Raw genomic sequence first — 110,852 nt, forward strand, 5'->3', positions numbered from 1 at the left:
TAGAGTACTGTGCTGTCGTTGGGCGTGGTTCTCCTCCTCTTCCTCTTCGTCTTCGGTTAGGTCATCCAGTGCTTGTAGTCTCTGGTTTAGCCTCTCCACAGGATATGCTGCTCCTTCCCGGTTGCTAGGTCTCGCTTGGACCGGTGGGGGGAGGTGGTCTGTGGGGGGTATAGACCTCGTCTGTTGGTCAAGTTCAGGGTTGTTTACTCGGCTAGGGGATGCCGCCCTGGAGGTGTGTCTAGACGAGTTCCTGGAGCCTCTGGCGGAGGGAGAGGGTGTTGTCCGTCTGATCAGCTGTTCTATTAGTTGCGCTTGCTGTCTGTCGCGCTCTGCGTCCCGTAGAGCACCAGCAGCTGCTCGCTGGCTGTCTGCTCGGTCTCGGGCCACATTCTCTTCTCTCTGAATGCGTCTTAGTTCTAGACGTATATGCTCTTCTTCGCTCCGCTGCTGGATCTGCAGTCGGTCGCGTTCAGCAGCGGCGTTCAGGCTGATGAGGAAGGCCTGCTGTAGGGTCCTCTCTGCCTCGCTGGGAGAAGGCGGTTGTATAGGGGAGCCTTCCCTCGGGGTACTCCTTGCGGAGCCTTGGGGCTCTATCTCCACGGTGCTCTCCCCGTCTTCTTCCGTGCCGAGTTCTCTCTCGGTAGCGTTGTATTCCTCCCGGGACTCATCGGGGACTACTTCTTCAGTACTGGCGGGGTGTGAAGTCATGTCTGGTTCCCACTGGTCCCCACCGTGAACTTGGTCAGTTACATTAGAGCCCGTAGAGGCCTCTATGGTCGGGGTAGTCTGGGCGTTGGGGTTAGACATACTTTTACTTTCTAGTTTTACCGCGTTTACTGTTAGTAGAAGACTAGGTTGTTGACTGACAGCGTAGGCCTCTAAGTACTGAGGGAGCCGTCGTTCGCGCTGCGGGCGTTGGTTAGGAGGATCGTTTCGTGGAGTGTTCATCATAGGCCATTTCAATATTAATAACACTATATTAATATTACACTAATTACCATCCGGCTCGAAGGACCAATTGTAACTGAGGGGTACAATTCCCTGACTGTATTACTAGATATGATACTTACTACCACTACCTTTGTACTTAATATTCGGCCACCCAGTACACGGCATAAATATATTATGATGAACACTGTCACGTAGATGAAACGGATCCAACACAAATGTACGAATTAGAAATAGGTCTTTATTTCTACACAGCGATGGTGTGTAGAGCAAGCACTTAATCAAATCAATCACATTTATGAATGGAAATTAGTATGCACTTTTATGGCAAGAGTATTCGTCGGTATATCAATAGAGAATGTCCAATCTCTGAAGGCGCAGGTGGTACATATACGACCTGGAATAGTTTAAGGAATAACAGCAATGATACTTTAATGATTATATACTGGATACACTAGGGGGGGTTAATCCGGTCGCTTGTAAGCCGACAGGAGTAGGAAGGGGGGGGGGGGTAGAATCCGGCTGCCTCATCCGGCCAAGGGTATCCCAGGTGAACCCACTGTAGTGCCGTTCAATGCGCCGGCGATCCTTGGACCACAGATGAAAGCAGATGGACTCTTTGTGGGCCGGCGTCTCTCCGGTAGTCAGATTCCTACACGGAACTAGGACTTGTTCGTACATGTGGAGCGGTACGTTTGAACTGGGTCTGAGGGGTATGGCAGCCTGGCACCAAGGTCTCGACCAATAGTAGAATGGAGACTATTATGGGATGTTCAGTAGGCTAGAATGGATATTCAATGCATATTGTACAAGGAATATACAAGGGATATCAGGGAATATTAGAGAATATACAAATACAATTAAATATATATATATAAATAAATATATATATTCGGTTTAATCTGGCCCTTCACAACAAACAGGGTTGTGATTTTAACACTATTTTGAAGTTATACAATAATAGTCAAATTAATTATTGAGCTTTTTCAACATGCTTATGCCACATACATATTAATTGTAATGTGCATGTTGCTGTGCTTGTGCTCACATGTTACCCTAGACTCAACCCTGTTACAGCTACATTTCTATTTCTTTAAGTTTATGAAAAACAAATTCAACTTTTGAATAATTTTGTCTGAAACGTTTAGAGCAAACATAAGAATATCGATTTTAGTTAAAAATCTGAGGTCAAATCACATTTCTGATGAAAAAGCTTGCGGCCGCTGTCAAAAAAAGGCAAATTTCAGGGTTCAGAATAGCAAAAGTGTAGGATTTTACGTCATTTTTAGATGAGCAATTATAGAAATGGTGTGAAGGACATCTACTTATTATAGAAATGTTGACTTTAGCACAAATACATGTTTTAATCTTATTCAGAGAGCTTCCAGAGTGTCCGTAACGGGGTTGAAGATTAATGGTGTCCATATCATACAATAATGACCAAAAATAATAGAGATTTCATGCCTGAGGTGGGAAAATATATTTTTCTGGAAGTTAAATATGTCATTCATCTTGAGGGGTGTTCAGAAAAGTAATACCTCTTGGTAAAAAAAAAAATCCCAAAGTCCAAATCGGACTGGATTGGTGGAATGACTCATATATTTCTCTCTCCTGGTTGGATAAAGTGGGAAGTGGAACGGGATACCAGAAAGTGTATTTTCTGTTTACTACAGAGCGGAGGGACTGGGAGACCCATGTTATTGAACAAACACTATATGAGTGATGTCTGTCAGAATATAGAGCTATTTAACATTTATTTTAACAAAATAATACCACTTACTTCAATTGCTTCCTTATGTCACAAGCTTTTTATTTTTTTCAAATGAAAATGAAAATGTGCACGTAGGTGCAAAACATTGAAGAAATCCTCTTTGAGGCTTCAGTTGGATTATTTTATTGAAGCTTCATAGGAACAATGGGTCTCATTCACCAACGGACTTAAGAAAAAGAATTTGCTCTTAGGGCCGCTTAAGACATTTTCGGGACGATTTTGGGATTCGACAACCGTCCCTTGTCTTGGATTTGGCCCTAACTAAGAGCAGGATTTAGGAGCGCTGAAGAGCAGTCTTAACTTGACAGACTGGTGTGCTCCGCTTAAGCTGCAACGTCCCACATATGGGAAGTTTTTCGACTTTTTGCAACCGGCAATTTGGCGACCCCTAGTGGCTCGGTGTGCATATTTTGTAATACAATATATATATCGAATTGAAAGCTTATTTGTTGCCTGTCGATAGCGTCAAAATCCGACAAAATCCGTTCAGCGGTTCTCGAGTTACATGCCGGTATTTGAGGCTTGTGCAAAGTACATGGTATTGCGCAAAATACCACTCCCGACTCAGGCTGCAGTAGTTCCGTCAATCTAGATCCGATCTCGAAAATGATTGTGGATCGTTGTAGCCAATGAGTGTGGCTTCCAATGATACCCCATGTGGGGATGTGTGAATCAGGGATCTAGATGAACAACTAAATTCTTTAACAGGAAGCCAAATGAATTGAAGTCTATGAGAAAACTGAGTTTTTCTTTGTACACAGTTTACCAAAATCACTCCTAATCACTCATTTCTGAATGGATCTTTATGAAATTTGGATATGTACTACATAAGGCTTCGGGCTATGGCTCCGTCTTGTACCATACCATACCACTTTCTGGGGAAATACTACCTCTGGACTACTAACTACTACAGAAAAACTTGAGTAACACGTTTTTTTTACAACTCAAGTTCAGAGCTATGTTACTCTATTACATTAGCACTAAAAGTGAATTTCAGAATGTCATCTTTCAAAAGAGACCAGGCTCATGCATGTGCTATAAGTATAAAGTATGTTGTTTTGGTTTGCAAAAAAAGTATGCAGTCCTCAAAAACGAAAACGAAAATGGCCAGGAGACTCATTGCAGGTTAACAGGGCTTTCTTTGGGAGGAATCATAGTGATTCCTTCATGTCAACTCTACAGGCCTCCTTGGAATTAATTAATCATAATTTAAATAAATATGACAATATTTGTACGATAAAAAATTATGCATTTGATAAATGATCAAATAAATAATATGGATTCATCTGATCACAGGGCAGCTGGATTAACCATATCTGAACCAGCTATTTTGGACAAATGTATAATTACTTAATTACTCAGATATTCAAACACAATTATGCAATTATTGTGAAATGATTGAAAATAATAATTATTTAATGCCTTCTCTGGCATTTGTATTTCTTATTTGTTAAATCTCTGTTTTATTGGGCGGCTAGGTGGTGTAGTGGGCAAGGCGCTCGCCATCAACGCTGGAGACGCTGGGTTCGAATCCAGCTCTCGGCGTTGCTATCAGCTTGGCTGGTCGTTCACACTAACACAATTGGCAGTGTTAGGGGTGGGAAAGCTGATGGGTGGGTCCTGGGCGTTGTGGACAGCGACCCCTACAGTTCGGTCGGGGCGCCTGCACAGCGAGGGTAGGATCTGGAGGGAGGTAGTGTGACCTTCCACACGTTACACTCTCCCGGTGAGAATCTGCGCTGCCAGGCTGGCTGCCGGCTGGCTGCACATGCGTCGGAGGAAAGCATGTGACAGTCTCCGGCCTCCCGGACCAACAGTAGGGGGAGTGCGCAACAACCAGGAAGGGGGTTGGGAATTGGCATAACGACTAACAGTGGGATGGGAGAAAAATCGGAAAAAGGAGGGGGGTAAAAGATAATATAAAAAAAAAAAACAGTGACGCCTACAGGTCAGGTCTAGGCGCTTGCTCAGCGGAAGCAGGACGTGAGGAAGGCAGCGTGACCTCCCACGCGTTACACTTCACCAATGAGAGCCCTCGCTGCCATGAGAAGAGAGCCACTGGCTGTCGCCGCACGTGTCGGAGGAAGCGTGCGGATACTTCAGGGTTCCCTTGTACCGACCAGTAGGAGAACATGCGCACAACATCCAGGTAGGAGAGGGGGGGGGGAATTGGCACAACGACTAAATTGGGACGGGGAGGAAAACAGAGAAAAATCTGAGAAAGAGATACAAAAAAATATATATATATATCATTAATCAATTAAACAGATATTGAAATACACTATGTAGCCTACTACACCAACACTGCAAATGACAGTGGATAAATAAATAAGAACTAAAGCTAATCATGTGGATATATTTATAGTGGAATATTAATATTCCATAAGTCTTGTTGCGCCACACACACACGCACACTATAGCCTACGTGTCTAATGAATGAACGTTATAGGCTTATATTATTCTAATTACTTGTTTCATTAGGATTTAGTAGATACTATATGCTATGCCCTGTACAGTAAGTATAGTACACATATTAACTCAATCAGCGCCAGAGGGATATGTGTAATGTGTGGTTAAAAGGCCAGCATTCTAATAGGAATACGTGGCGGTGTTTGCAGCTAGGGCTATAACTATATTCTATATTATAGCTATGGATACAATACTATGGCCCATTTGACATCGAGTATCTATCGTTCAATATGTGAAAAAGAAATAATTTTTCATCCATACATTCCCGTTTTATACCGTGGTGAATATAAGTATGGTTTTAGAGCGGTCTAGGGTAATTCCTAGGAGGCTGGTAATAGCCCGCAACGTGTATTATACTAAATGCATTGGCGTTCCGTCCCTACACGCTACAATAAAAAAATCAAATGCATATTGTTAGATATTGATTACTCCATTTAAGAATCAACTCCGTATTTAAACAATAAACTTTATTTCAGTTCTCCGCCGGTCTAGTGCCTGCGCACTAGACTCGCTCTCCGTATACCTTGTCTCGAGTGAACGCCCCGTGTCAGCTCCTATGATGTAACCACGTAACAGTGTGGGACGTCAGTACACAACATCCCCTCCTTGCTAGGAAATAAACTCCAATGTACCATGTACATAAATATCAATGAATTCAATTATTTTTCTTTCACATACAGATTACACTTCAATTTTTTTCCCCCAATGTAACGGCCAAAATGGATTTAATGTGCAGTGGATTTATGTGACCAGGGGGTGGTGCTTCTTTTATTTAAGCGTCAGGTACACCTGTATGAGGAGGAGTTTTGACCCGGAAAGGGCAATGGTTTTTGACCGCACGCACGACGCAGGTCACAGGTCGAAATGTTTGTATGTAATTAGTTATTGTATTCATTATTATTTAATCAGTTTAAGAAGACATTCTGTTTGCACGGTGAAGGAAAATAAATACCATTTTCCCAGTAAAGCTGCCTGCATGTATCATTGGGACAAAGGACTGTTTGGTATCAGACCAGACAAGTAGAACGGCGTGTCAGCCAGTCCATCTACTACGGGATCAAACTGCTCAGTAGCTCCGTATAGACGGGAGCTCCTTTAATATTAGTCAAAAACCATGCACCAGTTGGACTCTCGTTTTGAGACTGTGGAAGATTTGCTGCGTTTGGGATGTCGGATAATCGCCACCGGAGGAAGACGAGGAGCTGCTGTTGTCGTTTGTGGAGGAAGAGGATTCCACTGTGTTTGCTGCTGCATCGGGGAGCTGCCTGCAGCTGTTCGTGGACGAGGAACACACCGGTGCTTACCCCGAAGTTTGGCTGAGGATCAGTACTGGACCGCGAGTACTGGACCGCGAGCCACAGCATGGTACCCAACGCAAGGAGGTATGTTTATAGCGCTATATAAATGCATGGCCATGTAAATTGTGCGCGCACATAACTTGGGGTTGAGCATAAATCCATGGTTGCTGAAGTGGAATGACACTTGACTTTTACTTTTACACGCAGACCTTTTTTGTATTGACTTTGTTGCGCGACTGGCCAGCCATCTCGTTTAACTCACTGACTATCTAATATCATGGAGACGCGCAAACCGGCGTCAAACGTTTCCATGGAGACCGCAGTGCGCTCCGCTGCTAGCGGTGACGTCACTGGGAAACGTGTCGTTAAAATTACTGCAAAGGCTATTGCAGAACATTGTGGCAAATTGGAAGCCAGCAGAAAACGTAGATTTAACATGGCAGCCAAGATAAGAGATGCAATTCATGGTTTCATGTTAATTTCATGCATGACAATCTGTTGGGTTATATGTTGTTACATGATGAAAAGGAAAAACAAGACATCTGGTTTAAAGCAAAAATGTTGTCAAACAATGAGTGTATTTCAAATGCAAAACTGGGTTTCAAACAATGAAGGTATAACGAATGTACATGATGAAATTGATGGTAAAACAACTGAAGGTGATTTGCATTTAAGTGATGATGGTATTGCTCCAAATGAGTGTGTCAAACATTGTGAGCAAATATTCAAAAACAAGTAGCAGGTCATCTGCCAGGGTTTTAGCTGAAGCCGATAGAGCTGCACTTGTCGCTCGTGCTGAATCTCTAAAAGAAAAACATGCTTTGGAGGAGCAGGAACAACATTTGAAGGAGCAGGAACTAAAGTTGAAGGAGCAGGAACTAAAGTTGAAGGAGCAGGAACTAAGGCTGAAGAGAAAAAAGGAACAACTGGAGGTGGACACTGAATTGGCTGCAACCACTGCAAGGTTGGCTGTGTTGCACTCCTCTGAAAACAAATATTCATCTCGTGCACCTTCAAATGGAATAATAATAATAATAATAATAATAATAATAATAATAATAATAATAATAATAATAATAATAATAATAATAATAGATCAAATTTATATAGCGCCTTTCATAGAACCCAAGGTCGCTTTACAATCAGGACAAAAAATAGGGCAAGGAAAATAGGGGGGGGGGGGAGGGGATGAGGGAAAGTAGGGGATAATGGACCTAATTTAATCTAAAACTAACTGATGGGGAAAGCCTTGGTGAAGAGGTGTGTTTTTAGAGCGGATTTGAAGGTGTCCAGGGTTGGGGCGTTGAGGATTTCGGGGGGGAGAGAGTTCCAGAGGGTAGGGGACGCCACGCTGAAGGCTCTGTCCCCAAAAGTCCGTAACCTGGTGTGAGGGATGGAGAGGAGACCTAGATCAGAGGATCATAGGTTCCGGGATGGAGTGTACTGGTGGAGGAGTTTGAAGGTGATGCGGAACCTGACTGGAAGCCAGTGGAGATGGATGAGGGTGGGGGTGATGTGCTGCCAGGGCTTGGTGTGAGTGAGAACCCTGGCAGCTGAGTTCTGGACATACTGGAGCCTGTCCAGGGCTTTGCAGGGTACCCCGAACAGGACTCCATTACAGTAGTCCAACCGGGAGGTGACGAATGAGTGGATCAGGGTCTCAGCCACAGAGTCTGAGAGTGAGGGTCGGAGACGGGAGATGTTCCTGAGGTGGTAGAAGGCAGACTTGGTGACAGATTTGATGTGGGAGTGAAATGAAAGTGTGGAGTCAAGGGTGACGCCCAGGTTACGGACTTCGAGAGACGGGGAGATGGAACAGCCGTCAACGTGGAGGAGGAGATCTCCAACCTTCCCGAGCAGTGCCTTGGGGGCCACAACCATGAGCTCTGTCTTTTTGCTGTTGAGTTTAAGTAATTTGGTTGCCATCCAGGTTTTTATAGCGTGGAGGCAGTTGACTACAGACTGTGGGGGGAGCTGGGAGGATGGTGAGGTGCTGATATAGAGCTGAGTATCATCAGCATAACAGTGAAAGTTGAGTCCGTGGTGACGTATAATCTGACCGAGGGGGAGCATGTAAATGGTGAATAGTAGGGGACCCAGCACGGAGCCCTGGGGGACACCGTGGTTGACTGGGGCCGGGGGGGAGGATGAGCCGCTGACGCTGACAAACTGAGATCTATTTGTGAGATATGAATGAAACCATGACAGAGCTGTACCGGTGATGCCTAGGTTGTCGGAGAGGCATTTGAGGAGGACTGAGTGGGATATTGTGTCGAACGCCGCAGAGAGATCAAGAAGGATGAGGATGCTGATGTGTCCGGAGTCTGCAGCAAGGAGGAGGTCATTAGTGATCTTGATGAGGGCGGTCTCTGTGCTGTGATGTGCTCGGTAGGCTGACTGAAGGGGTTCGTAGAGCTCATGGTTGGACAGATGTTGATGAAGCTGGGCGGCGACTGCCCTTTCCAAGGTTTTACTTAGGAAAGGAAGGTTGGAGATCGGCCGGTAGTTGTCCAGCACCTCAGGGTCCAAACCAGGCTTCTTTAGGATGGGAGTGATGGAGGCGGTTTTGAAACAGGAGGGAACTATTCCAGGTGACAGAGAGGAGTTGATGATGAGGAATGAGTTCCTATTTTGAAACGGAACACCACAAGAGAATATCAACCTGGGACATTAACACAACGAAGTAAATTGACACAATTGTCAATACCACCAAACAAGCCTGTGGATGTGAGACCAAAGGAACGTGGCCAATGTACTGCTACTAACCGCCAATATAACCACAACCACAAGGAACAGGAAAGCAGAATGGGAACAACTGATAATGTTCAAATCAATTCAAACCAACCTGCAAACATGCTTACCATCATGGAGAGGCAAAATGAAATAACTGCTGCTCTGGTACATCATCAGCATTCCAGGTCTCCGCCACCACGAAATATCCCAACCTTTGAAGGTGACCCTCTCCAATATAGAACATTTATGAAAGCATTTGAACAAGGAGTGGAGGAAAAGGCAACAGAAGCTGATGCTTTGTATTATCTGGAGCAGTTCACAAGAGGACAGCCACAAGAATTGGTGCATAGCTGCCAGCATATGGCTCCTGAGCGTGGTTACGCAGTGGCAAAGGGTCTTCTTAAGGAACATTTTGGAAATCAGTACAAAATAGGAAATGCCTACATGCAAAAGGCCTTGGCATGGCAAACAATAAAATCGGAGGATGTCAAGGCACTTCAAGCCTACTCCTTATTCTTGCGTGGCTGCTGCAATGCAATGGAGGAGCTTCAGTACATGCAGGAGTTGGACATGCCTGTCAACATGAGAGCCATAATATCAAAATTGCCATTCAAGATGAGGGAGCAATGGAGGAGTACGGCTCATGGCATCATGGAAAATACCCAGGAAAGAACTCACTTCGAGGATATGATCAAGTTTGTGGAGCGACACGTCGGTATTTTTTCTGACCCTCTGTTTGGTGACATACAGGATCCAAATTCTGGTGTGGTTGGCACAAAATCTTTCACCAGGTTTAAATCATAATGAAAAAATTTGTTGGAAGCCTCACATAAGCCATGTAAGAACAAAAATGTCAAATAGTGTGGGTATTATGTGGAGGTCAAGGTATTGGCTGAACCAACAATCTTCTGTTATCTTATATAATGCTTTGGTCCTTCCATATTTGAATTATTGTGTTGAGGTGTGGGGAAATACCTATGAAACCAACCTACTTCCTTTGGTTATGCTCCAAAAAAGAGCAATCAGGATTGTAACAAATGAGAGCTACAAAGCACATACAAATTGTTTTAAAAAGTTTCAGTCCTGAAATTAAAGGACCTGGTGGAATACAAAACCGCCCAGTTCATGTACAGAGTCATACACCACAGCCTTCCTGACAAGATACAGAAATTGTTCTGTGAGAGAGCTGGACTCCAAAGATATAACCTTAGAGGGAAACTCAAACTGGAACAGCAATCTTCAAGACTAACCAGGAAGGCTATGTGTATTTCTCTGTGTGGAGTTACCTTGTGGAATAATCTGGAGGAGGAGATCAAATCCAGTCAATCTATAAATATATTAAAGAGGAAGTTCAAAAAGATTGTGTTCACAAATTATACCAGGGAGGAAGACCAACGTATTGTATGAGATTGAATGATTTGAAGGGTGACATGAGAGTATAGTCTAGTGTGTGTATGTGTGTGTGTGTGTGTGTGTGTGTGTGTGTGTGTGTGTGTGTGTGTGTGTGTGCATGTGTGATTGTGTTGTGTGTAGTTGAAGTCTTTGCAAATTGTATTGTATTATATGTATTAGTAATCGTGTCATATACTTGCTGAAGTATATATAATATAATATATAATATAGTTATTGATGGGGGATGGAAACATATAAGCTTTGCTTCTTCCATCTCCTTTTCAAACAGTGTATAGTTTCTGGCTGTTTTATTTTTTTTTATTGGGGGGGGGGTCCTCTTTTCCCATTTCATTTATTTTCAAATGTTGTTTTGCCGGACAATGGTAAATGTAGCCAAACTAACACTGTGGTTTGAAATAAAACTATTGTATCTTGAATCATATTCACCCAACAGAGTAAAAGGAAATATTGTCGCCACGACAGTAACAACCATGGACATATCTGAGAGAGCCAAGGAGCTGACATCACCAACATCAGGTACAATGAATGCTAGGAGAGCTGGATGCCTTTTCTGTGCTCGCAGTCACTCATTGGAGGAGTGCAAATAACTTCAGGAAAAGAGGCACAAGGAGAAAATACACTTTCTGAGGGAAAAGGGAGTTTGCTTTGCATGCTTATGTGTTGGTCACATGAGCAGAGATTGCGAAAGGCGCTTGATATGCAAAGTCTGTGGTCAAACTCACCCCACCCTGCTTCACATCAAAAGGCAACCATCTTCTCCAGAACAGTTAAAGGAACCATCCAATAAGCAACCAACTTCACTGCAAACATGTGGACATACAGGGGCCGGTAAAGACCGGTGTGTGTTATCAAGTTTCAAGTTTCTTTAATAGTTGTCATACAGAAGTACAGAATACTTTTATACAAAATGCTTCTTACTGTTACGCTCCAGAGACTGTGCTAGACAAGATAAGTATGAAATAAAATAGTATAGCATGTTAAAAATAGAAGTAAAAATAGAAGTCACAGTGTTCAGTATAGACATATGTACAATGTTCGATGCAGAATAGAAGTAACTGAGTTACCATACAATACAATATACAATATACTATGTGTAGCAGGGTGGATTATCCCTGCTTTGTGGGAACGGTTGCTGGCAGTCACAAGGTAGCTGGACACAGTAGAGCTCCGTCTGACTGCACCCTCGTCTTTGGGCCTGGAGCGTCAAACTGGGGCCCGGTAGTGGGAGTGAATGGGGCCCGGGATTTACCAACCTGGTCTGGTACTCTGGTCTTCCTCGCCTCTCCGGGGCGGTCAGCAGTACTCCCCAACTCGCTCTCACTTCCCTGAATAGCTCCGTTAACCCTCCCACACCTAGTGACTGATATGCATAAATAGATTCGTTCCCCCCGCAAGCAGTACCCTCCCTCGACGACCACTAGAGACCTTAATGACTGGGAGGAGAAAGGGTCAAATAATAATAACATTACCCGCATCAAAAAGGGTTAGACTCAATAACGGACACGCACACACAACAATTCCTGTCTTAGTTCGTTTAGTGTTACTTATACTGGGCAGTGACAAGTAGTACTGGCAGTGAGTCAAATGGCATACACTATCATTATTCCTAATTACTAATAATTAGAATAATAACATATATAACACTTATACAATAATACCCCAGGAAGAAACAACTTTAACGAGACTGGAAATTAAGAGGCATGACAGTCAATCAAACCATACATGTTATCACACTCAAAAGAACTGAAAAGGTGGGCCCACTGTACTTAACAGAAGTCCTAAACTAATGCCGGCATGTATTGTTTATGGGGTACCCCTGTGAACTGGGTTTAGCAACCATTAGCTTCACCCGTAGGCCGCACCACACTGTGTACTGTGTAATAGATCCAGAGCATCGACGCTCTTATTGTACTCAACCAAAATGGCGGCCTCGCCGTGCCACCACCGTCCAGGTAGCAAGATGGCGTCGAACGCTCTCGTCGCGGGCGCTAGCAAGCTGGGCTGGAGCAGAGGGACAGTAGCTGGCTGAGAGCGTGTGCTGGGTGATGGCAACCTCTGCTGGTCGGGACGAACTCCCGTTCTGGCCCGAAGACAGCCGGTGCAGAGCCGACGTTGACGCCGGTGAAGACTGGTTGTAGACAGCCGGTGCTGGGTCGACGCGCATCCATAACCTTGCCCTCACTGACACTGAAGCTACACTCTGGGTCCCAAACAGCCCTCCTGCTAGCCGTGATATATAATAACGCAGGGTGTCTCTAAACACCGGTCCTCTTCACGCCACGCTGGCGGGGCACCTCACTAGAGGGAATATCTTTAACTTAAGCCACACTGGCTATACCGCCTTTCTTCTAGGATAACTCGTTGTATATCTCTAGGGTTATTCAGTGGGGAAAACATGCAATGCTCCACTACGATTACTTTGCAAAAATAACACGTCACATACTCAAGTTCAGTTCGTCCGCCCGTGCGCTCCACAACGGGGGCTCTCCGAGACACGTCTGTTCACAACAAAGTCCAGACTCGAAGAGAGCGTTCTCTCCCTTCCGCCTCCATTCACCTGCTTCCTCTCCCGTCGCTCTCGTACGTTCCCTGCCTTCCACCGCCCCCTGCTGGTCGCCAACTAGCCACACAGGGACAACTGGATGGGTGAATATGATCCAGAGATACTGTTTATAATCCATATTCCAGCCGATAGAACAAGGAGGAGCCTGCGTCATTGTTCGAGGGAATATTAAAGGAAACTAGTTAGTATGCCTTGGTGCACCAGGGGAGATAAAAGGCAAGTCAGCACTTCTGAACAATAGCCATATTTTCAGGGTGCTACATATGCAATGTACTAATATACAATACTATATAGTGCAAAGCAGGAATGGGATGAGGTACAATTTAGGTACAATTTACAGTAAGGTGTACGGGTTGTAGTGCAAATCCTTTACCAATAAATATAAAGTGTGTTTAGGTGTTCTAAAGTGTGGAGAGTGGGTGCTGCAGTGTGTTGTTTGTTTAAAGTGAGTGTGTGCGTGTGGATGTGTGTGCTGTGTGCATTTGATGGTTGTTGCATAGTGTTTATTGTTCGTTGAGCAGCCTGATGGCCTGGAGATAGAAGCTTCTTCTGAGTCTTTCTGTGCTCGCCATGAGACTCCGGTATCGCTTGCCTGACCGCAGCAGTTCAAAGAGGCAGTTGTTTGGGTGACTAGAGTCCTTGATGATTCTCTTAGCCTTACCCCTGCACCGCTTGTTGTAAATGTTCTGGAGGGTGGGAAGCCCCCCTCCAATTGTGCGTTCGGCTGAACGTGTCACTCTCTGTAGTCTGCTGCCAGTCTGTAGGTGATATTGCCAGTCAGGATGTACATGAGTAGACGTTTTTAAGGATCTTCTGACTGACTTGGAACTTCCTTAGGCACCTGAGGAAGTAGAGGCGTTGTTGTGCCTTCTTCACAACACTGTCAATGTGTGTGGTCCATGTCAAGTCCTCGGATATGTGGGCTCCGAGGTACTTAAAACTGTTCACTCTCTCAACCGGTGCCCCGTCGATGCTGAGGGGGCTGTAGTCCCTGACCCTTGACCTAAAGTCCACAATCATCTCCTTTGTTTTGCTGACGTTCAGGGAGAGGCTGTTCTCCTGGCACCATTATCCATTCTCCCTGTACGTGTGAAAGCAGCAAAAGGAAATACCATCATACAAACCTACGCCTTCTTAGACCCTGGTAGCTCAGCCACATTCTGCTCCGAACACCTAATGCAGAGGCTGAATATCACAGGCAGAAGAACCAACTTCCTGTTGAGCACCATGGGGCAAGAGACAGTTGTTCCAGCTTACTCCTTGACTGGGTTGGAGATAGCTGATGTGGACAGCGATGACTTTTATGTTCTTCCGGAAGTTCTCACACAGAAGAAAATGCCAGTCACGGCTGAGAACATGGTGACACCAGAAGAACTGTCGGAATGGCCATATTTGTCCAACGTACACATCACACGCCTAAAAGCAAATGTCGACCTGTTGATTGGAACCAACGCTCCCAAGATATTGGAACCTTGGGAGGTCATCAACAATCACGGGAATGGCCCGTATGCTATAAGGACGGTGCTGGGATGGGTCGTTAATGGTCCACTGAATGGAAACAGTGGTGTTGTGGAGACAGAGTTTCCCTCTGCTATGGTCAACAGGATCTCAGTGTGCAGACTAGAAGAAATGCTGGCCAATCAGTACAATCACGACTTCAATGAAGTAGCTGTGAAGGAGAAGGAAATGTCCAGAGAAGACTTAAGGTTTCTGGAAATTGTGGAAAGTTCAGCAGTGCTTCAGGAGGGGAGGTACTGTTTGAAATTACCTTTTAAGAACAAGGAGGTCCGTCTGCCCAACAATGTGGGAGTGGCTAGGCAAAGGATCCAGGGTTTGAGGAAACGGTTCCTAAATAACAAAAGCTTGCACCAGGAGTATGCAGCATACATGAACAAGCTTATTGTGAAGAACTATGCAGAGAAAGTACCGCAGCAACAACTGCATGGTGAGAAAGGAAAAGTGTGGTACATCCCACACCATGGTGTCTACCATCCGAGGAAAGGAAACCTCCGTGTGGTGTTTGACTGTGCAGCCACATTCCAAGGAGCATCTTTGAACAGTGAACTTCTGCAGGGTCCTAACCTTACCAGTTTACTGCTTGGAGTGCTAACTCGCTTCAGAGAAGAACCGGTGGCATTCATGGGTGACATTCAAGCCATGTTCCACCAGGTGAATGTCGCTGAGGAAGACAGGGATTTTCTGCTCTTCCTCTGGTGGCCAGAGGGAGATGTCACTAGGGACCTTGAGGAGTACAGGATGACTGTGCACCTGTTTGGCGCTGCATCATCCCCTAGTTGCGCAAGCTATGCCCTGAGGAAAACTGCTGATGATAATCAGGCTGAGTTCTAAGCTGAAGTCACTCAATCTGTCAAGCAGAATTTCTATGTGGATGACTGTTTGAAGAGCTCAGCAACTGAAGAAGAAGCTATCCAGATGATAATGGATCTTATTGTTCTGTGTCGCAAGGGGGGCTTCGTCTTGGAGAAGTGGATCAGCAACAGTCGTGGTGTTTTACAGTTCATCGTAGCAGAGCAAAGGGCCAAGGATCTAAAGGAGTTGGATCTGGACAGAGACAAACTTCCAATGGAAAGGGCTCTTGGCCTACTATGGTGTGTGGAGACGGACTCTTTCAGGTTCAAGATCGAGTTGAAACAACAGTCTCTCACCAGACGTGGTATGCTGTCCATTGCCAGCTCAGTATACGATCCTCTAGGTTTCCTGGCACCAGTCACTTTGCGTGCAAAAATAATGCAGCAGGAACTCTGCAGAAGAGGATGTGGGTGGGATGATGACTTGCCACGGGACATCATACACCAATGGAAAAGGTGGTTGGAGGAATTGGAGCAGCTGGCTGCATTCCATGCGAATAGGTGCATTAAGCCAGTGGCTTTTGGGAAGGTCAGACATGCCCAACTACACCACTTTGCCGATGCCAGTGAAGGTGGATATGGAACTGTATCGTATGTCCGGATGTTGAGTCAGGAAAACCACATCCAGGTTACCTTTCTGCTTGGCAAAGCCAGAGTAACACCACTGAAAGCTGTGACTATTCCTCGGCTGGAGTTGACGACTGCTGTCCTTGCTGTCAGAGTGGACTCACTGTTGAAGGCAGAGCTGAAGTTCCAGTTGGAGGAGTCAGTATTTTGGACTGACAGCACTTCAGTGTTGAAGTATATTAACAATGAGGACAGGCGTTTCCACACATTTGTAGCCAATAGGATCTCGACCATCAGAGAAACGTCTGAACCCTCACAGTGGAGACATGTCTGTTCCAAAGACAATCCAGCTGACGATGCGTCAAGAGGAATGAGGGTCTTGGACTTCCTGAATGGCAGCAGGTGGCTTGAAGGTCCTGCATTTCTTTGGAAGCCAGAAGAGGATTGGCACAAAACTGTGTTGGACGTCTCAGTGGATTCAAATGACCAGGAGGTCAAAAAGGAGGCAACAGTAAACGCTATCAGTTTGTGTGACATGGCCAGTCCTACTTACCAGCTCATTTCCTACTTCTCAGACTGGAAGAGGCTGAAGACTGCAGTTGCCTGGTTCCTCAGGGTGAGGGTCATGTTGTTGGAACAGAGCCGTCTGAGAAAGCAGGCTGCAAGTCAAAAGCTCACAGCAACATCTATGAGCGGCACTTTGACGCTGGAGGATCTGCAGAGAGCAGAGGTTGCCATCGTTGGCTACTGTCAGCGACTGAGATTCAGTGAAGAGATTGTTGCTTTAATATCTGGGAAGGCAGCAGTGAGTCGACAGAGTCCCATATATAAGCTGGATCCAGTGTTTGAAGATGGACTCTTGATAGTTGGAGGAAGATTGAGCAGAGGATCAATGCCAGAGGAAGCTAAACATCCGCTCATTCTCTCCAAGGACCAGCATGTTTCAATGCTCATTCTCAAGCATGTACACCAGAATCTGGGACATGGTGTAAGGACTCACACACTGTCCAAAGTGAGGAGGACCTCCAGGTCTCTTTGTGGTGTTGTGATGTCTGGAAGCTTTCCTCTGATCTTTCTCTTGAACAGGAGCTCTGCAGGACTTTTCCCTGTTGTGGAGTGATCAATAGACCGGTAGATGGTCACATACTTGCGTAGCTCCTTCTTCCAGTCCAGCCCCTCAGACTGTGCGATGTGAATCCTCTTCATCAGTGAAGCGTTTTGTCTCTCCACCTCCCCATTGGCTTGTGCCCACTTGGGTGTGGTTTTCACATGCTCAATTCCGTTCTCCTGGCAGAATGCTTGAAACTGTGCAGACATATACTGTGGTCCACAGTCTGACCGTATGGAAATAGGTAGTCCATGTCTGCTGAAGATATTCTCCAGGCTGTTAATGACCTTTTCAGCAGTGGTCGACTGCAGGATATCGTACTCGTAATACCGGCTGTAGTAGTCTATTACAACTAATATCGAGTGTCCTTTGGTAATGGGCCTAGTAAGTCATTGGCTAAGTCCTGCCACGGCCCATCTGGAAGTGCTGTAGGTCTCAAAGGTTCAGGCACATCAGGCCTAGACACTATTTGGCAGCCGTGACATGACCTCACATACTTCTCTGCTGCCTTATCTATACCTGGCCACCACACTTTACTCCTGAGGTGCTGCTTCGTGCCCACAACCCCCAAGTGTCCATGAGCCAACTCCAGGGCCCTGTCTCTGAGTGCATGTGGCAGTACAATGCGTGTCCCCCTTAACACCAACTGTCCAATTACACACAGTTCATATGCAATGCGTGGCATTTGTCAAAACATACACTCTGTATTGCACTTCTCAGGTCACTGAGTTCCTCATCTGTTGCAGAGGCTTCCTCTACCTCTCTGGTGGTCAGTGCTCGTGGCGTAGCGTGTGTGGCAACAAACACGTATTCCTCCGCTCCGTGCTTGTGGTTTCCGTCTGTCGTGCTTTCTCCCAGCAGTCGCAACAGGGGATCTGCAATGTTGTCCTTTCCAGGTATGTGGATTACTCTGAACTACTAATAGCACAGATAGCTAGCCCACAGGCCACAGCCAACACAGATAGCTAGCCCACAGCCAACACAGAGAGAGAGAGAGAGAGAGAGAGAGAGAGAGAGAGAGAGAGAGAGAGAGAGAGAGAGAGAGAGAGAGAGAGAGAGAGAGAGAGAGAGAGAGAGAAAAGACTACCTCTCGAATGACAGCTTTCTGCATCATAACGTTAGCTTTCTGTATCATAACGTTAGCCTTCTGTATCATAACGTCAGCTTATACTCTGGACTGGATTGATAGCAGGGCTAGTATAGCCAGCTAGGCTACTGCAGGTCTTCCAGCTCTTGGCTAAATGCTAACAGAGCCAGCTAGGCTAGGCTACTGCTAACAAAGCATTAGCACCAGTTAATAAATTAACAGTTTATACATTTATAAATTAATACAAATAAAAAAACTGTAAATATGCCAACATTAGCAGGGTTGCTCGTTTTCAGGTGTAGAGTCCCTGGGCTGGGCTAGATGTTCAAGCCAGAAAAGAAACAGGGAAAAAAAAGGAAAAAAATAGAGAAAGATAGATGACGCAGACAGCCCTACCATGCATGATGATGAAGTCTTTATCTTTATGGTCGGACTCACGGGACTCGCGGCGGCCATGTCGCCATCCTCATATTCACTGCTCTGCTGGTGCTGGGCAGCCATGCTGGTGCTAGTGCTAGCGTCAATTGCTAGCTTCTTTCCACCACGAGGCCCTGCTGCTTCGGTGTTTTTTGTAATAAATTTATCAAACGAACCTTTTAACAAATGATTGAACCCTTCTTTTTTCTTTGCATGCTTTCGTTGTAAATTCCCGGAGCCAAATTTCCATCCTTTATCGTGTTCTCTAGTCGACATTGTGTTTTTTTACACCACTCTCTGACTCAGTCTCCGACTCCACCTTAGTACTTACACACACACCTGGCTGTGAGCTGTGAGACAGTCCACGTGCCAGCGCTGGCAGCTTTTTATATGCGCAGCGTGCAGTTGGTGACGGTGACGGACACACACTGCCTGTCTCACTCGCAGGCATAGTGAGAGGGCAGCCGGTCTAATGTGAAATATATATATAACTGCATGATGGATGGATGTAAGTCACATTAGACACCTGTAAGCAAAACTAGATTTTCGGTCTGTGATGGAAAGTGATTGTTAAATAACGTTATATATATATTTTTTTTTATATATAAATTTTTTTTAAATAAGATAATCAAATAATTTTATAATAATAATTATTATTATATATAATAATAAAGAGCTTCTCGTTCAGTTTGTGAATATCTTGTTTCACAATCAGTCAGGCTCCTGCTCACATAACATATGGGCACCATTTCCTGCTGTTGTTGCTGTACTAGGACTGCTCCTATTCCTACTGGTCCTGCATCCGCTATGACTTTAGTAGGAGCATCTTTGTCAAAATATGCCAGAGTGCCGGCCTCAGCTAGATTTTCTTTCAGCACTCTAAATGCCTGTTTTTGCTCTGGCCCGAATATGAAAGCTGTGTCTTTCTTGGTCAGCCTCCGCAGTGGCTCTGATATGCTAGCAAACTGTGGTATAAAACGGCTACTATATCCCGCTAGGCCCAGAAAACTACGGGTCTCAGAGACGTTCTCAGACTCTCGTGCCTCTGCTACTGCTCTCACTCTTTCTGTGGTGGGGCCTATGCCCTTCTGTGAGAGTAACATGCCCATGAAAATCAACTTGTCCATGTTAAACTGACACTTCTCTTTGTTTAGAGTCAGCCCACAGTCCTCCAATTGCTTCAGAACTGCATGGAGTCGTTTTTCATGAGTCTCCTGATCTGGGGCATGAACAATTATGTCATCTGAGACATTCTCTACCCCCTCAATGCCCGCTGTAGCTGTGGCAATCTCATGTTGATACTGTTCACTAGCTGCACTCCAAATATGATGTCCATGTCCAGCAGCTGATTCACTTTCTTCTCTACTGCTTCCCTTAGGTGAAATGGCACCCTCCTCAGGGGTTGTGCCACTGGTGTTACACTCTCATCAATATGCACACTTATTTGCTTTGTGTTCAGTTTCCCAACACCTTTAAACTATTTGGGGTATTGCCTCTGTATTTCAGATTTAACATCTGTCACTGCTGCTATGTTTGTACCCACCCTCAGTACACCTAGCTCAATAGCAGTTTTCCTCCCAAGCAGTGGCTCCCCCCGTCCCTGTATTACAGTGAACTCTGCTTCAGTGTCACATTTTCCCACCTTAACATGACATTTGAACACGCCCATTACTGGAAGAGGCACCTTGGAAGAGTGTATACAGCGGTTTGTTAACTGCCTTGGTAGAAACACATTTAATCTTTTTACTCCCATTTTTACTCTCATCTATTTCCCATGTGTTCTCATCTACAATGTTACTTGATGCACCTGAATCGATTAGCATAAGTAGATCTACTCCCCCAACATCAAATGTGACCCTCTCAGTATTTGAATCATCCTCAACCACAAATGCATAGTTTCTGTTCCCAGTATCCTGGTCATCAGTTTCAACACATCTCGCAGTCTGTCTTTCTTTACCTTTTGATTTACAGACTTTCGCGTAATGGTATTTTCCATTACACTTCCTGCATGTCTGTCCTTTTGCTGGGCATGCAGAATCATTGGCCAGATGATCCCCGTGTCCACATCTGTAGCACACTTTGTTGGATTTGGATTTCTCTTTTCCTTCTCCACGATCTCCACGAGATGGAATTTCCCTCCTTCTTGAAGACACGGCTCACCGTCTCTCTCCTCTCAGCGCCGTCTCTGTCACTCATCTTCATTGCCGCCATTTGCGTCTCCACTCGTTCACACTGTGCCGCTATTTCCAAAGCGCGCGGCAGCATCAGTTGTGGTTCCTCCAGCAACTTTCTCCGTACATAGTCTGATGTGCACCTGCTCAGCACCGCATCTCTTATTTGATTGCTAATGGCCGCAGCAAACGCACAGTCTCTAGCAGCCTGACGAAGCCTCGTCACAAACTGCTGTACAGTTTCACCTGGTTTATGTGACACTTGGTAGAAAGCTTGGCACGCAAACACAGTGTTTACCTGCGGCATAAAGTAGTCATTTAGCGCCCTAACAGCTTTAGCATAGTCCGTCAGTCCTCCCCCGTCTGGCAGTGTAGAGAACACATCTTGTACGTCCGTACCTGCATGATGTAAGAGCATAGCCCTTCTTCTCTGTCTCACCGTGGCGTCCACACAGACAGAATCAACCCTTTCCCATCAGCGTAAAGCTCAAACGCTGTTAGCCACCTGGTCCATCTTGGTCCCAGTGTAGCCGGCTCATTGTAGCATTCAAACTTCGGCAAGTTGTCCATGTTCTCGTCTCAACAACGTGATAACTCTATACAGATTTAACTTCGGAGTATATCCTTGTCGCCATTGTTAGATATTGATCACTCCATTTAAGAATCAACTCCGTATTTAAACAATAAACTTTATTTCAGTTCTCCCTCGGTCTAGTGCCCCCGCACTAGACTCGCTCTCCGTATACCTTGTCTCGAGTGAACGCCCAGTGTCAGCTCCTATGACGTAACCACGTAACAGTGTGGGATGTCAGTACACAACACATATGATAGGTATTATGTTCCATCATGAATGCATGAAAGGGTGGGGGGGTTTTGATGCTTTGATCGCCACCAACGGCATACGTTGTGGAGTAACGTTACAGTAACACTTACGGATTGCAATGAAGGCATGCTTGGATCAATGCAAGATTGATATCATATAGCCCTTACCTTGACTAGGATGTACCCCAAAAAGAATATTCCAATTATCTGATTGCCATTCCAAGTATTGAAGTCCATCGTGTCGCCAACATAATCCACCACAGAACATGGATCCGGAGTAGTTGATTCTTCTCAATCTGAGCGTTATAACTGTTTCCCTTGCCCGGAGAAAAATAGCCAACCCGGACCCATATAATCGACGCACAGCACAAGACACAAGGTTTCAAAGGGTGCTCGATAGCGCCGCCTGGTAGGATGCGGCCGGTATTGCACTTTTGCAATCTCAGACTCATTCCCTATGATAACACCAGGCTCCCTGGATGGATAATGAATGGAAATATCGAATAAAAGAAATAACGATGAAAACCCGACTTTTCTCGGTTTGGCACTCAAGCGTCGGCGCACATAGACTATACAGATGGCCACAAGCTGTATGATGACAATACATTAATCGAATCTCATTTTGATCGGTCGCAAAGTGCTTCCGCTACCTATATCGGCCACCATTTCCACACGGCTGCATCATAGTCCGGACGTCCGGACGTCCCAAACCATGCAATAGAACCGGCAGATCACTTCTTCGTCCTCCGTAAGGACCGAACGGCAGAAGAATCACTAAAGACGAGAGGAGGCGGCATAGCTTTCATGGTAAACAAGGAGTGGTGCGATATAGGCAACGCAAAGGAATTGTCTAACCACTGCTCCCCAGACCTGGAGTTTATCACCATCAAATGCCGACCCTTCTTTCTCCCGAGGGAGTTAACGTCCATCATCATGATCGGAGTATACATCCCACCACAAGCAAGCACTGGGGCCGCACTCTTGAAGCTACACGACGAGGTAAACAAACAACAGACAGCTAACGTAGACGCTGCTATTTTGGTTCTGGGCGATTTCAACAGCGCGCGTCTTAAAAAGGTGTTGCCGAATTTCTATCAGCATGTGACCTGTCCCACCAGAGGCGAGAACATATTAGACCATGTATATGTAGCCGGTGTGATCTTGTCTGCGTTGTGTTTAAAGTCGATTCGACCCCTGTTAAGGGATCGCCCTGAGTGGGAGTTGAACCCCGGACGCCGGCGCCGCGGGCGGCATCACAGACCACTAAGCAAGAAGTGAATTCACTGCTTGCTTCCGGGTCTGGATGCCTCTGGGGAGTGAGTTTACTTGCAGTACCGCTTACCATCCACAGCCACGTCACTACTTGTACCCGTGACTGTGGATATACTGCGGTACCTCCGTTACACTCACCCCACTAAACTCACACCACCCAGGGCATCCGGGTCACGGCACCACATGTAGCCGGTGTGATCTTGTCTGCGTTGTGTTTAAAGTCGATTCGACCCCTGTTAAGGGATCGCCCTGAGTGGGAGTTGAACCCCGGACGCCGGCGCGGCGGGCGGCATCACAGACCACTAAGCAAGAAGTGAATTCACTGCTTGCTTCCGGGTCTGGATGCCTCTGGGGAGTGAGTTTACTTGCAGTACCGCTTACCATCCACAGCCACGTCACTACTTGTACCCGTGACTGTGGATATACTGCGGTACCTCCGTTACACTTACTCGCAATTTAAGAATGGGTATAAGTCACAGGCTCTTAGTCCATTCGGGAAGTCTGATCACGCCGCCATCTTTCTTTTGCCAAAGTACAAACAAAGTCTCAAGCGAACACCAGTGGTCTCGCGAGAGGTTAAGCGTTGGACCGTGACGTCAGAGGAGTCACTCCAAGCTGCACTTGAATGCACAGACTGGAGTGTATTCCGTGATAACACAGCCAATATTAACGAATACACTGAAACGGTGCTTGACTATGTCTGTACTCTGGTAGAAGAAACAATCCCCTCCACCACAATTAAAATCTACCCAAATCAAAAGCCCTGGGTAGACAAATCCGTCCGTGAGGCTCTGAAAGTGCGCACATCAGCATACAACACCGGGCTGGTGACAGGCAACATGGAAGAACACAAGATGGCAAGATACAACGTCAGGAGAGCAGTAATAGAGGCAAAACGGCGTTACAGGGATAAAGTTGAACTTCAGTTTGAACAGGCTGACTCTAGAGGCATGTGGCAGGGCCTCAGAACAATGACAGATTACAAAGGCACCCCCCTCAAACTGAACAGTGACATCTCCTTAGCAAATGATCTCAATTCCTTCTATGCAAGGTTTGAGGCTGTGAATAACAACACCAGCCTACAAACCACGGCAATGGGGGGGGGGGGGGGGGGGGGGGGTCTGCTGATGGAGACTCAGTGTTCAGGGTAACAGAGCATGAGGTGAGACGGATCTTTAAAAAAGTGAATATCAGGAAGGCAGCAGGACCGGACGGCATCCCCGGCCGCGTCCTAAAAGTCTGTGCCGACCAACTGGCCCCGGTATTCACTGACATCTTCAACCTGTCCTTGGAACAGGCTGTCATCCCCACCTGTCTGAAGAAGTCCACCATCATCCCTGTACCCAAAAAATCTACGCCCGCTTGCCTCAACGACTACCGCCCTGTAGCCCTCACCTCCATAGCCATGAAGTGCTTTGAGAAGCTAGTGAAGGGCTACATCTGTTCCTCCCTCCCCATCAACCTGGACCCTCTGCAATTTGCATATCGCCCCAACAGGTCCACGGAGGACGCCATAGCCCATGTGCTGCACACAGCAGCATCACACCTGGACAAGAGGCAGGGGAACTATGTGAGAATGCTGTTCATCGACTACAGCTCAGCATTCAATACCATAGTCCCCTCCAAACTCATAGCCAAGCTCAGGGACCTGGGCTTGAACTATGACCTCTGCCAGTGGGTCTTGGACTTCCTGACGGGCAGACCCCAGGTGGTAAGGGCAGGCAACTGCACCTCCTCATCCATCACGCTCAACATAGGGGCCCCCCAGGGCTGTGTTCTGAGCCCCCTCCTCTACTCCCTGTACACACATGACTGCGTAGCACAGCGGAACAACAACACCATCATCAAATTTGCTGATGACACAGTAGTGGTGGGCCTGATCTCTGCCAACGACGAAAGGGCCTACCTGGAAGAGGTAGAGAACCTGTCACAGTGGTGTCAGGAGAACTGCCTCTCCCTGAACGTCAGCAAAACAAAAGAGATGATTGTGGACTTCAGGAGGTCGGGGGTCAAGGACTACAGCCCCCTCAGCATCGACGGGGCACCGGTTGAGAGAGTGAACAGTTTCAAGTACCTCGGAGCCCACATATCCGAGGACTTGACATGGACCACACACATTGACAGTGTTGTGAAGAAGGCACGACAACGCCTCTACTTCCTCAGGCGCCTAAGGAAGTTCCAAGTCAGTCAGAAGATCCTTAGGAACTTCTACTCATGTACAATAGAGAGCATCCTGACCGGCAACATCACCTCCTGGTTTGGGAATAGCACTGCACAAGACCGTAGCAGACTACAAAGAGTGACACGTTCAGCCGAACGCACAATTGGAGGGGGGCTTCCCACCCTCCAGAACATTTACAACAAGCGGTGCAAGGGGAAGGCTAAGAGAATTATTAAGGACTCAAGCCACCCGAACAACTGCCTCTTTGAACTGCTGCGGTCAGGCAAGCGATACCGGAGTCTTAAGGCGAGCACAGAAAGACTCAGAAGAAGCTTCTATCCCCAGGCCATCAGGCTGCTAAACGAACAATAAACACTATGCAACAACCATCAAATGCACACAGCACACACACCCACACGCACACACTCACTCAAACAAACAACACACTGCAGCACCCACTCTCCACACTTTAGATCACACAAACACACTTTACACTTTATATTTATTGATAAAGGATTTGCACTACAACTCGTACACCTACTGTAAATTGTACCTAAATTGCACCTCATCCCATTTCTGCCTTGCACTATATAGTATTGTATATTAGTACACTGCACAGTATTGTATATTATATGGTAACTCAGTTACGTCTATTCTGCATCGAACATTGTACATATGTCTAAACTGAACACTGTGACCTCATTTTTTTTACTTCTAATTTTACTATGTTATTTTATTTCATACTTATCTTGTCTTGCACAGTCTCTGGAGCGTAACAGTAAGAAGCATTTTGTATAAAAGTATTCTGTACTTCTGTATGACAACTATTAAAGAAACTTGAAACTTGAAACATAGTCAGTTGCATTATAATGAGCTGGACAGGTGTGTCTAACTCTTGTCATACTTTTTGCGATTTCATTTGCACACGGCTCTGTTGGCTGGCTTTATAAGGAGCTGCTGTATGCAAATAAACTAAACGGGAATGCGCGTTCATGTTTGTCAATGAGTGACATTCCTCATTGTGGGCATCCCAGCTGGGATAGTTTTGGTGAATCCGGGTGTAATTGTCGGCGAGTTTGTCTTAGGCAGTTCCAAGATGGTTGCCCTAAGAGAAATCTTTTGGCAATGTTGGTGAATGAGACCCAATGTCACCAAAACAGCCGTTCATCACAGATGGAAAAAATAAAACAGAAAAAGAGGAAGGAAGTTGGTAGGGAAACGTTCCCTTAAGTTCCAACACAAACAAACAGTCAGAGAACGGCAGGTTCTGGGGTAAAGTTGTCGCTGTTTTTACCATTAAGCTGTATCCTGGAATATATGTCCCCTGTCGAGAATCTGTAGAGAGATGCCTTGCTTTCAGAGTATATGGACAGCAAGATGAAATGGCTAATATGGATTCCAACTCCAAGTAGCAATTTGTTGGCGGTAAATTCCACATGTGCTTTTTTTAACATTAACTTTTTATGATCAGAGTGTTCTCTTATAGAAGTATAATTGCAAAGCGTAGTCTCTTTGAAGCCACAATCAGAACCCAACCCCCAAACCCACACTCTGCAGTTCTCCCAACAGTTGCTTTAACCAGTTCCAGCCGATCGCACCCCCCTCTCTCAGAGACATGACTCCCATAGGGGTCCTTATTTGATCCTGGGAGGTTTACATAAGGTTACAAAATGAACCCTTTTATGATACTATAAATGAGCCTTCATATAGGAAAATAAAACAGAGAGCCAGGAGCCAAGAACACCACTGAATCTGCCATAAGGGAGGACAATCATCGCCTATGTGCAAAGGTCTGAATAACATGCTGTGTTTATTAATGAGAATGACTTAAGGGAGTATAGGCTATTGGGGGTTATATATTCCTGGCAATCATTCAGTCACTCAGAGGCTAGCACAGTGCACACATGCGCACATGCAAACACGCTAACAAATCCTATTACACACACATACAGTACAAAGAGTCTTTCTCTTATCACCTCCGCCAGTAAGTTTGTAAGAAAGTCACATTGACGGAGGTATCTCGAAAAGTCATGGCCGGATTGCCATGGAATTTGCTGTGCATATTCATGGCCCCATGAATGAGGAAGAAACTAATTGACTTTGGTGACCCTATGACCTTTCATCTAGCACCACCATTAGGCCAAAGATTTGCAATTGAGCACATCTCCTGACGCATTAAAGCACACACACACACACACACGCACGCACACGCACACACACAAACACACACAACTTCTAAACACAACACAATGTTGTAATCGGGAATATTGAAGTCGTTATGGTTTGCACAGTACATGACTTATCAGCAACAGGGAATATACATCACAAGATCTTTCACCAGGAGGAATCCCAGTCTGTCTGGTCTCCAAACTATGTCTTGTCATTAAAACACAGGTGAATGACACAAAGCCACGGAAACATGAATTTTTCCCTATCAAATAAATTGCAGAGTGAAAACTGTAGTTTTAGTTTATAATTCACAACATTGTGTCGTGCCCCTCCAGTCCTCCAGGCTTCCCATCCTCTAATACCCTTGGTTCTCCCACTCTATCCCGACCTAGCTACTCTCCCTCTCTTCCTCTCTCTCTCACTCTGATTACAGGATGGGGTGCAGGTGTGTGTCAGCCAGAGGAGCAGCTGAGTGACATCTACCAGCTAATTACCAACCCTACTTAGACCTGGCCCAGTTGTCATGAGGCTGCCAGATCATAGTTCCTTATTTCCAGTCAGTCCATATTCTCGTGCCTTGTTCTATTTATCAGTCTGTGTTCTATTGTGCTTCTAACATCCTTGTCCTCCTTTTGCTCACAGTTCCTGCCTGGCTCCACTCCCTGTTCCCCCATCTTGGATTCCCGTTAATGACCTGCCTGACCACTCTCTCCGTGAACATCCCTGGACTGTATGAGGACCCTCTCCTGGCTACGACCCCTACGCCCGTCTGACTACCCCGTACCTGCTCACTCCCCGGACTGTCTGAATACCCGCTCCTGGCTATGACCCCCTCGCTCGTCTGACTACCCTGTACCTGCCTGCTCCCTGGACAGTCTGAGTCTCCGCTCCTGGCTATGACCTCCCCGCTCGGCGGAGTACACGCTCACTCCCTGGACTGTCTAGTGACTGGATTCTGTTACTCTTCTTTTCTCATTAAATACACCCAACATTTGGGTTATACTCTGATTCCACATCGTCTCTGCTTGTTTGCGTCTGCACCTCAAGTTCAAGTTTCAAGTTTCTTTATTAGTTGTCATACAGAAGTACAGAATACTTTTATACAAAATGCTTCTTTCTGTTTCGCTCCAGAGACTGTGCTAGGCAAAAATAGATAATAAAATAAGTATAGCAGTATAAAATAGAAGTCAAGTACGTAGACAAAAATCTTCAGTATATACATATATACAATGCTCTATGTAGAGTAGAAGTAACTGAGTTACCATACAATATACTATACAGTGCAAAGCAGAAGTGGGATGAGGTACAATTTAGGTACAATATAATTTACAGTAAGGTGTAATGAGGTATGGGTTGTAGTGCAAATTCTTTACCGATAAATATAAAGTGTGCTTAGGTGTACTAAAGTGGTTAAAGTGGGTGCTGCAGTGAGTTGTATGTTTAAAGTGAGTGTGTGCATGTGGATGTGTGTGCTGTGTGTGCATTTGATGGTTGTTACATAGTGTTATTGTTCGTTGAGCATCCTGATGGCCTGGGGATAGAAGCTTCTTCTGAGTCTCTCTGTGCTTGCCATGAGACTCCAGTATCGCTTGCCTGACCGCAGCAGTTCAAAGAGGCAGTTGTTTGGGTGGCTCAAGTCTTTGATAATTCTCTTAAGCCATGGTTAGACTAGTGTATTTGTGGCGTTTTTTTATACGTTTTTGAATACGTTTCATGTCCCTATTACACAGAAATGCGTTTTTTGGCGTTTTTTTGTGGATACGGCTGAAACGCAAAATTGTGTTTGCGTTTTGGAGAAACGCTAAAAAACTCGCAGACAACAGCGTGTAGTCTGCATGAGCCGTTGTTGCGAAAACGCCCATGCGCAGTAGATACCATCTGCGTGCCCTTCCGGTGACAGAGAGCTGTCCCAAACCAAATAGCTGCAGCTACTATGTGTTGTCAAGTTATTGTTATAAGGACCCCAGTCCAAGCTACAACAGTCTGCATTCCCTTAACAATTGTTTGTATTGAGCCGTATTGTATTGTACCCATATGCAATATGTTAAAGAAAGTTTACATCCATTCATTCTGCTAGCATTACCGATTGGCACTGCCACTGGATAACATGAGCTAGTGTTAGCTATCAAACCCTGTTAGCTCAAAGCTCCTCTTTCAACTTAACAAGCATTAAACAAAATGGCCCAGTCATCTATTCACCTTTGTTTAATACACACAGCGTTGTCTCTAATGTTATCTAACCACTGATAGCTCCCGATATCATCAGTTTGGTGCTGGCTAAGTAGCGTGAGCTAACGTTAGCTTCTAGCCACAATGCTATACTGTTATAATGGCAAATTCCATTGATGTTAGCATGCAGCTAACAATGCTACCGATAGTTTTTTAGACTAAACTATCCGCTCTTGGTGGTCACTTGTGTTGATGTTAGTTTTGTTTCATCAACAAATGACAGGCAGAACACACAGTGAATGTATCCGTTTTGTTTATTGCACTTTTATTAGGCTTTGCTGAAAAAGAATTGCTGCATTGAGTAAATAGGCAAGATGGTGGCGCGGCATAGGCGCCTAGCCTTATTGACATTTTCTTTGCTGGAGCTTCCAGGAAGTGTATTGGCACATTCAAGTTCTGATTGGTTGAAATTGCCTTCATGTTTGCCACCTACTGCTTTGGCAGTGTACTACATCAGTGTGCTCGGGTGACAAAAACGAAAAAAATAACGAAAGTGTGACTCGAGGCGCACGACGTCGCGGCGAAACGCATATGACAATGATACGAAAATGAAACGAAAGGTGTAACCGCACCCTTAGCCTTGCCCATGCACCGCTTGTTGTAAATGCCCTGGAGGGTGGGAAGCCCCCCTCCAATTGTACGTTCGGCTGAGTGGGCCACTCTCTGTAGTCTGCTACGGTCCTGTGTTCTGGCTTAGTGAAACCGTTACACATTGCAGTCTTGTAAAGAGCCTTTTGTATCAGTTGCAAAAGCACACCAAACGTGTTGTAAATCTCACATCCTAATGTGTCAGTGACCATATAGAAAAGTCAGAGGCTTATTAGGTAGGTTATTTCCTCTCTGAAATCTTTTTTTGTGGTAAGGTTTTTTGGACCCAATTTGCTATCAATTTGTATGCAGCAAGTACACATGTAGGCCAAATGCATCAGTTCATGAGGTAATTAGAAACGGTTATCAGGATCATCTGATGCTCTTTGTAACAGTATTTACACTCAAATGAGCACTTTGTGCGCTCGCATATTGAGTGTCCCTTCCAAAGCCCTTAAGCCCCTGCACTGGAGAAAGCACAAGGCAAGGTTTTAGCGGTTTCTCTTTTGCTCTGAGAGAATGAGCCGACGTCATTCTTTCCTTGCCTGGGTTTAATTTTTTCAAGATTATTTATGAACAAATTTATCAATATATTACATCCCATAACTTGCTATATGAATTTCAATCAGGGTTTAGAAAGTCCCACTCCAGACACTTCTGTTTCTAACAGATCACATTAAGAAAGAGATGGTGATGTTAGACCTACAAAAGACATTTGACATGGTGGACCACAATATCCTCTTAAGGAAGTTAACAGCGATAGGTTTTAATGATATGGCCACAAACTGGGCCAGCTCATACTTGAGGGGAAGGGAACAACATGTAGAGGTGGGAGGGGTCCTTTCAGATCTGAGGACGGTGGACTGCGGGGTCCCTCAGGGAAGTGTGCTGGGCCCCTTGTTCTTCCTCCTTTATATAAATTATATGCAGTCAGCCTGCTCATGTGATCTCCTGCTCTAAGCGGATGATTCGGCTCTCATGGTGTCAAATAAAAGCAAAATGGATATTGAAAGCAGACTTAGGGAATGTCAGTCAGTGGCTTTCAGAAAACCAGCTGTCTCTCCATTTAGGTAAAACAGAATCCATTTTATTTTCTACCACAAGGAAACAGAAAACACAGGAAGGTTTCAAGATACAGTTAGGTCAGTGGTCACCAGTACCAAATCAGTGGTGTATCTAGGGTGTACTTTAGAAAACACACTCTCAGGGGAAAGCATGGCGAAAAAAGTAATAGCCAAGGTCAACAACAGAATACAATTCCTAGCTAGAAACTCAAAATACAGGAAAGCTCTTAGAGCACTTGCAGGGGCACTGGTTCAGTGTCATTTTGACTATGCTTGCTTGTCATGGTATGACAGTGCCCCCAGCAACTTGAGAAATAGACTTCAAACTGCCCAGAACAAGCTAGTTAGGATAGTCCTGCAGCTCCCCACTCGTACTCACTTAGACCAGCCCCACTTCAACAGCCTGGGGTGGCTCAGGGTGGAAAAGAGAGTATCCATGATAAAGCTATGCCTAGTATATAGAATTTATAAAGGGGGGGTGCCAAGCTACCTTCAAAATTACTTTCAATATGTAAAAAACAAAGTCAAGTTAGACCACGCTCTCAATAATTGACACTGGGTGCTGCAATCCCGAAGATTTAAGTAGAAAAAAGCAGGAAGCCGGACCAGCACTCTCAGGTTTCGACCATTTTTAATCGCAGCCGAATACAACAGACATTAACAGACATAATGAGCCATTAACACTGAAGAAGGAACACCTGTTCCGAAACGTCTGTTGTATTCGGCTGCGATTAAAAATGGTCGAAACCTGAGAGTGCTGGTCCGGCTTCCTGCTTTTTTCTAATATGTAAAAAAAAAACATAGCCATGAAACCAGAGGTAGAGACACAAACATAGTTCCGTTTAGATTTAAACTCATTTCGTACGGCCAGCAGACCTTCCTTTACTCAGCTGCAGTTCTGTGGAACAGCCTGCCCAGCAGCATTAAACAGGCCCCCGGGTTAACTGGCTTCAAAAAGCATGTACGATCATGGCTATTGGCATAGGAAAGAGAGGGTAGCATATTTATTATTCTTTTATCTTCAACTGTATATGCATATTGTATCTTAATGTTTTATGATGTTGTTTTATGTTGATGTATGTCTTGTTTTTTAATACCAGGGACCATGATGGAAATAAGTGCTTGCATTTTATCATGTTTTTATCCCTTGGATGATGTCTCTAATCCACAATCAATCAATCAATCAATCAATCAATCAATCAATCAATCAATCAATCAATCAATCTCTCATGGATTTTCTCAATACATTGAGACGTTTGTTAAAATGGTTACAGAGGGTTCTGCTGAGTAGTTCTGGAAAGAGCTCACCTATTTATGGCTGACGTTGACTTTAAGTTTGTGTTTGTAGGTTGGTGGCTAAAGCAGTACAGTAGGAGATCTTGCCATCCAAGAATGAGTCCAATCAAGATATTGGAACCTGGCAAAGTTCAAGAAGTCAGGAGATCGAGATTTAGCACTTAGGTGTTTGTGTGCATTACAAATAAAATGTATTATTGTTAGTATTATTATTATTGATCTTTGGAGTTGTATCCAGTTATATACAGTTCACTTGTTAATAAATTTGATGGCTTTGTCATTATAAATGATTTCCCATATATTTTTTATCTTTGCAATTTTGTAATACAATACCAATGGGTTCAAATGGTAAAATCAGCCATTTTGAAATCCAAAATTATGCAGGTTATATTTATCCTATCCCAAAAATGACCTCATATTTGAATCCCCCATTAAGAAACACATCATTTAGACACCTTGCATGTTAGGATTTCCTTCAGATACATGTTGGCATCCATGTATGGCCAAGGGGTGAAAAATGGTAAAATCGGCCATTTTGAAATCCAAAATGATGTAGGTTAGAGTTATCCTATCCCAAAAATGAACTCATATTTGAATTCCCCATTAAGAAACACATCATTTAGACACCTTGCATGTTAGGATTTCCTTCAGATTCATGTTGGCATCCATGTATGGCCAAGGGGTGAAAAATGGTCAAATCGGCCATTTTGAAATCTAAAACAATGTAGGTAGGAGTTATCCGATTAGAAAGATAATCCCATATTTGAATTCCCCACAAAAAAACACATATTTTAGACACCCCACTCGATTGATTTTCCAAAAAAAAAAAAGTATGGCCCGCCCTGAGTCACACTGCTACAGTCACGCTGCTAGTCACACTGCTACAGTCACGCTGCTAGTCACACTGCTACAGTCACGCTGCTAGTCACACTGCTACAGTCACACTGCTACAGTCACGCTGCTAGTCACACTGCTACAGTCACACTGCTAGTCACACTGCTACAGTCACACTGCTACAGTCACGCTGCTACAGTCACACTGCTACAGTCACGCTGCTACAGTCACACTGCTAGACACACTGCTACAGTCACACTGCTAGACACACTGCTAGTCACGCTGCTACAGTCACACTGATACAGTCATGCTGCTAGTCACACTGCTACAGTCAGACTGCTAGTCACACTGATACAGTCACACTGCTAGTCACACTGCTACAGTCAGACTGCTAGTCACACTGATACAGTCACACTGCTAGTCACACTGATACAGTCACACTGCTAGTCATGCTGCTACAGTCACACTGCTAGTCATGCTGCTAGTCATGCTACTACAGTCACACTGCTAGTCACACTGCTAGTCATGCTGCTACAGTCACACTGCTACATGTCTGTGGCTCATTCCTGTTATTATGTAGGAGTGCTGGCAACGGCCAATACACATTAGCAGCGGGGTAGCTGGGGGGGGGGGGGGGGGGGGGGTAGCTTAGGATGATTCCAAGGGCCCAGCAAATTTTTTTTTTTACTAGAAACATTTATTGATGCTCTCATTGATACTATGTTTGTTTCTGAAGTGTGTGTGTGTGTGTGTGTGTGTGTGTGTGTGTGTGTGTGTGTGTGTGTGTGTGTGTGTGTGTGTGTGTGTGTGTGTGTGTGTGTGTGTGTGTGTGTGTGTGTGTGTGTGTGTGTGTGTGTGTGTGTGTGTGAGATATATAGAGAGAGAGGGGGGGCTTTGGTAGACTATTGCATTGGTCCATTCATTGAAGATGAACGCAATGCGACATCCTTTACTAGGCTCACCCACCAACAGTGCAGGTGCTGAACTGCTGATCCGAATGTATAGGTAAAAACCATATTATGCGTTTTCATCAATAAAAAAATGGCCAAAAAAAATTTCGCTCGCACGCTCGCATTCACTGGGGGCCGACAAATACGTTCTTTCATGGGGCCCAGAATCTGGAGCTACACCCCTGCACATTAGTACCAAGGACTAATTCTAAGTTTGTGAATAAGGTAGAACTTCTAAACTGTGAGCCCAGCAGCAGCACAACAACAGGGTAAGAGTTATCTAGCGGTCGCTTTGTGTTTATTGTTGTTTAGGATTAAGACATACAGCTTGTTAATGAGAGCAAGCTACACTGCCACTCCTCCCGAGTGATCTCTTCTGTCATCATGGTGTACATATACACAGCTCTACTTCCAGCACATGACCAGAGTGTTGCTACAGGAAAGACGCACAAGCCTTATCTTCAGGAATGTAAAGTGGAAAGGAACCAAATTCAGTTGACCTACTCTTTCTATTTGTGAAATAAGAGTTTGTCTACCTTTTTTAAGCTGACAAAAATCTTTATGATTGAAATTCATCTTATAGATTATAGTAGTGGTATAATAATAATAAACTTTATTTGTATAGCACCTTTCATACAAGAATTGCAGCCCAAAGTGCTTCACACAGTAGTAAAAATAGGCATAAAACAAGGATAAAATGGACAGATAATTAGAAAAGGGGTTAAAGCTAAGTATCAGAAATAGGGTCATTTTGAGGAAATAAAACTATTATAGGAAAAGATTCTAATATATTGGTGACCTATCCCTTTTTTCTCTTGATCCTCCAATCACAACTGTTGCCTGAGGGAAGCCACAGCTGTGATTGGAGGATCCAGAAAAGGGGCGGACCTTGAGATAGGTCAGTTGGTGTTACAGTGATCATTGACTCATGGTTTACCCATCTTCTATTTTAACACTGCATCACTAATCATTTGACATCAGGGCCAGCCTTCAACACGTGGTTGGCTGTACTGTACTGAACATTAGCAGAGAGACAGAGACAGACGGAGAGAGACAGACAGACAGACAGACAGAAAGAGAAACAAACAAAGGGTTGCAAACTAGCCGTTACGCTGAGAAGCGACCTTCAGAACAGGATATGTCCATTCTGTGTACAGTCACAGGGCCACCGCAGCACGGCAGCTAGAATAAATATAGGATATATTGTCACGTGGAATTCTCAAGACAAACACTAGTCTGCCCAACCCACTTTCATACGTCTCCCAGCCTTATATAACATGCTTCCAATCACAAGTCGGGGCAGACTGCCATGCCCTCAAGAGAACTCTTCCTGCCGCTGATGGGAATTACTCCAGTGTCAAAGATAAGCTTGCAAATGGAGCTTATGGAGCTCACATCTAGTTGTGCATAGCATCTGTTTATGGAGGTGAGGTGATAAAAAAAAAAAAAAAGGATTATTCACAGATTTACACACAACAGCTCTTAACAACGTAAGAAAACACAAAGACAAACCATTTGAATAGTCTTTATTAATTAGACTGCCTGCCCTGAAGGAACCGAGACTGGACAGTATGGAGTTTTGAACATCATAGATCATCATCTATGATCAACATCAAGATCATAAATTAAGCAGAACAGGTTTAATAAAAGGAACTGTGAAATAAGTTATAAAAGTTGTGTATAAAAAGAAAAGTCGGTATCAAAAAACGTTTAAAAACATTCATGAAAGTTAAATATAAAATCAAACACAACAGACAATCCAATGGTCCTTGACTTAGTTGAAAAACCAAAACAACACTGTCCGTGTGGAGGGGAAGCCCTGTTAGTGCTCCTCCTTGTGGTCCCTTGGCAGTGTGCTACTTCACTGGAAGGGCTACAGCGTTCCTCTCAGGAGAACTGCAGGACCTTCTGCAGGGTTCTCCTGAGCTGCAGCCGCTCGTCAGGGTTGCTATCCGGAATCATGCCGGCGCTCCTCTCCGCGCTCAGCCGGACGGACGGTCTCTTCTCCCTGACGCCCTGCAGCCCGGCCCGGGTGATGTTGCGGCAGAAGTCCACCCGGACCTCCACCAGGCTGTTGCCGTGGGCAACCACGGCCTGCAGAACGCGGTCGGTGATCCGGACGCAGTTCTCCAGACGGAGGCGTCGGAGCCTCCTGCAGCCGTGCAACACGGCCACCACGTCCTGGTCGCTGATGTGTCCGCAGCCGGACAGGGTCAGGCCCAGCAGGTTAGGGCACCTGTTGGAGAGATGGCAAGTCGGTCAAGTTGAGCATCAGCCACCAGAGTGACACATGGTGGAGTGGTAAATGAGTGCTCTGGATGTGTCATCTCTGTAGGTATTATGCCTTAGGACATGTACAGTATATATGTAGCGAGGGATTGGTTTGTAGAAGCAGTTCTGCTCGGCGTGTGATGCTGGTTGCGAGATGATTCAAGCCATATCTCAATGGACTGTAAACAACGTCACTGAGGCAGCAACCTGACCCTTTGTTTCATTATAAAGGGTGTGGGGAGGGGGGGGGGTGTAAGGCTGTTGATGATGGTGTACATAACAATTGCAGGACGTTACTTTGTGGTTTAATAGGCTGCCTCTTTTTTTAACGTATATCAAGGTGTGTGTGAATTTCCGAGGACATTCTATTGATGATGTCACAATGACCACTGGTCAGTTCACTTCACATGAAAATAGGGGGAATTAAGGACAGTTCCCGGTTATCAGGGGCGCCTGCAGCACATGGCTGACAGACACACACACAAAGCTGATGGCAGTAGCCCTGATGCAGATTACATAAAGGCTTACATAATCTTACCACTTAACCACATGTGAGGCAAACAACATTCCAGTTGCCTGTGCGTGTGTGTGTGTGTGTGTGTGTGTGTGTGTGTGTGTGTGTGTGTGTGTGTGTGTGTGTGTGTGTGTGTGTGTGTGTGTGTGTGTGTGTGTGTGTGTGTGTGTGTGTGTGTGTGTGTGTGTGTGTGTGTGTGTGTGTGTGTGTGTGTGTGTGTGTGTGTGTGTGTGTGTGTGTGTGTGAACGCTGTTAGGAGTAACTGTCCCAATAGCCCCTGTACATGGGACAGGGCAGCCAGCCCCACGTGCCTCGCTTTCATTGTTGCACAGGGACCATTTGGGGGCTTTATCAGCGGATGTGATTGCAACGGTGTTGACACTGACTGAAAGCCAGGGGAGGGATTTGGTGCCGACAAGAGCTCATGAGCCAGTGGTGTCGAGGGGGTTCAGTTGTTCTCAGTTGAACAGCAGGGGAGAGTGGGATTCGGGGGAGAGAAGGTACAGTGCGTGGAAGTAAACACCACAGGGATAGAAGCTTCATCAAGCCGTTATATAATCATACGCCCTGCTCCCGTGGCTCCGCCCCTCCCTTTGTGCAGATGTTTTTTTCTTTGGATGAAGGCTTTGCTCTCTACACAACACGCTGTCCCTCGTGTTTCACCCTTGTACAAAACAATACAATCAACTGTATTTCTGTTATTTTTTTATTATTCTTTCTCTCTTTCACACACACAAGACAGATGGACACAAACACACACTTAAAGGAAAACTCCAACATTTTGGGAAATTAGCTTATTTAACATCTTCCCTGGAGTTAGACAAGAAGATACATATTTTTTTTGTCTCTGTGCGTGCATTTAGCTTTGGGAACAGTCGCTCCGTTAGTGTAGCTTAGCTTCATCACTGGAAGTGGGGGGGGGGCCGGGGCCTGACGTTCCCTAACCAATTGCAGCCACTCTTATTGTCTGGGACCAAATACGGCCACGCCCCACTCCCAGCAAAAAGTGGGAATCTCTAGAATGGGTTTGGGGCGGCGCTGTATACGGAAGTAGCTCTCAAGGTGACGATTAGACAACACTTTTTTGTTGTCAGTAGATGGCAGCATTGGTTTAAAATTAAAGGCTGAAAATGTTGAGAACTACAACACTGCATTTCCCAAGAGCGTTAGCACAGGTCGCAGGTCACTGGGATGGGTCTATATTCTCCGACGTGATCTGAACAGCGCTAAACTATTACTGCGACCTCGGTATAGCGACCGAGAATGGCCAACTAATTATCTTAACAAAAGTGCGCTGGTAGCGTTACATATGTTGTCTAAAGGGGGACATATGGTACAATTTAAGATTCTAATGATTAATCGGCATATAAAGGACAAGATAAAGCATCGTTAATTTGTAAGAAACCTCAATGAAAACGGCACAGGGTGCTATTGTTATGAAAATGTGATAGAATCATATAAAAATGTGGACGCATTTGGCCTACGTTCCGTTACAGGGTCTTACAGTCACCAAATACAACTCCAAAACGTTCCTGTAAACATGTTGTGACCTGTGTATTCACCACGTGGAGAAATAAAAAATAATTGAATTAGACAATTACGTTTTATAAGCAAATATACTCTGAACTATTTTTGCCTAACCACTCGAGTCTCTGGGCGCAGTCAGTGGTTTCAACGTGAAGCCGTGTTTGTTGATATTCTCATTCCTTCAAAGGATCCGAACCGATTGAAGTTTATGGATACAATGACTTAAAATCCTTTTACCTTGACGATTAAAAGCCTCCCCAATTTAGAAAACAGTAATCCAATGGCTGGTATTGATAATATAATACTAACTACTGCACGCTCGGAGCTAACCGGAGCTAACACAGAACAGGATGGTAAAGCAAATATAATGACTTCCTTTCTGGGGTTTTCAAAATAAAAGTGCAACGTTTATAGCAGCGGAAAACGTTTATTTTGTACATTATCTAACGTTAACACGAACCTAAACTAACTTTAGGTTAGTTGTAACGTTAGTTTACACACACACACACACACACACACACACACACACACACACACACACGTGCATTCAGTTAACACTTTGGCTGCCAGGAAACGTGTTTAGACGTCATTGCCGGCCATGCTCAAGTTGCCGGAGGACGCTGTACAGCGTCCTTATATCAATATTTCAAAAATCTGCGATCGGATTCATATGTCCCCTCCGCTGGCCTGAGATCCACCAGGAGGACCCACTGAGCTCTCTGGCGGTTCAGGAGCGCCATCTGGTGGCCGATCGGCGCAATCGCTTAAACAGGAAGTGGCATAGGGGTTGTGCTGGATGTCCGTATTACTTCCGGGCACTCGCTATAGGTCCCGGCATTCTAGCTCGTCACAATACACAGTGATCGATTGCCAATAACTCGATAAACAACATGATTTGGACGTATATACCATTATACAAGCTGGAGATGGACCGGGTAAATCTACATCCCATAATGATAAGATTTCTACTCTACGATGATCGCCCAACGGCACGCGGAGACTGGGGTGAGTTTTAGCGTGTAACGTTACCGTCTTCGATACTAACTGCTATTATCAACATTTGACCCACATTAGATGATTGGTATAACGCTGCCCACGGAATTATAAACGCCCCCTAGCCCATCCGGTCAACATCAGATGACGTGTAGTAACTTCTAGAAGTACGTCTAGTTGAAATTTTTTATATCGCGCTGATTGCCATAAAACTGTATTGCATCATCAATATAATGCATTTGGGGCTATAGATCACGTTCTGGAGAAAGCTGCAGAAAGAGATGAAAACATACTTATACATTAGACCATACTTTACTATGAATATGTGAATGAAAATTTTTAACGTTGCTACACAATGAACAATACATATAGGACTTTGAATGGGCCCTAATAATGGCAATGTAGCAATAGAATTTAAAAAGTTATAGCCATGCAAAGAAGGGGTACTTCTCCATAGACAAATAGAGCCGGCAACCTATATCATGAATTTAACCCAAGGCAACCAAAGTGTTAAGTTGGAATATGACTAATACAAACAAAGTTTGTCAGGTACATGCAACACAGATTACAGTGTTTACATCTGTCTGCTTGAGAAAATACCATGTTCTGCAATAAGAATTATTGAAGTGAGATGAACAGACTGAACTTTATTGTATTAGATAAAACATGTTGACAAAGTTTTACTTTGCAGTTGAAAAAGGTAATAAATAAAATAAAAAAAATAAAAAATAAAAACACAATATTAATATCGCAATACTCAGTGTATCGCGATATATTTAGTACCGCGATACTATCGTATCGTGACGCAAGTATCGCAATAGTATCGTATCGTGAGGTCTCTGGCGATTCCCACCCCTAATAATCAGTGATGGATTTATATCTATAACCTGTAGTTTCAACCTAGCTTTTGCAACAATGGCAATCAGTGATGCTTTATTACTACCTGTAAGAACTGTCAACAGAAATGTGTTTATGTATTTATTTCCTTTGGAACAGTTAGGCTAATCATACAGTATGTGTGCCTGCCCTTTACCTACCAGGTGTTACATCTGACGAAGAGAGAGAGTATGATCCTCTTAAATAAGTTGTGTATTCCTTCACTTATTATCTCTATTTTTAGCTGCAACCAGCCTATAGGTCACTCTGACGGTCCCGTTAGTTGGTTGGTCGGTTGGTTCACAAGAATTTCTCCATTCTCTAGCGGCCACTGGTTTCGCCCTAGAAGCCAGGAATTTGGCACGGAGGTCAAGTGTGTGTGTGTGTGTGTGTGTGTGTGTGAAGACGTATGTGTGTTTTCATGCCAATTGGCTAAAAGTGGGAGTGGCAATGGGTGTGGCCTATCACAAAAAAAAGTTGCAGCTATTGCAAATTTGCATTCGTTAGTTTATGGAAGTATAACTGAAGCCATTCTAGTCTCAGCAATCACCTTATTATGTACTCTCTTCCTGTGCCTAGGGGAACGTGTTTGGGAGCATGTGAGGCGTGTCAATGGCAAACGTGTGACCTTTGGCTCGGTGACATCATTGTCAGGACAGGGATTCCTGATTATTAAAATGTATACATTTTTTGTATCCGTTTATTGGACAACGTTGTCATATATAATGTATTAATTTGATAAAACTCTTATCGGTTGATTGTTGATGCTGCGCCATGTTCCTTTCCTATCCAACGTCTGTAAATGTCATTGTGAGTCAAAGCGCTTGTTGCACACTGTGGTCTGTTAACAAAGTGCTTCCTGGTCAAATAAACATTCTCACTTCATGACAGAAACCTAAGCTGACGGTGTCTTTCTTTTGTTTAGATCCAACTAAAAGTTCCACGAGGGCACGTCACCTTTCATCTTTTGGTCCACTTAAAAAAGGACTAGGTCTGGTACTCTGGTTCGTTTAAAAAATCACTCACACAGACACATCACAGACACATATAGAGACAGACACATAGGACACACACATTTACTGACACGTGCCTGAGTTACCCCACTGCTGTTTACAGCAAGATGTCTGTCATCCGGGTGTGTGTGAACAGAACATATCTTCAGAGGGTATCATTATCTGGCCTTCTACCTAGCCATCTGAAAAGCCTCTGTTCTGTGGGAATCAGGGAACCAATCAGGGAAGTGCTTGTGCATGCCACATCATATCCATATGGCCGAAAAGGAGGAGCTACGGATGGGTTAAAAAAGGGTAGCGAGGAGATATGGTTTTGGTTGTGCTTTGTCAAATTTTTTATGAATTCTAATGTTAATGTAAGTTGCCCAAAGCTTCCAATGATATTCCAATGTTTTCCCCCCCTTGAGTTCGACTCATTTGCATGCATGGGAATAGATGAATGGTTCCAACGTCTTGGGCACACCAGATGAAATACAGCAAGTCATGAAGTAGGATTTTGCAAAGGCATCTGTTTTAAGCTCTGCGGTAAAAGGAAAGTGCAGAAAAACAAATTCCATCGCCCCAGCGACCTCAAACGACCTTAATCATCTGGTACTCATAGCAGACCGTTGTGTAACGTGACAGCCAATAGGATAGGTGATGTAATGTGACAGCCAATAGGATAGGTGATGTAATGTACAGCCAATGGAACAATGGAATAGATTAGGCTGCAGAAAAAAAGAGGTCACTATGTTTCTCTCTACCTGTTGTTTCTCTCTGAGCTTGTTGTGACAGCTAGAAGGGACACTACAGTCTACTGGACAGTTTGGTTTTGAGGTGGCGGAAAATTTCAGCATAAGGCCATGGCTGAAGTCCACACACCACCCCTCAAAACCCTGTAATCATCTCCCTATAATGACCTGTTTGGTTTATAACAGGTATTTTGTCCGGTCAAGTCATCCAGTGAACGCAGAAAACTCAGACATACATCTAGCACTCAACTCGTTTGGCCTCATCGAGCGACCGGTTTTCTTAAAGGGGAGACGTTGGATAAAGTCAAATTCCAGAAGGGAAACTGTTTGAACTACAGAAATACGACTTTGTGTTTATACCATGCCGACGATTACACTGTGGCAGGGGGGGGGGGGGGGTCTGCCATTTCAACACATAATAGTAATGTGAATTCTGATACCGTGAGTCACTTGCCTAATCAAAATGTTTTATGGCTTCATTTTCATAATAACGGCTGCATTTCAGACAGCTGTCGTTTGAATACCATTACGTTTGGGAAGTAAACGAAGTTACACCATATAAAAATTATGTTTTTTCTTTCTTTCTTTCTTTTTTTTAACATGGCTTTTCCCTTTTCAGAGCAGAAAGAAAAAGGCTGATCCGAGCCTGGCGTCAAGAGCGTGTGAGGAAGAGGAAGAGGCAGGACCGAGGCAGACGCACATGTTCGTTCCTCTGACGACAACAAAGAGCCAATTGTAGGCTCCACCTGCCTGTGTAAATCTCCAGTCTGGAGCAGACTGGGATGGTCTTGACTCGCTCTCTTTATCTCCCCCACAGCTTCTCCTTCTCCTCCTCCATCTCCTCCTCCTCTCTCTCCGTCACGTGCCTGGTATTTTTTTCTCCTCCTTTCCTTTAACAACCTCGGAGGGCTTATCAGGACGCCGTTTGGCAGTAGCTTGAGGCGGAGAGATTGGGAACAGACGAAGTAGGCGGCCCCATCGGTGGAGGAAGCCTAAACAAAACCCTTTTTTACTTTTTTTTTATCTACTTTTTTCTCCCATCCCAATATCGTATCGTCCAATTCTACCCTCCCCTGTCTCGAACGTTCTTAGGCCATGCCTCCCACAAGCCGGCTGCAATGTGGACTAAGCCTTACATCACGTGTCCCCTCCGGTACTCAAGGAAGCAGCAGTCGCATCTTTTCACCTGCACAGCGCGATCTCTCAGCGTCGGTGGTCTGCGTTTGGAGGGCACGCCGCCCCCGTCGCTTCATGATTCTGCTGCGCAGGCGCACCAACCGACCTGTAGGAGTCGCTGTCCACAACGTCCGATCCCCACCCATCAGCTTCCCACCCCCTAACACTGCCTATTGTATTAGTATGAACGACCAGCCAAGCTGATAGCAATGCGGAGAGCTGGGCTCAAACCCAGCGTCTCCTGCGTTGGTGGTGAGCGCCTTGCCCACTGCACCACCTAGCCGCCAAAACACTTTTTTACTTAAAGTAAAAGTCTACGCTTGTGTGCAATGCTGTTCTGGTAAAAGTCCTCTGTTCCAAATTCGACATGTGTTCAAATGACTATGGTGTTCGATTGTGTTTTAGTACCAGGAGTACTGGTACTTGTTCTGTTCTTGACTTATTGTTATGTTTTCTTCTTGACTTGTTTAAAGAAGACATGTACGGCCCATGGGGACATTAACGTGTGTTGTCGGGCCTTATAAATAAATTTGATTTGATTTGATTTGATTAGTACAAGTTATTCCTGGTGTTTCAGAGGTTCTTTGAGGTTCCATGTTTGATGCAATAACCTCTTTAGGTTGTTTGACGACCCTTAGCTGCCAGAGTTGTACCCTTCCTGCTGACTTGTTGTACAGAACTTGTAAGTCGCTTTGGATAAAAGCGTCAGCTAAATGACTAAATGTCAAATGTAATGTAAATGTAGGTATAAGCTAAATTAGTCGACGGTACAGGTGAACTCATCTTGATTACTTTGCCTTTAATAAGCTACTCCCTCAAAGTCATAAGTGTATTATAACTGCAAAATCTTTTTTTCCTTCAAAGTAACTGTATAAAAGTAAGACACTCCCTTTGGAAATGTAGCAGAATAGCAGTAGAACATTCCATAAAGTGTCCCTCAGGTAAAATACAAGTACTTAAAAACGTTACTCAATTAAGTCCTAATATTTGAAGACATAGCCACCTTGGGTGTTTCTAGTTTTGACTAGTCAGTCTTAACACCTCTGGCAGGTTTCTCAGGTTTCACAATACAGGATAGCCTCACACGGGGTCACACTCTCTCCCTGAGCTCCTCTGTAAACGAGCCGTCCCCTCCTGCCTGCCCCTCGCCCCGTGACAGCAGTGGAGCGTGGATGGCCAGGCGCCCTTTCACGCCAGCTGTTATTACTGGTTGCCTTGGAGAGACTTTCCAGAGAGCTCATTGTGCCTCCTCTCGGTGAGGATTTCGTCTTTCCGAACAGCTGCACAGAAGGCCACAACCACAAGTCGGTGGAATCGGCACGTTCCACCAAGTACCATCAAATTCAACCGTCGGATGAATCATTCATAACTGAGGATTGTGACTCGTATTCTGATAATATTAAGGTATTAAGACGGAATCTAAATTTTGAAGTAGTTGATACACCTGTCCAGCTGTCCTTCATCCGATAGTCTTATTGCAAAAGCGAGCTATTTGTAGTATTAATAAGGCTGATTACTATGATCACACAAATCCATTGTTTATAAAGTCCCATGTTATAAAATGTAATGATTTAGTTTATCATAATAATACAAATAATGTACAACGCTAAAGCAAAGTTACTCCTTGACTGTGTGCAAAGGTTCTTCTCAATACAGGAGAGCAAATATGATTTGAGATGTTCGTATGTTTACCGTTCAAAAAACTAAGAAAGGGATTCAAACGAGATGTATTTCTATTGTTGGGGTTAACTTGTGGCTATTTTTGAGGGTTACAAGTGTGAATTTCTATTTTGTTGTTATTGTTTTTGTTTTGGAGGGAAGCTTAATTTGATAAGAATATAGGATGGGCATAATGAGCATCATGCTTCAGGCTGTACCTTTTCAGTCACTGCCAAAACAAAGACTATTGACCTAATTTACAGTCTGGAATGATTGTATTGTGTGTGAAGACTGAATAAAACGACTACTACTACTGTATCACTTTTCTCGTCTCTTGCAGCAAATTCTGCATAGCATTTTTTTGGGGGTCTGTATTAAGAACACAGTGAAAATGAGGCCAGGATGTTAAACGTGACTGTTCTTATCTCTCCCTTTTGTCAAGGCAGTAACGTGTTAGTCTGAGCGCTGGCGTCTGATCCCATCAGTATTATCTCGTGGAGGTGGAAACCGTGGGAGGTTCTGTTTACACACAGCCATTCATTTTGAAAGGATTTTAAGGGTGAAACGAGGTAACCGGTCTCTGCAGCACTTCAAGATAAACACAATGGATTTTAGTAAGATATGTGCTGTTGGGAAGAGAAGGGTCTGTTTGCCATATGCCCTGTGGTGTGTGTGTGTGTGTGTGTGTGTGTGTGTGTGTTTTGACAGGCTCCCTGAGACATTCAACAGGGCAGAGACATTTTTCTTAACTATGTTTTTGTTTGCTAGTTTGTTTTTTCATAAAGTTCATTCATGGAATTCGTTGCCTACAAATATCTCTCCACCGTCAAACATGTCCTCTGTTTTTGAAGCATGTTATTTAACTAATTTTCCAAATAAGGCTCCAGTGATACATACTCAACAAGTGACCATGTCTAATGCATGTATGTATTTCATCACTGATCATAAAGACAATCAATACAATTAAAGTTTCATGTTGCAAAACAGGGAGGGTAGAAGAATCACAAATAAAGACTCACTTTTGGCAGACACGGTCTAGGAACGTGCTGACCAGACTCTGGTGTTTGCTACAGATGTCCCTCTGGAACGAGGTCTTCATCCAGTCCTCGATGTTGCAGACTTGCTGGACCCTGCTGGAGTACCAGCATATGGCCAGGAAGCGTAGCGAGGGACCCAGCACAAAGTTGTCCCGCCTCAGCTCAGACGGGGCGCTGAAACTGAGCAGCGACCAGAGGCGGGGATCCAAGAAGACGTCTCGGAGCCGGCGGCAGGCGAGGGACAGACTCTTCCGGCCGTCCTTGTCCAGGAAGGAGAAGAGGTGGAGGAGACACTCCTGGTTGAGCTGGGTGAGCTGCGTGGTGAGGTGCATGGTGAGAGGCCGCGGGGGAAAGACAGGCCTCCTCCCCAGGGTAGTGATATGGCCTGCTGACACACAGCAACAATGAGCCTGCCGTCTGCATTGTGTGGCCTAGATACATGATGCCTCCTTCGGGGCACACTAGAGCCCAGCACATATAAGGCCGTGCATGGAGGTTATTTTTGGAGGACAACTGCTGGTGCTTTGAGATGGAAGAGGGTGTGTGTGTGTGTGAGCCTAACACCCCCTTCCCATCTGTCACATGGCACTCAACAGACAGCAAACAGCCCTCCGGACCGAGCCAGATGTTTACACTGGCCTAGCCCAGTTCTCTCTGTGTATCTGGGGTCTAGCCCTCGCATATACAACATTAATGACCCGTTTCGGGACCACCGGCTTTCTTCATATCCAGTCACACTGGCTTGAGATCACAATTCTTGACTAAATGTAAATCTTTCGATTAAACAAGTTCACCATAGCTTGAATGAGATAAGACCTCCACCTTGGTGAAAGTTGCTGTTGCAATAGGATGTATTGTTAAGAAGACAATACTGTGAACTACTATGTCTGTCTGTGTATGTGGTCCTACTGCACAATGTGTAGAGCTGAGAGAATATTCTGAAATTACACGAGAATGCCAGTACAACCTAGTTACGACATTTCCATTTCATCACAGGGCACATTGCACAAAATGTACTCATACCCCCCACACTCACAATCTCTAGCTATATCCTGCCTCTCCTGAATCAGAGTACACCAGGTCTATTAACACCACAGGAGATTGGGCAACGTCACCGCAGGGAGCATGATTACAGCCTGTACCGTGACTGGGTATGAGTCATGAAGAGCTCCCACAGCCCCACAAACACAAGGCAACGTGAGCTCCTCGGCAGCTTGTGATCTAAACTCCTAAAGAAAAGAGGGAAAGAAAAAAAAATGCCACTTGTGTCTATAATGACTATGAGTAGCGAGGCCACAGACAGCCACCTGTGAGTGGGCTACGAAGAAGAGCAGCTGCTCTTCTGCACACCGGAGGGCATTCCTGCCTCAGCGAGAGGGCTGCCTGGCTGGCACGTGTCCTGAGGGAAGCTCCTGTGCGCGCGGGTGGGTGGAGATGTTTGATAGTGAGGGGGAGGGGAGGGGCGGAAACAACAAAAGTCCTTGATGGGGGGGGGAATAATCTGCACGTTTCTCTCGATGTTTTAGTTGGATAAGTATCTGTTTGATTGAAAACTTTAATAACAACTAGATAATAATCAAACTAGAAAGAAACAGACTAAGAAACGACGTAAACTCCATGATCAAAACTGCAAAAAAGAATTTCATCAATGACAAAACTGAGGAAAACAAAAACAAACCACGTGAACTTTGGAAATTACTCAATAATCAACTAGGATGCAGTAAAAAACTTAAAACCAGATTCTCAAACATAAACATAAAAACGGACAACACGCTCATCACAGACAAGCTGGATGTAGCCAATTACTTAAACATTTTCTTCACAAACATAGCCACAACACTGGTAAACAAACTACCCTCCCACTCAGGGCTTTATGGGGTAGAACACATAGTAGCTTACTACAAAAACCTAGGGGTCCGCAAGGACGACTTCAAGCTGGAAATGGTAACAACAGATGAGGTACTCAATAAACTGAGCGCCCTCCAACCTAACAAGGCCACTGGCCATGACAACATCCCCTCCAAATTCCTCAGAGACTCAGCAGCCGCCATCACCCCAATCATCACACACATAATAAACCTCTCCATAAAACAGGGACACGTCCCCAAGGACTTCAAAATTGCGAGGGTGACCCCTCTGCACAAAAAGGGCAGCAAATTAGACCCAGGCAACTACCGCCCTGTTTCTATTCTCACCTCCATCTCGAAAGTCATGGAAAAAATAGTCTACGAACAGGTCGAAAAGTACCTAGCGGAAAAAAATCTAATCTACGAATTCCAATCTGGCTTCAGAACATCCCACTCCACTGACACATGCCTTCTCTATTTGAATGACCACATCAAACAAGAGGTGGACGCAGGCAAATACTGCGGCATGGTCATGCTGGACCTACAAAAGGCCTTTGACACGGTCAATCACTCCATTCTGATTGACAAGCTAAAAGCAATTGGTTTTGATAGTCTATCAGTGAGCTGGATGCAATCCTACCTTGAGGGGAGGGAACAGATGGTGGAGGTAAACGGTACCCTATCCCCCCCCCTCACAGTGAGCTGTGGTGTTCCACAAGGAAGCATACTAGGACCGCTACTGTTCCTAATTTATGCAAATGACATGTCGTCAGCTTGTGACTGCAACTTGTTCCTGTTTGCGGACGACTCAGCCCTGCTGGTCTCTGACAAGAACAAGTTACAGGTTGAAAAAACCCTCAGCTCGGAACTAGGCAGAATCTGCATATGGCTCGCTGATAACAAACTATCATTACACATGGGCAAAACAGAGTCCATTCTCTTCGGTTCAAATAACAAACTCAGCAAGACCGACGGCTTCTCAGTTACAGTGGGTGACAATATTGTCACAAGGAAAGATGAAATTACCTACCTGGGTTCCATCCTAGAGGCTAATCTCTCCTGTGACAAAATGGCATCCAATGTAATAAAAAAAGTCAACCAACGAACTTGATTCTTGTACCGGATCTCCTCTCTGGTAAACAAGAATACCCTGAAGACTCTGGCAGGAGCACTCATTCAGGGGTACTACGACTATGCTTGCACCTCATGGTACCAAAGCACCTCAAAGGCGCTAAAAACAAAATTACAAACATCTCAAAACAAACTGGTCAGACTACTGCTTGACCTTACTCCTAGAACCCACCTCACCCCTGCCCACTTTGACAACCTAGGATGGCTTAGAGTAGATGACAGAGTACAGCAACTTGCAATGGGCCTGGTCTACAAGATACACTACACGACCAAGGTACCCATGTACATGGCAAAATACTTCCCAAAGGTCAGTGAATACCACGATCACAACACCAGAGGGAGCTCCACAAATCATGTTAAACCCAGATTCGGCTCAAATAAGGGACTAAACACGTTTCGCAATTATGCCACATCAATGTGGAACGCCCTACCCAAAGCTGTAAAGGAATGTGGATCACTACCCACTTTCAAAACCTCTCTCAAGAGACACCTACGGGAGACTGCAATTCAACACTGGCCCCTGTAAATATCCTAACCCAACCCCCTCCAATGTACAGTCATTTACCTAGTATGGTTTTGTCAATAGTCCAATGTACAATTTTGTTTGTTTGTACAGAGTCTCCCCCCCCCTCAATGTACAGTTTTGCTTGCTTATACAGTGTGCCCCCCCCCCCCCCCCCAACCACCTCCAATGTAAATTACCCAGTATGGTTGTCAATATCCCAGTGTACCCAACCCCCCCCACCCAACCTCCTCCAATGTACAGTTTCTACGTCAAATGTATATACTCCCTTTTCTTGACTCCTTCTGTATCACAAACAGTACTGTATTTGCAAATCTGGTATGTCATAAATGTATAGATGTAGCAGTACTGACTATCTGTATGTCATGTATGTCATATATGTCCTGATGAATTGAAAATGGGGGACCCTGGTGGAAACAAGACGAAAGTCTTTCTCTGGTCTGCATCCCCTTAACAATTGTGTGTATTGAGCTGTACTGTATTGTACCCATTCTGCAATCTGTTAATAAAGTTTTCAATCAATCAATCAAACAGATTGCAGAATGGGTACAAAACAGTACAGCTCAATACACACTATTGTTAAGGTGAAATACTTTTGTCTTGTTTACATCAGGGTCCCCCATTTTCAATTAATCGTAACATATGACATACAGATACAGTACTGCTACACCTGTAACTAGGCTGTGTATTGATTGATTTATTGATTGAAAAGTTTATTAACAGATTGCAGAATGGGTACAGTACAGTACAGCTCAATACATACAATTGTTAAGAGGATGCAGACCTGAGAAAGACTTTCGTCTTGTTTCCATCAGGGTCCCCCATTTTCAATTCATCATATGACACACATGACATACAGATAGACAGTACTGCTACATCTATACATTTATGACATACCAGATTTTCAAATACAGTACTGTTTGTGATACTAAAAAAATCCAGAAGAAGAGTATATACATTTGACATAGAAACTGTGCATTGGGGGAGGTTGGGTAGGTGGGGTGGGGCTGTACATTGGAGGTGGGGGGGGGTAGGGACACTGTACATTGGAATACTGACATACATTTGACATGGAAACTGTACATTGGAGGAGGTTGGGTAGGTGGGGTGGGGTTGGGTGGGGCTGTACATTGGAATACTGACAAAGCCATGCTTGGTCTTTATTGTACAACTGGGTTAGGACATTTGTAGGGGCCAGTTTTGAATTGCAGTCTCCCGTAGGTGTTCTTTGAGAGTGTTTTTGAAGGTGGGTAGTGATTTACATTCCTTTACAGCTTTGGGTAGGGCTTTCCACATTGTTGTGGCATAATTGCGAAACGTGTTTAGTCCCTTGTTTGAGCCGAATCTGGGTTTTACATGATTTGTGGAGCTCCCTCTGGTGTTGTGATCGTGGTATTCACTGACCTTTGGGAAGTATTTTGACATGTACATGGGTACCTTGGTCGTGTAGTGTATCTTGTAGACCAGGCCCATTGCAAGTTGCTGTACTCTGTTGTCTACTCTAAGCCATCCTAGGTTGGCAAAGTGTGCAGGGGTGAGGTGGGTTCTATAGGAGTCAGGTCAAGCAGTAGTCTGACTAGTTTGTTTTGAGATGTTTGTAATTTGGTTTTTAGTGCCTTTGAGGTGCTTTGGTACCATGAGGTGCAAGCATAGTCGTAGTACCCTTGAATGAGTGCTCCTGCCAGAGTCTTCAGGGTATTCTTGTTTACCAGGGAGGAGATCCGGTACAAGAATCGAGTTCGTTGATTGACTTTTTTTATTACATTGGATGCCATTTTGTCACAGGAAAGATTAGCCTCTAGGATGGAACCCAGGTAGGTAATTTCATCTTTCCTTGTGACAATATTGTCACCCACTGTAACTGAGAAGCCGTCTGTTTTGCTGAGTTTGTTATTTGAACCGAAGAGAATGGACTCTGTTTTGCCCATGTGTAATGATAGTTTGTTGTCGGCGAGCCATATGCAGATTTTGCCTAGTTCCGAGCTGAGGGTTTTTTCAACCTGTAACTTGTTCTTGTCAGAGACCAGCAGGGCTGAGTCGTTCGCAAACATACATACAACAAACATATCCTCCTATCTGTAGGCTGTGTATTCATATCCTCCTGAGACCGAGCAATTCATTTGTGTACACTGTAGTGCCCATTAGGTTTAGCTCGATTCCTCGAATACTATACATGTCACTCTATTGAGCCCCGACGTTCCGTAGAGGACAAGTTGTCCTGGACAACCGTAGCTTTCCAATGATATATCATGTGTTGGGGTGTGACAATGCAAACTTGCCTTTTTTGTCTTTTCAAAATGGCTGCCAACACAAAAGGCACATTGCACTGGAAAAATATAGATAAGCATGATATTCATATTTAAAATGTTTTTGATGAATTGATTAACTAGTGCACATCAGGACTTACTGTATGTTTGTTTCATATTTATTTAGTAGACAGTTCTATGTCAGAGTGTGAGAGACGAAAGATGAAGAGCCAGATGAAGTTGATTAAGACCATCAGTCTTCTGGATGCTCTTCAGAAAATGGGCATGCCTGCTACTGGGACAATTCAGAATGAATCAAATTTGACGTTTTCTTTTCTTCTTTGTCACACACCCTTTTGGCCAATGGAAAGACTGAATGTGGATGCAATTTCCATAATTCCTATGTAAGATTCTTATTGTTTTACGACCAATGAAGTCCGGTTGTAAAATATTAATAGTTAAGTTTACTTTTATCTTTGAAAAAGTGACAACACCCCCCCCCCCGGGTCTCAGCTCAGGATTAGGCAATAATGCCGCGGTTGATTACAGATGTATTTTGCTTTCATATGGCAATGTACATGTGCAAGAACGTAACCACCAAACACCTGTCATTAAGTACGTCTGAACCCGTCTATATAGTTTGAACTCGTGTTAATTTATGTTCTAATCTAAACAGTGAAATTGACCCATGTCAAACCCTGCCCTCTTTTCCTGATCCTCAGGTCGCAACTGTGGCATCACTGTGTGCATTGAGCCGTACTGTATTGTACCCATTCTGCAATCTGTTAATTAATAACGTTTTCAATCAATCAATCAATTGTCCAAGGAAAGCAAGGGTTGCGATTGGAGGATCAAGGAAAGAGGGCAGGGTTTGAAATGAGTCAATTGTGACTCCTGAGGACAACCAACATAACAATGTACTAGTTAGTTGAGTCCAAACCAAACAATTCATAACCATGTATCTCCTACAGAGAAAAGGAAAGAAAGCAAGTCTTTAATGAACTCCATCTGTAATTCTCTTTATTTGTGGATGGATTGTGTGCCTTGATAATGAGACAGCTTGTGTCGACTGGTTTCTGGACTGTGGTCCCCGTTCATTTAAACTGAAACACTCCCTAAACAGTGGGTGCTTCTGCCATGTAAAACATCACTAAAATAACACATTAGATAAACAAGGTTTCAACTGCATTTAAAATAACAGAAAAAGCAGTTGGTTTGGTTCTCCGAAATTTGTCATTCACATTACCTGGTTCATGAAATGCATGATAATGATGTAATTTCTTCAGGCCCGTTTTCCAAAGCAAATTCAACATCGACTTAAAATGCCAAGTTCAAGACTGGCAAGCAAGGGACAGACTCGGATGTCGAACAAAACAGACATTTTCAGAAGGTCGAAACAGTCTGGTCAAAACAGTATAATACCTTTCTACAGGCCTAATCAGTACTTTTCAATCAAAACATCCGCTGCATTCTAATGCCTAGAATCTCATCCGCTGGTTGTAGAGTACGGCCAGGATACTTAAGAGAAGGTGAGCCTGGAAATAATCGACTAGGAACTTAAAAAAATAAAACAGAAAAATCTAAATACTTAACGTTACACAAGGTAAATCTCTTCAGTCCAGACATAATAACAGACAGACCAAGGCCAAAACTTTCATTATAAACGATCACCTTTGGAATCTTTTATACGTATAAAAGGAGAAGTCTACCTCAATAGAGGAATGTAACACCAAGCAAAACAAGGCAAGAAAAAAGAACGAAAGAAATCAAGCAGCAAGTTGAATAGGTTGTCTGATGTACTAAATACAAAACAAAACAAAACCCTCATGCACTTAAACATAAAAAGTGGCAAGGACTATTTGAATTCAAGCACTGTGAGCCGAGGGGATTCGTCCAGGTGAGGCTGAAATGGAGAACAGTGAACTGTTCGTAGGCTCATAACAGCCTGAAGGCTTCATTGTGCAGCAGGTCGTATAGCTTGGCTGTTGTTCTCTGTGGCCACCCTGTCTAAGACGACCTTAGCTACCTTCTCTGCAGCCATCTTCTCCAGGGCAGCTAGATCCAACACATCCCCACCTTTGGCCACACGATCTACAGGAGCCTCATCTGTGGCTACCTCGTCCAGGCCGTGCCTGTCCGAGGCTACCATGTCCACTGTAACCTCATCCTGGGCGGGCCCGTCCGAGACCATCGAGTCCGAGGCGGTTTCGTCTGTGGCTCCCCGGTCCGGCCGCTCCACGTAGAAGAGGATGTAGGCCTTGGCCTTCCTCACCGTGTCCTCCTCGGTCAGGGTCACCGTGCTGTCGTTGAAGTGGTACCAGCGGGCCTCATGGCAGCCGTATGCTGTATAGTGGCCTGATCCCACCCTGTCAACACAAGACACATCCCACTTTGCCATTACAGGTTCAGCAGACACATTATGGCCCAACAGTCAACTACAACACAGTTGTAGTACAATATCGCCCCCCTGTGGCCAATGGGGAAATAGCAGATTGATAAACAAGAACAGCTCCTGGAATGTGTATTAAAAGTCTTATGCCTTTCAGGTCTAGTGGCTGTATGGATTTTCTTTTTATGTTTCAGTTGAGCTGCATGATTTCCCCCCCAAAACTGGACCAGAATCACCTTGAGCAAAATCACCTTTGGCAGAAACTGGCTGACGTTTCCATTAAATTCTGTTTTACGACCCACAATCGTAAATTCACTTTGATGCCACCTACAAACACTGCATCGCACCAGGTAATCAAATTCAATGTCTTAAATAAAAGTCTGGACATCGGCGAGCGACCTTGATGTCGGCCCCCAGCAGTTGTTTACTTCTGGATCGTTGGGTAAACTTCACAAACAGACGGAGTAGTTAGTGAAGCATCTGTGTTCAGGGACCACACCAGTTTTCCCCCTGAAAAGTTGCTCTATTGTAAATGGTGCATTTATATATCGCTTTTATCCAAAGCGCTTTACAATTTTGTTCCTCACATTCACACTGATGGCAGAGGCGACCATGCAAGGTGCCAACCTGCTCATCGGGAGCAGTTAGGGGTTAAGTGTGTTGCTCAATGACACTTTGACATGCTGCCCGGGAGGAGCGGGAATCAAACCAGGAACCTTCCGATTACCAAACAACTGCTCTACCTTCTGAGCCCTTTTTGTGCTGTAATATAGTGTCTAAAAATGAAGATACTGTATATCACAATGGCAAAAACCTTTCAGGAAATGTGTGACACATAAGATGTTAGCATGCCGTTTTAGTCAAATCAGCTGACTTCCTTTCTTTCTCTCTTCTGGTAGGTTTATGTGGGCGTTTAAGACATATTTTCAGATACCCTGGAATCCAAAGACAAGGCATTTTTCAGTGAAAAGATTATGGAATAAAGTAGGGGTGTGCGGAGACATCTGTATCTGTTCAACCAACAAAATGATCTGCATCTGGATTCGGAAATGGGCGTGGTTTATACCAGATCTAACAATTATTGTACATAATTAAAAATACAATTAGGCTTTTAACCCCCGGGCGCAACACTAGACATATTTTGCAAGACATTAAATATCTTTGGATCAGTTTGTGATAAAGACTCGCTTTATTGTATCGGAATCGGGAGATTGTCATCTCACAATTGAAAGTGTATCTCTCCGTCACCCACTGGCTATCCGACAGTGTGCAGAAGTAAAGGATAGAATCTTGAAATATCTAGATTGGTTTAGGTTAGGTTTACTTTATTTGTTCAAGGGGGACAGTGTACATTAATAAAACATTTTACAAATGTAAATGCACCCAATTTTAGCCAAAAGGCTAATTTCCATTGGCAGTCCCCCTGCCAGAAGGTACAGGCTAATCCGCTGTATCCATCTATTCATCATATATCTATGTCCGTCACTACAGCCAACTAGAATGCTAGAAATGGTCACATGGACTGGGAGAACCAATGGACAATTCCTATTGTTTCTCAATAGTCCAGTCCGCTCCACAGAACGTGTCCAGTCTGCTCCACACAACACGCCAGTGCATAATGTAGGATAGACCGATATAGGCCGTGAGCCAGGGCCGCAAATTTGGGCCACGGCTACCATCTTGGGGGACTAACTTTCATAGTGATTTTTGGGAAGGTATACACCCCTGCTGCTAGAAAATATGCGATAGCAATGCAGCAGTTGCCTCCAAATGTGTGCCATCATATATTTTATAACACTACCAAGCATATTTTTCAGGCCTCCTGTCCGAAATTACATGCCCCAAATTAATCATGATAGCTCCTGAACCATAAGGCCTATATGCATGTGTCTGGTCTCCTTTGATAGGTAACAAGCTAGGACATATGAATCCAGTGTAAGTAAACCCACATATATTACCATTCCAGAGTAAATGGAGATACAATGAAGGAAAACATCATATTTATATCCTCGCCTGGTACATAATCTTAATTTAAAAGGCAATATGACCATTATTACCAATATCACATGGATAATAATGCAACTGAATGTGTCCTCCTACTCCTTGACTACAAATGTAACTCTGGATCTGATGAAAAAACACAAAAAATACAACATTTATAGGGCGGCTAGGTGGTGCAGTGGGCAAGGCGCTCACCACCAATGCAGGAGAATATTGGCAGTATTAGGGGGTGGGAAGCTGATGGGTGGGGATCGGACGTTGTGGACAGCGACTCCTACAGGTCGGTTGGTGCGCCTAAGCAGCAGAATCAGGAAGCGACGGGGGCGGCGTGCCCTCCAAACGCAGACCCCCGACGCTGAGAGATCGCGCTGTGCAGGTGAAAAGATGCGACTGCTGCTTCCTCGAGTACCGGAGGGGGACACGTGATGTAAGGCTTAGTCCACATTGCAGCCGGCTTGTGGGAGGCATGGCCTAACAGCGTTCGAGACAGGGGAGGGTAGAATTGGACGATACAAAATTGGGATGGGAGAAATAGAAAATGGGAGAAAAAGTAGATAAAAAAAAATTTAAATACAACATTTATGATAAAATTTTTCAAGATATCCCATTTGATCCATGGACATGACTTTTAAAGGCCGTCTAGATCTATAATTATTATTATTATCTGACTCCACCCACCCATATGAACAAACATTTGATTGGATGTCTATAAGCCAACCACTGTTCCACATCATCTAAAGTGGACTGCATTAGAGCCACACCCCTCTTTCAGCAAGCATGGCCGATCGTGATGCTAGGAGAAAGCGTAAGGAACATTTTAATCAAGTAATCATGTTTACATTTTTAACACAAACCACCTTCTACTTCCTTATGCAGTAAAAACATTGACGGGTAATTCTGAGCTCATCCAAACACTGAACAAGCTTGGGCATGGGGTCTATTACTCCCAACTTGAAGAGAATGACACTGCTCTGTGTCTCCAAAAGCTAGCAACAGCCTCAACTCAAAGAGTTGTACTTCCAGCATCAATCTTGCATGGGACAATATTGATAGACTTGAGGAAACTCTCACTGGAAAGGGCACATCACATAGAGTCAATGGTATAGTTGTACAGGCCAATGTCTATGGACCACAACTACCAAGAGCTGAGCTTCCACACATTGAGAAACTGAAGCAGGACCAAGAACTGGGAGTATATGTAGCAGGTGTGCGTGTGGGCCCACAGCCTCTCCCAACCAGGGACACTGTGTCCAGGAAACCAAGGAAGCTGCTCTTCTTGCCTGCAAGAAGAACCTGGTGTGGGCACTTGCAAGGCAAACAGATACAGAGAATCAGACAATCCCAAGCTGGACTGGTTTTAATATCAGCACCAGGGACCAAGAACCAATCTCACAAGATATAGTTGGGTATCTGCCAACCATCAATTCACCAGCCACACAGTTTACCAGTGTTTGAAATCCTGAATCAATCAGAGATAATCAGAAAGGAACTGCATCTAGAATCAATTGTGGTAGTCATGGATCAAGCACTATATGTGAAAGCCACTGAAATTACCTGGAAGCACAAAGAGCGCTTCTCCAACATTATTTTCAGAATGGGGACATTCCATACCATATGTAATGCCTTAGCCATCCTAGGAAAGCGATTTCGGGATGCTGGTCTAAAGGACATATGCATAGAGGCTGGAATTGTCGCAGAGGGTTCCGTCAATGGAGTCCTTGATGGTAAACACTATAACCGTGCTGTCAGGGTCCACAAGTACATCTATGAAGCACTGATGAGACTTGCATGGGCCGAGTTCAGAGTTCACACTGTGGGTTGAGGACAGCATTCCAGAGAAGAGTGGGATGATCAAATCATTCTTGGACAATGTGAAAGACATGGCCAGTGACTTGAACCAACAGACGGCGAACAATCTGCTGCAAAGTCCACTCTTAGCTGAGCTGATAACCCTGTGGACAGACTTTCTGGAACACCTCAGTCACAACAATGGAGAGCTTTCTGCATTCTGGATGTCATACATTGACATGGTAGATAACGTAATACTTGGCCTTCTGCGTGCCTCTCGTGAGGGGGACTGGGAGTTGCACCGCCATGCTATAAGAAGCATGATCCCATGGTGCTTTGCTTATGATAAGATAAATTATGCCAGGTACCTGTCCCCTTACTTTGCTCAGATGAAAAACCACCCAGAGAAGCATCCTGCTGTGTATGAGGCCTTCAAGACAGGCCAATTCTTGGTGCAGCTGTCAAGTAACAACCCCTTTGGACGGATCCCTGTGGACCAGGCTACTGAAGTCACAGTTAACAGCTGAGCACCGCAGTGCATTCCTGGGACAGTTATGGGAGATGGTGCAAGGTAACAAATCAGAGGTTTGTCATGCGGAGCTACAGCAGCCAATAATCCTGAAAGATGAGGAAGCAGTTTCAGCAGTGGTTAGCCTCATACCGGAATGGGTCAACCCATTTGCAGAGAAGCGGGACCTCATTAGAATCTCTACAGCAAAGACAGCCCCCAAGGAGATTGACTCCAACCTGATGAAGGCATATGAGATTGGTGAGCAATGCTATGCAATCTTCAAGGATGAGAGACTGGAGAAAGACCCACCAGCAAAGAAATTCCATGACCCAATGAAAACCAACAGGCTAAAAACATTCAGTGATATGTGTAAGAAGAGAGAAGTGAAATCAAGTGGGAGGGCAATCATCTTGAAAGCAAACAGGTCTTTGTTTGGACACATCAAAGTGATGGCACAAGGGCGCAGTCTACATATGGAAGATATCCTTTCTCATCCCCTTGGGCGATTTTCCTGGGCCCTGTCCACAGTCCACACCAGGCGGATTGCTGAGAAAGACAAATAAAGCTACTTTGGCCACGACCTTGCAGACAAATTTAGCATTAGCATAGCAACTCCCAGGGAACTCTGCTACAGTGGTTGATGGAATGAACTTGGTCCAAAGAGTGAAAGGTGATCAAGTTACTTTCAGATATGTTGCCACAACAGTTCTGGGTATGGCTCTGAGGGAAGGCAGTCAGAGTAGCAGAATATATGTTGTGTTTGACACATACAAGGAGAACTCTATCAAGAACAGTGAAAGCTCTCTACGGGGTGAAGAGACTGGCCATGAGTTGCAAGGTATCACAGGTACACAAATGGTGAGGCAGTGGAGGAGATTCCTGACCAAAGTCAGTAACAAAACTAGTCTCATTAGCTGTATAGTCGATGAATGGAGGAAGGCAGAGTACAGAGCAAAGCTATAAGACAATATTCTGTATGCAACTGTGAATGACAAATGTTACAGAATCTCATCTCAGGACAGTGAGGAGGTGTCAGCTCTTCAATGCCAACAAGAAGCAGATGGTCGCCTACTTCTCCATGCTGCCCATGCCACAAAGAGAGGGATACCCATCTGTAGTTATCTGCTCAGAAGACACAGATGTCTTTATCATGTCTTTAGCGTTCTGTGACAAGATTGAGGCTCCATTGTTCCAGATGTGTGGCAGTAAATCCTGTGCAAGGCTTGTGGACACCAGGAAGGTTGCTGCCACTGTTCGCATAGAGGTGTGTAGGGCTCTCATCGGGTTGCATGCATATACAGGATGTGACACTGTAAGTGCTTTTGCAGGCAAAGGGAAGACAAGTGCCCTAAAAATTCTGACCAGCAATAGGCAAAATCAGGACACATGCTCAGAGTTGGGTCAGGAATGGAATCTCTCCCCAGAGCTGAGGGACAAACTAGAGGCATTTACATGTCTCCTGTATGCCCCAAAAGCATCAACCACCAAGGTCAATCAGCTCAGATATCACATTTTCTATGCCAAAAAAGGTGAACTTGAAAGTCATCAACTCCCACCATGCAAGGACTGCTTAACAGAACATGCACAGAAAGCCAACTACCAGGCTGGTATATGGAGAAGATGTTTGGAGAAGGACCCACAAGTGCCAATCCCTGTTGGCAGAAGCCTGAAGATGGAGAGCGAAGAGGAAGCTGAACAGTTGGTGGTGGACTGGATGGAAGGCCAGCCAGCACCCGATGCCGTCCTGGATCTACTGGCCTGTAACTGTCCAAAAATGTGTTTACTCCCAAGATGTATGCGTGTTGCAAATGGCCTCAGGCGCACTGACATGTGTAGACTGGCAGACTGTGAGAACCAGGCATCCACCTCAGAGAGTGTGGAAAGTTCTGATGAAGATGTGGAAGATGTAAAACAAAGTATGGTAGGTTTTGTATTATTATTATTATTATTATTATTATTATTATTATTATTATTATTATTATTATTATTATTATTATTATTATATATGTTATTGTTTTTTTACATCTGTACTAGTCTCGGCTCCCAGACCATTGGAGAGCACCGCCAACAGCGCCACGGATAGAGACTTAGAACTGTCTGTACTGAGGGGAGCTTTCCCACCCTCTAACACTGCCAATTGTGTTAGTATGACGACCGGCCAAGCCGGTAGCAACGGCGAGAGCCAGGCTCGATACCAGCATATCATGCGTTAGTGGTGAGCGCCTTGCCCACTGCGCCACTCAGCCGCCCTGAGTATACCTTTTTAAACGGTATCATAAATGTTGTATTTCTAATGTATTGTCATCACATTTACAGTTACATTTGTAGTCAAGGAGTGGGAGAACACATTCAGTTGCATTATTATCCATGGGATATTGGTTATAATGGTCATAATGCCGTTTAAATTAAGATTATGTACCAGGCGAGGGTAAAAATATGATGTTTTCCTTCATTGTATCTCCATTTACTCTGGAATGGTAATATATGTGGGTTTACTTACACTGGATTCATATGTCCTAGCTTGTTATCTATCAAAGGAGACCAGAAACATGCATATAGGCCTTATGGTTCAGGAGCCATCATGATTCATTTGGGGCATGTAATTTCAGACAGGAGGCCTGAAAAATATGCTTGGTAGTGTTATAAAAGATGTGATGGCACACATTTGGAAGCAACTGCTACATTGCTATCACATCTTTTCTAGCAGTAGGGGTGTGTACCTTCCCAAAAATCACTATGAAAGTTTGTCCCCCAAGATGCTAACGACCAACCCTACTGGCTCACGGCCTAATAGAGAGGCGCTTGTCTCTGGTTTTATAATAAAATGGCAGAAAGACAAAGGTATAATGTTCAGTGCAAACATTTATTATATATAATAATAGAGTAGAAAAAAATGCTTGTTTAGTTTATTATGCCATCTATGCAGCTCGTTTATTTTGATAAATGTTCTGCCTCTGCCACAAATGTATATCTTAGTGATAAGGTGGTCTGTCACAGAGTTAAAACATTTTCACTATCAACTTCTTAAATTAGCCATTGTTTTTGGTTCTGGCCCACCATATAATAATCGCTTGAAAAAAAATGTGGCCGGAGGCCAAATTAAATTGCCGACCCCTGCTGTAGATGATTATGAGCCCAAAAAAAAACACATTTGGTGCTATTTAGCATACTTTCTCTGTAGAACAGCAGGCCTTTGCACACACCCCACCTTCCCTCCCCTGCTAAATCAGAGGTGTTCTTTTTATGCAGCCTGTAGACTAATAGGCTGCCCATAAGAGTTTGTTCTCTGACAATAAAGTGTAATCTAATCTAATATCTGTGTGATGTTCTGAAAACAAAATTAGCTTTATAGAGCAGAAAAGGTTTAAGCATGATACTAATGAGCGTCGGGAAAGCATCTTTAAAAATGCTCACATCTCATATACAAATTGGCCCATGTTCAAGATTTAGTTTCTAAAGTCTTATCATCTAACAAATTATTCGAATGATAAATAGCATACATATGAAATTCGTGGGCTATTTTCCATACATGAGGAAGGACAAATGAATACTGCCCCAGTTCCAATCACGTAGTTTTCCGTGTCTGATCTTTAAACTGACATGACTAACTTCAAAACACTACTCCTCACCTTCAAAGCCCTCCATAGCATGCCCCCCCCCCCTACCTGACTGACCTCCTCCCCTACCGCCCTACCCGTTCCCCCCGGTCCTCTTCCACTCTTTCCCTCACTGTCCCGTCATCCAAACTCAAACGTTTGTGACCGGGCATTCTCACAAGCTGCACCCCGACTCTGGAACTCCCTCCCTGAGACCATCAGAGACTCTCCCTCACTCTCCACCTTCAAATCCAGACTCAAAACCTACCTGTTCTCCCTAGCATTCAACCTTCCTTACCCATAACCACCCTCCTCCAACCCACCACCATTTCCCCCTGCCCTACGTTCTCTCCTCTCCTGCCCCCCCCCCCCCTGGTTTTCCCTTACTCTCTTCCCGACTGTCTCCCCTACTCACTCCCGTATTTGTTATCCGTTACTCGTGGTTTTATGTTCCTGTGTATTCTTATTTGTTCTCCGTTTCCCTGTGGTTCTATGTTTCTTTGTTTTCTTTGTTTCTTTTTTGCCTATTGTCAGCGACTTTGGGTCTTTGAATAGCGCTATACAAAATAAATGAATTATTATTATTAATTATTATTATTATGTCCGTCTTCAAAAGATACTTATTATACTCATTTATTTTCTTCTTGATTTGGAGCAATGGAAATATTTTTTATAATATTTGGAACGGTGTATGTCTGGAGAGAAAAATCATTGCAATGAGAGTTTTTGTTCAGTATCTCTGTTTACCAGTAACTGCATTTGTAATACTAGGACAACCCATGACAACTTTAAACAAATAAATTATATATATATAAATCATAATCCTGGAATTGCCGTAGATAAAGGCTGCTCTTAGTGTAGTAACAGAGATGAGAGGTGGGGAGCGATAAATATAATACATTTAATTTGCATACCGTAAATCCTCTAATAGTAACCCCGGCTTGTATTTGTTTCAACTGTAGCGGATACCAGGCTTGTATTAGGAGGAGGCATGTATAAGAGAGAGGCCTATTATATAGGCCTGCCACGATAACACATTTTGCTGGGCGATTAATTGCCCCCGAAAATATCGCGATAAGCGATATTATTGCGACCGGTTAGAGAATTTTTTTTGAGAAATTTATTTCCCAAAACTTTTATTTTGAAGCCCACCGCTCCGTCTTTTCCGGTGTTTGACTTTTATTTTGAAGCCCACCGACCGGACCGGAAGTATTGTTGTTATTATCCTAAGCAGAAACTATGAGCCGACAACATGCCTTGTCCGGTTCTGTTTTTGAGCTAATGATAAAACAAATTGTTGGTGAACAACTACCTTTCGGTTAGTTTTAACGTTAGCTACTAACGTTAGATGCAGCTACTACAGGCAATCAACGATGAGGAGGAAGCGTCAAAGCAGTAATAGAATAGCTGTGGTGCGTAAGCACTGCAGCACGACTCGAAACTACCGGAGTGTTATAATAAATTAATTCATGTTTAACTTGTCCCCGTGTCCAGTCCTTTGACTAGCCCCACCCGTTCATTGTAAACAATGATGCATGTAATTGTATTAACGTTATTCTGTGTTGTACTTGTAGCTATGCTATACGTTGTATTTCGTTTGTTAGATATTTAGCTAATGTTGTTAGCATGGAATGAGAATCAAAGCTCTATCTTTCATCTTTATTTAGCAGTCCAGTTTCTCCGGGCAGTAGCGAGTAACTACTTGGGTCTAAAAATAGCTAACGTTACACTACAAATAATGCTACTTGGTTAAAAGGAGCAACACTATTGAGAAATGTCTATGTAGCGTTGCCCCACGGAGCTCCCGTGCTGTACTCTATTAACGTCAGCGGCCCGCCTCCCAACACGGACAGTGACTGAAGGGGCACTGGTTCCGCCTCATTAAAACAAACGCGCAAATAGCAATTAATCGCGCCCGTCAAAATCATTGCATTCATTTTAATTATCGCAGCAATTAATCGATTTATTGCTTATCGCGGCAGGCCAAGGCCTATATTTCTAATTTTCAAACCGATCATAATGAATAAATCAACATTTTGTGTCAGTTTGAACCCGGTTAATTTATTGAAACCAAGTACTGTATGAAATACGGTAGTAAACAGTGCAATTACAGGTGGTCAAAAAAAGTAAAATAAAGTAAAATAGTGCAATCACAATACTGGTATAATAATAATAATAATAATAATAATAATAATAATAATAATAATAATAATAATAATAATAATAATAATAATAATAATAATAATAATAATAATAACTTCGTTTTATACAATTCTGAGGTAGGCTTACTCTCTTGGTAAACATTAACACCATACCATTATATGGTATTTACTGCACAGCCAGGCCAGCATATAACAACAATAACAAAATATATTGCCTATGGTAAATCCGTTGAGGGAAATACCGTAATTCCTCTAATATACATGAAACCCGGCTTGTATTAGGAGGCCGGCTTATAATTGCTTAGCTCAACAGCGCACCCGGTCATTAATGGAGACCCGGTTTTTAATTGAATACCGGTTACTATTAGAGGAATTACGGTAACTCATGATGACGATTTAAGACGAGCTTAACACTTTGGGTGCCAGCTATTAGCGGCAGCCGTCTGTAGCGAGGCCACCACTAGATAGATAGGGAACGGTCACCTTGTTTGTAGAGCTATAACTATATTCTACATTATAGCTATGGATACAATACCATGGTAATTTGACAGTAAGAACCTTCTCCAAAGTTCAAGATAAAAAAAAAATTAAAAAAAATCCAAACCTATACGTTCCTGTTTTATACCGTGGTGAATAGGAGTGTTATTTCAGAATGATCAGGGCTAATTCCTGGGAGGCTGGTTATAATTGGCAACGTGTATTATACTAAATCCATTGGCGTTTCGTCCCTACACACGCTACAATAAAAAAATCAAATGCATATGATAGGTATTATGTTTCATCATGAATGCATGAAAGGGGGGGGTTTGATGCTTTGATCGTCATCAACGGCATATGTTGTGGACTAACGTTACACACACACGGTCGGATCGCATTGAAAACATGCTTGGATCAACGCCGGTACTGCACCATCGGAGTCCCAGTATGCCTTTTACAGGCAACATAACAGACATTGAATAGGGTATTAAAATAGAAAGAAAGGAAAAACGACCCAGAAACGAGAATTCTCGTGTATGGCACTGAAAGTGTTAAGACAAGCTTTCTCTAGACTTTTGAAAATGTAGGGGATACCTTGCTCAACATGGAGCAGTCGAGAAACTCAAAAACACCGGCCTCTCTCTTTATCTCATTTGACACAACTTAAAAAATATGATTACTGATATTTTGTGGGTCCAAACGAAGAACGCAAACAGATGGTGCGCCGAGCGTGCTCATAACATACTTTTCTGAATAATAATATTAATATCTGTGTAATAAAAATATTTGTGTCCATCTCATTATCTGTGCTTTGTGTAATACAAATATTTGTGTCCATCTCATTATCTGTGCTTTCCTGAATTCATATTTGGATTCGGGCTCATCCCTAGAATAAAGTAGGGAGCCTTGATTTTTGTATCAAAGCGAGAATGACTTCTCTCTCTACTTCATTGTCTTCCACAATGGTAAAGTATTCCGACATCAGATTCCTTTAGCCAGACAGCTGAATTGCCGTTTTGAACCCTGTATATTTTGAATGTACCCCATTTCCATCCCCTGGATGCAACGCAAACGCAATATTTATATGGTGATGTCAAAGTGAAATAGGTCAACTGTGGTATGAAGAGATAGCAAGCAAACACGGCTAAAGTTAACTTCATATTGTTTTGATTTGTCATATAGCTGACCAACTCTTTCATTTGCCATGACAAGGAAGTTAATCCAAATGCTGCCAAGCTACAGAGCTCATCAATCAAGTCGGATTCATGGACAGACTGTCCTCGCTGAGATGAGAAAGACATGGAGGGATGGCCCTAGCTGAGATGAGAAATACATGGAGGGATGGTCCTAGCTGAGATGAGAAAGACACGGACGGACTGTCCTAGCTGAGAAAGACACAGACTGTCCTAGCTGAGATGAGAAAGACATGGATAGATAGTCCTAGATGAGAAACACATGGACAGATGGTCCTAGCTGAGATGATCCTAACAACTGTCCTTGTTGATATGAGAAATACACTAGTTTAAAAAGGGGAACACCACCCTATCAAGAATATATGTTCCATCAATATATATTAATATTAGCTACTCTCTCCCAAAGCCAGAAACCAGTAAGTAAGAATCAAGTCTGGGAGACTAAATTTGTGAACCCACAGAATGTTTTCTTTTCTTTTTGACTATTCAGGTTGCATGGGCCATCCTGTTGAGACTATTCATGTTGCATGGGCCATCCTGTTGAGACTATTCAGGTTGCATGGGCCAGGGCCACACAACCAAGGCTTATACAATTAGGTTTATTCTATAGTAGTGGTCTCAGTTCTGAAACAGAAAATGTACCCGTATACTCAGAACATCCCCCTAGGTGATCTCTTTGTCATCTTCACCATATTTCCCAATTCATTGTCTATGGACTTTATTACATCACAAATGAGTTTTAGCCCTCTGGTTTTTGGATTTGGGAGAGTTGTTCATGTTCACTAACATTTTTAGACCATAGGAATAACATGTCTGACTTCTGAAAATGGGTGTTGTTCCCCTTAAGAACTTAAAAGAAAACACTGAATGATTAATCAAGATGAACATAGTGTATCCATATTTATTCAGTTAATAAAAACAGACTCTTTAAATAAGTTAATAAATAAAGTGTGCTTCCTAGATCAGGAATCCCATGCACTCGCAAAGTTTTAAAGGGGCACTTCACAAAATAACAATGCCGATTTATTTTGCACTTTCATATGGTTTGACGTTATTGGGAGCAAATTCGTTTTAATATAGCCACCAGTGATGTCATCAGGGACATTGAATACTTGTGTTGTGTTAATTACAGCTAGATGAAATGATAAGATAGCAAGTTCAAATTTCTTTATTAGTTGTCATACAGAAATACAGAATACTTTGCATGAAATGCTTCTTTCTGCTTTGAGTGCGATAGATAATAAAAATATAATATAAAATAAGTATAATATAAGTATAAAATAGAAAGTCAAGTACGTAAACAAGTGTAAACAAAATGTTTCAATATACCTATATACAGTATATGTACAGTATATACAGTGCAGGTACAGTACAGTGTAGAAATGGTGAGGTATAGCTTAGCTTGTGGTGCCACCTTGTGGTGGTGAGGTGCAATGAGGTGCAATAAGGAATGAGATTGATGTGCAAATTTCCTTACCAATAAATATAAAGTGTGTTAGTGTCTAAAGTGGTAAAGTGGGTGCTACAGTGTGTTGTTTATTTAAAGTGAGTGTGTGCATGTGGATGTGTGCTGTGGGTGTATTGATGGTTTGTTATTGTTCATTGTTCATTGAGCATCCTGATGGCCTGGGGATAGAAGCTCCTTCTGAGTCTCTCTGTGCTTGCCATGAGACTCCGATATCGCTTGCCTGACCGCAACAGTTCAAAGAGGCAGTTGTTTGGGTGGCTGGGGTCTTTGATTATTCTCTTAGCCTTACCCATGCAGCGCTTGTTGTAAATGTCTTGGAGAGTGGGAAGCCCACCTCCAATTGTCCCTATATAAGACATGGTATTGCTATTTATTTCATCTACATTATTTCATGGTGCTGTAATTACCACAACACAAGGATTAAATGTCCCTGATGACATCACTGGTGGCCATATTAAAAAAAATATATATTCTCAATAACTGTCAAACAAGATTAATGTGTGCAAAACTGTTTATGTGCAAAATAAGTAAAATAAGTGCCCCTTTAAAAAGGAACACGCCAACATTATGGGAAATGTTCCTTTAAGTTGGAGTCCAGCTCTGAGATGTCAGATACCCTTTCCTCTTTCCTGTCACTCTCCACTGTATGCTTTCTTGTACAGAGGAGATGTTCAAAATAATCTGAAATACAAAATGCTACACAAACATGCACTTACCCAGATCCATGATGGACCACCACAGCCACTAGGTCATACAGGCAACTCTCTGGCAAATAATTCTCTGGCTGTAAACACAAAACAGCAGCAGAATGAGAACTCCCCTCCTACAATCAACAACACTGTAGTGTAGGGATGGGAAAAACTCACTCAATTATTTGAATACTAACAAAAAATTGTCTGAATGCATGAATGACTGAATGTATGAATACACCTCAAATTTCTATGGTCCAAAGAAAATCACACATTGGTCTTTAAATAAGATGGTTCTCAAATCCCACTTATGTTGCCGATTGATCAACTCCCACTCATTCTTTATCTGCTTGAGTACAATAGATATATTATGTATGCAGCATAAATGTATTTATATGTACGTGTATACCATGTAAGTATGAGTATATGTGCAGATATGTGTATACATGTATGAAGATATGTAGATCATGTCATGAGCATCTGTATTTACCTGCACATGTATGTGTGTACTTAAGTGTGCACTATACATTTGTGCGTGGGTAGACAAGTATATGCATGGACATGGGATATGTACATATGTACTAACAATGTACTGTTGTGTAGATATGTATGTATATGTGAATATGTGTCTATTATAGATGAGATGCCAAGGGAAGAAGGGGATTACTGTGTACAAATATTATTTTGTAATCCTGTTTAAAATGTAAACGTATTTAATAACCAAAAGTGTAATGCATTATGGAATTGTATGTCATTGCTAGTGAAGGCAATTTTCAATGCAACAACTGTTATTATTACTTGTATGGTCACAAGAGGGCAGTGAGTAGCTTACTGTGTTTACGGGACCACCAGTAACATGGTTATGTGGATATCAAATAAACACACGTCCGATGGGTCAACACAGCTGTAACCAATAACATTTACACTTTGGATGCCACGGGTCCCCGTCTCAAAACATGGTTGAATGCCAGCACCCACTTCAATGATAGCGTTGTGAACGCATAAACTATGTCTTAAATTATGTGTCTAATCTGGCCTTCGCTTATCAATGACTTGTTTGCAGTCAACATTGTCGAAACGGATTTTTTTTATTTATATAATCGGTTCGTTTCCGTTTTATACCATTTAGAAAAACCCTTGTTTTCTTGAAAGTTTCAGGAAAATATAAAGATTCTGTGATAAACAGCCTTTACTGGAATACACAAAAAACATTGAAATTTTTCGGCCTATTTATGAATCGTTTTCAAATAAACGCTAGATTATCGATAGTATATGTGTACTTATGCACGCTAGAGAAGCGAGCTGAAAAATCTATTCTCTCATTTCCTGATCAACGCACACACACACACAGGGCACATGCTGATATCTCTGTGAAAACAGCTCTGATTATCCTAAGACTGGTAAAATAGATTCCTTACCTCAGATCAGATGTTCTCCAAAAAGATGATTCCAATTCCTGATCGCCATTCCAAATATCGACCGCGTTTATTGATTCAGCGCTGGGTACTGGAAATATGTATTCCACGCTGTTTTGCGGCTCGGCAATTACTTGGATCTCTTCGGATGGTTTGCCGGAGAAGTAAAATGAGGAAACTGGATCCCCCCCCCCCCGTGGGACTAGATTGATGAAATATGAATTCAAGTCGCTAATAAAAAAGAAACTACAAAAAAAACGCTATATGTCGTCGCTGGCATTCAACGGTCGGCATGAACTAACGACATATAGCGTTGTTGGCACTCAAAGTGTTAATAAAATAATGTCTCCTTTCCATTCAGCAGGGTTCCTGCAGGTTTCAGATACCATTTTCTAAGACCACTTTGAATATAATTGAATACCTATTTCACAGCCATGCTGGCGGAAAGGTATGAAGGAGAATTACTATGAAAAGTAATTCCATATGAATTGTTGGGGGGAAACTCACAGTCTATTACCGTACTGTTTACTTTGCAGCCCAGACATTTCCCCCCAAACACATAGAAACATAGAAGTAACCTCCTAATCAAATACATTTTTAAGACCTTTTAAGGCCTAGATTCTCATTACATTTAAGACTTTTTAAGACCCTGCAAGAACCCTGATTTAGGTACGCCAGTGAGCCATGTTAGCATGCATAATTTGTTCCTGATTTACAAATTCTTTGTTCCTTTATTTGCATGACTTAAATGTCAGTTGTAGCACAGACTATTATTTAACTTCCCACAACTGGCTCATCTTTGCTAAGGCTGTAATAAGCAGTAATCTGGCCTGTTTGCCTGTTACCCTGCCAGCAAACACTGCTTCTCTCAGCATTGGCTACGAGGCCATCATTAGCTACGGACATTGTTGATTTTTCACAACCTCTGAAAATGACGGTGCTTACAAATTGAAAGCTTAGGAAACTCAAAACTGTAATTGAGATTAGTTAAGAAAATGTTTGTCTCGAGAATACCATGACATTCTCTGGAACCCACACAACTCCGATTACACAAAGACCTGAGATAATTGCAAGCGAGACATGTGCAGATGTCCTCCGTTTTACCCTCTTGCTTTAGAAACCAAACAATGGTTTTCCTGGCGACGTACATATATCTTTGGGGGTTTCAAACTGCTACTTTCAGCTCACCTGCAGTAAATAAGCCCTCATGTCGAGGCCTCGCAGCGGGAACTACTTTCAGCTCACCTGCAGTAAATAAGCCCTCATGTCCAGGCCTCGCAGCGGGAACTACTTTCAGCTCACCTGCAGTAAATAAGCCCTCATTTCCAGGCCTCGCAGCAGGAACTACTTTCAGCTCACCTGCAGTAAATAAGCCCTCATGTCCAGGCCTCGCAGCGGGAACTACTTTCAGCTCACCTGCAGTAAATAAGCCCTCATGTCCAGGCCTCGCAGCGGGAACTCCACGTACGTGTCCACCTTGTTCCTCAGGAAGGCCGTCCAGTGGAATCTCTTCAGGTGCAGACACAGCACCTGCCACAGGGAACAAACCTGCACCGTCACACCAGCGTCCCTGGACCCCCTCTCTTAACACAGAAACAAGACAACCAGGTGAAAATAACAAGAGGTTCATTCTTCAACCTTTGGCAGTTTCTGGATCCAGAACTTCTTGGTAGATTTCTGTCGCTTTTTGCAATCGTGGCACCAGTAGAGCTCAGTTTCATCGAGCTCCTCCAGGTCGGTGAAGCTACGCAGGCAATCTAAAAGGAGAGGAAAAACACACATGAAACACACATAGACACATCCTGGAATACACACTATAACCACTCGTTATCTACTCCTTGATTAGCTTAGCTGAGCTACAAGAAAGCCAAAGGGAGATCCATTATAACTTCACTTCACAGGGCGAGCGGCCACGGTAATGAAAACTGTAACGTCAGCTGGGTTACTTTGGTACAAAACTTAAATGTAGTAAATTAGCTCTCCTTCTCTCTCTCAGGACAACGCACTGGGCGACTCAGAGGAGCACAGTGCTCAAGGAGTTGCTTCAGTTTTGTTGCTAGGCAACGTTCAAATATATCTTTGACCCACTGTGTCTCAATAGGTTGGCCTAACTGCATTGTCAAAACTGCCTGATATATCACCATCCATAGAGGGAAGGCCTGCTTAAAGTCAGGCCATAAAGCCACCCATCTGAACCACTAGGCAATAAGAGTTTACCACGCAGGGTGCAGACGGGCCTCTGCTCCTGGTCCTTTGTTTTCTTCTGTCTGAACTGGCTGGGAATGTCCAAGGACAGATCTAGAGGAAAAGGAAGGGAGTTGGAAACGATATCCTTGGCAGCACGTGGCACAGTGGAGCCTCCTGGTGAGGTGACAGGGTTCCGATCTTTAAATTCTACACTTTTTCCAATCCTTAATTTCTTGATCAGTTTTTATATTTGTTATTATTCAATATGAGGTATGCTGACGATGGCTAGGCAACATTACCATGAATATTTTTCACAACAGGGAATATCACAATATGTGAAATAACAATAGGTCTACAACTAATACATATCATTTGAAGTCATAATGTGTGTATTAGGATGGATCAACAACATTTCTCCATACTTTTCCAAATCCGTGCATGAAGCCCGTTTAGAGGAACAGTAGAATATCTTACCAAGGACTGGGTCAAACTTCCGAGATTCTGTCCCACATATCAGGCAGTTCACTTCGTTCTGAAGGACACCGCCGAATGTAGATGTGACAACAGTGGAGGTCCCATTTCTGACAGGAACCAAAGACAAACACAGGACACTTTCAGACCCGTCAATCACTTTCAGACCTGTCAATCACAGGACACTTTCAGACCTGTCAATCACTTTCAGACCTGTCAAACACAGGACACTTTCAGACCAGTCAATAACAGGACACTTTCAGACCTGTCAATCACTTTCAGACCTGTCAATCACAGGATACTTTCAGACCTGTCAATCACTTTCAGACCTGTCAATCACTTTCGACGCAAAAATGTAAAACAAGTTTTTGTTATCTTTTCAGAATGCATCTTTTCAGAATGCATCCTACTGTGTATATGTGGTAGTAAATGGTAAATACCGGTATACAATATATTCAACCATTCACCAGTCTAGCACAGTGGTATAGCAGCTTGTTTCTCGGACATGGTGGTATTATTTACAGGATTCAGAAAACGTTCATATCCTCAAAAGGCAATTTGTCTTGCAGTCACAGCTCAGATATGGGGAAAATAACAGATAGGAATAACGACAACAACAGCACATATCATACAGTTGTTCAGCAAATGAACCATCCTGTTGAGACTATTCAGGTTGCATGGGCCATCCTCAGGGATTAAAGCAAAAAAAATCTCCTGACTGAACCTTTTTTTCAGGCCAAGTCATATTCTTATTTTAACCTCCACTGTATATATTTTTTTAATCGCGTTAGCATTTTCAGGGATTAAAGCAAAAACAAATCTCCTGACTGAACTTTTTTTCAGGCCAAGTCATATTCTTATTTTAACCTATATGTTTATTTAATAGAGTTAGCGTTTTAAGGGACCTAGATCATTTTGAACATCTTTTCTATTGCCAGTTTGCTTTTACGTAATATCAATGCCGTTTTCAATTCATTAAATGAAACTGATTGCAAGGGTTGACTGACTTCGTCATACAAATAAACAAATCTACATACTGTAACCTTTCAGTATTGTGTATAGTTCAAATTCAGTATTGTCTATAGTTCAAATTCAGTATTGTGTATAGTTCAAATTCAGTATTGTGTATAGTTCAAATTATGTATGGTCTATAGTTCAAATTATGTATTTTGTATACGGTAGTTAAAATTATGCAGGGCTCGAAATTAACATTTTTACTTGGTAGCACTGGTGCTCCCAACTTCAAAAAGTTGGGAGCACCAGCAAAAATGTAGGAGCACCCACCTAAATTTAACAAGCACCAACAATATATATGTAATATATTTTTTGTATTGATAAAAAAAACGACAATATAACAGTACTGTAATGCAGTAAAACAGTGAAAGTAGCCTTAAACTATAGTATAGTGTAGACCTAGTAGTGTAGCCTATAGTGTAACTAGGCATGTGCCGGTATGACATTTTGAGGGTACGATAACCTTGGGCAAAAATACCACGGTTTCACAGTATTCGGTACATAAAAAAATCCCCCATTGAACAAAACGTATTACAGTGCACAATAAGCTTTTCTGTAAGTGTTATTTATGAATGTGTGAAGACGGTCTGTATTACACACAGAGGGAACTGTCTGACCACTTTAAAACCAAGTACAGAATATAAAATACTTCCAAATAAACTTTCATGATTATAAATATGTAGGCTACATGTCAAAAGGGCATTTTGCTAATGTAATCTACTTGCAAAGATGTGTTATAATATAGCCTAATACTATTCTTACTATATTAAACTTTGGATTCATCTTTTGTGGTGGCTCAACATTATTCACACACGGAACTATGTGTTGGGGATAATGGTTCCGCACGGACCATATTGTTGTTACATTGCTGTCGGCAAACTCGCTCAGTGTCAACAGAGTGTTGACGTTGAGTTGATGTTAGCTGCTAGCTGGCTACCCGAATCCACAACAGCCAGGCAGCCAACCATACAAAATACAGTCTCAGCCAATCACATCGATTTGTACAGTTAGTTAGCTCCACTCCATTGCGAATTAAAAGTTAGCCAGCCAGGACAGCCCGTATTAGCAAGCTACAGTTGCTAGGTAGCTAACGTTAGCCACCCGAGGATCGGTAGCTAGCTAACGTTAGCCACAGCTTCAAAAACGAATTTCAATTATGTTATGAGCTATCAGCTAGCCAGCTAGATAACGTTAGACAACGCCTTGTGTAGTAAACTAAAGTGAATAGTTTACTGGGCCATTGTTTAATGCTTCAGTGGTGTTAAAAGAGGACCTGCACGCTTGCTATCTTCGGTGCAAATGATACGGGTCTGTGACAAGACGGGTCTGTGACAAGACAGGTCTGTGAGGGGGAGGGCACTGCGAGCAGCGTGTGTGTGTGTCAAGCTCACGTTTGATTGGTTAGAATGGTCAAAATGCCCTTTTTCATGATATTTGACACTCTGATTGGCTAAATGTTGTTTCAATCTGTATGCATCTACAAATCATATTATACCAGGTAGCCAATTCCGTCAGACTCCAAATCAAATTGATAAAAAAAAAATTAAAAAAAAAAATGAAATCCGTCTGGAGACGGAACGCTTTAATGCATGCGTTTTAAGGGAACTAGATTATTTTGAACATCTTTTCTATTGCCAGTTTGCTTTTACGTAATATCAATGCTGTTTTCAATTCATTAAATAAAACTGATACTTTGCAAGGGTTGACTGTGACTTTGTCATACAAATAAATAAATCTACATACTGTAACTTTTCAGTTCACGTTTTTATTTACAGTACATTGTGACAACTGAACAAGCTTATGACTTGAACAAGGAACTAAACAAGGGAAACAGTGCTTTAACACTTTAATCGCCATGGGTTAAATTCATAATTTACCATCCCTCGCCAGCTCTATTTGTCTATGGAGAAGTTCCCCTTCTTTGCAGGGCTATAACTTTTTAAATTATATTGCTAAATTGCCATTATTATGGCCCATTCAATGTCCTATATGTATTGTTCAGGGTGTAGCAACGTTAAACTTTTTCATTCACATATTCATACTAAAATATGGTCTAAAGTATAAGTATGTTTTTATCGTTTTCTGCAGCTTTCTTCAGAACGTGATTTATAGCCCTAAATGCATTATATTGATGATCAAATACAGTTTGGTAGGAATCTGTGCGAGATAAAAAAAATTCAACTGGACGTGGTTCTAGAAGTTTCTACGCATCATCTGATGATGACCGGATGGGCGGGGGATCGTTTATAATTCCGTGGGCAGCGTTAGATGATTCATCCAGAGTGGGTCATATGTTCATCATAGCAGTGTATATGGAACACGTTAGAATATAACGCTGAATCTTACCGTGGCTTCCTCGCGCCGCTGGCAGATGAGCGTGGAACAGAATTTGTTCTATTATGGGATGGAGAAATGCCCGATCCATTTCCAGGTTGTATAATAGTATATACGTCCAAATCATGTTGTTTTTTCGAGTTATTTGCACCGATCGATGTTCACTGTGTCAATACGGAGTCTCTCTAACGATAGCGAGTGCCCGGACGCTTATAGCTTATTCCCAGCGGAAGAGTGCTGCCGAGTGCTTCTGCGTTTTCCCTGATTGGCTGCGACACGCCCCGCGGCAGAGCTTGCGGCATTATGTAGCCGTAATCCCAGATGTTTTTCATTAGACGCTTAGCTCAACTGGCAGCGCTGCCTTGCTGTGGATCCTGCGGTCCGTTGGTGAGAAGTTCGAATCCCTTAATTTTTATTTTTTTTTTCAACGGTTAATTTCCGGTTGGCGATCTGCCGATCGGCCACCAGATGGCGCTCTTGAACCGCTAGAGAGTTGAGTGGAGCTTTGCAGTGTGTCTCAGGGCTCCGGAAAGGAAATATGATTTCGATGACAGATTTTTGAAATATTGACATCAAAGACGAGTTACGGCGTCTTCGGCAGAATGAGCATGGCTAGGAATGACGTGTTAACTCGTCCACGGCGATCATAGTGTTAATAATGCATAATGCAATTTTACAACAAAAAAAGTGCAGCTTATATAAAGAAAACTCCAAATTCTGGGTTTTATGCACGCATAACGTAAAATATAGATTTCAAGTGTATGTGTCTTGTACTTAATCCACAAGTCTTCTGCATCCAGAGGTTCTTCTAGTCTTTGGTCCTTATGTGACTACAGACCACTGTGTTGTAGCCTACTGTCCTGACTCTGACCCTACTGTTGTGGTTGTCGTGCCAGGCAGGGAGGCTGTGTGCTGGAGAGGGTGAATGCAAGTCTAGTGGCTAGCTTCTGATTGATGGCGAGCTAGCACCCTTTTCCCATTACTGCCATACTGTAATTTCCTGTGGCATACGTTGCAAAAACACACACCTGCAGGGCTGTACGTTAACTTTTTTTGCACATAGCACTGGTGCTACAGAGGTTAATAGTTTTGTAGCACAGGCCAAAATCTTGTAGCACAAGTATAAAACGTGTTATATTTGTAACAGTCACAAATGTGCCTATTGTATTTGTGTTATTTAGTTGCAGTGCCCTGTTTGGCTGTCATTTTCATGCTGACAAGTTGACGTCACACAGCCAGACACGTTACGTGTAAGGAATTATGGGATTTGGTGTTGGGTGTATCATACTCTACTAGGGGTGGGAATCACCAGTTTCATCATGATACGATACAATAACGATACGATGTTTGCCGATATCTGCCACGATACGATGCAGGTGCCTGCAATCGATATGAGACGATATCATAAGCCCATTTAACACAATCAGTAACATTTAGATCAACTCAAAAAAGGTAATGAAAATATAATTTGAATTTTTTTTATTTTGCTCTTCCAGACATTTAAATGAAAAACAATCAATTGTTTTTAATACAAATGGACCTCCTGTTCACTATAAAGTGCCACGTTTTTATATATTGAGCTTTAAACTTTAAGTAAATTTTTTTGGAACTCACAACACGCAACCTAAAACCCCTTCCTCTCCCAAACCGTTACTGCAATTGTTTTATGTTGCATGATGATCATGAATACATTTACTATGTATTGTATTTTTTATGTTTAAATATCAACATTATCTGTCCACACTCAGTACATTTACTATCAATATAATATACTTGTCTGACTTCATCTGATCTTTTCAAACGCACACACACAGAAGGGAGAATGCCTGCCCCCCTCCCCCCCTTCCCCAGTCCTCACTCTGCCCGTCTGCTGTTCTCCCTATGGCTCTGAACAGGGTTTTAGCTCGATAACGTAACGTTAATTTCGGTCTTTAACGCAACGTGGTCATAAAGGAATGGCGAGGATTGCAAAGCATGTTAGATGCATTTGAACCGTTGCGGAATAAAACAGCAGGGATTTGTTTTGGGTCGCGAAATAGGCACACTAGCCTTGCTATGTTGCAATGACCGTGTTCCAGACGCTACTGCTGTGTTGTGAGCCGAGCGAATACGAGTCACGACTCCACAGGATTTTCAAAATAAGAGTATCGATATGAACCGAACGTTGCTAGCTGCCGGAGCCATAGTTATTATGGCTGGAGCTGCGCTTGGGCGGAAATGAGACATGCCACGGGATTTTCAAAATAAGAGTGGAAACCGCTCAGCATACAAATCATATTATACCAGCTAGCCAATTGAGAAAATCCGTCACGACTCCGAATCAAATGGACGGAAATCCGTCTCAAGACGGAGTGCTTTAATGCCTGCATTCTGTTGAGACTATTCAGGTTGCATGTAACATCCTGTTGAGACTATTCAGGTTGCATGGAGCATCCTGTTGAGACTATTCAGGTTGTATGGAGCATCCTGTTGAGACTATTCAGGTTGCATGGGTCATCCTGTTGAGACTATTCAGGTTGCATGGGTCATCCTGTTGAGACTATTCAGATTGCATGGGTCATCCTGTTGAGACTATTCAGATTGCATGAGTCATCCTGTTGAGACTATTCAGGTTGTATGGAGCATCCTGTTGAGACTATTCAGGTTGCTTGGGCCACACAACCAAGGCTGTCCAGATTATAATGATGTGCATAAGTGCCAAAGTGGCATTGTCTCAACAATTACAGTGCACGTGCAGAATTGTGGCCCTTTGTGCAATAAAGGGCCTGTTTCCACTCCCACAAGCCCTCTACACAACCCCACGTCTCAACAAAGGGTCATCATTGCTGTAGCCCACCGAATCCAATTACAGAGACGGCAGCACATCAACCCACCTCTGAGGAGTCGAATCTATAGGGATCATATGTCATCACAATGGGCCGGCTCTTCATGTCGCACCACGGTTGAGCTGTGTAACAGCAGTCCAACGACACACACACATATATTGAGAGCACATAGCACACAGTGGGCCATCTGTGCAGCACAATGGAAAGCAGCTACTCGATAAGCTATGTCAAGCATGAGCTACAGAACATTATTCCTACTGTGTGGGCACTGTCCAGTATGCGCGTATCCCCTTCTAATACAATCGGTGAGCGTAGCACTCGACAGAGAGACACAATAGGTGAACACGCATACGGGATCGGAAAGAGAGGAAAATCTACTAAGCGCAGGTAGGTGTCTTACATGGAGCATTTGGCCCCTGAGATGGCGATTCTGAGCCCGTCCTGAGGTGAGGCTGGACGTGCTGCCCCATTATGACTGCCCTGGAGCTCCTGGTGGAGGTGGTCCAGCAGGTAACGCATGAACTCATGAGCATCCTGCTGCTGAAAGCCCCTGAACACAAAACATAAACAGTATGACCATATGCTCGACTCAGTCTGTGTGATATTAATTTAATAATAGCAACTGTAGTTACTGATATCACACAAGGTAGTAACATTTAAAAAATAAATAACTTGACGAGAATTATACACATATGAAGTGTCGTCTGCATACCTGAAACTTGGCATAATCTTCCATATAACGTAGAATAAGGAGTCTGGACTGAAGGCAGTCTGGCTCCCTTGCCACAGGGAACACAGGGTCTTCCTGATCTCCTCCACCAGAGACCTGTTCAACACAAGGAGAACACCTATAGGTTATTTCAACTTGACAACAACAAACCTTTCACTTTCCTTCCGACTGCAGCTGATCTTTGGTCGGATGTTGCTACAGGGCAGACATGAGCTAAACGTATCTGGCACTTCCATGATAGAAGGAACGTTGCTTGGCTAAACTGTGTTGCTTGGCTAAACTTGGGCTTTTTAAGAAGATATTAGCAAACACAACAATACAAAAAGGAAGTCAACTGTAGCTGTTCCCTTGTAGCAAGAGATCAAAAAGTCCCCCGAAACTCTCCATAGCCACACACTAGCCAAGTGTGTATCAACCAGACATGTCATTCAACTATCTTTGATTAAGATGAGAAACAACACTAACGTGATGCCTTAAAAGTCTAATCTAATAACCTGGGACAATAGTAAAGTACAGGGAGTTGTTCCCAAGATCAACTCACTTAATCTGATCTCAAGTTGTGAGCAATACTGGAATCTGTGAAAACCATCCATTGCTCTTTTAAAATATGTTCTCCCTCTACAAACTATGGCTAATAGTCCCCCTTATGATCACTCAATAAGCAAGTCCATAGGGAGGTGAATGTGCCCTCTCCCTGTTTGGGTCTACTGCTCAGTGGTAAAATTGACCTATCTCAAACCCTGCCCTCTTTTCTTGATCAACAAGGCAGGGTTTAAGATAGGCCAATTAGGATCTTGAGAAGAGCACCCGCTCTCACCACTGGCAGAAAACATTTACACCTACTACAAATGACATAATACATGGTGGGGAAATATCTTGTTTTCAAGGATAAAAAAATAAATACTAAACAGAATGATAAGATATTCCTCTATTGATCCCAATCGGGATAGTCATAGCAGCATGGGGAAGGGGGGGTACAAGTATGGGCAGAGTAATAGTAGAAAGTAGGGCTGCAACTAACGATTATTTTGGTAGTCGACTAATCTGTCGATAATTTTTTCGATTAGTCGACTAATCTAACGATTATTTCTGTCACACCCTCCATCTCTGCTTCCTGCGGCTCCTTTTCCGGGCTCTTAGCAGACTTCTTAGCTTAACATAACAGACCGACAGTACGTTTGGGGGAACTAATGGGATAACTGGGGTTGCAACAAAAGTGCAACTAGGGCTAAAAACACAATGAAATAAAATAATAATAATAATAATAATAATAATAATAATAATAATAATAATAATAATAATAATAATAATAATAATAATAATAATAATATATCCTTCTTAGCTTAACATCCCAGGGAACTAATGGGATAACTGTGGATGTTGTTTGCTCCTGACAAGAGTCTCAAAGTCTGGGGTGATGGTAGACAAAGCAACTCTGAGGTCATGCTCAATGTCCAATCTGTTCCACTGCTTTGTCTTCAGCTGGACCAGAGCTGAGAAGCCACTTTCACAAAGATAGGTAGTGTAATTTTTTTTTTAAATGTATACGTTGCATCGACGCAAAAAAAAAAAAACGGCGTCGACGAGTTTTTATGATCGACGTCGTCGATTATGTCGACTAATCGTTGCAGCCCTAGTAGAAAGACATAAATATAGGCAATAAAATGTTATCTGAATATACAAATATGTGAATATATACAATGGGGGAAATAAGTATTGAACACATCAACATTTTGTTCAGTAAATGTATTTCCAATGAGCGTATTCAAGTGAAATCTGCACCAGACGTTTGTATTAACTCAAGAAATCCAGACAAGAAATCTAAACATTAAAGTCCATATGTAAATAAAGTTATGTGTAATAAAGTGGAATGAAACAGGAAAAAAGTATTGGACACACTAAGAAAAAGCAGTACACCACAGCAAGGAAAGGCAAGGAACTAGCTGAAAACCAAAACTAATGGTAACTCTACCTCCTATCTGTGCTAATAATGTCAACTGGGTTAGAATATATTGATGGACTATAAAATGTTTTTGTTTTGTTACCAAGGTGCCACACAAGAAACTAAAGCAAAGAGCTCTCAAGACCTTCACAAACAGATTGTTGCAAATCATGAAAATAGAATTGGCTAATGACGTATTTCACAACTTCAGAATCTTCCTGTAAGCACCATTGGGGGGCATTATCCATAAGTGGAACTTGGAAGCAACATCACTCAATCATCAACCGGCCATGCACAGGTGCTCCTCGCAACATTTCTGATCAGGGAGTCAGAAGGATACTTGGAAGAGTAGCCAGAGAGCCATGGACCACTAGGAAAGAGCTCCAGAAAGACTTGGAGGCAGCAGGTACAACCATAGGCAATGCACTCCACCGCCATGGCCTCTGTGCGCGCTCAGCCTGCAAGACTCCACTACTGAAAAAAAATACATGTTGTAGCTTGTTTAAAGTTTGCCTAACAACATTTGGACAAGCCAGTGAATTACTGGGAGCATGTACTCTGGTCAGATGAGACCAAAATGTTACTTTCTGGCTGTCACACAACACACCATGTTTGGAGGAGAAATGGCAGTGGACATACCCGAATAACACTACCAACAGTGAAGTTTGGAGGTGGAAGTATCATGGTGTGGGGCTGCTTCTCCTCTCCTGGTACTGGCAGACTTCATATCATTGAAGGAACAATGAATGGAGCCATGTACAGAGAGATTCTTGAGATGAACCTGCTGCCATCCACCAGGATGCTGAGGATGACACGTGGGTGGACCCTCCACCATGACAACAATCCAAAGCATACAGCAAAGGAAACTTGCAGTTGATTTCAGAGAAAGAAAATAAACTTGTTGGAATGGCCCAGTCAATCACCTGACTTAAACCCAATTGAACATTTGTGGAAGCATCTGAAGATCCAGATTCACAAGAGGCCCCTCCGCATTCTTCAAGATTTAAAGACAATCTGTGTAGAGGAATGGGCCAAAATCACACCTGAATACTGCAGGTGATTAGTTACATCATACAGAAAGCATCCTTGGAGCTGTCATTACAAACAAAGGCTTCTCCACTAAGTATTGAATTAATTTCAGTTAGTGTGTTCAATACTTTTTTCCTATGTCATTCCACTTTATTACACATAACTTTATTTATGTATGGACTTTAATGTTTAGATTTTTTTGTCTGGATTCCCTGAGTTAATACCAAAGTCTGGTGAAAATGTCACTTGAATGGCCACATTGGAAATATATTTACAGGACAAAATGCTGATGTGTTCAATACTTATTTCCCCCATTGTACTATGAGTAAGAGTAAACAGTATACACAAGTTGAAGTGTACATTAGGGTACCCTTACGGGCAAGATATACGTCATAAGTTGTATACGGTCTAGAGTTATCTCCATTATATGCCTGCGTTGTTATAACAATATGTTGCACACTAAAGCACTCAGCCCCATAGTACCCCCCCTTCCTCCTGAAGAGGACCTTACACACTGGTGTCCCCTTGGCTGCGGGTGTGGTATGTCCTCCTTCCTGCCGTCTTACCGCTACGCAGCGCCACCGCTGGCAGCTCCTTGAAATAGCGGCTGAACCACTCAATGTTGCTGAGAGATGGAAACAACACAACATTTCAACATAAACTTAATGACCACAGATCATCGCCAAATCGTCTACGTATGTAGTAATAACAGGCAGTATCCCAGAGAGAAGCCTTCATGATTGTGCTGTGGGGAGGGGGGGTTATGTCATGTTTGAGAACAATTTTGAGAGACAGGAAATACTTTTATTAGGAAGCGGACTTGTATATACTTGTATTGTATTCCCTCTTACATCACAACACTGTTGTAATGGAATCTTGGAACCTATTCTACACGTTCAAATTACTGGCTGGTTCCTTGAGTTTGCTCTGAACTAGGGAAAAAATGCTTTTTCCATTGATGCTTCCAACACCTGGAATGCCCTCTGAAGCTGAAGATTCTTCCTCCTTTTGCTGCATTTAAAAGTATGATCTCTGACCACTGTGTGTCAACTTGTAACTGTCTTAGCTGATTTATTTTATTGTTTATTCTTATTTATTGTGCCTATATGTATGAAACTGCTGATAAACTTTTTTTGTTTTGCAAGCTCATCATTGCTGAAAATTAAGGACACCTCAGTGTCTTATGAGTTGAAATAAAGGTTTGAAATGAAATTAAAACACATGGGATCTGCTCTCGAAGCGAAAAGAGCAGCTAATATGCAGGTTAGCTGGGAAATCCTTTGACTGACTCTGGTTACCAGGCAGCCGGCCTAATCCACTGGCTGTGTCCCAGACTGTATTACTGAAGGATGACTGGCCGTGGGGCCCGCTTGTCTGCGAGGACGGAGCTAGCGAGCCAAGCCCACATGCACGCCGGCCTCGCCACAGAGCCTCACCTGAGGGACTGCAGGATGGCATTCATGAAACACGTGTTGCCCAGGTTCCGTAGGCCAGTGGCGCAAAGAGCTGTAGTCCCACCCTGACAGTAGAAATGAAATACACAACAATGCAGTTCATTTGACTACCAATCGTAATCTCGGAAACTGTATAAAAAGGACAACTGAAAAGTAAAATAATATTTGATACCTCAAGAACTCAAAAGGCAAAGCACACATTAATTTCATCCATGAAATGCACACCTATATATCCTAAAACATTTACTAAGCTTGTTTGACCAATTGACACATGCTATGGCATTCTTTCTTTCTACAAAGACGTGAGATTGCTCTCCAGTCAGTCACCCTTGTGTGCGTAAATATAGGACCATCAGCTGACGCAGAAGTGCTTAACTAAGCACTGCCACTGACCAATCTCTGCTATGACTCACAAAGAACCTCATAATGACAGTTAGCACTACATTTAAGGCGGGCGTGGCCAACAGCAGAGAGAGTTGTGGGTTCAAATCTAGGCCTGTCACCCAGCCAGATCCTGATCATTTGATACTACAGGAGGACACGGCTGTGGCCAGACAGCTTTTCTTATTGTTAAAATTTAAACATTTACCGGTACATAGTCTTTTAACATCTTGCTGTTCGGGGATGGACTTTCCACAAACTTCCTTTTCCTTTGTCTGTCGCCAGCCAGTGGTGAGCTGCAAGAGAGAAGCCAAATTGTAGACTTAGGAGAATATATGGAACGTATGAATAATATAGCCTATATTAAGTCACCTCACCAATATGTAAATAAAGAACTTACTTTATTTCCAGACTTTGGAGATGCTCCCTCACCTTCTGCACCTGGCCAAGTTTGGTGTCATTGACGGCAAACTCATCACATCTGTAACTGTAGAGGCAGATCAATCAACTCGAACAGACATGCCATTATGTATAGTCTGTAACAGCAGTGACCCCATTCACTTCACACCTGGCAAAAACACCCCAGTGCAGATAACGAGATGCATGTAGTTTTGTCTCAGATATGGTGCCACACCTTATCAAAATAGAAGCATAATTTCATATACGTAAAGGATGATTGGAAATTGACTTTCTTAAAAGGACGCGCCAAGATTATAGGAAATGTGCTTACATCTTCTCCAGAGTCAGACATGAAGATAAGACACTAATATCCTCTCTGTGCGTTCAGTAGAAAGCTATCCGGCCGCAAGCTAAGCTAGCGTAGCACAAATTAATTAAAGGAAATTGGTTTCTAGACGTTAAGCGCATTTCCCATAATGTTGGTGTGTTCCTTTAAACACCCTACGGGGGAAGTTGGTAAAAATCGAATTCCTATCACTTTTCCAAAATCAAGATTCAAATGCTTTATATATATTTTTTTATTACCAATCAAAATAATTGGCCTCCATCGAAATAAGATATAACTTATAGAACATTTTAAAATAATAGTCATGTTAATTTTGAAAATCGGTTATTCTAAGATGAGGACATTTTAGTCATGAAACTACAAGAAAACATATTGACCCTACAAGAAAACCCTACCTTACCTGCCAAATTGAAACTTTGCATGTGGGAAGAATTAAGCTTTGAATACTTCACCGATACCACTGAAGCCCGAAAAATGGTTACCGATCGGGACAACCCTAGTACCCACTATCTAGAGTCGAGACGGTATCTTGACACAACAGAGAAGAAAAACATGGAATTACTAGAAAGGCAATGCTTTCAGCTAAATAGATGCTTACTTCCTGTAACCTCGGCAACCGTCCACAAGCTCTGTGCGTTGTTGCATATGTTTTCAGGACTGTTCCCTTTATAGTCACCCAAGCTGAGTCACAGATCAGTCAGACAGGTATCACCTGGTTGACCGCTTTGGTTGGTTAGTTAGGCAGGTCACTTTACTCACCAAAATATGCTGTAGCGGCTGCAGTCCATGCAGACAGCATGATGGGGCTTCTCCTTGTCCTGCTTGTCACCTCTCTTCTGGTTGTTGCAAAGGACCTGGCTGTCCTCAAAGTGTTTCTTAGCATGTCCGTTCACGTATCTTTAGAGAGAGAGACTGCTTGAACTTGCTTCATTTGTCAATTGGATAGACTATACGTTGAGTGGGGAATTCTTGATTATATAGCTTACAAAGGTAGTCAGAATTATGCTAAACAGACAGATCTGCTATTAAGGGGGGGAATGCTACGTGCATATGTTGTATAGTTTGTTACCAGTGTTTCTGTGTATATTAAAAACAAAGGAATAATACTTGCCTTCCACAATGAACATTCAGGCAAGTGAGACAAACCCACGGACTTTTGTTTGATCTGCAAACTGGATATGAAACAAGGAGACATGAGCTGCTTTTGAGTCCATCTAGTTGCAGACTGGGTTTTGTGTGCGTGTGTGTGCTAAATTAAATAAATGCACGAGTATGCGCATGATTTGTGACAGTAATGGATAATACATACACACCTCTATTTGGAATTTCAAGCCACATAGAGATGTTTCATTATACTAGGTAGGCAGCACGAGCATATTAAATATATTAAATACAATTTTAGAAACATCCGAGAAACGTTCCTGTATAACCCCGAGCTGTTTTGTTGTTTTCACGAAGGGGTTTTCTCTCACGAGGTAACGTTATGCTGCGTAACGATTAGGGTGCTCTCTCTCCATTAGCTACAACGTTAAGAATACATGCAACTAGCTGCCCATCCCCACATGGCAACTATCAATGTCAACAGACAACCCCACGGTCCCACCTGACCTGGGACCGGTTAACAATGATCTAAATCAAACGTTAAATGTGTTCACACACTCACCGTTGCAGCACCAGGAGGAGGGAGTACCATTTGGGAGCTTGGAGGAATCGATGTCGGCGAAGCACACGTTCGAGTTCAGATGAGGGCACTCCATCAATATAGGAATGTTAGCTAGGTGTGTGAGCCAGTTACGTTAGCAGCACAACATCGACAATATAGAGGGAGCAAGCTAATAATGTTACCAAATACCTCACCGTTAGCTATTTAGCTTAGCTTACCAACTGCTTTGCTAACTCAGGTTTACCTAGTTAACCTAGCGTTAACGTCGAAATGGCTTGTTGGATACGTAGCTATATTTTATTACAGTAAATAAAAATCTGAATCGTTTATTAATTTTATTTGGTTAAAATAAGAGGAACATGTTTGCTGTACCTATGCTAACGTTACACCAGTATTATGAAGCGGCAACCTGTGTTCCGCCAGCAACGGCAACATTAAGATTTCCGGTTGGCGTTTTTCAAAATAAAAGCACAATATGCAAAAGTAGGCAGAAAGTAAAACTTCAGGCAGGAATTTTGACCAAATTGAAAAAAAAATTGAAATCCCATTAAAAGGAGCATTTTGCCGGAGGATTTGTTTACCCGAAGCCTATCGTTCTGTTGTGAGGAGGACATAAAACGTAAAACACCAATGTGTCTTGAGCTGTAGTAAATGGTATATAACGTTTAGTGCTTTATCCAAACCGCTTTACAATTTGTTCCTCACATTTACCCATTCATGGCGGAGGCAACCATGCAAGGTGCCAACCTGCTCATCAGGAGCAATTAGGGGTTAAGTGTCTTGCTCAAGGACACTTTGACAAGCTGCCGGGGAGGAGCGGGAATTGAACCGGGAACCTCTGGATTACCAGATGACTGCTCTACCTCCTGAGCCACTGCACTAACGACAAACAAATATGCTAAGGTGGCAGAAGACAGAAGAGTAGTATTAGAGAAGAAGGTTCTGCACACTTAGGTACATGCACGTTTCTTTAACAAAAGCCTAGCTTTCAGTCATGAGACCTTCACCAGGGCAAACAGTCAATAAACTAGGTCCACATACTGTAGTAGTCAATGCAATCAGCTGTATGGATTACGTGCACACATAGAGCCCAAGGGGTGCTCGAGCACCTGCCCTTTTGAGCCTCATAAAAAAGTGCCCTTTAAAAAAAAAAATTAAATTACCGTTGCGCATTGTGAGGGACCAAACAGCTTAGACACGAGGAGTCGTAGGTAGAGTGCTCAAAAAGAGGTTTATTTCCCCAAAAATATAAATACAGGGAACAAAAAACCACAAAAAAGTGCAACAATAAAAAATAACCATTACCAAACTATACAAATCTGTTCTTGGGCCCAGCAGAACTTGGGTCAACTTAAACAGAACAAACTAAAAATACATAACACAAATATCAACTGAACCAAACAAAACTGACCTCCAGACTGAGACAAGAGGGAGGTATTTATACCGGTTGACCAAACCAATACAGACACATGAGGAACAAATACAAACTAATGATAAATGAACTATTATGATAAACAATGTAAACTAAGTGTGCACTAACTTAGGACCTTGTAATATATCATAACGCAAATAAAGATGGAAGTATGGTATATGAAACAATAATAATTGGCAAGTGGTGTGGCCGTCACACGCATATAGACTGCCCTTCCAACTGAACATTTTCAGGATAGAATCAAAATATTAGGTAAAGAGAGAGAGATGCCCCGTATTCCATTGCAGTTTGCACGGCCTCCTCAGCGTGCCTCTCCGCGGACCTATATATTTTATGCATAGCGTGGGTGGTGATGATGATGATGATATAAACCTCTGTGGCGCATACAGTTGAATGCTGGTATTACACTCAGTGAGGGACACGAAGAAGTCAAGTCCGATGGGATTTGGGAATCTCAAATACAAATCGGGATTGGAATAAAAAATGCATTTATATTAAACAATACAGAATATACAACACTTCTTGGGGTCTGTAGGGTAAGCACTTATTTCCTCCCCCCTGAACATTTATGGAGATGTATGGGCCTTTTAAGTCAGTGATAAAATTGTCTTTCAAGGATAAGTGAGCTCCTGCACTGATTATTATAGTTCAATATTTGATCACCAAAACCCCCCAAAAAGCATAAAAAGGGGGCCCCCGCCCCCTTTCTCTATAATTGACACAAATGTATTATATCTCAACATTTGTGTTCAATGGGGCGGCTAGGTGGCGCAGTGGGCAAGGCGCTTGCCACCAACGCAGGATATGCTGGGTTCGAGCCCAGCTCTTGGCGTTGCTACCAGCTTGGCTGGTCATTCATACTAATACAATTGGCAGTATTAGGGGGGGTGGGAAGCTGGTGTGTGGGGATCGGACATTGTGGACAGCGACTCCTACAGGTCGGTTGGTGCGCCTGCGCAGTAGAATCAGGAAGCGACGGGGGCGGCGTGTCCCTCCCACGCAGACCCTCGCCGCTGAGAGATCGCGCTGTGCAGGTGAAAAGATGCGACGGCTGCCTCCTCGAGTACCGGAGGGGACACGTGATGCAAGGCTTCGTCCACATTGCAGCCGGCTGCATGGCCTAACAACGTTCGAGACAGGGGAGGGTAGAATTGGACAATACGAAATTGGGGAAGGGAGAAAAATAGAAAATGGGGAGAAAAAGTAGATAAAAAAAAAAATAACATTTGTGTTCAATGATCCCAAAATGAAGGTCCAAGTCTATACTGTTCATTCAAATGAATGGATCAGATTAGTTCTCAGTATCAGCCGATACCTAAAGCCCAGGTACTGTATCAGTATCGGTATCGGGACTGAAAAAGTTGGATTGGTGCATAGTTGTATCACTCTTGCTAACATGGGAAGTGTAGTTCAACAACAGATAGTGTAGTGTGTAATCCTCTCCATTCTCCAGATACATACAAACGAGTACACTGAGTGGATAGGACACAAGAGGATGTATGATCCACATCACAAGAGAGAACAACAAGCACAGCATGCAAAGCAATGGCAATCAGGAAATAGAAAAAAATAAGAAAATAAACTTGAGCTATGAGTACGTGTTCACATAAAACGGTTGGTTTCGGCAACAGATGACCAACAACACAGACCTGTCTTCTAGAAATGTGCTAAAACTAGGAAGAAGTAAATGTTTTATAAGGGTAAATATGTTTGAATAATTTTATCAGAGAATCCAAGAGAAAATAATTGGTCACTAGAAAGGACTGCTCACATCGCTCTGTGAGGCATGGCTGGGTAATGTCTAAGCACTTGCCTGCCACTGCAGAGACCCAGGTTAAATTCCTACCACCACAGAGCCTGGGGTTCATCTCCTACCACCGCAGAGCCTGGCGTTCAATTCCTACCACCGCAGAGCCCGGGGTTCAATACCTACCACAGCAGAGCCCAGGGTTCAATTCCTACCACCGCAGAGTCCAGGGTTCAATTCCCTCCAGTGGTACCTCTGACTTGGTCAGTGAACACAATTGGCTGTGTTCACGGGTGGGAAGCCAGTGGGGTCATTACAGTCTGTTCAGCTGGGAAGGGATCTGGGGGAGATGATGTGAACGGTGAACCTCTGCACACATTACGTTCTCCCAGTGAAACTCCAAGCTGTCAGGTGAAAAGAAGCGGCTGACTCCACATGTATCGGGGGAGGCATGTGGTATAGTCTTCCCCAACCTCCCAGGGCCGGACTGGGGAAATAATTCTTACCGGGAGATATAGCGCGAAATATAGCCCCAGTCAGGCCACCTTTTAAGCGGGGGGTCTGGTTTTCTTTTTGTTACAAAGACTTAATTTCCTGCATTCTGGTGAATTTTAGTGCATGTGAATCACAAACTAATGAGCCAACAATTGCTTAGTGTACAATGTACTGTTGTGGCACTAGCAATGCTACTCTCTCCACCTTCAAAAAGAAAAAAGCAAGAGCACAACATATTTTTTTATTTACTATTATAATACAGTTAACCACTCTCTCCACCTATTCAAACAGAGCAAGAGCACAATACCATATTCACTTTACTGATGCACTACCCATCAACAGTTAAAATAGCCCTTTACACAAACATTAAATAACAGACCTTTCATTACAATACTATAATAACAGTATAGCCACTGCCAGAATAGTGACACATGTATCGTGTGTGGTGAGCACACGCATGCATGCACAACGAAGACAGAAGATTGCGTTGTCTCAATCATTTTAACTATAAAATGAGCTCAAAGTATGAGCTCACTGACTGAAATGTCCAACAAAAAGCATCAATTGTCAAATAATATTGATCACATGATTAACTAGACTAGATGTTTTTGAGGAAATTAGAAAGGGAACAACAACTTAACCCTTGTGTCTGATCAGATTCTTATTTTTTTGATAACTTTGCAATGATTATGTTTGTAGCCAATATATGTGGCAAAGGTGTGTAATCTTTGAATTATCTTGGATAATCCTGGTCCCGCCTCCACCAATCACAAGCGGCAGCACGGCTCCATTTGTGTGTGTGTGAGCCGCGAGAGGGAGAGAGTCAAGAGAGATAAGAAAGAGGATACAGAGGCACATTGTGTCAGACCTTTTAAGGGCATATAGCCACGCCCCATTTCATTGGTTGTAGTCACGCCCCATTTGCGATGATTTATGGCCCCTAAGTCCCGCCCCCTTCTCTGATTGGTCGAGGATTCAAGGAGGCGGTACTTCCGGTTTTGAGGGGAGGGACATCCGGTTTAGGAGGGGAGGGACATCTGGTTACGGAAGGGGAGGGGTTGTAAGGGCGGGGACATCCGGTTTCAGATTTTTTTTTTCAATTTTTTTTTTTTCAACATAAAAGTTTCAAAAATAAAAGTTTTCTTTTATTGTCAGAAATAAAAGTTTTTTTTCAAAATAAAAGTTTTTTTATTTTCAGATTAAACATTTCAGAATGTATGTGTAGGGGAATATTTTTAAGAAAAATACAATGTATCTATCTTCACAATAAATTTATGTGGACATAAACATTTCAAATGTGTGTAGGGGATTTAAGAATAAGTGTATGTGTTCAGAATGTGTGTGTGTGTGTGTTTTCTTGGATAAATCTTCCAAGTGGTATGGTTTCTACCATCCCCAAGTGGCATGCGTCTCCCCTCTGTTTCTGTCTACCTCTCAGTAGACTGAATATCTCTCCCTCTCAGTAGACTGTCTCCACTCCGTAGGCTGAAATGACATTCAGAAACACTAGAGTGGTTCTGACACTCCACCAGCGCTATGACATCCCCTTCGCTGTCATAGAAGGCGGGAGAATGACGATAGCGAATAGGAGGGCTTGAAACTACTGTATGCACATTGTGTCACTGGGGACCAGATTTACGACCTTCCGACTTCCCCTTTCTGCAGAGGCGTGTGTGTGTGTGTCTGTGTGTGATTTTTTTTAAAAAGAAAATTACAAATGTAATGTGCCTATATTTTAGTTTCATGGAGAATGCCCAATGCATGTTTAGGGGAATATTTTTTAAGAAAAATACAATGTCACAATCTTTAGACATTTGTGTTCAGAAAAGAAAAACTACAAATTACAATGTGTCTATATTTTAGTTTCTTGGGTTTCCCTTAGTGAGCATGTCTAAATAAAAAGAAAATACAATTGGCTTCATTGCTATAAGCCTTAGGCATCAAGTGCTCACACTCCATAAGACAGATTAAAGTGCTGCCCACGTCTGGGCTAGTATCAATACCAATACCCTTCCTTAAGGGTTTACATATATTGTATTATTATTCACATTAATTATTACACTTAAAGATATGATTAGGTATAAAGGTTATATGTGATAGCTACACTTTCACTGCCACTCACGAGATATCTCGGGTTTCCGATAGTTATGTTGAAAGCCACTCACGAGATTTCTCTGATTTTTTTTTTTAGCGATCTGAAATCATATTGGATCACGCGAGCCTACCCTAGTATACCCGAGCGCCGCCGGCGATCAGATGTGGAAAAAAGCGCCCCCTATCGTCTCCCAGATGACATAAGACATTTTGGAATGGACTCAATGAAAATGGATGGGGAAAAAAATCCTGTACTCCACATTTTCCAGTCCACTGATGCAGCCGGGGTTATCACAGTTCATTCTGGAGCCTCTCAGACCCGCAGAATCATGTACTGCACTGTACACACGTTGGATCCATACACTTATCGATTTTTTCGAATGGTGATCACGAATTGGAATATACCAGTTGGATACCATCTGATGTCAGGTAAGGAATCTATGTTATCAGTGTTAGGATAATCAGACTAATTTTGATGAAGATATAGGCTGTTTTGTGAAATGGGCTCTTTCGGTTTCACTGTAAAAGTCCAAGAGGAAATGAACACGGCGATTATCCGTGCGCGGCTCGAATGTGCTTGCGTGCACGTATAATATTGATCATCTAGCGTTTATTTGAAAACGATTCATAAATAGGCCGACAAATATCAACGTTCTGGAATATTCCAGTAAAAGACGATTATCATAGAATGGTCTAGAATGAACTGTTTTTTACCTCAAAACGGGTGCTTTTCAAAATGCTCTCAAACGGAAATGAAGTGATAAAAAACCAATCTGCCTTGACAGCACTGACTGGAAAAGGATTCTTTGATAAGCGACGGGCAGATTAGACACATAGCCATAATTTAAAACATAGATTAGGCGATATTAAGCGTAACATTGGCGCCGATGGTGGCATTGAAGCGCTACCTCTGGCGCCACCTCGTGGCACTCAAAGTGTTAAAGAGCTGTGCTGAAAATAAATGTCTGTGTGGGTGTGTGTGTGTGTTCGGGGGTGTGAACAGGGGCCCTCTTAGGTGTCAAAACACTGCATGGTGGCGTGAAGATTAGGGGACATGCAGACTTAGAGTAAAACTCTGACATATTTACAGGCAACATTCAAATACAAATGGTTTATATCTTTGTAACATGAAAGTTAGTGTAGAACATTATACTCATAGCATATTTTTAGTTCACACAATGGATGGGTTCACATGAACATAATCTGACCAAAAACTTTGACAATGTATTTTTTCTTAAAACATTTCCCCATAAACATGCATTTGTCCTAATAAACTAACCTACACTATAACATGCAATACTTTGATGAATATTGTTACACAGCTGACAGAGTTGTAATACCAACTATTTGACAGTTTGGGACACGGTGCTTACAGAGAAGCTGTAGTTATTATTTTCTTATTTCGTAAAACTAATACAATGTTGACTGGAAAATGAGTCTTTGACAAAGTTAAGAGGTTACAGATCTGAGAAAGACTTTAGTCTTGTTTACATCAGAGTCACCCATTTTCAATTCATCAGGGCCTATATGACATACAGATAGACAGTAATGCTACATCCATACATTTACGACATACCAGATTCCAAATACAGCACTGTTTGTGATACAAAACAACAAAAATAGTTCAGAAAATATGTGTGTGTATGTCCAAGCTGTTTTAACTGTTTCAATAGGGGTATTTCATCTGTCTTAAATTAAGACTTATTTTTGGATATAGATCACTTCAAAGCATGAATGTCCATCTACTGTATCAATGCTAGGCCTACATTTATAGGTCTACTACCGTATTTAGCATGGTTCAAACCTCACCAACACATCTAACCCCAATTTATGTCACAGTACCCTGAAAATAGCATCGAGTTTGGGGAAAAGGCCTTCATGTGATAGCTAGGTCTGTAATGGACTTTAAAAAACTTTGAAACTATAGGCCCTCAATACCCTCCATCCTCTTTTTTACCCCGAAAAACCCATTCAATATAGTTTGCTGTACCTCAAATGTAATGTGCCTATATTTTAGTTTCATGGAGAATGCCCAATGCAAGAGAGTGTTTAGACACTTCACCTTAACATTTCTTTTTGTTATATTGATGTAATGTGTCTATATTTTAGTTTCTTGGAGAATATCATAATCTTTAGACACTAGTGTTCAGAAAAAGTTTCAGAATAAGTGTATATGTTCAGAATAAAGTTTCAGAATAAGTGTATAGGTTCAGAAAATACAAATGTATCCCCTTAGTGATCTTTGTGTGTCAAAGTGCACCATTTCATTAGCCTGCAGGGGTCTAGGGTTTGAATGTATCGTTAATACGGTCAGGTGAAGCGTTTTATTTAAAATAGATTCTTTTAAAAAGGCTGCATTACAGTGTTTTTGTATTATTATTCACATTAATTATTACACTTAAAGATATGATTAGGTATAAAAGTTATATGTGATAGCTTAAAGAGTTGGGCTGAAAATATAAAGTACAGAAAATATGTGTCAGTGAGGGTCTCTGTGTGTGTGTGTGGGGGGTGTGAATTGGGGCCCTCTTAGGTGTCAAAACACCGCATGGTGGCGTGAAGTTTATCAGTTTAGAGGACATGCCGACTTAGAGCAGAACTATGGAAGGGTTCACATAACATAATTATGCTCTCTACTGGACTGTGTAACAATAATGCACAAAGTAGATTCAAGAGAACATGCAAATTATTTATTAATTTCAGCTTACATGTCTGAAAATGTGTCCTGTTCCCTGACCATATGACAGTCGAAGGAAACTCAAGATATTGTATGAGGTGTTTTTAAAAGGGCGAATTAACTATTTTTAGTAGATTTAATCATTAGTCAGAAGGATAATGGTATTTTGTCAAGGGGGTGACATATATCACCCCCATGACACATCCCTACTTTGTAAGACAAACAGCTTTGGTGCTGTAATTACAGTGATTAGGCTCGTTTGCCTGTCTTCATTTTTTATCAATCTGCTTTTTTGTGTATTTTTAGGTGTTTGGTTATGTTTTATCTGTCATTTGGACCAGGTCTAACTCGGAAAAAAGGGGTCTATGATCTCAAATGACTACCTGGTAAAAAGTATACCAATTGTCATGCAAGAATGCAACTCTAATGTGTTACATAAGTAAAACAGACTATTTGCAAACAGCATTGTTCTAAACAGTGTATTACAAAATATTTTTGTATCTACTATAGACAGTTTGTATTTATATCTTTGTCATATGAAAACATGTACTTTGGTAAAAACATGATATCACATAATCCTATTGAATTCTGAATTTTTGACTGTCAATGATACACTTAAAAACAGACATGTCAACATAGTTTTTCTACCTGTTTACACAATAAGGTAAAAACAATACAGATGTATTTTTTAGAAGTTTAGTACGCTCAAGCCCCAAAGGTATTTTCTTTAAATTGGTCTAAGGTATACAACTAGCACATTTCTGAATTACTATGCAGAACAGTGTCTAGTTTTTTAGCCACACTAAATAATTGTGTAATATACTCAATATTTCGATATGCATTAAATCCTACAGTTACACACGATAGGAAATATTCAAACAGCTCAAAGATGATAATTCTAAGGCAAATACAAATCTAACTCACTCACCATAGTTGAGTTAGTGTGTAGTATGGCTAACATGTATGAAAGTTGTTGATACAATATTATAATTCATAATAATTTTGCAGAAAAAAAGCTAAATGCACAGTATTACCGGCGGAGTTTGTTTGATCCTAGTCCCCAGATGATTGAAGGAAATTCATTTTAAGAACCATTTAGCATGAAACATCTTAAAGCAAAGATGTATTTTTATTCATTATAACCATGAAAATAATACAATGTTAGGTTTTACCGTGATTATAGTGTTCACAGATAGGAATGTATCCAGGACGGGGTCCTTTATACATCAGTAACCCTGGACAGACTTGTGAAGTCAGAGATAGGAATGTATCATTCACATTCAATTATCCAAATGTACTCAGTTTGTGTGAAATTTACTCTGCGAAATGTATTGTGTAGCAAAAACAATTCATATTGTTTCAGTGATGGCCTGGTTGATAGGTCTATTGTTGATTTGTATTATTTGTACATGAAAGTTTTGCTTCGTTCACACAATAAATATGCTGTTTGTGTAAAAATAAGGTATAATATCTGGACTGATTCACTGTGCCACAGGTAGCGATACAGTTACAGGGGTATAGTGGGTCGATTATATTTTGTATGAAACACCTTAAGACAATGAGGCATTTCATTTATAATATCAAAACATGGAACTCTTATGTAGAATGATGTAAAAAGAGTTCTAGTAATATATTTCACTTTAAAAACGTGTACAAAAAAGATAAATATCCGACTCCTGCTATGGGAAGTACGCCTTTTTCTATACATAGCAAATGTTATGGTATGTTTTATTGTAACTGTTTGACTGTTTGGTTGTTTTAGTGCAAGACTGTTGCATCATCTAAGAAGGGTCAGAGGTGCATTTTCGTCCTATCGTTAGGTTTTTACATACCTTTGCAAGGATATGTATGACTGTGTTGCATTCATTTATTTTAAATTTGTTGGACTTTATGGTATTTATGGTTTATTTATGATTTATTGTGGTACTTCTTCTTGAATTGTTTAAAGAAGATGTGTTTGACCCGAGGGGTCATTAATGTATGTATTGTAGGACCTTACAAATAAATCTGATTTGATCATGATCCCAACAAATGGTCAAATGTTTTCAAGCATTACATTTAACAGACAGTGGTGACATTTCGAAGTTTTAAAGGGTCCCAATTCACAGAGGTGAAGATAGTTACACAACTGGATAATATTTTCTATTTTTAAACATCTATAACTGTAAGGAGGAACTTAAAATCATTCAAAACAATTATTACACCTTGAGGTAGAATGAAACGCAGTTGGGTATATTATAAAAAAATTATTAAAGAATATTGCAGATCATGCTGTAACCTTTTTTATCAATAATATAAGCGTGGATAACATCGATAATATGGGTAATATCTAAAGTTTCTAAACACTTATGATTTTTCAGTTTAAAAGCCGTAACATCCACTATTACAGTGTATAAACATAACAGGTGTGCTCTGTTAAAATGACCATTCATATGATCTAAAATAGTAACTAAGCCATTTTCAGATAGAAGACTTTCATCCTCTGAGAGTGTCTCTATCATATATTGCCAATTATTTAGCAAGCCTTTCTCTCTCACCAGCTTCAACATATTTTCAAAAAGCCTTAAGCGCACGCTATTGACATTCCCGTTTACCCATCGATGTACAATTGTCCTGACAGTTCCGCGGCGGTCACTAAGGCTCTAAGAGTAGCTACTTCGATTGGGAACTGGAGGGTTTTTCTTCTAGTAGGATACAGTCTCTTAACCATACCCCGGGTTGGGGATGGCAGTGATGATGCTTTGTTGGTTACATCAGCGATAGGTATTTCTACGGGGTCAGGGTGGAATACATCAGATTCTGCTGTAGGAGGGGTGTACCAGGGGCTATCACGAGGAGGGGGATCCATACGCCTGACAGGGTTTGGCGGTGATGAATCCGGCGATGAAGTCTCCCAAATCGTTGAAAGAGGGCTGTAACTAGTCCTAGGGGTGTCTAGGAGGCTTTGCAATGAAAAAGTTTTAGTTGAACCATACAGGGGTACGGGTAATGTCTCTACTTCCTCGTCTGGAGTGTATAGTGGAGACAGGCTATCTAGTGTATCCGAAGCATGCTTAGAAGGATCTTCCCCGTGTCTCACATACATGGCCATGGTCGGTCTCGTTGAAGGAGGGTCACTGAATCTATACCCACCAAAGGGTAGTGTCTCAACATCGTCAGGCGTGTATAATGGGGACAGGCTTGTTTGTGTATCCAATGCTGAGTTAGAAGGATCAGCCTCATGGCTCACATACAAAGCCATGATTGCTATCTAAAACTACAAATGCACTATAAGTCTTTTTAAAGGAGGATTTAGGGTTGACACGCCCTATCCTCCGCCCCCTCGATGGGTCACTCCCACTCCATCTCTTCTGAATCGTCGGCTGGAAGGAGCCTTCTTCTAAAATATGCCAGGTCTGTCCTCACCTTAACCCCTTCGTTAGTAATCATTCCGCATGTCTGAAGACATTCTAACCAGGCTGGTACCGGTACTGAGAATAGGAAATATTCGTGACTTGTATTAAGGAACCTTGAGAAGATGGTTAGATTAGTCTCTACACCAAAAGCCAGAGTACTTTTTATAGATATCCGCCCGTAATACACATACCCGTAGTCTATTGAGCTTATTACCAAGGTGAATATCTGCCCATCTTTAAGCGTTCTACCCACTAATCCATCCATAGCTTCATACGAAGCTTTTTTTAGCTGCCAAAATTCACTCTCCGATAGGTCTATCTCAGATCTTCTTCCTACACCCTGGAAATTCTCCAAGGGGGTTTTGTAGAAGACAACTCTCTCAAATTTAACATCATAACAGAATCCTAGGACCCCGTCCCTGAGAGGCCATATCTCGGTGTAAAACACGCTACCAAATTTGGATGGTGCAAGTAACTCTGCCTTAAAATGTGCTACTCGGACTGATGTGCATATAGTAGATGTAGCTAGACTGCTCGCCATCTTTTATTTTCTAGGGCCTCTCTAAGAGGGAACTCTCTAAATATATAGGTTTTTATTCAAACCCTGACCGCCTATATAGCGTCATACAGACCCGTCCGCAGCTTTGCCCCCACCCCCATACAGAAATACATCCATCTAGACATACACACCCACCCAATCTTTTTGACAGTCACATTCTTTGACAGAAACTAAAGTAAAAAAGTATCAGCTGTTGTTTAAAGTATTAGGATCGTAGCATAGGAAATGGGGAATTTCTTCAGCAGGACTACCAGCTGTATTACGAGTTTTATAAACTATGATATCGCATTGCTTTTAAAACATGCTATAGCTAATAAAGTCAACAATGCTCAGTTGTACACTGTAAACGGGAATGTCAATAGCGTGCGCTTAAGGCTTTTTGAAAATATGTTGAAGCTGGTGAGAGAGCAAGGCTTGCTAAATAATTGGCAATATATGATAGAGACACTCTCAGAGGATGAAAGTCTTCTATCTGAAAACGGCTTAGTTACTATTTTAGATAGTAATCATTTTAACAGAGCACACCTGTTATGTTTATACACTGTAATAGTGGATGTTACGGCTTTTAAACTGAAAAATCATAAGTGTTTAGAAACTTTAGATATTAACCATATTATCGATGTTATCCACGCTTATATTATTGATGAAAAAGGTTACAGCATGATCTGCAATATTCTTTAATACATTTTTTATAATATACCCAACTGCTTTTCATTCTACCTCAAGATGTAATAATTGTTTTTAATGATTTTAAGTTCCTCCTTACAGTTATAGATGTTTAAAAATAGAAAATGAATGGTGCCAACTAGCTAGCGATCGCTCCCGAGAGCTAACGCCGGTCTGTCTGTCGAAGACCGAGGGAACCGCATCAGGCTTCAGCTGATTAGTGGTCTTCTGGACAAACCTTCCACCCCCAACAACATAATCCGAGGCAATGAAGTGTTCGCTGCAGATCCTCCTTCCCTGTCCAACAGGCTGGTCGCGCCGCCTGAGTGCAGCCAGCCTGAGCCAACGTGCCAACAACACTGTTTTTTTCACTGGTAGTTTGTGGAAATTAACCAACTTTCCTCTCTCTCACATGGTAAAATTAGTTTGAACAGCCAGGAGCAATACAAACAGAACCACCGCGGTCCCGTTGTTTTGTAGGCAAGATTTTATTTACTGACTGACCCATTCACTATAGGCAACTAACCAGCAGTGTATACACCAAACAAGCTCCATGACGTCAGCCATGACGTCAGCAACAAAATGGCGGCGCCCATGTTGAAAACAGGGATATTATATTTGATTTTTCAGACAAATAAGATAGATTTCACATTTGATTATAGAACCCTGTCTTACACAAGGTACACAACAAACAAACTAGGATCACATTGCTCACTGCTTCATTTCCACTTTAAGGTGTTTCATACAAAATATAATCGACCCACTATACCCCTGTAATGGGGGTAGACTGTATCGCTACCTGTGGCACAGTGAATCAGTCCAGATATTATACCTTATTTTTACACAAACAGCATATTTATTGTGTGAACGAAGCAAAACTTTCATGTACAAATAATACAAATCAACAATAGACCTATCAACCAGGCCATCACTGAAACAATATGAATTGTTTTTGCTACACAATACATTTCGCAGAGTAAATTTCACACAAACTGAGTACATTTGGATAATTAAATGTGAATGATACATTCCTATCTGTCCAGGGTTACTGATGTATAAAGGACCCCGTCCTGGATACATTCCTATCTGTGAACACTATAATCACGGTAAAACCTAACATTGTATTATTTTCATGGTTATAATGAATAAAAATACATCTTTGCTTTAAGATGTTTCATGCTAAATGGTTCTTAAAATGAATTTCCTTCAATCATCTGGGGACTAGGATCAAACAAACTCTGCCGGTAATACTGTGCATTTAGCTTTTTTTCTGCAAAATTATTATGAATTATAATATTGTATCAACAACTTTCATACATGTTAGCCATACTACACACTAACTCAACTATGGTGAGTGAGTTAGATTTGTATTTGCCTTAGAATTATCATCTTTGAGCTGTTTGAATATTTCCTATCGTGTGTAACTGTAGGATTTAATGCATATCGAAATATTGAGTATATTACACAATTATTTAGTGTGGCTAAAAAACTAGACACTGTTCTGCATAGTAATTCAGAAATGTGCTAGTTGTATACCTTAGACCAATTTAAAGAAAATACCTTTGGGGCTTGAGCGTACTAAACTTCTAAAAAATACATCTGTATTGTTTTTACCTTATTGTGTAAACAGGTAGAAAAACTATGTTGACATGTCTGTTTTTAAGTGTATCATTGACAGTCAAAAATTCAGAATTCAATAGGATTATGTGATATCATGTTTTTACCAAAGTACATGTTTTCATATGACAAAGATATAAATACAAACTGTCTATAGTAGATACAAAAATATTTTGTAATACACTGTTTAGAACAATGCTGTTTGCAAATAGTCTGTTTTACTTATGTAACACATTAGAGTTGCATTCTTGCATGACAATTGGTATACTTTTTACCAGGTAGTCATTTGAGATCATAGACCCCTTTTTTCCGAGTTAGACCTGGTCCAAATGACAGATAAAACATAACCAAACACCTAAAAATACACAAAAAAGCAGATTGATAAAAAATGAAGACAGGCAAATGAGCCTAATCACTGTAATTACAGCACCAAAGCTGTTTGTCTTACAAAGTAGGGATGTGTCATGGGGGTGATATATGTCACCCCCTTGACAAAATACCATTATCCTTCTGACTAATGATTAAATCTACTAAAAATAGTTAATTCGCCCTTTTAAAAACACCTCATACAATATCTTGAGTTTCCTTCGACTGTCATATGGTCAGGGAACAGGACAAATTTTCAGACATGTAAGCTGAAATTAATAAATAATTTGCATGTTCTCTTGAATCTACTTTGTGCATTATTGTTACACAGTCCAGTAGAGAGCATACTTATGTTATGTGAACCCTTCCATAGTTCTGCTCTAAGTCGGCATGTCCTCTAAACTGATAAACTTCACGCCAACATGCGGTGTTTTGACACCTAAGAGGGCCCCAATTCACACCCCCCCCCCACACACACACACAGAGACCCTCACTGACACATATTTTCTGTACTTAATATTTTCAGCCCAACTCTTTAAGCTATCACATATAACTTTTATACCTAATCATATCTTTAAGTGTAATAATTAATGTGAATAATAATACAAAAACACTGTAATGCAGCCTTTTTAAAAGAATCTATTTTAAATAAAACGCTTCACCGGACCGTATTAACGATACATTCAAACCCTAGACCCCTGCAGGCTAATGAAATGGTGCACTTTGACACCCAAAGATCACTAAGGGGATACATTTGTATTTTCTGAACCTATACACTTATTCTGAAACTTTATTCTGAACATATACACTTATTCTGAAACCTTTTTCTGAACACTAGTGTCTAAAGATTATGATATTCTCCAAGAAACTAAAATATAGACACATTACATCAATATAACAAAAAGAAATGTTAAGGTGAAGTGTCTAAACACTCTCTTGCATTGGGCATTCTCCATGAAACTAAAATATAGGCACATTACATTTGAGGTACAGCAAACTATATTGAATGGGTTTTTCGGGGTAAAAAAGATGATGGAGGGTATTGAGGGCCTATAGTTTCAATGTTTTTTAAAGTCCATTACAGACCTAGCTATCACATGAAGGCCTTTTCCCCAAACTCGATGCTATTTTCAGGGTACTGTGACATAAATTGGGGTTAGATGTGTTGGTGAGGTTTGAACCATGCTAAATACGGTAGTAGACCTATAAATGTAGGCCTAGCATTGATACAGTAGATGGACATTCATGCTTTGAAGTGATCTATATCCAAAAATAAGTCTTAATTTAAGACAGATGAAATACCCCTATTGAAACAGTTAAAACAGCTTGGACATACACACACATATTTTCTGAACTCTTTTTGTTGTTTTGTATCACAAACAGTGCTGTATTTGGAATCTGGTATGTCCTAAATGTATGGATGTAGCATTACTGTCTATCTGTATGTCATATAGGCCCTGATGAATTGAAAATGGGTGACTCTGATGTAAACAAGACTAAAGTCTTTCTCAGATCTGTAACCTCTTAACCTTGTCAAAGACTCATTTTCCAGTCAACATTGTATTAGTTTTACGAAATAAGAAAATAATAACTACAGCTTCTCTGTAAGCACCGTGTCCCAAACTGTCAAATAGTTGGTATTACAACTCTGTCAGCTGTGTAACAATATTCATCAAAGTATTGCATGTTATAGTGTAGGTTAGTTTATTAGGACAAATGCATGTTTATGGGGAAATGTTTTAAGAAAAAATACATTGTCAACATTTTTGGTCAGATTATGTTCATGTGAACCCATCCATTGTGTGAACTAAAAATATGCTATGAGTATAATGTTCTACACTAACTTTCATGTTACAAAGATATAAACCATTTGTATTTGAATGTTGCCTGTAAATATGTCAGAGTTTTACTCTAAGTCTGCATGTCCCCTAATATTCACACCACCATGCAGTGTTTTGACACCTAAGAGGGCCCCTGTTCACACCCCCGAACACACACACACACACACCCACACAGAAATTTATTTTCAGCACAGCTCTTTAAGCTATCACATATAACTTTTATACCTAATCATATCTTTAAGTGTAATAATTAATGTGAATAATAATACAATATATGTAAACCCTTAAGGAAGGGTATTGGTATTGATACTAGCCCAGACGTGGGCAGCACTTTAATCTGTTTTATGGAGTGTGAGCACTTGATGCCTAAGGCTTATAGCAATGAAGCCAATTGTATTTTCTTTTTATTTAGACATGATCACTAAGGGAAACCCAAGAAACTAAAATATAGACACATTGTAATTTGTAGTTTTTCTTTTCTGAAGTCTAAAGATTGTGACATTGTATTTTTCTTAAAAAATATTCCCCTAAACATGCATTGGGCATTCTCCATGAAACTAAAATATAGGCACATTACATTTGTAATTTGGAATATAGCAGAGCAGTCACACACACACACACACACACAGACACACACACACACCACACACACACACACACACACACACACACACACACACACACACACACACACACACACACACGCCTCTGCAGAAAGAGGAAGTCGGAAGGTCGTAAATCTGGTCCCCAGTGACACAATGTGCATACAGTAGTTTCAAGCCCTCCTATTCGCTATCGTCATTCTCCCGACTTCTATGACAGCGAAGGGGATGTCATAGCGCTGGTGTTTCTGAATGTCATTTCAGCCTACGGAGTGGAGACAGTCTACTGAGAGGGAGAGATATTCAGTCTACTGAGAGGTAGACAGAAACAGAGGGGAGACGCATGCCACTTGGGGATGGTAGAAACCATACCACTTGGAAGAAAGCATTCTCTACTTAAACAGACACATTGTATTTTTCTTAATCCCCACACACAAGTGTCTAAACACTGCATGTATCCAAGAAAACACACACACACACACACACATTCTGAACACATACACTTATTCTTAAATCCCCTACACACATTTGAAATGTTTATGTCCACATACATTTATTGTGAAGATAGATACATTGTATTTTTCTTAAAAATATTCCCCTACACATACATTCTGAAATATTTAATCTGAAAATTAAAAAACTTTTATTTTGAAAAAAATACTTTTATTTCTGACAATAAAAAAACTTTTATTTTTGAAACTTTTATTTTGAAAAAATAAAAAATAAAAAAACGTTTATTTTGAAAAAAAAAACATTCTGAAACCGGATGTCCCCGCCCTTACAACCCCTCCCCTTCCGTAACCAGATGTCCCTCCCCTCCTAAACCGGATGTCCCTCCCCTCGAAACCGGAAGTCCCGCCTCCTTGACTCCTTGACCAATCAGTGAAGGGGGCGGGACTTAGGGGTCATAAATCATCTCAAAAAGGGGGCGTGACTACAATCAAACTAAAATGAGCATGGCTATATGCCCTTAAAAGGTCTGACACAATGTACCTCTGTATCCTCTCTCTGAGATAGTTCTCCAACTCTGTCGCAGACAGTGAAATCCTGGTTGTTCCCCACCCACCTAGGTTATCTAACTATCGTGCCGCCACAACTAGAAACAATGGCCTGGCACAAAAATAAATAATAATAAAAAAAAAGTAAATTTTTATTATTATTTTTTTTAATATGTGCAGGCCAGGCCACCGGGAAAACTCCCGGTGCTCCTGAAGGCCAGTCCGGGCCTGCACCCTCCCCAGAACCGACAGAGGTGACATGTGGTAATCTACACCCTCCCCAGAACAGAGACATAGGGAATTGGCATAATGACTAAATTGGGGAGAAAATGGGAGGGAAAAAATTTATAGTATGACAGTGCAACGATATCAAGTCAAGTCAAGTCAAGTCAAGAGTTTTATTTGTCACGGCATACAAGTATACAATGAAATGCGGGTGGTCTTGCCCGCAACGATGTGCAATACAGTAGTACAACATATAATAGAATCCAATAAAAACAACATTGTGCAATACACAGGTAATATAGTGGGACATCTCGGTATCCGTACATAGTTATTTACAGAGCATGTAGGACATGTTAGGTCCTTTGGTAGTGCAATACACTGTTACTGTTGCTATACTATTTTTAAAGTGACCTTTCCTTTGTGGCCCTAAGTGTGGGCGTGTGCAGCATGAGTGTGTGCCTGCTCATGTTAAAGTGGCTGCTAGTGTGCGAGCGTGCACAGCGTGCGTGTTGTGTGTGTGCTCATGTGTGCTTGTGTGTGGAGAGTTCAGTGTTCTGTGGCACTCAGTGTTCATTGTTCAAGGCTCTGATGGCCTGGGGGAAGAAGCTGAGCCGAAGCCTCTCTGTCCTAGTAGCTGGAGTTCGCAGGCGTCTGCCTGACCTCAGCAGCTGGAACAGGCTGTTATTGGGGTGGTAGGGCGGGCCATACTTTTTTTTTTTGGAAAATCAATCGAGTGGGGTGTCTAAAATATGTGTTTTCTTGTGGGGAATTCAAATATGGGATTCTTTTTCTAATCGGATAACTCCTACCTACATTGTTTTGGATTTCAAAATGGCCGATTTGACAATTTTTCACCCCTTGGCCATACATGGATGCCAACATGAATCTGTAGGAAATCCTAACATGCAAGGTGTCTAAATGATGTGTTTCTTAATGGGGAATTCAAATATGAGTTCATTTTTGGGATAGGATAACTCTAACCTACATCATTTTGGATTTCAAAATGGCCGATTTTACCATTTTTCACCCCTTGGCCATACATGGATGCCAACATGTATCTGAAGGAAATCCTAACATGCAAGGTGTCTAAATGATGTGTTTCTTAATGGGGAATTCAAATATGAGGTCATTTTTGGGATAGGATAAATATAACCTGCATAATTTTGGATTTCAAAATGGCTGATTTTACCATTTGAACCCATTGGTATTGTATTACAAAATTGCAAAGATAAAAAATATATGGGAAATCATTTATAATGACAAAGCCATCAAATGTATTAACAAGTGAACTGTATATAACTGGATACAACTCCAAAGATCAATAATAATAATACTAACAATAATAAATTGTATTTGTAATGCACACAAACACCTAAGTGCTAAATCTCGATCTCCTGACTTCTTGAACTTTGCCAGGTTCCAATATCTTGATTGGACTCATTCTTGGATGGCAAGATCTCCTACTGTACTGCTTTAGCCACCAACCTACAAACACAAACTTAAAGTCAACGTCAGCCATAAATAGGTGAGCTCTTTCCAGAACTACTCAGCAGAAACCTCTGTAACCATTTTAACAAACGTCTCAATGTATTGAGAAAATCCATGGGGCTCCATCAATCCTCTATCTTCTTAAAACATTGGAAAGGCAGGGGATGGAAAAGAAGGCAGAGAAAAGGAGAAGGGGCAAAGAAGAAAGCTTTGCAGCAGCAGACAAGGTTGCCAGGAAGGATGTTGAGAGCTTCCTTACAGTCCCTGAAGTTGAGCTCATTCCTGAAACTGACCCTGCAGCTTCAGCAAAGCTACGGAAAAATTATGATGAGATTCCAAACATCGCCCTTGCTAGTGTAAGGTATGGCATAGGTCTAAGGCCAACTGCAGCTATAGCAACTGCAGCTCTGATTGATGCAGGACTCATCTTAGAAGATGACACAAGTAAAGATATTGATAAGAACAAGGTTAAGAGAGCACAAGAAAAGTTGATGCAAGAGCTGGGGGAAGAGTTTGAGGAGAAGTGCAGGGAGGAAGGGGGGATCTCCTGTATCCTCTTTGATGGCCGGATTGACATGACCAATGTGATGATGGAAGCTGAGGGCAGTGACCAATCTTTTCCTGCAAAGATCAAGGAAGAACACTATAGTGTTGCTAGTGAGCCTGGCAGCAACTATCTGTTCCACTTTACACCAGAGAAAGCAACTAAAGAGGAGTCCCATGCAGAGAAGATTGCTAAGGTCCTGTTTGCCTGGCTGAAAGAGAGAGGTTCTGATAAGACCTTGTGGGCCATTGGAGGAGACTCGACCAATGTCAACACTGGAGTGAAGGCAGGTGTAATGCGGAAGCTGGAGCTGCACCTGGGGAGAAAGCTGGTCTGGTTGGTGTGCAACCTGCACACTGGTGAACTTCCACTGCGCCGTCTCATTGTTGAAGTTGATGGGGCTACTCTGTCAGACAACAAATTGTCTGGGCCAATAGGACAGCTCCTTGATTCTGTTACAGACTTGGAGACCAATCCTAACTTCACCAGGATCTTTCTTGGCCCTCCGCTGATCAAGCTGCCTGAGAAGATCATTCAAGATCTCTCAACTGATCAACACTATGGCTATAAGCTGGTCTGTGCAATCAGGGATGGAGTGCTTTCTGCAAGGCTGGCTCTGCTGGAGATTGGACCGGTAAACCACAGCCGCTGGCTCACCACAGCAAACAGACTCCTCAGGCTCTGGGTGTCAAAGCATCAACCTGAATAATCTACAATGCATTGTGGAATTCATCATTGGAGTGTATTATCCATGTTGGTTCAACATGAAGGTCAAGCACTCCTGGATCGAAGGGCCTAGGCACATCCTGTTTCAGCTGGACTGCCTCAAGTCTCAGAGGAAGGAGGTGCTGGATGTTGTGATGCCAACTGTGAGAAGATCTGCTTGGTATGCCCACAGTGAAGCCATCCTCCAAACACTGCTGTGCTCTGAGGATCAAAAAGAGAGAATTGAGGGGGTGGAGAGAATCCTGGCCATCAGGGGAGAGGGGGATCCAGACACTCAGCTGGGAGACTCCTGTGTCAGGATCAGAAGAACACCTCACATCAATAGTGACGCTTCCAGCATTGGTGGCTTAATCAGCTGGTCAGAAGATTTGTCAGAGCCACCTCTCACCTGCTCCCTAAGCACCTCCGAGGTGAAGAACTTAATCAACACCCCCATGGAGGTTCTCGACTGGCCTTGCCACACACAAAGCATCGAGAGGGTTGTTAAAATGGTGACTGAGGCCTCTGCTAAGTACTTTTCACAAAAAAAAGGGATGGAGGGATCAGGGCTCAGGAGACCAGCAGGAGGCTGATGTCCAAGAATGAATCCAAGCAGGACTTGTGCAACCTGATCAAATTTAAGAAGATAGAGGATTGATGGAGGCCCATGGATTTTCTCAATACATTGAGACGTTTGTTAAAATGGTTACAGAGGTTTCTGCTGAGTAGTTCTGGAAAGAGCTCACCTATTTATGGCTGACGTTGACTTTAAGTTTGTGTTTGTAGGTTGGTGGCTAAAGCAGTACAGTAGGAGATCTTGCCATCCAAGAATGAGTCCAATCAAGATATTGGAAGTTCAAGAAGTCAGGAGATCGAGATTTAGCACTTAGGTGTTTGTGTGCATTACAAATACAATTTATTATTGTTAGTATTATTATTATTGATCTTTGGAGTTGTATCCAGTTATATACAGTTCACTTGTTAATACATTTGATGGCTTTGTCATTATAAATGATTTCCCATATATTTTTTATCTTTGCAAATTTGTAATACAATACCAATGGGTTCAAATGGTAAAATCAGCCATTTTGAAATCCAAAATTATGCAGGTTATATTTATCCTATCCCAAAAATTACCTCATATTTGAATTCCCCATTAAGAAACACATCATTTAGACACCTTGCATGTTAGGATTTCCTTCAGATTCATGTTGGCATCCATGTATGGCCAAGGGGTGAAAAATGGTAAAATCGGCCATTTTGAAATCCAAAATTATGTAGGTTAGAGTTATCCTATGCCAAAAATGAACTCATATTTGAATTCCCCATTAAGAAACACATCATTTAGACACCTTGCATGTTAGGATTTCCTTCAGATTCATGTTGGCATCCATGTATGGCCAAGGGGTGAAAAATGGTCAAATCGGCCATTTTGAAATCCAAAACAATGTAGGTAGGAGTTATCCGATTAGAAAAAGAATCCCATATTTGAATTCCCCACAAGAAAACACATATTTTAGACACCCCACTCCATTGATTTTCCAAAAAAAAAAAAGTATGGCCCGCCCGGGGTGGTGAGGGTCTTTCATTATTCTGCAGGCTCTGGATTTGCACCTCTTGTTGTATAGAACCTGCAGGGGAGGTAGTGCAATACCCGTGGTACGCTCGGCTGAGCGCACCACTCTCTGTAGGGCCTTCTTGTCCTGATATGGGAGCAAAGTAAGGCAAAAAAGAAATACAAATAAAAAATGTGTGTTATAACCTCTGGGGCAGTCACACAGTTGTGTGACCATACTGAGGGAAGAGATGAAAAAGTGGAAGATTATTGTGTGATTGGTTAACAATGACATGAGGGCGGAGAGAGAAACTCCCATACTTTAACTGTAATTATTGTGAAATGCTTCACCAGTCCAGGCCTAAGCAGCTAACAATGAATTTAATAATTAAAATAATGTTTCCAATCCTGTGTTTTGATCTTTTGCAGCAGCTTTAGCCTATTACAGTATATCTGGATTAAGAACAATTAAGATCAACAATCAAAATATCAAAACACAGAACTGGAAACATTATTTTAATTATTAAATTCATTGTCGGAAAGCTGCAAACACTCACAGAGTATGTTATAACTAAACATGAGTATTAGGCCTACATGTTGTGTTTTGAAGCTCTAAAACCTAGTCTGTATTTTGTCTCTAAAATAGGCCTTAAAGATCCCCCCATTTACATTTGTATGGTTAATTCCTCTTGGAGGCATGACTTTGACTATACAGATTATTATTTGTGCAGAACTTGTCACCAGAGCGCCTTTTTCACATTCTTCCCCTGTAGAGGGAGAGCTTCTCTGTACTTCCCTGAGTGAAATCTGAGTTGCATGTGTGATATCACTAATAGGTTGAACCTCTTATGGTCCAATCAAGCATTACATCATGCACAGGAGTGTGTTATACTCATTCGATCACACCTAGGGGTGGTTGTTAGGCCCAACGCGCAGCGGAGGGTCGTAGGCGTGATCTAATGAGTATAACACGACTTCAAGTGATGTAATGCTTTTATACAATGGCCGAATTCACCCAACCTTATTGCTATACAATAAACACACAGTAATTGAAGCATAATGAAGATTTATTCACAAAACATCCACAGGAAAAGTAGGAAAAAATGCCTCCGTGTCTAGAAGCAGAGGGAGGTGCTACAAAGCATGCCATCTAACAACAAACTTCATATAAATTCCGCAATTTATTATTGTTTTGACAATGGGTCATGACAAATTACATAATCCAACATATGTGTAAACAACTAACATATTCCAGTTGACTGTATCTTTTTTAAATGATTTGTTACGAATATATCCATACTTCCATTGTGTCTGGGACATCCAGTGAAATCGCTTCGTGTGACAGTGTCCTTTTGAAGCAGAGGGAGGTGCTACAAAGCATGCCATCTAACAACAAACTTCATATAAATCCCGCGATTTATTATTGTTTTAACAATGGGTCATGACAAACCAATTACATAATCCAACATATGTGTAAACAACTAACATATTCCAGTTGACTGTATCTTTTTTTAATTATTCGTTACGAATATATCCATA

General features: G+C 42.4%; 2 protein-coding genes across 2 annotated transcripts; both read right to left on the minus strand.

Moving 5' to 3' along the window:
* Positions 1-35,808: 35,808 nt before the first annotated feature.
* Positions 35,809-47,258, minus strand: fbxl22 (F-box and leucine-rich repeat protein 22; the record flags this gene model as incomplete). Its single annotated transcript, XM_084335196.1, is given in 5 exon segments — positions 35,809-36,535; positions 46,079-46,429; positions 46,431-46,477; positions 46,479-46,557; positions 47,239-47,258. Coding segments are annotated over 5 exon segments (846 nt in total). The 3' UTR covers positions 35,809-36,186.
* A 5,593-nt stretch (positions 47,259-52,851) lies between these two features.
* On the minus strand, positions 52,852-86,724 carry usp3 (ubiquitin specific peptidase 3). Its single transcript, XM_084335619.1, has 15 exons — positions 86,308-86,724; positions 85,756-85,816; positions 85,404-85,541; positions 84,300-84,386; positions 84,108-84,195; positions 83,501-83,583; positions 82,576-82,689; positions 79,076-79,189; positions 78,764-78,913; positions 72,194-72,300; positions 71,750-71,830; positions 71,171-71,289; positions 70,949-71,062; positions 68,145-68,212; positions 52,852-54,209 (listed from the first exon to the last, which is right to left on the minus strand). Exons 1-15 carry the CDS (start codon positions 86,399-86,401, stop codon positions 53,798-53,800), a joined length of 1,830 nt encoding a protein of 609 aa, XP_084191745.1. The 5' UTR covers positions 86,402-86,724; the 3' UTR covers positions 52,852-53,797.
* Positions 86,725-110,852: the final 24,128 nt, after the last annotated feature.

This window comes from Notolepis coatsorum (assembly GCF_963971535.1).
Source record: "Notolepis coatsorum genome assembly, chromosome: 18".
Lineage (NCBI taxonomy): Eukaryota > Metazoa > Chordata > Actinopteri > Aulopiformes > Paralepididae > Notolepis > Notolepis coatsorum.

Excerpts from the sequence above, each read along its gene's own strand:
- usp3 (XM_084335619.1), bottom strand. The coding sequence starts at position 86,401 with ATGGAGTGCCCTCATCTGAACTCGAACGTGTGCTTCGCCGACATCGAT. Across the intron at positions 71,063-71,170 it reads GGATCCAGAAACTGCCAAAG|GTGCTGTGTCTGCACCTGAA; the intron begins GTTGAAGAATGA and ends TCCCTGTGGCAG. Across the intron at positions 54,210-68,144 it reads GTGGTCCATCATGGATCTGG|GGTGGGATCAGGCCACTATA; the intron begins GTAAGTGCATGT and ends TTGTGTTGACAG.